The sequence below is a fragment of the Pelophylax lessonae genome, assembly GCF_965119305.1.
Source record: "Pelophylax lessonae genome assembly, chromosome: 3".
Taxonomy (NCBI): domain Eukaryota; kingdom Metazoa; phylum Chordata; class Amphibia; order Anura; family Ranidae; genus Pelophylax; species Pelophylax lessonae.
In genome coordinates this window covers 47349511-47472995 of record NC_138770.1, presented here as the reverse complement: position 1 = coordinate 47472995, position 123485 = coordinate 47349511, and the positions used below count along the sequence as shown (strand labels likewise).

The 123485-nt window shown below is 42.6% G+C and overlaps 1 protein-coding gene across 1 annotated transcript; it reads left to right on the top strand.

Annotated features, from left to right (window-relative positions):
* Positions 1–3778: 3778 nt before the first annotated feature.
* LOC309550301 (vomeronasal type-2 receptor 26-like) lies at positions 3779–121450 on the top strand (the record flags this gene model as incomplete). The annotated part of the gene is made up of 6 exons (XM_082250703.1): positions 3779–3891; positions 52651–52827; positions 57783–58032; positions 68025–68831; positions 119229–119352; positions 120549–121450. The coding sequence occupies 6 exons, from the start codon at positions 3779–3781 to the stop codon at positions 121448–121450; spliced, it is 2373 nt and encodes a 790-aa protein (XP_082106829.1).
* Positions 121451–123485: the final 2035 nt, after the last annotated feature.

The window sequence follows — 123485 nt, the reverse complement described above, 5'->3', positions numbered from 1 at the left end:
AAAACGTCATCAGCATATAGACTGAGCTTAAATTCTTCGGTTCCTTTAAAATAACCACTAATTCTGTCATTGATTCTGATGGAGTGGGACAGGGGCTCGATGGCCAAAGCCAAAAGTAATGGGGAGAGGGGACAACCCTGCCTGGTACCCCGCTTAAGGTGAAAAAACTCAGAGTTACATCCTGGCAGGCGGACTCTTGTCTGTGGGGAGTCATACAGGGCTCTGAAGCCATGGATGAATCAATTTCCCAGACCAAACCTCGGGAGCAAATTTTCTATATAGGACCAGCTAACGCTATCAAATGCCTTGTGGTTATCAAGGCTGACCAAACATGTTGGTGTTTTGGTCGAGTTGGCATCCTGAATGATGTTAGTGACTAGTCTGATATTATAAGTAAGCTGCCTACCTGGGATAAAACCAGTTTGATCTGGGCTAATGAGTTGCGTTATGTTAGTGGCTAGCCTATTAGCGAGAAGGCGAGCAAAGAGTTTTAGGTCATTATTCATAACCGAGATGGGTCTGTAATTTTAGGGGAGTGAATGGTCCTTGTCTGGTTTGGGAATAAGAGACATATTCGCGAGGAGCATCTCCTCCGGAAAGCTACCCCCACAAAGAACGTCATTAAAAAGTTTAGTTAGTCTAGGGATCAGGAGGGGGGAAAAGGTTTTATAATATAGGGCGGAAAAACCATCCGGTCCGGGGGCTGTGGACGTCTTTATTGATTTGATTATGGCCAGCAGCTCAGCATCCGTACAAGGTGCCTCAACAGCCTCCCTCTGTTCAATCGTGAGTGATGGAAGGTGCAACCTGTCTATCCAATCATTAAATTTAGAAGCAGAAGTAGAATTAGGGGAGACTTCTGAAAGTAGGTTCTTATAGAATTGCGTGAATATGTTTAATACTTCCTTAGGGTGTGAGACCATTTTGCCATCTTGTCTTCTTAGCTTATAAACATGGGCTGGCCTGACATTTTGAGTGAGCTTTCTGGCAAACATCGTGGATGTTGTATTGCTATTAAGAATAAATTTAGCCTTGGACCATCTAAGGGCTCTTTCAGTGTCTTTAGAGAGGATCTCGTCCAAAGCCCTTCTCTTCTCGGATATCTGTTCGGAAATAGAGGAGGAAGGGGAGATGCTAAGAATATTGTAAAGATGGTCTAGATCCTTAGTTAAAGATTTGATTTCAGCTAACCTGGATTTGTTCCTCGCAGAAGCGAGAGCAATCAATTTACCCCTGATAACAGCTTTATGGGCTGTCCAGATTGTAGAAGCTGGTGTATCAAATGCCTCATTAATTGCAAAGTATTCTTCCAGAGAAGCTGAAATCTGGGAGGCTAGCGTGGGATCATTGATCAGGGTGTCTTTCAATCTCCAGTTAAAGGAGGATCGCTCCATACCAATACCCCCTGCCTCAAATGAGACAATTTGGTGGTCCGACCAAGGGCACACATGGATGCGAGCATCGGACGAGTCTGCCAGAACAACCGGGGTACAAAAAATATAATCCAGTCTTGCAAAACTATCGTGAGGATGTGAGTAATGAGTATATGCTCTACACCCAACATTGTGGGCTCTCCAGGCGTCCACCAGCTGCAGGTCTCTCAGTGCTTTCATTAGACTTCTGGGGAACGCCTTAGAGGAGCGCACCACCCTGCTCCTGTCAAGGAGGGGGTGGGCCGTCAGATTGAAATCCCCCCCCCCAAAAACATATGAGGGGATTCAAACCTGGCGAGTGTATTAAAAAAATTGTTAAAGAAGGTTGCGTGAGCATCATTCGGGGCGTAGAGCGAGACAACCGTGACCTGCTTACCCGCAATACTACCCTTGAGAATTATAAACTGACTTTCCGGGTCACAATAAGAGGACGAAATATCGAACATAACGCTGTTACGGATAAAAATTGCCACCCCCCTCGTTTTATTATTGTATGATGAACATCTAAACTGTTGATAAGACTTATTAAAGAATTTGGGGTGTTTGTCTGTGGCAAAATGGGTTTCCTGTAACAGCAATATGTCGGCTCCTAAACGCTTGTATTGTTTAAATGCCTTGTGTCTCTTATGAGGGGACTTGAATCCCTGAACGTTATGAGAAATTATCTTAATCCCCATGGTAATACAGCAAGACACACCCAACACCTCTGAAATATTGTGGATACGAAATATAGATTATAGAATGATTAAATCTAGAATTTGAAATGGTTAGGGAGACAAGAGACATCTCGATAGTGGCAATCACATAAACAGTAGAAGGACCGACTGGAGAGGAATCAAGCTTAAACAACTCTGGAATAGATATCCAATCCAGTAGGCCTGCGAGCATTGCAAAAAGCTGAAGAATTGACTTTCTGAGAACATCTTCTTTTTTTGTCAAAAAGAAACCAATAACTAAACATATGAGAATAACATTAATCCTCAAAAATACGGATCCTACAAGGGGGATGGGCAAAAACATTAACCCCATCCAGTGCAATTTGTACCAATGGACCGTTAAGCCCAAATGCCACCCGTGGGAATCTGCAACCAGCCCTACCGCAGCCCTAGGCCCGAGAGAAGGCAGGAGCGAGGCGTAGGTGCGGATCAACATGAGATGGTCCAGAGGGGACAAACCAGCGGGAGGGGAGAGAGAGAAACATGAAAAAGGTAGCACAAAGAAAAGCCTTCAGGACATTACAAAGGATTGCATAGATATAACCCCAACCAGGTATACGCCATCTCCCACAAACTCGGTGGGAGAGATCTGTCATAATACCTGCAGAGGGAGGCCCTACCGTCACGCAAGTCCACCCCAGTGTAGGGCGGGCATGCTGCGACTGGGGCCTAGCGCAGTACAGCAAAGCACCCTTATGTCAAGGGCACCAAAAGCGTTAGAAATTCAAATACAAAAAAAAACAAAATGAAATGCAAATGGAAGTGCCAAAAAAGAGAAAAAAAGGAAAAACGACCAGTGTTCACAAAGAACCGTCCCTGAAAGGGTTTCGCCATCTCCGCTGCTCCCCTCTAGTGGCTGGGGTGGACCAAATGGGTGAGGGTCTTGGGGTGGTCTGTTGCCGGACTGCAGGCTCAGCAGCTAAAAGTCCCAACTTGATGAGAAGCTCTTTGCCTTCAGCGATATTGTAGACTACATATACTGAGCCGTTGTGTGGAACAGTGAGCTTAAAGGGAAAACCCCATCTATATCTGATTCTTGCAGCTTGTAACACAGACGTGATTTCCTTCATCTTGCGGCGTCTCTCCAGGGTGGCCTGGGAGATGTCAGGGAAAATCTGAATCTTGATGCCATCCAACATAATATTAGATGTGTTTCTAGAAGCACGAAGTATGTCCTCTTTGACTAAGAAGTCCTTGAGACACAGAATCACATCCCTAGGGGGCTTATCAGGTGGGGGCTTAGGGCGCAGGGCTCTGTGGATCCTGTCACATATGAATGCAGATTCAGGCTTGTCAGGGAGCAGATCCTTGAAAAGTTTAGAGACCGCAGGTATGAGATCGGACACAGACTCAGTGATACCCCTAAGACGCAGGTTATTCCTGCGATTTCTATTGTCTAAATCCTCCACCTGGGACTGAAGCAGGGTGTAATTATCAGCTAAAAGCTCAAAGTCCTTCCTGAGGTCATTGTGAGCAAGAGATAGCTCATCGTGCTTAGTTTCAAGCAAGTCAATGCGGCCTCCAAGAGCAGCTATCTCCTGAGTTAAAGTATTAGTGGATTTGTGGATTTCTGTCTGTATTTTGTCTGCAAGCATCCAGATCTGCCTTGGTAATAGAATGTGAGTACTCATGGTCCCCTGGAGGCGTAGTAGCCGAGGATGGAGGCTGTGTGGACACAGGGAGCTGCGTGGGAGAAGACTGGGCGTCATCTTTGGTCATTCCTGTAATCTCTTTGGTGCAGAGTAAGTAAGTTGTTAGTGAGTGCTGAGGAGGGCGGCCCGCTGTTTCTTTTTAGCCGAAGGCATGCACAACTTGTTCCTACGGGGGTGCTGGTAATAAAAAGCCGAGAAAATGTCAGATTGGCCCCGAGGAAGCATTTTTTCTCTCTCCCCTCCGGCGGAGCTGAGACACTAGCAGCCGTCCAGCTTCGCGCCGCGGATGCGCCCCCCAATAGTAGAAAACTTTAAGGAGTGTAGCCCTCTTTTGGGGGTTATGAAACATGGCCTTCCCCAAACAGGATATCATGATAAACCTGTAGGTAAATAGGAGAACCAGAACCTATGCTAAGTGGAAGAGTGGGTTTGATAAGAATGTTGGCAGTGCCTCCGCTTATGACACGGCCTCTGTGAAAAGAGGGGATTCCTTTCCTGGAAAATAACCAGTAATTTAATCAAAGTAATTGAGAGCAAAGGAACTACAGCAACCAGCATATAACAATAACCATAAGTATATACCATAAGTAGATGCACATGAGTATGAAAATAATACAAGCTTTAAATAAGAAAAGATTAACAATGGTACATACATCCAATTTACAAACACGTATTATCAGCAAAGGGTCCAACGAGGGTATTGATGCAATTGTGCACAGATACACTGGCATATATAGTTATTAACAAAGATACCTCCAGATAAATATCGAAGCAAAGTTCAGTTGTTGGCTCCCTCTAGGCAAGCGTGCCCTTATTTTATCCACTATTATTTGTACTCCAAATTGGAGACTCTTACAATTACAGAGTTAGGCCTGCACTATACAGACAAGCCTTGATTTGGGCACTGAGGCTTCCACATATGCTTGCAAGTGTGTGCAACTAAACCCTCTGTTTTTAACCTGAATTGATAGACAAGGTAAATTTGGTTTGTTTGCAGGCTAGCTGGTAAGTGTGCTGGAAATTTTTTGTTTGTTTTTGATATGATGGTTACTGAGCCCTGAGCTAAAACTAGCTATAGAATCCCGGACCAGAGGGGACATGGTTACCTAAAATAACAAGAGCTGCATATAAACTCTAGTGCAATTAACAGGTTCACCTAACAACAGGGGTCGCAGGGGTCGTGATTGCAACCTGGAACCAATCCCCTCCAGTGGCCCCTCCCATTCAGTGGCTGTAGCAGGAAGATGGAGGGGACCAGTTCCTCTATAGGCTGCCGCTCCTCCTATCCCGCTGCCGTCTGCTGTCTCCGGGCCCCTGTGTGTAACGCTCCTGCGTTTTTGTTATAGTGAGCTGGATTTGCAGCTGCAGAATCTCCACTCAGTAGTCATGTAGAGATGTGTTGAATTACCAGATCCAACTCTCCAGACTCATCACTGTGGACCCGCCTGCTTCAGCATACAAATATACATACACTCAATAAGATGTTCCTGGAGTGATAGGATGTATATGACAGTATAGAGGTGATGTGCTGAAGGGACAGGCGTGAGCAGTGATAGCAATGATAAGCACTTGATATTAATGTTCAGGAGAGTGGTAGATGGTAATAGGTAGAATGCAGATAGGTTAGTAATCATGTATAGTAACAGGTGGTAAGGACAGCAGATGACATATACAGGAGAGACTAACCCAGTGCAAGGATAGATGGTAGTAGACTCAAGAGCTAGCAATCTATGTAACAGTGCAGATGATAGGATTAGTAATGCATAGATAGTAACAGTCCTTAATGTGCAGAAGTAGATAGTGTAAGTTTGTTATGAAGGAATCCCCTGTGGGGTACTTATCACTAGTGAGGTTAGTAAGTAGAAGGATCCGGTAGTAAGGGAGTGATCCGGTAGCGAGATACGGGATCAGTAGCGAGGTTCCGGTCTGTTCCAGGTAAAGAGAATAGCTGGAGGCTCCGGCAGCATAAGACAAGGCTGTTAAGCATGCGGTTTGAACGAACAACCTGTGAGAGAAAGCCGGCGATTGAAATAGCCGCTCAGAGCGGCGCTCAGTGATGATGTCATGCGGCTTAAAGGTATATGCGTTCCACCTAACTGAAAAGGTGGGACGCAATATGCAACGAAAAATGGGCAATAAGGGTGCCAAAGGTACCAGAATCTTACACTGTGCTCTCTCCACTGGGGTCGGATATACTGTAGAGGGGGTTGTGCTGAGTTGTGCTCTCCCCACTCCTGTCAGAACTGCAATCCTCCAAACAGCAGATGACATGGGATTGCTCCCAGAATGGACTTTCCATGGACTGTACAAACCTCCTATTAACATTTCCTGCTGTGACAAAGTGATCAGATACTGAAGATGGGGGGGGGAGCATCCAATCTGAGAGCGATCGGTATCATCTTCTGTATGGACTATGGGGGATTGCTGTTCTGACAGGAGTGGGGAGAGCACACCCCAGAAAACCTCCTCCTGACTGTGATTCCCCACCTGTAAGTTCGAGTTAGGTACATATTTGCACTGAGACAGGTAATTGGAGGGGGGAGGGGGATTGGGCTAAGGAGGGTATTTAGAGGGAGAGGGTGATTTAATCTAGAAGGGGGGGTGGGGGGTATTGGGGGGTAGTTTATGCTAAGAGGGGGGATTTAGTTGGGTGAGGATCTGTGTTAGGAAGGGGGATGGGTGGGATTTGTACTAAGAGAGGGGATTTAGGGAGTGGAGATTTGCACTAGGAGGGAGGGAGAGGGGCTTGTGCTGGGTGGGAGGATTTAGGCTAAGAGGGAGGATTGGGGGGCTCAGAGAGGGAATCAGGGGGGATTTGTTCTAGGATATGAAATTTCAGAGGAAAGTAGATGTGTGCTGGGAGGGGGGGGGGGTATTTTTTGGGTGGAGGAGATTCAAACTACATGCTTCAAACAACTTACATACACATCCTTCTGAGTTGCAAGTCCATGAAAGCTTAAGACAACTCATTCACATATCCTCCTAGGATCTAAGCCCTGGCGAGTTCCAGACAACTCATTCACACATCCTCCTAGGACTTAAGCCCAAGGGAGCAGTGTAAGCCGAGGAGAGCTCCAGACAGCTCATTCAAACATCCTCCTAGAGCAGGGGGGCCCCAAACTTTCTAAACAAAGGGCTGTTTTGTTGTTCTTCAGAGTTTAGGAGGACTGAACTAGGCCAATTGGAGTGGAAATTTTCCTGGCATCAGTGGGAGTACACATCACTACATTTTGGATTAGGGGGAGGAATAGTGCTTCATCGTTTGTATCATTGGGTGAAATAGTGCCCCATTGTTGGTATCATTGACAGGCATAGTGCCCCATTGTTGGTGTCAGGGGGAGAAATGGTGCCCCATTGTTGATGTCAGTGGCAGAATAGTGCCTTGCATTAGTGGGAGGAATAGTGCACCAGGCATCGGTTAAAGGCAAGCAAAGGGCCACAGTTTGCAAACCACTATCTTAGAGTGTTAGACTAGGAGAACTCCAGAAAATTCACACATATATCCTCCTAGGGTGCAAGCCCAGGACAGCTCCATACAGTTCACTCACACATCCTCCTAGGGTCTAAGCCCAGGAGAGTTCCAGATAGCTCACTTACACATCCTTCTGGGGTCTAAGCCTAGGACCTGTAGCGCTCCTGCGTTTTATGTATGATGTGGATTTACAGCTGCAGAAATATTCCACTTCAGTAGTCATGTAGAGAAACGCTGAGACACCAATCCCAACTCCCAAAGACTCATCATGTGTGGATGATCTCAATTCAGCAAGTAAATACACACACTCAATAAGAAGTTCCTGGAGTGATCTATGTATATAGTAGTATAGAGGTGATAGGCTGAAGAGACAGGTTGATTAGAGACGATAGGTGACAGACACTTGAGAGGAATGTTCTTGAGAAATGAGATAGTAACAGGTGGGATGCAGATAGGTTAGCAATCATGTATGGTAGTAGATGATAGGATAGCAGATGACATACAGGAGAGACTAACCCAGTGCAAGAGCAGATGATAGTAGGCTCAAGAGCTAGCAATCTAGATAGTGCAGATGTAGTAACAGTCCTTAGTATGCAGAGCTAGACAGTGTAAGCTTTAGTATGAAGGTTATTGAGGTTTCCCCTGTGGGGTACTTATCACTAGTAGCAATGTAGCAGAGGAGAGGTTCGACAAGAGCGGATGATCCGGTAGCGGGATACAGGGATCAGCGCAGCGTGGTTCCGACAGCGAGGTATGCTTGCAAGCATGAGAGCTTCAAGACAGGTTAGCATCAAGGCACAAAGCAGGGTAGTCGTGAGAAGGGTGAAGTTGAAAACAGCATGCCAGGGGTGATCGGGTGGCGAGACACAGGATCCGAAAACAGAGGTTCAGGTAGCGAGATACAGGAACGTGTAGATTTGACATGCTGAACTCAGAGATCAGGACGCTCCAACCATGACGGTTGAACGAACACATGTGAGTGAGAGCTGGTGATTTAAATAGCTGTTCAGTCCGGCGCTCAGTGATGATGTCAGCACTCTTAAAGGGAAACACACCTATATGTGCTTCATCTATCTAGGTAGATGGAAAGCATCCGGAAATGATGTGATAGGAGGCACTGGGAGTGCCAGAACCTTACAGGACCACACCAGACAACTAATAGCCACATACTCATAGGGTGTAAGCCCAGGAGACCTCAAGACAGCTCATTCATTCACACATCCTCCTAGGGTCTAAGGCAGGGTTCTTCAAACTATGGCCCTCCAGTTGTTCAGGAACTACAATTCCCATCATGCCTAGTCTTGTCTGTGAATGTCAGAGTCTTACAATGCCTCATGGGATGTGTAGTTCTGCAACAGCTGGAGGGCCATAGTTTAAGGATCCCTGTTCTAAGGCAAGGAGAGCTCAATAGAGTTTACTCACACATCCACCTAGGATGCAAGCCCAGGAGAGCTCAAGACAGCTTACACCCAAATCCTCCTAGAGCCTCAGTCAAGAAGAGAATGCCATGTTGCACACAATGTGCCAAATTTTTAGCACCTTCCCAGCTCACAACACCAAGACCAGGCTCCTAGGGATTGTTAAATGTTCAGAACAAAAAGTGTTCAAAGTGTAACCCTCTATGTATAGATTGTTGGAGCATGTTCAGCAGCATAAGGCAGAAGAAACAAAAAAAATACTATGTGCTTAAGAACACTTACCAAAGAAACACAGGCTAACTGCACCTCATTGCTATTCAGGTTTGTATAATTATGTGTGTGTGTTATTGTATAGATATACATTTAGTGTGTAGGTAGGATATGTCTTTAGATAGGGTTGCTCTTTTTTGCTTTAGTTACTTTCACTTCCATAGAAGTTCACTGGGCTTTTGTATATTGGTCTATTTGGATGTTTATAATGATAGATGTGTAGTTTTGAGTCTGGTGTTCTATTTGGAAATTACACATCTGGTCAAATCCGCTCTACAATATCTCTCAAATTTTCAAATTGTTAATAACCACAATACATATAAATATAAGGTGACTGGTGATATAGAAGTGATATAGTGACGTGCAATGGATAAAATATGAAACCAATAAAAAATTATATATATATATATATATATATATATATATATATATATATATATAAAAACACGTATAATAATTGATAACTCCGTTAGGCGACACAATGTGAATGAATAAATAAAAATAGATACCGGTATATGAAAAAAATCTAAAGATATTACATTTTAAATACTGTATTTATTATAAAGGTGATCTATGCATATAAGCACGAAAGTGCTAGGTGAATGGTGAATCCAAATACGTGCGTAGTGTATAACTGGCAAATGTATACACTAATAAAGTGCCCAGTGATAAGTGTGTGGGAAATATGTTCCCAAAATATCAAAGCAGCAGAAAAATTAGTGCAGATAAATAAGTGCACCCCACTCCTTAATCAAAAGTGTATCTCAAATTCATTTAAACGCATAAAAGATGCAACATAACAAATAAAGTTCATATAATGGAGTGCTTGATCTTCTAGTGGTGCTGGCACCCAATCTTCGTGCACTAGGATAGGTGCTCAAAGTGATTGGTGAAATAGATTGCACTCACCAGAGTGCCCAACCCCACACAGGGGTATTGGGCAGGGTATATTTTACTGCAAGCAACAGCAGGAAACTGTAAGTTCCTAAAGGTCATCTACTTCCGTGTTCCTCTGTATGGGGGGAGAGGGAAGGGACCCTGCTGTTCTCCAGTCCTCCGCTTGTTGGTGGGTAATACTCCGGTGGTGTAGTGTATAGGATAAATAAGGGGGGAACATATAGCGTAATTCCGTATGGTAAGTTTAGTTTAAACGCATAAAAAAAGGGGTACTCACATTGCAGTAGAATATAATCAGCGTGAATTGTGTGTCTTGCTCAGAGACCAAACAAAAGGCCGGCAATAGTGTGTTGTATTCCGGAATGCAATGCTATCCACGGAAGATCCGGATGCTGAAGACGTCTTTGACGAAACGCGTACAACGTAGTTGCGTCACTTCCTGACCCGGATCGCGCAATAAGCCCAACACTCACCTAGGGACAACCGCCTTAAGAAGGCACCTGAAATCCCATCACCAAGCCCAGTGGGAGCAAAACTGTCAGAACCCACAAAGCCCCACTCCATGCTCTCACCGTCCAGCCTCTTCTCCTTTTCCTCCCCCTTCTCCTTATCCTGTCTCCTCACAGTTGTCCAACATTCCACCTTCCATGATGGCGCCGTCACATTTTTCTGGAAAAAGGCAGGCTTCTGTGGCTCATATGTTGGAGCGTAAAAAAAAAAGGTGTCCGACAGGTGTTCGGCCAATGTGGACGCTCTGAGAAGTGATGAACCCCTGGACTACTGGGTGGGCAGGCTTGACCTCTGGCCAGAGCTTGCACAATTTGCAATGGAACTGTTGGCTTGCCCCTCATCCAGTGTCCTGTCCGAAAGGACGTTCAGCGCAGCAGGGGGGATCGTGACCGATAAGCTCACTCACCTAGCTCACGACAGTGTTGACTACCTCACAAAAATTAATGAGGCATGGAATTCGCAGGAATTCAACACATGTGACCAGTAGACCATGTTTGATTCAAATTCCTCATGACAGGCCACAAATATCCGCCACCACCCATAACAATTCATGGTCCCTGTCTTAGGTAAATACAGCGGCATAAAATACCTTTTATGTTCGTTGAATGCCTAATTGCTACAGTCTGTCCCTGTTCCACACAGCAACCTCTCCCTAAACTGACAAAAGTCTTTTGTGGACCTATTAGCTAGCGACTTGTGTCACTATACAGTCTGTTTCTGCTCCACACAGCAACCTCCAGCTACAGAATACAAAGTTCTTCCTGTCATGTTAACGCCTGTGGGGTAATTTTTGGGGCCTGTAATGGCCGACACTTACTTCTGTATCCTGTGAATGCCTAATGTACCTCCAGCCACAAAATACAAAGTTCTTTGCTGTCAGGTGAACGCCTATTGGCTAATTTTTGGGGCCTGTACTGGCTGACACTTATTTATCCTGTGAATGCCTAATGTACCTCCAGCCACAGAAAACCAAGTTCTTTGCTGTCACGTGAACTGCCTGTGGGCTAATTTTTGGGGCCTGTACTGGCCGACACTTACTTCTGTATCCTGTGTATGCCTAATGTACCTCAAGCCACAAAATACAAAGTTCTTTGCTGTCAGATGAACCCATGTGGGTTAATTTTTGGGGCCTGTAATGGCCGACGCTAATTTATCCTGTGAATGCCTAATGTACCTCCAGCCACAGAAAACCAAGTTCTTTGCTGTCAGGTGAATGCCTGTGGGCTAATGTTTGAGGCCTGCACTGGCCGACACTTACTTCTGTATCCTGTGATTGCCTAGTGTACCTCCAGCCACAGAATACAAAGTTCTTTGCTGTCAGGTGAACGCCTGTGGGCTAAATTTTGGAGCCTATAATTGCCGACACTTACTTCTGTGTCCTGTGAATGCCTAATGTACCTCCAGCCACAGAATACAAAGTTCTTTGCTGTCAGGTGAACGCCTGTTGGCTAATTTTTGGGACCTGTACTAGCCGACACTTACTTCTTTATCCTGAGAATGCCTAATTTTTCAGACTGGCACTGAAAATCAATGGGTCTGTAAACGTTCCGCTAAATTTTACAGACGTGTGAATGGATCCTATATGTATTTGACATGTATTTACCGGCTTCTGTCAGTTCTATATATATAAAAACTAGACAGGTCAATTTGGTTGGTTGCAGGATGGTCGGTAAGTTGAGCTTGGAAATGTCTTTGTTTTTTCCATATGCATTGTTTTTTTCATATGCGTTGCCTTTCTAATGCTCCTTGCTGCAGTGACCAGTTACAGGTGAGGGAAGTACCCCCTTTTTTGTAATGTACATATATTTCTATCTTTTCATGTGAAAACACTGAAGAAATGACACTTTGCTACAGCGTCCCCTCAAAATAACTCAACAAACAGTCATTAATGTCTACACTGCTGGCAACAAAAGTGAGTACATCCCTAAGTTAAAATGTTCAAATTTGGCCCAAAGTGTCAATATTTTGTGTGGCCACCATTATTTTTTAGCACTGCCCTAACCTTCTTGGGAATGGAGTTCACCAGAGCTTCACTGGTTTCCACTGAGGTACCTCTTCCACTCCTCCATGATGACATCACAGGGCTGATGGATGTTAGAGACTTTGCGCTCCTCCACCTTCCATTTGAAGATTCCCCACAGATGCTCAATAGGGTTTAGGTCTAGAGACATGCTTGGCTAGTCCATCATCTTTACCCGGCAAGCCAGTGGTTGTCTTGGGGATGTGTTTGGGGTCCTTATTATTTTGGAAAACTACCCTGCGGCCCATTCTCTGAAGGGAGAGGATCATGCTCTGTTTCAGTATCTCACAGTATATATTGCCATTCATGGTCCCTCAATGAACTGTAGCTTCCCAGTGCCGGCAGCACTCATGCAGCCCCAGACCATGACACTCCCACCACCATGCTTGACTGTAGGCAAGACACACTTGTGTTTGTACTCCTCACCTGGTTGCCGCCAAACACGCTTGACACCATCTGAACCAAATATGTTTATCTTGGTCTCATCAGACCATAGGACATGGTTTCAGTAATCCATTTCCTTAGTCTGCTTGTCTTCAGCAAACTGTTTGCGGGCTTTCTTGTGCATCATCTTTAGAAGAGGCTTCTTTCTGGAACGACATCTAGACAGATCAGTTTGATGCTGTGTGCGGCGTATAGTCTGAGCAGTGGCAGGCTGACCCCCCACCCCTTTAACCTCTGCAGCACTTATACGTCTATTTCCCAAAGACAACCTCTGGATATGACACTGAGCACTTGCTCTCAACCTCTTTGGTCGACCATGGCGAGGCCTGTTCTGAGTGGAACCTGTCCTGTTAAATTGCTGTATGGTCTTGGCCACTGTGCTGCAGCTCAGTTTCAGCATCTTGGCAATCTTCTCATTGCCTAGGCCATCTTTATGTAGAGCAACAATTCTCTTTTTTCAGATCCTCAGAGAGTTCTTTGCCATAAGAACTTCCAGTAACCAGTATGAGAAAGTTGAGAGCGATAACACCAAATTGAACACACCTGCTCCCCATTCACAACTGAGACCTTGTAACACTAACGAGTCACATGACACCGGGGAGGGAAAATGGCTAATTGGGCCCAATTTGGACATTTTGACCTAGGGGTTTACTCGCTTTTGTTGCCAGCGGTTTAGACATTAATGGCTGTGTGTTGAGTTATTTTGAGATGACAGCAAATTTACACTGGTATAAAAGCCATACACTCACTACTTTACATTGTAGCAGTGTCATTTCTTCAGTGTTGTCACATTAAAAAATTTAATAAAATATTTACAAAAATGTGAGAGGTGTACTCACTTTTGTGAGATACTGTATATGGATTTTTGTAATGATTGGTGCTGTAAGTTTACACATGTCGGGACCTGGGTCTGACTCTGCGACCTCTGCTTTGTCTGGTGACGTATTTTCTTACAGTGCCACTCGAGATGTTGGACAGCTCCTTGGACAATTCCTTGAACAATCATGCCTTGAACCTTGTTTCTCTTGAACCTTAAACACTTTGCTCCCATGAACTTACTATTTTAGCCTTGCCTTAGCACTTCCTGTGACCAGTTAGCTCTGGATGTGTTCCATTTAGGCTCGTAACATGGGAGATATACAAACAGGTGCCTCTGCGACTGCTGCTAGGAGTTCCAGCAGGGGATGGAGCCTGTCCTGACCCCTGTAGTGGTTCAAAAGGAGAAGGGGTGTCCTCTAGTGCCGCACATCCAAGGAATTCTAAGAAGGTGAGTGGAGAGGCAACCTCAGCCTGGACTCTAAATGGGTCACGCCTCCAACACGTTTCGCTTTGCTGCAGCAGAGCCCCCTGGAGTCATGGGGATAGAGATCACATGCATGTGGGGAGTATATAAGCATCATCAGTAGTCACTCAAAGATGACTTGAGTGACTACCAATGATGCTTATATACTCCCCACAGGCATGTGATCTCTATCCCCATGACTAAGTTGCCGAGGGTGGAGAGAAACTTGATGGAAGAGTGGCCTGGTCAGATTCTAGGCTGGGGTTTTCACTCCACTCACTTTCTTAGAATTCCTCAAATGTGCAGCACTAGGGGACACCCCCTTCTCCTTTTGAACCTTTGCACTTCCTCTTTGCTAGGATGTTGTTCTCTTTGCAACCAATATCTCACTCGTTACCAACTTTTGTCTTGTTTCTAGACTACACTTCCAATTGATCCCAAACTGCAACCACTTTTTAATGACCTTTGGCTTCTTTACTGATTACTGCTTCTACTTGAGTCCTACCTGTTATATCTGTTACTGGACCTCAGGTTGCTCACCTCCTGGTGGGTCGATCCTGACTTGGTAGTAGCACGCAGAAAAATCCATCTCCACCATTATGAGATCTGATAAATACTGGTTGGTGTTGATGGGGGGTTTTTGGTGCCTCAAACCAAGTAATTGGGACTTTACGGGCAAGTGGATAAGGTATAACGAAGTATATACAAAAATGGTAATGAGAAAAAGAAATAAAAATAAAACAATAATTTATTAACAACAGATGTTATTCCATATTATTGTTGAATAACGTATAGGTGAACAATGTGCTTGGGGGGAGACCCAAGTGTGAAAGAAGTAAAAAAGAGGTTGATTCAACAAGGAATCAGTGCCAAAAGATCCTTACGATATGTCACCATTTTCACCATTGTCACTGATTCCTTGTTGAATCAACCTCTTTTTTACTTCTTTCACACTTGGGTCTCCCCCCAAGCACATTGTTCACCTATACATTATTCAACAATAATATGGAGTAACATCTGTTGTTAATAAATTATTGTTTTATTTTTATTTCTTTTTCTCATTACCATTTTTGTATATACTTCGTTATACCTTATCCACTTGCCCTTTAAGTCCCAATTACTTGGTTTGAGGCACCAAAAAACCCCCCATAATCACACAGGGACGGTGGCAGCACCTACTCACTTTATTTTCGTATGCAAAAGAAAAAATCCCCCCCTTCGCCAAATACTGGTTGGTGCTTAGACTCTGCTCCTCAGGTGACCCTTTGTCATTGGCCAGGGTGACCTGCATCTTCAATTATCCAGCTGGTTGGTGGGAACCTCTCTACTGCTTTAGCTATTGATCTCTGAGTCTGACTTCTGATCATGACAACTTGTCACTTGTGCTGTTTCATTAACAAATCACCTTCATTTACTTAGTTTGGAGTCTGCTGTTCTCAGTGCAGATCTACACATCTGGTCACGTCAGCTCTAGAGGATACCAGCCCTTGGTACCCTAACAACTTATACCTCCTCAGCATCTCTCCTGTCGGTTTTTTGGCAACATAATGGCTTCACGAAAGTCCTGGTGACATAATGGCTCCACAAAACTCAGTGACATAAATTATTTTTTAATAACACTAGAAAGCCATCTCTTCGCTCAAATCTTGCCATCCGGTTATTCTACTACGTTTTCCCCCAGGTTTTCCTTTTGGTAGAAAAACATTTCCTTATAGTAAAATGCCAGTTTTAATCAATGATAATAAAATAAGAGTTAGAAATATAATTTCCATACCTGAGTGTATCTATACAGGGCCAGTATATGTGCTATGCTCACTGTGGTTATAGAACTTTGATCCCCAATAAAACCAGCTAACTTCTTGTGATTCCTACAGGAATAATTGGGCACTGTCTGTCCTGGTCCAGATAAGATCTGTAAGATGCTTTTCACAGCTTTCCTATTGTCATTACATGAATCATACATATGATATCCCAGAGTCATATTTGGCAAAATTGTTGGATCTTCATTAATTTCATTGATGGCAAAACGGATAGTCAGAAAATATTTGTAATAAAGAGGATTAGGTCTAAGGAGATAAAAATGTACAAAAGAAGTTATAAGAACCATGGCTAAAATGCATTGGTAAAAAAAATATAAACATATTATGAATGCAAAGTTTTTAAATAAATGTTTTTCTTTATATTTTATTTTTTACTTAAAATTTCAAATATTATTTTAGCTTGGACGTGGATTTATTCTCTGTACACACCTGTTAGTAAAGACTTGACCTCGGTTAAGTTGTTGCAGCTTGCAATATAATGTGTTTCCACATCAATAAAAACTCAACAAAAAAAAATAAAAAAATGCTTTTTGTTATTTATTGATTATGGATTTTTAAACATTTTGCTTTGGGGTATGGCTTTATGAGGAATTTTCTAATAAACACCATCATTGAAGTTGTCACAGCAACTCAGAATGGAACCACTGACCCAAGAGCAATGACCTTGTTGGCATTTTCCAGCTTTAAATTACAATGGTATACTGTTGATCTGTTGTGGAGTGGATTCTTAAATCTTTGTAAACTCTAGAAAGAATCCTGCTCTTTACATGTGAATAGTTTGTCTTAGGGAAAACGGCTACTGCTTGGTCTTCAAAATGGTGCCTGGCGTTATAGACAATGCTTTAGGCTTCTTTTCACTTGCTTTTTTCCTTTTTGCTTACCATTTGTTGTAGAAAAACAATATTTACAGGGAACAATAGCTCAAACTGAAATATACAAACCATAATGATTCAATTACTATTGCTCCCTCCTTTCCTCTCCATGGCTACCTTAATGTGCTTGTTAATGAGCCATTGAATGTATAATCACTTTAAAAAAATATATAGCCTAGGCTATATACAGCGCTTGCCCCTAACGTATTATAGTTATTAGATAATGAAATAAATTGATTTATATTAATATGTATGAAATGAATAAGGTTCAATAAAAATTGGATAAATAAATAAATATGTGACATCAATAAAGTGCAGTAATTAAGTGAGGTTCAAATAAATAAATCCATGCACAATGATAAATGAGTAAAAAAGTCCAGCAGAATCAAATAAATAATATATTAGTAATTATTATTAATAAATTAATAGTCTTTTCAAGGTGTGATCAAGTGCAAAGTGCTTCGTGCTCAATATTCAAAGTTTGTGACTTTCGTGGCATGGGTTCCTTTTTCCAGTGGCATGTGGTAGAATTAAATCACTTACCAGAAATATTGGGTCTTATTTGCTGTATAGCACTAAGACCTATATCGCTTGGAGGCCTTCCAGGCCAGTATGGGGGTCCCCTTTACGTTCTCCTGGTGGGGTGCAGGTCAGGTCCCTTCTCACCTGGTTTCACTCCTCAGGATGTGGGGTCAGGTTATGCAAAGAAAAGGCTCCTAATAGTGTATTACGTTTGATAGTAGCTACCTTTGATAACGTCACAGGAAGTGATGAAACGCGTCAGTTCTTTGAACGCACCGCGGCACGCAACGTAACTGTAGAACGCAAGCCGGAACCGGTACAGTCTCCTATACATTTATAATACGGGTAACTTGGTAAGATCCAAACTAAGAGTAATAAGAGGTATAGTACTAGTTATATGACCGTCTCTGATGACCTAACACACCTATTATGTCTCTGACCCCATAGTCCCATGGGAACACTTGAGACTTTGCTGAGAGAAAGAGTGGGATTTCTTGTGATCAGATCAAGGTTCAGTCTGGAAGATCAATGATGTCATTATTTAGATATTTGTACAGTTATTACCTCTTTTGATATATTTGTTGTAGATATCTGTGACAAGTGGACATCTACCCCCAGAGGAAGATTTTAGGTTGGATATGATCAACATGTATAAATACATAAGGAGTCCATATAGTGAACTTGGTGTTGAGTTGTTCAATTTAAGGTCATCACTGAGGACAAGGGGCACTCTTTACATCTAGAGGAAAACAGATTTAGTCTCCTAATACCGAAAGGTTTTTCACTGTAAGAGCTGTGAAAATGTGGAATAGACTCCCTCCAGAGGTGGTTCTGGCCAGCTCACTAGATTGCTTTAAAAAAGGCCTGGATTCTTTCCTAGGTGTACATAATATAACTGGGTACTAATATTTATAGGTAAAGTTGATCCAGGGAATATCCAATTGCCTCTCGGGGGATCAGGAAGGATTTTTTATCCCCTGCTGTAGCAAACTGGATCATGCTTGGCTGGGTTTTTTTCGCCTTACTCTGGATCAACTGCAGGTATAGGATTGTTCATATGGGATTGTATGGTTGGGTTTTCATTACTGTTTTTTTTTTTTTTTTCTTGGTTGAGCCAGATGGACTTGTGTCTTTTTTCAACCTGACTAACTATGTAACCCCGTAACTACGAAACGTGTCATTCATGTATAATTGTATTTTTTCTTGGTTTTTATTATTCACCTAACAATGGTCCTTCATTGTGGAATTTTACTGCTTTTTGCACCAATAAAATTCTTATTTTAGAATATAATTTTTTTCATTTTCCATTATATTTTCTTTTTTACTATTACTCTTTGGTATCGCACAGTCCCATTTTCCCCCATTGTCCCCATGTGGACTTTCCACTATCTCTTTAGGGATAGATACCCTTTTTTCATTATTACTTTTGTTGACTATAAATCCCATATATATACAGTATATGTCTAAAATACCATGCATTCCAAACATGTAATACCGATCTATACAGAAATATTTTGAAAAAAATCAATGAAGAGAACCGTCAAAAGAGATAAAGTGGAAGAGAGAAATACTTTATAGACATAATCATTCATAACAATATGTAACATCCTACTCGTAACTTAATCCATCTTGTAGACGAGTTTGAATTTCTTATATGCAGAAAACTTCTTTTGTACAAAAGAGACGAAAAATGCCCCCCCCCCCCCCCCCCGTGGTGCTTTTACTTTCTCTATAACCTGTACTTTTACTTAAGACAAATCCCCACTATGTAGGGAATTGAAATGACGTGCAACATTGGTGGATTTTTTATTTTTGGTCTCATTTAGATGTTCACGAAATCTATCCCTAATCTCCGATTGATTCTCCCGACATACTGTTTAGAACATATACTACAAGTAATGACATAGACCACATACATTGTATTACAGTTAAAAAAACCTTTTTGCCATTGCTTGAGCATATGTTCTGACCCATCAAAACATGTGAGCAACACAGACAGTCAGAGGAACCTCATTTGAAATTCTCTGTAAAATGTAACCATGTCAAGGATTGAGTACTGGAAACAGAGGACTGAAAAAGACCAGGTGATAAATAATTGCCCAAAGTTTTCACTCGTTTGGCCACAACATTAATACCTTTGTCCAAGATACATGCACATGTCACATTATTGGACAAAAAGGCAAATATTTCAAGACAATTTTCTTAATCTGCAGGAATTCAACACTATATGTGAGCACCAATGAAGGACTTCTCTTTTAAATTGGAATACTAATTATTATATTATACAAAGATCATGTTGATTTTTTTTCCATGTTATAGGCTCTATCTAGTGAACCATTTAGGATACCCTCTAGCTTGAAACCTCTTGTACATCGCGTAAGCTTCTGGCACAAAATCCTTCAAATTCTCCTCAATCTAACACATTGACCGACAGGGATACCCTTAATTGTATGGTGTGGGTGACTTGATTTAGCAGATACTATGCTATTTTCTGCAAGGGGCTTCCTATAGAGCTGAGCTGTTACTCTATCTGCTAAAACATCCAAGAAGTATGTCTCATCAGAGTCACTGAGCCCCGTAAACCTTTGGCAGTTTGACTCATCACTAGTGATAATGGCAGTGCCTCCACCGTCTTACCATAAAATGTCTTATTGGATATTTCAACATCTGCCTTGACATATTCCATGTTCACTGGGTTGACCTGTGTGGCTATATGCTGAGGCTGGCTCATTAGGACAGAAGGCTGCTTGGATAAGCAAGAAAACATTATAGAACAGATCTAGCTAAAGGAGAATAACTACTGCCAGATATGTCTTTAATTGCCCTTCTTTCAGGGTATAATAATAAGAATAATTTATGAATGTGACATCATTTAAAGGGCCTAAATTATGGAAGAAAGATCCTGAGTGGGGACTAAGTGAGTTGAAAAATAAAGGAGCAGTCAAAGAATTTTACCTACACTGGGCTATCCATGTAGATCTACATACTGGGGAATGTTCCTGGCACTAGTTAGAGCTGATGAAGCCACTTTTTCATCATTAGAGAACATGTCCAGTTGAACGTGAATAACTAGGACTATCTCTACCATGCCATGACCTGGAGAAATGAGAACCTTTATAGATATATTGCCAAAAAAACCTTTCCCCTCCTACCTTACAGTGTTCTTCCCCATGTTTCTCAGCCTCATGTTTTTAGCTCCTTTTGTGTAGATGAGATGATTATGTCATACAGGTTTTGTCCATAGATTGTGTGACGTTGGTGGAAGTAGCTGTTCCCATCTCACTTCCCTCTGTCTGATGTGTAATGTACATCTAATTCCATTGTTCCTTACCTTAGACATATCATCTCCGTATTAACACATTTTTTTATGTACTGAAGCGCTGACATAAAATGGTTCACAGTGAAAACCCCTCCAATAATGATGTCTCCGTCCTGCACATATTCATAATCATCAAAGGCTCTAACAAGATCCAGATGACAGGCCAGGGAAGGTCTCTGGATCTCTGATCTACAAGGTGCCACACACAAGAGCATTACACAGAGCAGTACTGTAGATGGGTGACAGGAGGATGGAGCTGGGGATATGACACCCCAAGATAATAACAAAACGTACCCCAATATAAGACATGCAATGAGGAGGGGTCTGTACAGCTCAGGATCCGGCAACATGACACAGCAAATAGAAGGTGATGAGTGTTGGTGACAGTGATGATGATACAGTCGGCTGGATCCTCTTTATATACGCTATAGAGTGATTTCAGACAATGAATTCTACATTTACATCTCAGTGTTTGTGCTGCAGACAGATTTATCTTTTTAAAAAAAAATAATGTAACTTTATTAGAATAATAATATCATGCTTGTTTGTAATTCTCTAACAATGTCACTAACAGAAATATCACTACTGGATGAACTAACGCTTTGAAGTCAGGCTTTAAGGTAATGTGGAATAGAGGCCTTTGCAGACTTGTCCATAGACTTTCATCCCTATACCTGTTTCACATGCTAGTGAAGGAGGGTAGGTGGATTTTGCTGCTGGGTTATTGGGATTTTCCTAAAAGTAGCATGGCAGTAGTTTTTACCATGAACCTTCTGGTGACCAAGCCTTGTCAAAGAAGACTGTGTATCCCTTGTCTCTCCCTGTATCATTTGTACTCTTACCAAGAGCTGTAGGGAAATCTTTTGGGTTTTCCTAGACATTTGCCCATCCCAGCTTGTCCTTGGGGCATGCTTGTGATGGACTTCATTGAGGAACTCCTCCCAATGGAAGGTTACTGTTGCATCTTTGTGGTAGTGGACAGGTAGTGGGCATCCCTTTATCTCTTTATCCCTTTATCTCTTCAGCTATGGCTGACATCTTCATTAACCATTCCAGCCTCGGAAGGCTTTATCCCCTTAATGACCAGACTAATTATGTTATTTCAACTGAAAATTGCGCGGTCATACAACAATGTATCTAAATAAAATGTATGTCCTTTTTTTCCCAAAAATAGAACTTTCTTAGTTTCAATAAATTTTTATTGGGGTTTTAAAACACAGAGAACATGTGAACAGAACAATGCATAAAATGCATTTAACAAGAATGCAATGTTAAAGGCACAAATAACAGTGTTACAGCATAAATGTAATGGAAAAGGACACTGTACTCAAAAAGGCACAAAGTCAAGTGTTTCTATGAAACCTGTCGCATGCCCTTCCTGATCTCTCACATGTGGCCAGAGAGGGACGTGTCGTGTCAGGTAGACGCAATTCAACATAGCAGAGACATTGTGTGCCTGGTCGGTCAGTTGTATCTGTCCAATAGGGAAGTAGAAGTTTCCTGAGGCGTGCTGTTGGACACAAAACTTGGGGGTGGGGAAGGTGGATGGATGTCACAGTCTCAGAATCTCATATCTCAGAAATATTAGGAAGAAACACTAGGAGGGTATATAGTAGTCCAAGGTTCCCCAGGCCAAATAGGCAGACTGGTATTTGTTGACAGACAAGGCAAACATAAGTTCATACATAGCAGGTGTTTTGATAGTTTGGACAGCTTCACAAACTTTAGGAGCGTCAAGCTGTTTCCAGTGTCTAAGGAGGACCAAGCGTGCCGCCAGTAGTATGTGGACGAGTATCGTTTGGAGGTGTCTAGGTGTTTTATCTATACCCATGGAGCAGAGTGCCAATGAAGGGGTCAGAGAGAAGGAGGATCCTACTATGTCATATTATGGTTGAAATGCCATTCCAGTAGCTCAACAGCATATGGAAGAGGGTGCCAATTTCCCCCGAATCCCCTCCAGCACAATGGAGATGAGTGCGGTGAGAACTTTGCGATGCGTTGGGGAGTAAGGTACCATTGCAAATTAAGTTTGTGAGTCAGTTGCCACAATCCCGCATATTTAGTAGCCGCATATGTTGTGGTCAATGCCTTTTGTCACTCCGAGGTTTGGAATTGCATGCTGAGATCCCTTTCCCATTGGATGTAGGGGGAGGTTTTAACAAAGGTAGTTTTTTCCTGAAAGGTATTGTAGAACAAGGAAATACCCTTAGCTCTAGGGACCTGTGCCTTTTAGAATTGAGAAATATGCCATGGGAGGGTTAGAGTAGTGTTAGTTGTCGTTTGAAGGAAATGGTAAATCTGTAGGTATTTATATTGGTCCTGGGGCGGGATGTTAAATTCAATCTGTAAAGAGCAGAATGTTTTAACAGCAGGGCCCACTAGGAGATCCTCTATGGTAGAGACACCTTTAAGGGTCCAAGCATTAACGTTGAGATCAGGTATGATAAGGGATAAGCTGGGAATGCGTAAAGGGAAGGACATGGTTGGGCCCGTTGCATGGGTATGATGCGTGAGTTTTTGCCAAGTGGTGATTGTGGCCTAAATCGCAGGAGAGGATGGGGGGGAATGGACGGGGAAGATAATGACTCGCTAGGAGGTAGTTGAGTAGGTTATTCCCAAATATCTGTAAAGATTCAAGATGAGCCCACAGGTTGACAGATGTAGGGTGAAACCACGCTCTTGCTTGTGCAAGGATCACTGCAAAATAATAGTCTTGGATCGAAACATGTCCGACCCTCTCGCTTTCCTATTAGGAAGCAGTTTGCTAAAGGCGCACCGTGCCCTTCTGCCCTTCCAGAGATAATGATTCAATAGGGATTTGGCCTTTTAAAAGAAAGTGACTGGGACCGGAATCTGTAGCGACCGGAAAAGATACAGCAGCTGAGGGAGTAGCATCATTTTAAATGACGTTAGTCTACCCGACCACGTCAATTCCACGTCTGCCATATTCTGAAGTTTTGTCCGGAGGGAGTCTAGGAAGGGGGCATAGTTAGCCTGTACCAGGTCCCGTGAGGTTGAGGTGAGCGTAATTCCTAGATATTGGGTGCCTGCTGTCGACTATTTGTAAGGAAAGGAAGCCTCATATCTATGTCTGGTGGGCAAGGGGATCCCTATAGGCAATATGTGAGACTTTGAGTCATTAACTTTGTAGTAGGATATTTTGTTGAATAGTTGTAGAGCTTAATGTAAGGAGGTAAGAGATTTGTCTACTTTCGTCAATATCAAAATGATGTTGTCTGTGAATAAACTAATAGTATTGGATGTGCCCTGTACACATAGACCAGAAATGGGTGCACAGCCAGAGGAACTTGCTGGATTGTGGATCCTGGCTTTGTCCACTTTGATGTTCCCGGATTGAAGAGCAGGTCCGGCGGAGCTCTCGGTCTGAGCGTCCGGCGCGGCACACGTCCAGGAAAAGCCCTCCGGGTCCAGTGTGTTTAATCAAGTCCACAGTCAGTGCAGCCCTCTCCTAGGAAATTCTAGAGCACTTCATGCTTCCCTCTGCTATCCAGCTTTATGGAGATGCTGATTTCATTTTCCATCAGGACTTGGCACCTGCCCACACTTCCAAAATTATCAATACCTGGTCACATGACATGTTCATGGTATCACTGTGCTTGATTGGCCAGCAAACTTGCCTGACCTAAACCCCATAGAGAATCTGTGGGGTATTGTCAAGCGGAAGATGAGAGACACCAGGCCCAACAATGCAGATGAGCTGAAAGCCACTATCAAAGACACATCAACAGTGCCACAGGCTAAGCACCTCCATGCCACCTTGCATTGATGCAGTAATTAATGCAAAAGGAGCCCCAACCAAGTCTTGAGTGCATACTATTAGTGTTGAGCGAACACGGACTGTATTATTCGGGTCCGTACCAGATAATTGGATTTTTGCTACCCGGACACGGACCCGAAAACTTTACTGTATGTTCGGGTTTAAAATCCGTGTTCGGTAATTTTATTTCCTGTTTTGTATGTAATGGCGCGCTTTTAATGGCGGGCTTTCAACAGCCAATCAACAAGCGTTTAACTGGTGTGCGCCATCACAGCCATGCCTACTAATGTATTAGTAGCTGTGATTGGCTATCTGAAGCATGTAACCCATGTCTTTATAAGCTCGAGAGACACAGCGCGGTGCGTCATTCTGCTGTAGTGTAGGGAGAGAGCACACATCATACGTGCTGGCTGCTGCTGATTAGGGACAGACAGGGAAAAATTGTGCCCGAAAAGAATGCAGGGACAGGTCGGAGTGTAGGCAGGGAAAGATATTTGAGCATTTTAGGGACAGGCTGGAGAGATTAGGCAGGGTCAGATAGGAGACACAGGACAGAACAATCGTCCGTTAGCGATCTACATTGATTTTGCTGTGTGGGGGGTGGTGCAGTGAACAATCTTTTTGCCCTCACTTGAGCCCACTGAGGAGGAGGGAGAAAAAAATATATTTTTATCAGTCTGTTGTGTGCAGCGTTCAGCTATATTTTACTGTTCTAATCTGCTATTTAAAAATTACAAATTTAAAGGGGAATTTTTTTTTTTTTAAGAGCACTTGCCATGCTCTTAAATACATTTTGCTGGCATTTGCAGCACTCTAGCCCTTTCCATTGGTTTTTTAGAGCCATTTTAGTGCCTGAAAGTTCGGGTCCCCATTGACTTCAATGGGGTTCGGTGTCCGGGTAAAGTTCGGAAAAAGTCTGAGCCCGCCGAACACGGACATCCAGGTGTCCGCTCAACTCTACAAACTATACTGTACATATAGACATACTTTTCAGTAAGTCAACATTTTGGGTTTTCATTAGCTGTAAGCCATAATTAGCTAAATAAAAAGAAAGAAATGCTTGAAATATTTCACTCTGTATGTAACGCATCTATATAAAATATATGAGTTTCACTCTTTGAATTAAATTAATTAAATAAATGAACTTGATGATACTCTAATCTTATGAGATGCACATGTATTAATTTCAGCTCTCACACCTGTATATCTCCATATGGACCAGAGCAATTTTTACATTTGTGCTATAAGCCTATTGATTTCTCAATAACACTACCATTGCTTACAAAAGCCCCCCCCCCCCCCCCATTTGGTTCGCACCAGAACAACTTGAACAGTAGTGATGATCCGAACAACCCCCCTGTTCGGTTGAAGTCTATGGGACTTGAAAAAATCAAAAATCAAAAGTCCTCATTTTGAAGGCTTAAATGCAAGTTATATAAAATTTGGGCAGTTTTGGGACTTTAAATGAGATACCGGCAGGTATTGCTCTGCGTCTCCATCCCTGTATATGAAAAAACTGAAGAAAAAGGGGGACTAAAAAAGGTGTGTGGAAAACAGCCGGCCCCTAGCTTGATATATTCACCCACCAGTCTGCTAACAAATCAAATAAACCTGTCTAACAATGTAGGGTAAAAACAGGGGTTTGGTTGACACACATTTTCAAATGCATGTGTAAGCTTCAAGGTCTCTCCACGGCACCCTGTGTATCTTGCAGTCCTAACACTACTCAACCTGAGTGTCTCCACAATGGAAGCACATGAATGCTGATGGATGGATGGGAAACAGGTGGGCTTGGAGATGGCCCAATCCTCCCCCAACCTGCTCCCATCCATGACTGGTATTGAAGAACTAAAGGCTGTGCAATAGCCATGGGGTGCAAACTAGAAAATGATCATCTGGGAAGCACACACCTCCATCCCTTTAGTATAGGTAGTAAAGACAAATTGGGACTTTAAATGAGACACCAGCCTGTAAAGCACAGCATCTCCATCCCTAATAACATATAAAATATGGGAAGTTTTGGGACTTTAAATGATACACCGGCAGGAATTGTTCTGCGTCTCCATCCCTGTATATGACAGAACTGAAGAAAAAGGGGGACTAAAAAAGGTGTGTGGAAAACAGGCGGCCCCTAGCTTGATATACTCACCCACCAGTCTGCTAACAAACAAAATAAACCTGTCTAACAATGTAGGTTAAAAACAGGGGTTTGGTTAACACACATTTGCAAACGCATGTGTAAGCTGCAAGGCCTCTCTACGGCACCCTGTGTATCTTGCAGTCCTAACGCTACTCAACCTTAGTGTCTCCACAATGGAAGCACATTCATTCTTCAGTTTTGTCATATAAATGCAAGTTATTGCCCAAAAAGTGTATGGGGGTCCGTTTACTGACCTGGGCAACATGTAGCATAGCAAAACATTTTTCTTTAAAAAACAATTCTTTTTAAAGGAGCAGTGATTTACTGATTTTAATGAGGCTTAAAGTGAAACTATAAAAATGAAAAATTCCTTTAAATATCGTGCCTGGAGGTCCCCTAATAAAGTAGCGCATCTGTACGATGTATGTAGCCTGCTGAAGCAAAGCTGACATTTCTAAAGGAAAAAATGTAATATACAATTATACATACAAATTTCAAATCGCATTTACTTGTTATACAGAAAAATTGGGTCTTGGTTGTTGGTGGTGCCTGAACACCGTAACCCCTCGCAGTTACTCTTGCTGGGCACAGGAACGGGCCCTGCTGGTAAAAATTACATACAAATTTGAAATCGCATGTACTTGTCATACAGGTACATAAAAATTGGGTCTTGGTTGTTGGTGGTGCCTGAACACCGCAACACCTCGCAGTTACTCTTGCTGGGCGCAGGAACGGGCTCTGCTGGTAAAAATTCCATACAAATTTGAAATTGCATGTACTTGTCATACAGGTGCAGAAAAATTGGGCCTTGGTTGTTAGTGGTGTCTGAACATCGTAACTCCTCACAGTTACTCTTGCTGGCACAGGGACAGGGCCTGCTGTTAAAAATGACATATGAAATTTAAATTGTATGCACCTGTCATACAGGTGCAGAAAATGTAGGCCTTGGGTATTGGTGGTAACCTAAACCAAATACATTGTTGGTTGGAAGCTAGCAGAATCAAGGTTGAGGAATAATATAGACAGCATATGCAGTCTTCAAGGGATGGCAGACCTCTAGCAAATTCAATCAGTTACATCAGCATCAGGGGCTTGATAGCTTTTGTTGAACCAGGACTGGTTCATTTTGATAAAAGTCAGCTGGTCAACAGAGTCTGTGGACAGACGCACTCTTTTGTCAATCACAAAACATCCAGCAGCACTGAAGTCCATTAAGAAAGCACGCTGGAAGTAGGACAGGTAAGTAACCCCATTGCATATTGAGCAAGTTCTGGCCAGTGGTCCATTCTCAAGACCCAGTAACCCAGTGGATGCTCAACTGGAAAGTCTCCAAGTCTGCTCTTGCCCATAGATAATACTGCACTATATGTTGGAGATGCTGCCTTCTCCACCTTTCCACCTTTGGCTGAACGATGACTCAGAAACACGTCCAAAGAATGTTAACCTCCCAGTGTCTGGAAAGGTGTTACACAAATTTTCTTTCAAGGCCTCCTCAAGATGCTTCATCCTCTGCTTCCTCTGTGAGGGCAGGATGAGCTCTGCAACTTTACCCTTGCAACGTGGATCAAGAAGGGTTGTCAACCAGTAATTATCCCTCTCCTTGATAGCATGAATACTTGAATCCTTTCGCAGGCTTTGCAGAATCAGGGAGCCTATGCAATGTAAGTTTGAGGAGGCATGAGATTCTGAGTCCTCTGGGTCACTAAGGATGACATTGTCAGGAGCAACCTCTCCCCAACCGTGTACAACTCCTGGAGTTTCTGGGGAATGGCAACCATCCCTTGAAGACTGCTGTATGCTATCCTCTACATCCATGCTGCCACAATCTTCCTCCTCCTCTTGTGTGTTTTGTGTCCCTGCAGGCATGATATCTGCATAAAGGGGGCCTTGTGAGGAAAGGAAGGCCCCCTCTTCCTCCCGCTATTCTGCCTCAAGGTGTGCTCCAGCAGGTAGACTAGAGGGATAGTGTCACTGATGCATGCATCGTCTCGGCTCACCATCCTTGTGGCCTCCTCAGATGGTGACAGGATGATGCATGGCTCCTTTATAAAAAGTCACTGGTGTGGCAAAAAAAAGCCAAGCTCCCCTGTCCCTGTCCTTGTGCCATACTAAAACAGGTACTCATTGATGGCCCTCTGCTGTGTGTGCAGCCGCTGCAGCATTGCCAATGTTGAGTTCCACCTGGTGGGCATGTCACAAATGAGGCGGTTGGTGGCAGCTTGAATTCCCATTGAATGTCAGATAAGCAAGCACTGGCATTATATGAATGCCGGAAATGGCCACAGACTTTTCTGGCCTGCCTCAGATGAGATATTGGTAGCCCAGGTATCTAGTCAAGAAACGCTGCACCACCAGATTCAGGACATGTGCCAAGCATGGAACATGTGTCAAGTGTCCCTGACGGAGGGCAGAGAGAATGCTGGTGCCATTGTCGCATACAACCATTCCTGGCTCAAGCTGTCGTGGTGTCAACCATCTCTGAGCCTGCCCCTGCAGAGCTGACAGAATCTCTGCCCTGGTGTGATTCCTTTCCCCTAGAAAGACCAACTAAAGCACTGACTGCTTGTGTAGCCCCTTGAACACTTAGGGACCATTGCTGCTTCAGAGGACAATTCAGCAGAAGAGGACATGGAGAAAGAAGAAAAGGAGGCGGAGAAGATGGTGGAGTAGCAAGATGTGGCAGAACCAGCACCAGCTTTTTTGGAGACATGGTGGCAAAACAAGCTGCAACACTGAACCCTGTCCTGCATCCTTCTCAGCTGCCAGCAGGGTTACCCAGTGCACCATGAAGGAAATGTAACGCCCCTGTCCATGCCTACTGGACAAAGAGTCAGCAGTAATGTGCACCTTCCTGCTGACTGCTCTGTCCAACGAGGCCAAAACACCACCTTCCACATGATGGTAGAGAGCCGGAATGGCCTTACGGGAAAATAAATGTCTTTTTGGAACCTGCCACTGTGGTACAGCACATTCCACAAATTCGTGAAAGGGAGCAGAGTCTACAAGATGAAAAGGAAACAATTGTAATGCTAGTAATTTGGCCAAGCTAGCATTAAGACGCTGAACATGTGGATGGACAGTATTTCTTTCTACGGTTCAGAAACTGGGGTAGGGACATTTGCCTGCTGCTCAAATAAAGCGGTGGTGTACTGTTAGCAGATTGGGTGCAAGTCTCTGTGGCACTCATTGCTATACCATCATCCCTCTCAATGCAGGTATTTGAGAAGACATGAGGTTTAGGGTTAGAGATCCCAGATGAAGAGCAAGGTGACATATGCTTGTTTTGATCTTGTGGCTCTTTCAGGTGCTGTTGCCAACGGACTGCATGGTGAGCCATCATATGCCTTGTCAAGCATGTGGTGCCCAAGCGGCTGGTGTTCTGGCCACGCTTGATCCGCTTCAGACAGATGTTGCGAACAGCAATGCTAAATTCATAAATATCACAGGGCTGAGGGCTGATAGTGGGGGAGAGAGAATCGGACGGATTGGGGACAGACTGCGGGTCATTCGGATGGAAAGACCGTTATCTGTGATGAGCGGGGTATCGGCATTGGGAGGAGTGGAGCGCACGGTCCAGGGAAGCGCTGTGATCTGGGGAGATCAGGTCCGGCCCGTTTGGGCAAGTCTGATTAATGTTGGATATTAGGCACTGAAGTAGACCATCTCCAACGGATGTCTTGTGGAGGGAGAACCACGAGTGAATATCTGTTGGGCCAGTTTATATAGTTTCCTCTGCTGTGTGATCAAGGCTTGTCAGGGGACATAGCGGATTAACCACATCATCTGTCCCCTTGGGTGTCTTTGATCGAGACCTGTCAGGAAACGCAGTCTCTATACCACGCTTGAAATCATTCTGTTTAAGGTGAGCGGCCATTTTTACCAGCACTCGGATTCACTGTGGATCTTGACCACATCAGTGAGAACCTTGGAATTGAGTGTATATTGTGTCACTCACATCACCTTCACAAAGCTGCGGCTTTTTGAATCTTTTGCACTATATATTTAAAGTGGACTTTTTTTGATTTAAGCACTATCACTTTATGCACTTTACATGTCACTTATACTGTATGTATGATATATACAAGCTACTTAATAATTTATATTTGCACTGGCGCACTTTATATTGCTGATTAGCATTGATTTACACATGCATTGACACTTTATTGTCACTAGCACTTTCTCTTAATTTGTTTTATATTTATTTATGCTATAACATGTGTCATTTTAGTATTATGGATGTTTGATATATAATTTGCATCATTTTTAGCACGCTTACTCCACATTTTTTATCACTTTTTTGGAACACTATCAATATAGTTATGATATTTATGTGACATTATATGCCATCTGATCTTTTCTACTATATTATATGCTGGACACATCATAGATGTGATATTTATGAATTTAGCGCTGATTCATCTTTATTTATACATCCATTTTAGTATGTGGTGACGCTACTAGGATTGGCAGCTAATTTAAATCAACATTTTTTATCCACATTTTATCTTCATTCTCTTACTTATACTTCACCCCTTCTTTTTAATTGATTTACAATTTATTTATAATTCCATCATCACTTCAGTGGCAGCGCACTAGGCTCTTGCTCTTTCAAACAGCAATGCTGCAGTCTACTGCACGTGTGCTGAAAAAAAGCCCACACTAATAAACTTTGGAAGTCCGCGGAGAGTTTGCAGCACCCTTCACCTGTGGAGCTCTGCGCTGTGATGCAATAGGTTGGCTACTCCTATGGCAGCCCCTGCAGCACATCCTGCCTTGTTGGAGTTGTGCCTCCTCTTCCCCCCTCACTTTCCTCCTCTACCCTGTCAGGCACCCAAGTACAGTCAGTGACCTCATCATTACCTCCCTCCTCGTCACTGGAGCAAACTTGTCAGTATGCTGCAGCTGTGGGAACATGACTGCTAGTTTCTTGTCCGTCATTGTCACCCCCTCTCTCTATGCTCTTGTTATTCCCTTTATCAACCTGCGAACCAACATCACAACTTTTAAATTGCTGCGCATCCTCCAGCAGCAATGTCACTGACATTTTGATTGAATAGTTCAGGTGACTCCTTCGTGCATGATGGTGGGGCGACAGTAGGAGTAGCTGTGGAGAAGGAGCCTGTGAAACCAGGCACTTTGGCAGCTGCGTTGGAAGGCAAACTACTGTGAGTGTAGGTGTCAGAGGATGAGGAGGATGAGGATGGCTTATTGATAGGGATGATCGAACTTTTGAAAAGTTCGGTTCGACCAGAACACCTGAACTTCCCGAAAGTTCAGGTCCGGATTCCAGAACCCCATTGAAATCAAAGGGACCCGAACTTCGGTAATCAAAAAAACACAATTTTAAAGCCCTAAAACCCAATAAATGCCCCTAAAAAGTGCCTAGGGTTCTGGGTCATGCCCCAGGGACTATTAATCACACACAAAAAAGTTCTTAAAAATTGTCGTTTTTGATAGAGAGCCAATTATTGAACAAATTATTGAAAAAAAAATGAGATTTCTTTGGATTTAGTGTCTGGAGGGTCTAAAAAGTGTACCTGTGAAGTTTCAGCTCTGTAGCATGTCCAGAACCAGAAAAAAAGATCATTTTTCTTAGAATTTTTATTAACGCAGGGATGTGGCTCCGCTCCTATCACACATATATGTGTGTATGTGTATATATACATATATGTGTGTGTATATATATATATACCCCTATACAGAAGTTCAGATGTTATGCCTGCCTCCAAAGATGCCCAGAAAATGCCCAATAAACGCCTGCAACAACACACCTGGGCGTTTTTGTTGCAGGCGTTTATTGGGCATTTTTTGGGCGTCTTTGGAGGCAGGCATAACATCTGAACTTCTGTATAGGGGTATATATACACACACATATATGTATATATACACATAAACACATATAGGTGTGAAAGTAGCGAAACCCCATCCATGCGCTAATGAAATTATTTGCAGGGATGTGGCTCCGCTCCTATCACACCTATATGTGTGTATGTGTATATATACATATATGTGTGTGTGTATATATACCCCTTATACAGAAGTTCAGATGTTATGCCTGCCTCCAAAGACACCCAAAAAATGCCCAATAAACGCCTGCAACAACACACCTGGGCATTTTTGTTGCAGGCGTTTATTGGGCATTTTTTGGGCATCTTTGGAGGCAGGCATGACATCTGAACTTCTGTATAGGGGTATATATACACACACACATATATGTATATATACACATACACACATATAGGTGTGATAGAAGCGGAGCCACATCCCTGCAAATAATTTCATTAGCGCATGGATGGGGTTCCGCTACTTTCACACCTATATGTGTGTATGTGTATATATACATATATGTGTGTGTGTGTATATATACCCCTACACAGAAGTTCAGATGTTATGCCTGCCTCCAAAGATGCCCAAAAAATGCCCAAGGTGTGACAGGAGCGGAGCCACATCCCTGCTCTACTGCAATTCTAAGACAAATTATCTTTTTCTTATGGCGGTCACCCTGACATGGATGAATTTGGTCACCCTGGCATACAAGGAGCGGAGCCCCATGCCTGCTCTACTAAAAATTCTAAGAAAAATTATCTTTTTTCTTATGGCGGTCACCCTGACATGGATGAGTTCTGTCACCCTGGCATAGCAGTCAGAGTCAGTTCCCCCTACACTACACTATGGTCACCCTGACACTTAACACTTTCCCTACATAAACTAGATTATTGAATCTAACTATAGTGGTATATAGTACCCTAACTACACTAGATATCCCTTTCCTCACACTAATAATTGCTAAATGACACTTTTGCAGCAGGAGTAACAGAACTGCTTCCACTCTCTTCCACAGCCCCTGTATTACAGTGCTAGAGATTTGGCGGGCTATGTTATATACTGGGGGGCGTATTCACTACTGATTGGCCTCTGGACCCCCTAGTCACTCCAATTACATTCCTAGCATCCTCCTGCCCCCTCAATTGGCTTTTACTGATTTTTCTGGTCCAATCACGGGCTTTTAAAGCCCAGTTCCTGTCCCATTGCATTTTGGTCGGTTCTGGTTGCCGAATTCCGAACTTTTTCCGCAAAAAGTTCAGAATTCGGCCGAATTTCGAACAGTCAATGTTTGGGTCGAACCGATGGTTGACCCGAACCGTTCGATCATCCCTACTTATTGATCCACTCCACCAACTCTTGTACATGTTGTGGCTGAATAACACGGCCAGCACTAGACAAAAAGGTCGGACGTGCCCCGTCTGCAGAGGATGAACCATGTCTGTAACCACCACTTTTCACTGTGGACACAGAGGCTGAATGCCCTCTTTTCGTGGCCTGTGAACATCTGCCTCTCCTTGTCAGCCTTTCTGACAAGATGTGGATTTTGGGGGGGTTTTATTACTAGTTGACCAAAATTTAATATATATATATAATGCACTGCTGATATGTACTGAACTGACCGATAGATACTGAATGGCCTGATATCTAATCAATTGTTCAATATATAGATAGAGATTAATGTAGGGTATACTGAACTGACAGATACTGACCTGCCTGATATTTAATCAATTGTCTTATATATAGATAGAGATCAATATAGGGTATACTGAACTGACAGATAGATATTGAATGGCCGTATATCTAATCGATTGTCCTTTATATAGATGAAGATCAATATAGGGTACACTGAACTGACAAACACTGAATGGCCTGATATCTAATCAATTGTCCTATATATAGATAGAGATGAATATAGGGTATACTGAACTGACAGATACTGAATGGCCTAATATCTAATCAATTGTCCTGTATATAGATGTAGATCAATATAGGGTAAACTGAACTGACAGATAGATAATGAATGGCCTGATATCTGATCAATTGTCCTATATATATAGATAGAGATCAATATAGAGTATACTGAACTGACATATAGATACTGATTGGCCTGATATTTAATCAATTGTCCTATATATAGATGGAGATCAATATAGGGTACACTGAACTGACTGATATATCCTAAATGGCCTGATATCTAATCAATTGTCCTATATATATGTAGCAGGTTTTCCAGGCATTGGGCCTGATGTGGGTCTGCCATTGTTACCGGTGATATCTTCAGCCCATTTAAGCTGAATACCCAAGTGTGAGATTGGAGACAAGGACCATTCCGGCATCTTTGGTTTGTTTTGTTTTTTTGATAATAGGGATGGGAGAAGGGAATGAGTGGGATACTCCTCTGGCTCAACTAGGTACAAATGGGACACTTTTGCAAAAAAATGCCTTTCTGCGCTGTCTTGACACCAGCTGGATGCCGACCAACTCTTGTTGGCACTTGAAAAATGCTGACTTGCTGAACTGTACTTGAACTTGACTTTTGACACTCTGGTTAGCTCAAAAGTCCTGTATACTGCTCCCTCCAGTTCTTCCTGACTGAGGTAGCTCCCTGTAACTGCTTGTGCTGCTGCAACTCTCAACACTGTACACTGCACACTGCACGCTGTACACTTTAATTTTTCAGGGCCCAAGCGCTGGCGCCCCCTTTACACTTCAGGGTCCTCTCACTAGGCACCCCCTCTGGACTTCAGGGTCCTTTCACTAGGCACCCCCTCTAAACTTCAGGGTCCTTTCACTAGGCACCCCCTTTACCGCTAGCTAGCTCCTGGATCCTTTGGACCTTCACCGGAGCGGTCCCCTCTCAGCTAGGCAGACCCCCAGGGGTAGTTTGCAGTACTCACGAACTGGGAATGCTTTCCTGAAACTGGACCCCCTCAACTCCGCTGGTCCTCGGCACACCAGATCCTCTCTGCAGCTCAGCTCTCTGTCCCCTCAGGCAAGCCACCTGGGACACCCAATCCTTCTGACAGGAGGAGAGACAGCCGTACTCTCCCTCCTGGGACTCCAAAGACGCTGCGTCATGCGCTCCCCTCAAACTTATACCGACTCCCAGAATCCTGTGCAGCAGAATCTGCCTTTCTGGGGTAGATACAAGCCTGAATGTGCCATTGATTGGGTTTCCTCCACTGCCCAAATGAGAGCCCTCTCATGGAGCACAGTGCGGAGACTCCCCAGTCTCAACAGCCACACCTGGGAGACATGACAGCCCAGCTGAAAATCATGGCCCTGCTGTTAGGCAGCCAAGGCCCACTATACTTTACCTAGCACCTACCTTATAGGGTGCTACATATAGATAGAGAACAATATAGGGAATACTAAACTGACAGATAGATATTGAATGGCCTGATATCTAACTGATTGTCCTATATATAGATGGAGATCAATATAGGGTACACTGAACTGACAGATACTAAATGGCCTGATATCTAATCAATTGTCCTATATATATAGATAGAGATCTATATAGGGTATATTGAACTGATCGATATATATACTGAATGGCCTGATATCTAATCAACTGTCCTATATATAGATAGAGATCAGTATATGGTATATGGTCTATGGTATATACTGCACTACTGAATATACTTCACTATCTGATCTCTTAACTTGTAAAAAGCACAAATCTCTCCCCCTGCCTAACTCACTGCTAGCAATCTCTCTAATTAGAATACACTGCAAATGACTGTCCTCTCCCTGCCTCAAACACGATCCTCTCCCTGCCTCAACTACTTGCTGATACACTCCAAATCACTTTACTCTCCCTGCCTGAAAAACACAATCCTCTCCATGCCTAATTCACTGCTAGCAAAGTCTCTAAATAGACTACACTGCAAATGACTGTCCTCTCCCTGCCTCAAACACGATCCTCTCCCTGCCTCAACTACTTGCTGATACACTCCAAATCACTTTACTCTCCCTGCCTGAAAAACACAATCCTCTCCATGCCTAATTCACTGCTAGCAAAGTCTCTAAATAGACTACACTGCAAATGACTGTCCTCTCCCTGCCTCAAACACGATCCTCTCCCTGCCTCAACTACTTGCTATCTCGCCTGCACAGTCTCACTACACGTGGCTCATGTGCGAGCAGCCTTTATATAGTGTGGGGCATGTACTTAGCCCCTGAGCCATGATTGGCTAAAGGCAGCCTGCCTTTGTCCAATCATGGCAGAGATGATTTGATTGGCCAAAGCATGGAGGTCAGGGTGCATGCTTTGGCCAATCACATAACGCACTGCACGTGGCGCGCGCGCAGTGCATTATGGATGCAGCGCTTGAATTTCACGCTTAGAAGCCCATTTGTTCGTCATTCGACAAACGAGCAAACGGCCAATGTTCGAGTCGAACCTAGCTTCGACTCAAACTCACAGCTCATCCCTATTAAAGATCCTGAGGGATGCTATATACTAGTATTTGGCTCTATAAACGGAAATCTCTGCACATTTATCCGCTACTATTTCCTGAATAAAAACCAAGCACACTTTTTTGAAAAGAAGCTTCAATCACTTAAATCTCACTTCAGGCTTTTTGGTCATTGGAGGGGATACCAATATAGCACTAGATCCATCTGTAGATAAATCATCAAGCAGTATATCCAGAACTAAACGTCCTCCCAGGCAAAGCCTCAAAATCTTTATATTCTATGGGATTAACCGATATTTGGAGGGAACTGAACCTAGGTGTAAGGGATTAAGGGATTATACTCATTGCCAGGATAGATCATATCTTTATTAAGTCCTCTTCTATCCCCCAAGCCTCTAAATCTAAAATTAGGGATACAGCATTATCAGACCATGCATTGGTTCTACTATATTTTAATCAACAATCAAGCCCTGAGAAACTATTCAGCTTACGTCTCAATGAGGCGTGCTGAGTAATCCAGTACAATGCACGATTTTTAACAAAGAAATAGAAGATTTTTTTCAACTTAACATAAAATGGAAATTACTAAACTGACCAATTATTTCCAATCTCTGAGCTAAAGACACAAGTCTAACCCTACAACGACATGCTAAAACAACTAGATGCAGCCCGCTTAGCCTTAAATTTAGCTCTTACTACTGCAGCTAAGAAACATTTCAGATGGTCGGGAGCACGGTTTTACTAAAAGAAAAGATAGGATAGGTACAAAACTGGCATCGAAACTTTGTCTTAAGCCCCGTCCCACATCTTTCCCCAAAAGTAGAACCAAATTGGGCACACTCACTCAACACCCCCTAAAAATAATGGAGACCTTCCAGGATTTCTACTCCAAACTATATACAGCTAACAAAGTTGTTGATGATTCTAATTTGAAAAATTTCCTGGACGATATTCACCTCCCCAAATTAGATTCCACTCATGCAAAGGTCATGGAACAACTGATTTCTGAAGCAGAGATTATTGCAGTTAGTAAATCACTCAAGATACATTCAGCTCCTGGTCTGGATGGCTTCTCTAATTGTTATTATCAGAAATCTGACAACTCATTAGCCCCATATTTAGCCAGGTTTTTCAACTCGCTCCAAAGTGCATGCTGTTTGAACAAAGGTCTAAATTTGGCCTTTATATCAGTCATTCCTAAACCAGGAAAGGACCCGAGTGATGTTGGTAACTATCGCCCAATATCTCTGATAAATAATGATCTCAAAATATGGCTGAAAATCTTGGCGAATAGAATCTCCTCCTTTATCGCTCAATACATTCACAAAGACCAAGTAGGTTTCATACCAAATCGCCAAGGGTCAGATCAAATTAGGAGGGCCATAAACGTTAGCTCTATACTCAATTCCCAACGGTGGCAATCGACAAGAAGGCCTCCTATTATCCATAGACCTACAAAAAGCCTTTGGCACAGTCTCATGGTTGTATCTATTTGAGACCTTAGAAAGATGGGGCTTCTGCCCTAAGTTTCTAGGAATATTACACTCTCTCTATTCAAGGCCTTATGCTCAGATCAAATTTTTGGACTACTGTTCAGACCCGATTCCAATAGCAAAAGGGACTAGACAGGGATGCCCTTTGTCTCCACTCATCTTTGCCATAGCAATTGAAACTTTAGCTAGAGCCACCAGGAATCACCCGGACATTAAAGGTGTCCTATGTGGTCCACATGAACAAAAATGTGCATTGTTTTCTGACGACCTCCTCCCTGATATCCACACTGATATCCACACCCAATTTTTTAAATTACTTAAGGACTTCAGACTGGCCTCGGGCATGCAGGTCAATATCTTTAAATCCACAGCATTAAACATCTCAGTCCCAGCCTCTTTGGTGGAGAGTAGGGATGATCGAACGGTTCGGGTCGACCATCGGTTCGACCCGAACATTGGATGTTCGATATTCGGCCGAATACCGAACTTTTTGCGGCAAAAGTTCGGTATTCGGCCACCAGAACCGCCCAAAATGCACTGGGACAGGAACTGGGCTTTAAAAGCCCGTGATTGGCCCAGAAACGTCTGCAAAAGCCAATGAGGGGGCAGGAGTCTCCTAGGAACGTGATTGGAGTGACTACGGGGACCAGAGGCCAATCAGGAGTGAATACGCCCCACACTATATAAGATGGCCCCGCCTAACCCCTAGCACAGTTATCCAGAGCCTGTTGAAGAGAGTTGAAGCAGTTCTGTCTGACTCCTGCTTGCTACACTACATTTCCTACATATCGAGTGGTTCTAAAGCTCCATATAGCAGAATTGTATTTAGCTTACAGCCAGTGTAGTTAGATACAGCGATTGTGCTGGTTCTTAGAGTTAAAAAAAAAAAAAAAAAAAAAAAAAACTTAAGGGACAGTGTCAGTCTTCTGCTGTATGGAGCTTTCTATTTAGTGGAAAGGGATATCTAGTGTAGTTAGGGAACTTTGTACTACATTAGTTAGATTTGAAAATTTAGTTTCTGTAGGGAAAGTGTGAGGGTTCTGTTTAGTGAGCACGTGGCACAGTGCTGCTGTATCACAGCAGGTATACGTGCTTGCTAGGCAGCAAAATACAGTGACAACTTAACGCCTGTTGTTCAAAGCGTTAGGTGCACTGTACAAAAGCCTTTGCAACTGTGCGTGACACGCAACTGCTGTGCTGTATCCAGCGACAACTGTGGGTCGCATAGCAGTGTGCGTTTTTCACCGCACACAGTTGCCAACGCATCAGTGACAACCTAACGCCTGTTGTTCAAAGCGTTAGGTCCACTGTGCAAAAGGCTTTGCTACTGTGCGTGAACCGCAACTGCTGTGCTGTATCCAGCGACAACTGTGGGTCGCATAGCAGTGTGCGTTTTTCACCGCACACAGTTGCCAACGCATCAGTGACAACTTAACGCCTGTTGTTCAAAGCGTTAGGTGCACTGTACAAAAGCCTTTGCAACTGTGCGTGACACGCAACTGCTGTGCTGTATCCAGCGACAACTGTGGGTCGCATAGCAGTGTGCGTTTTTCACCGCACACAGTTGCCAACGCATCAGTGACAACCTAACGCCTGTTGTTCAAAGCGTTAGGTCCACTGTGCAAAAGGCTTTGCTACTGTGCGTGAACCACAACTGCTGTGCTGTATCCAGCGACAACTGTGGGTCGCATAGCAGTGTGCGTTTTTCACCGCACACAGTTGCCAACGCATCAGTGACAACCTAACGCCTGTTGTTCAAAGCGTTAGGTCCACTGTGCAAAAGGCTTTGCTACTGTGCGTGAACCGCAACTGCTGTGCTGTATCCAGCGACAACTGTGGGTCGCATAGCAGTGTGCGTTTTTCACCGCACACAGTTGCCAACGCATCATTGAGAAATATGCCTGGTAGACCAAGAAAAGGCATACGTGGCCCTGCTGCGGAAAGGGGCACAGCTTCTAGGGTGTCTAGAGGCAGGGGTGGACGTGGTGGTCAGTCCTCAGCCAGGCCACCATTTGGATTGTTCTCCGGCAGTGGCCAAGCTATACGTCCACAGTATGTACAGGAGGTGGTGGACTATATGAACAAACCCTCATCATCGGCATCATCTGCAACTACAGTGACCCAGGCAGAGAAAAGTGGTCAGTCTTCTGCAGTTGTCAGAACAAATACAGATGAGTCCATGTCCACCTCATGTCCTCCCTTAGACCCAATTTCAGACATGGCAGAGGAGTCAGCTGAGCTGTTTGACCACAGTGTCGGCCATCTACTCCAGCCTGATGCTCAGTCCTTTATGGAGTCTGATGTTGGGTCTGAGTTTGAGGAGGAGGCAGAGCAAACAAGAGGGGAGAGCAGACGGCCCGCTCCATCTAAGGCCGCACCTGTTGTCTCCCAGGCCAGGCCTGATGCTCAGTCTTTGATAGAATCAGATGTTGGGTCTGAGGTTGAGGAGGAGGCAGAGCAAACAAGAGGGGAGAGCAGACGGCCCGCTCCATCTAAGGCCGCACCTGTTGTCTCCCAGGCCAGGCCTGATGCTCAGTCTTTGATGGAGTCAGATGTTGGGTCTGAGGTTGAGGAGGAGGCAGAGCAAGCAAGAGGGGAGAGCAGACGGCCTACTCCATCTAAGGCCGCACCTGTTGTCTCCCGGGCCACTATACACACCTCATCTTGCTGGGCCTTTTTTGAGACATCCCATGCAGATAAAACAGTTGCGATCTGCAAGATTTGTAAGAAGGGTATAAAACGTGGCAAAAATGTCAACCACCTGGGTACAAGCTGCCTAAACAGGCATTTGACAACCCACCACTCGGCCCGTTGGCAGGAGCATTTATAGAACCCACAAAAGGGCCAAAGATTGGTCAGTCGGCCTCCTAGTTCTCCTCGCGCTCCTCCTCATGCTCCATCTGCTCCACCTGCTCCACCTGCACATCAGTCTGTTCCTGGCCCTGCTATAGTCACTCGTCACCTTTTGGCAGCCTCCACTGGCAGGGATGATGATATAGCAGGCAGTGTCGCATCTACCTCCAGCACACCACCAGCTGTATCATCTAGACGCCAAATTTCGATTCCACACATGCTGGAACGAAAAAAAATGTATACTCCCCGCCACCCACATGCCCAGCGTCTAAACAGTAGTTTGGCTAAACTACTGGCTCTGCAACTATTACCATTTAACCTGGTAGAGTCTGCTCCCTTCCGTGACTTCGCAAAATGTGCAGTTCCACAGTGGCAGGTGCCAAGTCGGCATTACTTTTCCCGTAAGGCCCTGCCATCCCTATACCAACATGTGGAAGGCAATGTAGTGTCATCCCTGGCCAAGTCAGTCAGCCGTAAGATACACTTGACGGCTGACACTTGGTCAAGCAAACATGGGCAGGGACGGTACATTTCTGTCACTGCTCACTGGGTGACACTGCTTGCCAGTGGAAGGGATTGTAGCCAGGGCTCGGTGCTGCAGCCAGTGTTGCCCCCACGTCTGCAAACAGCTGGTGGTGTCGCTGATCCGGGTAGATCGATCACTTCTACCCCCTCCTGCTCCTCCTCCTCTACCTCCTCCATGCCCTCCTCTGCAGAATGGTCCTTTGAATATGATGAGATACCACGTAAACGTTCAAAGGGCTATTCTATGTCTCAGGCCAAAAGGTGTCACGCAGTGCTGCAGCTTGTGTGTCTAGGGGACAGGCAGCACACTGCCCCTCAGATTCTTGTGGCTCTGCAGGCACAGGCCCAGAGGTGGTTGACACCACGCCAGCTGCAGCCAGGGATGGTGGTTACTGATAATGGGTCAAACCTCCTGGCCGCCCTTCGTCAGGGAAAGTTAACCCATGTGCCATGCCTGGCGCATGTCCTGAATCTCGTGGTACAGCGGTTTTTGAACTCGTACCCGGGAATGCAGGATGTGCTAAGGATGGCAAGAAGGGTGTGCAGTCACTTCAGGCGGTCGTACAGTGCCACTGCACGTTTGGCCGAAGTGCAGCGCGAGTTTCACCTGCCGGTACACCGCCTCATCTGTGACATGCCCACCCGCTGGAACTCCACCTTGGTTATGCTGCAGCGCCTGTACACGCAGCAGAGGGCCCTCAATGAATACCTATGCGAGTACGGCACCAGCACTGGCTCTGCGCGCCTGGGCTTCTTTTCACCACGGCAGTGGCTTTTGATTAAGGATGCATGCGCTGTCCTCTCGCCATTTGAGGAGGCCACAAGGATGGTCAGCCGGGACAGCGCATGCATCAGTGACACCCTACCGGTACTGTTTTTGTTGGAGCACACTCTGCGTGGCATTATGGACAGGGCACTGGAGGCAGAGCAGCAGGAGGAAGAGGAGGACTTCCTTGCCTCTCAAGGCCCCCTTTATCCTGAGAATCCTGACCCCATTATGCCTAGCTCCCAGAGGCCCGAGCAGGATCCAGGGGTGGAAGAGGAGGAGGAGGACGATTCTGCGGGAACTTTTGCAGGGTTTGAGGAGGAGGAGGAGGAAGACATGCGGCAATCTGCAAGGCCTAGTTTGACTCCCTCGGGACACTTTGGAGTAGTACGTGGCTGGGAGGAGGAGGAGCCCGTTGAAGATAATGTCGTTATGAGTGACCCCGAGGAGTCAGCTTCTCAGGCCTTCGCTAATTTGCGACGCATGGGAAACATCATGCTCCAGAGCCTGCGAAAGGACCCCAGAATCAAGGCCATTAAAGAGACTAACCACTATTGGTTGGCCACCCTACTTGACCCCCGGTACAAGTGTAAAGTCTCGGAGCTTTTCCCATCCACCCATAGAGTCCACAGGATCAAATCCCTTGAGGACAGTCTCAAGAGGAATCTGGTGAACATGTTCCCCGACTCCCGTAGGGTGCAGGGGCGGGGACAACCTACCATGGATTCTACTGGTGGTCACGAGAGGAGCGTTGGAGAAGGCGTGCGGTTGACGGATGCCTTTCGGTCTTTTTTTAGTCCTCACCGCCCAGGCCTCTCAGCTGCCACATCGCATCGACACCGTCTGCATCACATGGTGGACGATTACGTGAGGGCACAAAGTGACACAGAGGGCTTTTCATGTGACGAATCCGATCCACTGGCATACTGGGTCTTAAGATTAGACCACTGGCCAGAACTGGCCCAGTATGCCATGGAGTTGTTGGCCTGCCCTGCTTCCAGTGTCCTATCGGAACGGGCATTCAGCGCAGCAGGAGGATTCGTCACAGACCATCGAACTAGACTCTCCACCGACTCAGTCGACCGTTTGACATTCATTAAGATGAATCAGTCGTGGATATCAAGCTTTGATGCACCTGATGCAGACCTTGTAGACTAGGCTATCGTTGTGATGTGGCAGTTGAGCCTCAGTTTAAGCCTGGACCATGGTGCCACCCTCAAACCCTCCTCTCATTCTCTTTACGTTCACAGAACCTCATTTTGGTTATGACAAAAACGACAATGTTTGCGCACCTGTTCCACAGGTGCACACCTTTACAATTTTTGGGCCTCCTTCAACACCAGCTCTTTGGGGTTAAGGTGGGGAGGCTATGCTAAAACAAAAACGACAATGTTTGCGCACCTGTTCCACAGGTGCACACCTTTACAATTTTTGGGCCTCCTTCAACACCAGCTCTTTGGGGTTAAGGTGGGGAGGCTATGCTAAAACAAAAACGACAATGTTTGCGCACCTGTTCCACAGGTGCACACCTTTACAATTTTTGGGCCTCCTTCAACACCAGCTCTTTGGGGTTAAGGTGGGGAGGCTATACTAAAACAAAAACGACAATGTTTGCGCACCTGTTCCACAGGTGCACACCTTTACAATTTTTGGGCCTCCTTCAAAGCCAGCTCTTTGGGGTTATGGTGGGGAGGCTCCGCCAACACCAAAACTACCATGTTTGCGCACCTGTTCCACAGGTGCACACCTTCATAATTTTTACGCCTTCTTCAACACCAGCTCTTTGGGCTTACAGTGGTATGGCTCCGCCAACACCCAAACAACAATTTTTGCGCACCTGTCACACAGATGCATATCATTGTAATTTTTTTCCTTACAAAGGCAATTATTGCTTTCATTACCAGCACTTTCATAGGGATATGGTGTCAAGGCATCGTCCGCACCACCAAATGCCCAATTTTTAAGCATCCTTTACTTCTATTCAAAGTCAAGAGACAACAGTATTCATCCAAAACATCTCTAATCTTGTTCACTCTGCACTACATTGTGGCCCCTACCCCTAACCCTCAATGTATCCGTGCATATATGTCTGTTTCTTGTGAGATTTCAAGTTAAAGTGCACCAAACACCATTTTACATGAAATAAAGTGCAATTACATACATCTTTGGACTTCTTGAAACATTTGGTAATAAAAGCCCCATTGTGGAAATACACCCGTTAATTATATGCACATTTAAAGAGACAGCACCTTTTTCCAAAAAAAACTCTAATCTTGTTCCCAGTGCACTGCATTATGTCCCCATCATACACATTGGCTGAGCCGTTGATTAGGAGCAAAAGAAAGGTGCGGTTAAGCAAAAAAGTCATTTTTGAAGGTTTGGTATGCTGTAATTCTGGTTCTGGACATGCTACAGAGCTGAAACTTCACAGGTACACCTTTTAGATCCCCCAGACACTAAATCCAAAGAAATCTCTTTTTTTTTTTTTTTTTTAATTTTTTCAATAATTGGCTATCTATCAAAAACGACAATTTTTAAGAACTTTTTTTTGTGTGATTAATAGTCCCTGGGGCATGACCCAGAACCCTAGGCACTTTTTAGGGGCATTTATTGGGTTTTAGGGCTTAAAAATGGTGTTTTTTGATTACAGAAGTTCGGGTCCCATTGATTTCAATGGGGTTCTGAAATCCGAACTGAACTTTCGTGAAGTTCGGGTGTTCTGGTCGAACCGAACTTTTCAAAAGTTCGATCATCCCTAGTGGAGAGGTTGAGAACCCATTTCCCCTTCTCCTGGAGCACTACTGCTATACCTTACTTAGGCATCAATCTCTCTAAAAGCATGGATAATCTGTATTCCGTTAACTATCCTCCTATGTTCAAAAAACTAGAGGAGGACTTACAATCCTGGTCTAAGACTGATCTATCCTGGCTGAGCAGAACCAATTCCATCAATATGACACTCCTACCCAGGATTCTCTATCTTTTCAGATCCCTCCCTATACTGGTAAAGAAAACTCAATTACATAATTTTTAATCTAAAATCATTTGTTTTGTATGGAGGGACAGGGGTCATCACTGCTCCAAAACCGTGCTATAGAGACTGAAGAAGAATGGGGGTCTAGCGTTACCTAATTTATGGTGGTACTACCAAGCCGCACAACTGGCCCAGTTCTCATGATTTACTCTGGGGTCCCAAGCCTGACTGGGTTTCGATGGAAAGACAAACAATCCCACGTAACACAATTGATTTCTTGATCTGGAGTCACCCAAAGCTTAGACCTCCTATTTTGGCACCTACTCTATCACACTCCATGGCTTTGTGTGACACCATGCACAAACTCTCCTCCATTGTATCGACGATATGGCCCTTAACACATTTATTTAATAACCAAAAATTTCCCCTTGGCATGAACATTAGGGCCTTCCAATGGTGGGTAGACAAGGGACTCTACAGGATCGGTCATTTTATCAACTCCACAGGACCTATTACACCAGGATACTATAAAGGCAAAATGGACATGCCCTCTTCGGAACGATTTTGACTCTCCCAGATTTCCCATTTCCTCACTACTCTCTGGACTAACAAACCTGAACCTCCAAATCTAACTGCTTATGAGAGGTGGTGTTCTGACATTATGGGTCAGAGAGGGGTTATCTCCATCATCTATTCCTCACTAGAAAAGGCCCCAGATAAACCCCTATATGCCCAACAATGGGAATCCAATTTGGAAGAGGTCATAGAACCAGAAACGTGGTCCCAATGTTGGGAACGATCATTCAAGGGCATTTTTAATATCTCATTGATTGAAGCTAATGTTAAAATATTAACTAGATGGTACCGGGTCCCCTCTAAATTAGCAAAAATGTATCCGGACGCTTTTCCCCATTATGTTTCCTCTCAGGAACTATGTTTCACGTATGGTGGTCCTGTCCCCGTATTAGGCCTTTTTGGAATAGAGTTTGTGACAGGAGTCACTTTGGGCGTGGGGTGACCAGGAAACTGGGGGACACTGGGGATATGGTTTGGATTGCTCCAAATGGGACAATGATATTCAGGAATGATGTCTCTCTTGAAATATGAAGATTTTATTCCCTGTACATTGTGAGGTCTATGACCAGGAAGTACAACTCCTAATATAAGCAGTCCAGGAAGTTTAATGTGGAGACCGACTGTCTAACGATGTTGCTTTTGTCTGAATAAGTAAATTGTGATATTCTTGTCTGAGGTGGCTTTCCATTCACCTATTGTTAAGTGTGCTAATGAACTCACCTGTTGTCTGCTAAGGGATGTGTTGACACTAAGAGTAATGTGTATTGGGGGCTCGTTATGTAACCATTGTGTGATTTGGGGGGCTGGATTTGGGTCATTGTTCATGAAGTGACTGCATTAGGGGAGAGACTGGGAAAAATCCCAGGTTTCCCCACATGAAAAACCCCAGGCCAAAATGAGGGGGGGGGGGGAGAAGGGAATTCGGTATATATTGGTAGTGTAGCCATATATCTAATAGTGCACTGATAATAAGTAAAAAAGGGGGAGAGGATGTTGCAGTTGGTGTATCAAAAATCTAAGATCAAGAAAAATCCAAAAGCAATAGTCAAAAGTAGGGTATATATATAACCAACGAAGGAAACGAAAACGATTCACAGATAAATTGGGTTAGAAAAAGCACTCACTTGTCCATTGAACAGACATGCTTGAGTAAACGAAATCTTTATGCCAGAAAAAGATATCTGGTCCAGGTGGAGACGTATCAACTGTAACTCCTACAGGTTTGGCCCTTGTTGGCTGCACAGCACAAATTAATGCTCAATGTCTCGAATGATCCATAGGGAATCAAAGCAGTGCATCCCCCACTGTTGTATAGAGAAAGAGAAATATATACCAATACATGCAAATAGGTTCCATCTTACCCAAATAAGAAGGGGATATATATATTATGTTCAAGAACAAAGCATTGAACAGGGGTGACCCTAGAGTGCTAGGGAAATCCACCCAAAGGGGAGCAGCCACCCAGGAGATTCAGTCCCATAAAGAGAGGAGATTGCATGTCCGGACATATACTAACCTTAAGGAAGGAGTGCTTATTAGAAGCCAAAATTCTGTTGCCAGGGAAGTGAGCCCGGTCACTGACAATATAGCCAACCGCCTCTCCACGTGGTAGGCACGCCAGCACTGTTAGCTCAGGGGGACTACCCCCTCCTTATATGTTTCATGCCGCAGATGGGGTTGCATCCGGTCCGCCCCCAACCACGCCCAGGCACGTGTGCTTGGCGTGGGCGGATACGACCCCGGAAGATTCCGGCCGCCCGACGGGCCGCCATCCGATCCGGGGATGGCGGGACGGGAGACAAAAGACGGCTACCTCGTCACTTCCGGACGGACCGGCAAAAACACCGGAAGTGCGCGGCGCATATCAATGCGTCGGCGCTACGGGCCGTCAGTAGGTCTCCCGTCCCACCAGGATCCTATATGGAGAGCTCCCTCTTGTGGAGGTAATATTAATTGCCGATAAAGAATTGTGAATCCGAAAATAGAAATGGAAAAGAGTGGACGAAAGGGGTCAACAGAGAGGAGAGATAATCAGATTCTAAAGTAAAGATCATATTACATCATATAGGGTTAAATATGAAACAATTGATGTAGTATTCAGTGCTAATGGTAAAGCCATTATGATAATAGAGACTGAGAGGAGAACAGCAAATAGTTGTTGCCTCCTGTCAGACTATTAATAAAGTGAAAGTGAATATTAACATGTAACATATAGTATACATAACCAAAGGGTGTTTGAGCTCCATAACGAAAATAAAGAGGGGGGGCTCTAAAATAGGATCCCGTATCCTAAGGTCTGGGGAGGACAAACAGGAACTAACACAAACACAATCATAGACATAAACACAGACAGAAAAAAAAAAAAAAAGGGGTTACTATCTAGGAGTACCATCATGGGCTTAGTGGTACTAGGGATATAATTATACTATAAGAAAGGTTTGTAGCTGACAAACTCGTTCAGGCCTGGAGGATTGGTAGCCCGTAGGTTTACAATCCATTTTGTTTCCAATCTAAGTAGTTGAGCGTCTATGTCACCCCCTCTTTCAGATGAGGGTACATGTTCAAGTGCGTAGAATTTAATGACCAATAGGTCAAAATTATGATATAGTCCTACATGTCTACTTATCGCTGATTCTAGTTTGCCATTATGAAGTAGGTAGACATGGTCCTTTATTCTTTTCCAAAAATTTCTGCGAGTTTTACCAATGTAGAATGAATTACAAACGCATGTCATGATGTAAATAACTCCAATTGTTTGGCAATTAATGTGGAATCGGGGGGTCCATGTCTGTCCGTTAGGTAAGATAATATTTTTACCTATGTCAATCCATTGGCAAAATTCACAGCTACCGCACTGAAATGTGCCTCTCTTCTGAATTTTTGGTTTAATTCTACTGTCTCTGGGTAGGTGGCTTGTCGTTAGACGGTCTTTCAAAGATCTTATTTAAAGTAAAGTAGAAAAGCCTCAAAACGCACACAGAGACTTATGTTTTCCATGTTACTGGGTGTCAAGATGACGATAGCCAAGGCATGGAAGAAAACGGGAGTCTCTCTACACACAGCTAAACGGAAAATATCATGAATTATGACACAAGAAAAACTAGTCAGCATTCTACAGGACAAAATAAAAACCTTTGAAGCGGTTTGGGAACCATGGGCAATTTACACACAAGAACCGATGATCCCTGGAACTCTGAATTTATGAAGATCTACATCCCACAATGCCATCCTTCTTCTCTCTTCTCCTACTTTTCTCTCTTGTTTTTCTAACTAAATGTTTAGCTTCTTGATAGCATTGACATTTGCTATAACTGAAACATTTCTTTGGTGATTCTGATATTAGCCTAGGACAATTTTTTAGCAATTACGTTAACTAAAACTATTGCGCCATGGATAACCAGGACTACATATATTGTATTACATGAATCACTTTAATATAGGTAGCTGGATAAATATAATTGTCGATTGGGCCAACCCACCTTCACGATACAGTTTGTACCCATTTGGGGGTAGGGGCTGAGGCTGGGAGATAAGCCTAACAGTCTTCTGTTTTATATGGTTCTTGTTAACTCTGTTTCTTATTTCGATCTAAAGGCAATGTGTCAACTTTGTTATTAACTTTGTTTGTTCTTATCTGTCATTTATCACTGGAAAACAGGCATAGATTGCTTTTGTTTCAGATTTTACATGTTAAAACTCAATAAAAATCTTTGAACTATAAAATAACAAAGTTGCCGTATCGCAAAAAATGGCCTTCTGAGGTTGAAATGGTTAATGAAGATGTCAGCCATAGCTGAAGGGAGAAAGGGATCTTGGTTAATCTGTCCACTACCACAAAGATGCAACAGTAACCTTCCATTGGGGGGGGGAGTTCCTTAATGAAGTCCATCACAAGCATGCCCCAAGGACAAGCTGGGATGGGCAAATGTCTAGGAAAACCCAAAAGATTTTCCCTACAGCTCTTGGTAAGAGTGCAAATGATACAGGGAGAGACAGAAGATATACAGTCTTTGACAAGGCCTGGCACCAGAAGGTTCATGGTAAAAACTCCTGCCTCTTGGAAAAACAAAAGCGTCCAGCAAGTGGGATGTCATGGTAGGCAACAATCTGTAAGTCTTTTGGGATGTAAATCTTACTCTAATTTAAATAAATTAGCTATTGAAACTATGGAGGCCCAGTTTAGGAGTAACCAGGTAAAACTTAGATATTTTCGGAAATAAAGGCAAAAGGTTGGACTAGATCATCAGGTAATTCTTGTCAGGGAGGATCGTGTGGAGTAGAGTTGGAACAGAATCATCAGGTAACATACAGTATATGACAAGGCACTGGGCTTCAACTTATTAGCTCCCAGTTGATTGTTTAAGTGACATTTGAACCTGGAAAAAGAAAGCCCATCATGCCCAGTGTTGCCTACGGCTCTGGGAAGTTCCTAAATACTCCAGGTTCTTTTTAATAATCAAGATGGGATGACCAGCCCTTTCCAGTAGGTAGTAAAACTCTTCTAAGGCCAACTTGTTTGCCAACAACTTCTACCTGTCATAAATACTATCTGATGGGCTCATCTTCTGAAAGAAAAGTATAACAGGGTGCAAGGTGACCTTAGGACCAGATTGTTAGGACAGAAATGCTCTCCCCATGGCTTCTGAAGCATTGATTTCCAAGGCAAAGGGCAAGGCAGCTGCCACAGAATAGGGGATGGGGTGAATAACACCTTTAGTTTATTAAAGGCCAACTGGGCCTCAGAGAAGGTAAGATAGATTAGGGGAGCAACAAAATTGGAAAAAATCTGAATGAACTTGGGGTAAAAGTTTGTGAACCCTAGAACAATTTGGATCCCTTTTTTATCAAATGAATCTGGCCACATCAAGATCACTGAGACCCTCTTAGAATCCATGGCGATACCATCAGGGGAGATAATAAACTCCAAACATGAGATGGGCTTTTTCAAACTTACACTTTACTGACCTAACATACAGCTGGTGAGCTCTGGTACAGGAGGCAATTTTCTATTTATTCCCCACAAGAATTCTTGGGCTTTGTTAAGATTCTGGCAGACCAAAGATTTTAGAGGAGCAACGGAACTATCAAGAGTGAGTAGAAATTTTTGTTGGTGATCTTGGGCATAGTAATTGATACAAAAGGACAAAGAGGATACCTGCCCCTGCCGGGGAGGTGGAAGGACAGATAAACCTCTTTTGCAAGATTTCTATATACTCTTCGAGAGTAGCCAGTTTGGGTAGGGGATAAATTTAGCTGAACTGGATGTCTTCACCGGGAAAGCAGTTATATATGCGATGAATAGGGAAAGTGGCTGCCCATTTTACTTGTTAAAGATGTCAAAGTTATTATATGCATGGGTAATACTGTCTTTCTTCTCTACATCCACAGGAGACTTACAAGGTTCAGTAAACATAAAATGGCAACAGTAGTTTAAATAAAAAATGGTCTTTCCACAGGTCCAGTTGGTCCACTTGGTAACCCCAAGACGGCATGGAACAAAGTGATGGTAAGGTTTAGAATCCGAGGGGCCAGGGTCAGCTGGGAGGGAGGAGGCAATGGCTTCCTTACTAAAAGACCTCACCAAACAATTATGAAGAAGTGATCCGTGTCCTGATATTAGAAACAGAGGTTTATCTGATGATGATGCAGGCCTTCTTCAGTGGTCAACACCAGTCAGGCTAGGCCCAGTTGCATCAGTACAAGCACAGCCATAGACACTGAGGATACAGGAACCCCAACAATCACAGGCAATGGAAAGTTGCTAACTCAAGAGAGATGGTGAATTCCATTTTGTTTTTCTTCTATTCCCTGAGACGTTGGTCATCCTGGGTAGCCAGTGGATAAGCTCATTTAGAATGTAAGCGATTTAAACACTGGATAGCCCAGTGGCTAGCCTAGCAGATCTTGCTACATGCACAGCCTAAATATATAAAGAGAGAGACATTTTATTTGGAATTATAAGGTGTAATAAATTATAATTTTTAGGGTGGCTTCCCTAACTCTCTTTTACTTTCTAGTCCACATCTGAAGCACCATTCAAGGTCCTTCTGTACATCTGAGCTGCCTACCCAGTACTATTATATTACTGCCATGCTACTTTTAGGTATTAGACATATCCCATCACAATCCACCTACTTTCCTCCACTAGCATGTGAGACAGGTAAAGGGATGACAGTCTACAGACGAGTCTATAAAGACCTCTATTCCACATTTCTACCTTAAAGCCTAACTTCAAAGGGTTAGTTTATCCAGTAGCGATATTTCTGTTAGTGACATTGTTAGAGAATTACAAACAAGCATGATATTATTAATTGAATAAAGTTATGTTATTTAAAAAAAAGAAAGATAAATCTGTCTGCAGTACAAATATCAAGTTGTAAATGTAGAATTCATTGTCTCTATAATCACTCTATAGTGTATATAAAGAGGATCTGACTGGCTGTATCATCATCACTGTCACCAACAACCATCACCTTCTATGTGCTGTATCATGTTGCCTGATCCTGAGCTGTACAGACCCCTCCTCATCTCATGTCTTATATTGTGGTACGTGGTGTTATTCTCTGGGGGTGTCATATCTCCAGCTCCATCCTCCTGTCACCCATCTACATTACTGCTCTGTGTAATATTCTTGCGTGTGGCACCTTGTAGATCAGAGATCCAGAGACTTTCCTCGGCCTGTCATCTGGATCTTGTTAGAGCCTTTGATGACTATGAATATGTGCAGGACGGAGACATCATCATTGGAGGGGTTTTCACGGTAAACCATTTTATGTCAGCGCTTCAGTACATAAAAAAATGTGTTAACACGGACATGATATGTCTAAGGTAAGGAACAATGGAATTAGATGTACATTACACATCAGACAGAGAGAAGTGAGATGGGTACAGCTACTTCCACCAAAGTCACACAATCTATGGACAAAGCCTGTATGACATAATCATCTCATCTACATAAAAGGAGCAAAAACACGAGGCTTAGAAACATGGGGAAGAACACTGTAAGGTAGGAGGGGAAAGGTTTTTTGGCAATATATTTAGAAAGGTTCTTCTCATTTCTCCAGGTCATGGCATGGTAGAGATAGTCCTAGTTATTCACGTTCAACTGGACATGTTCTCTAATAAAGAAAAAGTGGCTTCATCAGCTCTAACTAGTGCCAGGAACATTCCCCAGTATGTAGATCTACATTGATAGCCCAGTGTAGGTAAAATTCTTTGACTGCTCCTTTATTTTTCAACTCACTTAGTCCCCACTCAGGATCTTTCTTCCATAATTTAGGTCCTTTATATGATGTCACATTTATAAATTATTATTATTATTATACCCTGAAAGAAGTGCAATTAAAGACATATCTGGCAGTAGTTATTCTCCTTTAGCTAGAATTGTTCTATAATGTTTTCCTGCCTATCCAAGCAGCTTCCTCAGTCCTAATGAGTTAAGCCTAGTACATACGCAACGATTATTGGCCAACCGATCGTCCGTCTTTTGTCCAGAGTGGTGTTTTGTTGGTTGGAATGTGCCTAGACTGCACACAAATTTTCTCGCCTGACAAAATTCTACTTCAGAAGTGATGTCATGTGTTGGATTGCTTTCTTTGTGTTCTTTCTTCTCTGAGCATGCCTAGTCTTGTTCATTAGATTTTTCCCTGTCGAAATCTGTACTGACTGCAAGAAAATCGGCCGTGTTTTGACGGCGGACAAAAATGTTATAGCCTGCACACCAGATTTTTTTCGGCCGAAAAGTCGGAGTCGGTTGTCGGAAGCATCATACTTACAAGCTGAAAATCGGCAGATTGGTCGTTGGACGAAAATTCCCTGCTGATTTTCGACGCGTGTGTATGAGGCTTTAGCCTCAGCATATAGCCACACAGGTCAACCCAGTGAACATGGAATATGTCAAGGCAGATGTTAAAATATCCAATGATACATTTTATGGTAAGAAGGTAGAGGCACTGCCATTATCACTAGTGATGAGTCAAACTGCCTTGAATTGGGTACGAGCATGGTTCTGCAAACTTCAAAGATGTTCAGATGCTGACCCCAAACCCTACTGAAAGCTGAGTATATCAAATTAAAAATGCCCATTTACTGGGCTAAGAGGCAAGCGGGTGTCAGGAAAAAAACATGGGGCCTAGGAATTACCCTAGGAGACATGTACCATAGCAAAAAAAAATAAAATGAAATTAAAAGTTCTGTTTGGCCAGCAGCAATTAATTTTTGATATGCTTAACCTCTTCCAGACCGCCCACCATACATAAACCGCAGCAGGGAGGCCGGTCTGCACAAAACAACATACCTGTATGTTGTTTCCTTCTTCCGGGTCTGAGGCAAGCACGCACTTCTGGCAATCTACTCCTGCTCTTATTGGACACAGCTAGAGCCAATCAGGAGGTCTGGCGAACGCTATGTCCGCCGGGAACCCAGTGATCATTCGTAGAGAGATAGAACGGCGGTCTGCCTAAAACAAGGCAGATCGCTGTTCTGTGACAGGGAAACAGGGAGATCTTATGTTCCTTCTAAGAAGGAACACAGATCTCTCTCTACCCCCAGTCAAACCATCCCCCATGCAGTTAGCAAGCACTTCCTAGGAGCACATTTAAACTTTTAACCGCCCCTGATGTAAACCCATTCACTGCCAGTGTCATAAGTACAGTGACAGTGCATTTGTTTTAGCACTGTATTGGTGTCACTGGTCCCCAAAAAGTGTCACTTAGTGTCAGATTTGGATGCCGCAATGTCGCAGTCCTGATAAAAATCGCTGATCACTGCCATTACTAGTAAATATTATACAAAAAATAAAAACTAATAAAAATACCACCTATAGAAAGCTCTATTTGTGGGGAAAAAAAAGGATATCAATTTTGTTTGGGTACAGCGTTGCACGACTGCACAATTGTCAGTTAAAGCAACGCAGTGCCATATCGCAAAAAATGACCTGGTCAGGAAGAGGGTAAAACCTTCCAGGGCTGAAGTGGTTAAAGCGGAACAATAAAAATGCCAAATTCCTTTCAATAACATGCCTGTATCATTTTTTTGTTTGTCAATGTTGTTTTTGCTGTAGTACATGCTACAGCAAGAATGAATGTGTAAATTCCCCCCACCTAAAATACATAACAGACCCTTTAGGTAACAAAAAATGTGTAAGGTGCCCCAGGAAATTTATATTAGCTCAGGTCCAATACAGACTTTATGGGGGATATCACAAAAAAAAAAATCCATACCAATCTCTAATCCAAACATACTGCATAAGGCCACATGCTCTCAACATGGGGGTATTGTTCTGCCTTTCCAATATAAGCACTGAAAGTGTGAACCAGTTGTGGCAAGATAGCTGTAACTTACAGTTTCAGTAGAATTGGCAGGCAGTAACTCAATCCAAACGACATCTTACAGATCGTAGAAAGCTTTAATCCAAAACTTGCGCAGACCATAACAGGTGAACATCAGATAGCCTAAAAAATCATAGTATGTCCAGCTCCAGCAATTGCATGTGCTCAGAAAATAAAAAAATTCACTGAAAAGAGGGTGGGATTAGTTATACAGATCATCTCCTAGCTATGTAGGAAAGGCACAAAATGATTTAAAGGCAAACAAACAACAATGCATTGTAATATGATAGATACCTTGCCAGTAGAGATCACCTTGTCCCTATGTTGATGAGGACAAGGGCCTCTTCTCCAGAACCCTGAATGGTGGTTGTGGTGATCTGTGGGTGTGGGCTTATTGGAATCTGGAAGTTACTTTTAACAAAAAAGGGGTCACCCAGATAATAACCCCCTATGTGAATAAGTAGGGGTACATACCCATACCCATACTCATTCATACCCATACTCATTCATACCCATACTCATGGGTAACTCACCAGATTGTGACGCCCATCCACTCTCATGGAAAGGCTCACAAGCGTAGCTACTAATCACCAACAGGGGCACTGGATCCTACTGCTCACTCCTGGTCCTGATCCGACAGCCTCTGGACTTATTTTGGAATATAATTCTGGATATAGTAAAAATCCTTTTCTCCACCCCTTGCACACAGTACACTCAGGATAAAAGAAAGAATTGCCGCAATAGTGTGATATTGTTTTCATAAAAACACACTTTTATTAAAAGTTTCCTATATCATTACACTCACAAGTATAGTGAATCTTAAACCGCATGATTTGCAAGATTGCAGATTAACCGACAGACATCAAAATAAGTATCAAATACTGTGTGATTTATTAGAGTATCATTTAGAAATAATGCTGTTTTTGTTAAGCCATAGGTAAGAGTCATTGTAAGGATTTGATGAAGATTTTTCTTTTGTTTGTTCACTTTGTCACATTTTAATAGTAAAAAAAAAAGTTTTCAATTTGACCGATTCAAAATATATTGATTCGAATGTTTAGAAATGAAAAAAAATCATTAAATTCGAGGAAAATTAGACAAAGAAATAAAAAGAATTCCAAATATGAATTCCAAATACGAATTCCGAACACAGATTAACCGAATTAACCAAAAATAAATAATTCGATTAAAGCGGAGTTCCGGCCTCGGGGGTGAATTTTAGATAAAAATACCCCCGGGACAGTCAGGGCTAGTACATTCCATAATGTATAGCCTCTGATCTGTCCCGGGTCGCACATACCTTTTAGAAGAAATACTTACCTTGAAATTTTCTTCTTCAGCGCTACCATCTCAGGTGTGGGCAGCTGAAGCCAGTGCGTCCTCTTCTGCGGCCTCTTCGGTGACGTTGGAGTCCCAGAATGCCCTGCACCAGCCCCACTCGTCACTTCCGGTGCAGGCGCGTCATCCCTGCATAGCTTCTGGGCATGCCCAGAAGCTGTTTAGCAGGGAATGCCGCGCCTGCACCGGAAGTGACGAGTGGGGACGGTGCAGGCGCATTGACTCCTGGGAGCTCCCAGGAGTCATCGCAAACCGGAAGTGACGGCGCGGGCCGCGGCCGCAGAGGGAGGAAGTGGAAGGAAGATGAGTATATTTTCTTCTATAACAAGGTAAGTGACCAAAAAAAAAAATAGGGAGCATCCATTTCTTTTTCAGGTGACACTCATCAAGCTGATGGCCCAAAATTGATTTTTTTTTTCGATTTTGAGGCCGGAACTCCACTTTAACAAATTTAAACGAAACAAAACACATTTTTTCGTCATGCACATGTCTAGCCAAAAGCATCGAGGATGCTTCCAAAGCAACAAACATAAACACTAACACAAAGGTACACATAAGTAAGTAGTAGCCATTTTCCCTAAGGCCAGCTATTCACATGTAAAGAGCAGGATTCCTTCTGAAGTTTACAAAGATTTAAGAATCCACTCCACAACAGATCAACAGTATACCATTGTAATATAAAGCTGGAAAATGCCCACAAGGTCGTTGCTCTTGGGTCAGTGGTTCCGTTCTGAGTTGCTGTGACAACTGCAATGATGGTGCTTATTAGAAATTTCCTCATAAAGCCATACCCCAAAGAAAAACGTTTAAAGATCCATAATCAAACAACAAAAAACATTTTTTTTATTTTTTTTTGATATGGGAACACATTCGATTGCAAGCTGCAACAACTTAACAGAGGTCAAGTCTTTACTAACAGGCATGTACAGAGAATAATTTCACGTTCAAGCTAAAATAATAGTTGAAATTTTAAGTAAAAAATAAAATATAAAGAAAAACGATATACATTCATTTAAAAACTTTGCATTCATATTATGTTTATAGATTTTTTTACCAATACATTTTAACCATGGTTCTTATAACTTCTTTTGTACTAAGACATTTTTATCTCCTTAGACCTAATCCTCTTTATTACAAATATTTTCTGACTATCCGTTTTGCCATCAATGAAATTAATGAAGATCCAACAATTTTACCGAATATGACTCTGGGATATCATATGTATGATTCATGTAATGACAATAGGAAAGCTGTGAAAAGCATCTTACAGATCTTATCTGGACCAGGACAGACAGTGCCCAATTATTCCTGTAGGAATCACAAGAAGTTAGCTGGTTTTATTGGGGATCAAAGTTCTATAACCACAGTGAGCATAGCACATATACTGGCCCTGTATAGATACACTCAGGTATGGAAATTATATTTCTAACTCTTGTTTTATTATCATTGATTAAAACTAACATTTTACTATGAGGAAATGTTTCTCTACTGAAAAGTGGTGGAATAACCGGATGGCAAGATTTGAGTGAAGAGATGGCTTTCTAATGTTATTAAAAAATAATTTATGTCACTGAGTATTGTGGAGCTATTATGTCACCAGGACTTTCATGGAGTCATTATGTTGCCAAAGAACAGACAAGAGAGATGCTGAGGTGGTATAAGTTGTTAGGGTACCAAGGGCTGGTATCCTGTAGAGCTGATGTGACCAGATGTGTAGACCTGCACTGAGAACAGCAGACTCCAAACTAAGTGAAAATAAAGGTGATTTGTTAATGAAATAAAAAGGTACAGCGCCAAACACTTCTAAACAAATAAATGCATCAGAAGAAAGACTGAACAAAGTCCATAAAAGTCCGTGAGGCCAGGTGCTAGGGTTCAGGAATGAATGTAGAAAGATTCCAACACCATAGGGTTAAACCACAGTCTTGAAAACCACCATGTGCTCATGTATAGTGATTTGTTAATGAAACAGCACAAGTGACAAGTTGTCAAGGTCAGGGGGCAGGCCCAGAGATCAATAGCTATAGCAGTAGAGAGGTTTCCACCAACCAGCTGGATAATTGGAGCAGCAGGTCACCCTGGCGAATGACACAGGCTCACCTGGGGTGCAGACTCCAAGTACCAGCCAGTATTCACCAGAGCTCATGATGGTGGAGATGGTTTTTGCTGCATGCTAGTACCAAGTCAGGATCTCCCCACCAGGTGAGAAACCTGAGGTCTGTTTGGTTTGGATGTCTTGGGCAGCGCTTCCGCAGGTGCTTCTCCTTCCCTCTCTCTCTCTCTTATGGGATGTTGGCAAACCTATGTATTCATTTCGAACTGTTTAGAGAATCACACCCATATGTACTCTAGAAGAGCTGGACAGGGCCGTAGAAGATCCTTAACCCATCAGCAGGAACGGTATCTGCTCCTTTTTGCAAGGAGGAACAGGATGAACACTGCCAGAGCCCTACAAAATGATCTCCAGCAGGCCAGTGGTGTGAATGTCTTTGACCAAACAATCAGAAACAGCCTTCATGAGGGTAGCTTGAAGGCCCGATGTCCTCTAGTGGGCCCTGTGCTCACTGCCCAGCACTGTAGAGCTCTATTGACATTTGCCATTAAACACCAGAATTGGCAAGTCCACCACTGGCACCCTGTGCTTTTCACAGATGAGAGCAGGTTCACCCTGAGCACATGTGACAGACGTGAAAGGATCTGGAGAAGCTGAGGAAAATGCTATGCTGCCTGTAACATCGTTCAGCATGACAGGTTTGTTGGTGGATCAGTAATGGTCTGGGGAGGTATACAGTATCTATGGAGGGACGCACAGACCTCTACAGGCTAGACAATGGCACCCTAACTGCCATTAGGTATCGGGAGGAAATCCTTGGACCCATTGTCAGACCCTGCACTGGTGCAGTGGGTCCTGGGTTCCTCCTGGTGCACAAAAATGCCCGGCCTCATGTGGCAAGAGTATGCAGCCAGTTCCTGGGGGACAAAGGAATTGATACCATTAAATGGCCCCCACGCTCGCCTGACCTAAATCCAATAGAACACCTCTGGGACATTTATGTTTTGGTCCATCCAATGTTGCCAGGTTGCACCTCAGTCTGTTCTGGAGCTCAGTGATGCCCTAGTCCAGATCTGGGAGGAAATACCCAAGGACACCATCCGTCGTCTCATTAAAAGCATGCCCTAAAGTTGTCAGGCATGTATACAAGCACGTGGGGGCCATACAAACTACTGAGTACCATTTTGAGTTGCTGCAATGAAATTTCAGAAAAATGGACTAGCCTGCTGCATCATTTTTTTCTCTTTGATTTTGGGGTGTCTTTGAATTCAGCCCTCTGTAGTTTGATCATTTTCATTTCCATCAAACAATGTGGCATCCTTTCCTTCCTAACACATTACCCAGTCCATACTGGCATAGATCCTAACACATTACCCAGTCCATACCAGTATAGATCCCAACACATTACCCAGTCCATACCAGTATAGATCCTAACACATTACCCAGTCCATACCAGTATGGATCCCAACACATTACCCAGTCCATACCAGTATAGATCCTAACACATATATATATATATAGTGCAAGTGCTGAAAATACTGTGCCAAGTGCAGTAAACATCCAAAGTGGAAAACAATTAATATATAAAGTCCATATATAAATTATCAACGGAATAAAGTTCTTGGAAATATTCAAAAAGTGCTCCAGTGGAAAAGGTGCTCCTAAATAAAAGCAGATGGCCTCTTACCCAAACAATTTGATCTCAAATACAGAGATCTGAATCAGCCTGCTCTTAATCTCCAAAGCAATAACCTCACACATAGTATGTCTCTGTAACAATGCTCATTGTTACTGAAATGTGCAGGTTTACTAATACATTATCATAGTTAATCTTTATTGCAAGAAGTTCCTTTTTTCTGCCACAAGATGGAGCTTTATGAACTTGCATTAATCATCAACAATTAAGAGGATTGCATTTTGGGAGTTGTGGTTCCAGCCAGAAAGAACTCCAATGTTAAACCGACCCAAAAGGACTTCTAAGACCAGCCTGCTTTTGGTATTGGAGGGGTTATATAAATGAGAAAACCTGGGAAGCCAGAGGAGAAAGGAGACTGGTGCATGAGGAAGTGCAGACCCTGTCTGGGAGAGAAACAGGGGGAAAGATCAATGAAAAGACTGTGCTTTATTGTAGAGACAGTGCCTTTCAATTCTGGAGAACTGGTGAAGCTGCTGCCATCTGCCAAGAGAACTCGGCATCCATCTCACCTAGTGGTGGAGACCCAGACCTGCTGATTTCTGCTGAGTCTATCTAAGGCCCCTTTCACACATGCTGTCCGTTTGTCCGTTTTTCATCCATCCGTTGACGGATGAAAAACGGACATCAATGCATCTCTATGTAAAAACGGATGACAAAGGATGATCATCAGTTAACATCCGTTTTCATCCACTTCCGTCAATGTCCGTTTTTTTGAACGGATGAATGCCCTATTTTTCATCCGTCAAAAAAACGGATCGGACGAAAAACGGATGTCAACTGATGACAACGGATGAAAAACTGATGTCAACGGATGACAACGGATGAAAAACTGATGTCAACTGATGACAACGGATGAAAAACGGACGACAACGGATGAAAAACGGATAACAACTGACGAAAAACGGATGAAAAACTGATGACAACTGACGAAAAACGGATGAAAAACTGATGAAAAACGGATGAAAAACTGATACATTTGACGTGACTGAACTGATGAACTGAACGGACTGTATGTGTGAAAGGGGCCTAAAGGCTGTTGCTGTATTGCAGAGGTACTGCCACCTGAATACTGCAGAGGTACACCTGGAATTGTTTCATCTTAAAGGGGGCCCCCGTCCATCCCCGAAGGAGACCTGCTGCTACAAATACTGTGCTGTTGGTGAATGGAATATTAATCCTTTGTGCCACACTGACTGACTCTGTAGTGAAATCCATTGTAAGACAAACCGCACTATCCCTCTTAAAGGCACCACCAACTATCCTTTGATGTTCTGCAACAATCCTGCTGGATCCCGCTGAGAGCGATAACATCAAATTCAACATACCTGCTCCCCATTCACACCTGAGACCTTCTAACACTAACGAGACACATGATATCGGGGAGGGGAAATGGCTAATTGGGCCCAATTTGGACATTTTCACTTAGGGGTGTACTCTCTTTAGTTGCCAGCAGTTGGGACATTAATGGCTGTGTAAGAGAGAAATGGACAGAGGGCGCACCAGCCTAGCGCATTATCTTTAAAACAATTTATTGTGATAGACATGTATACACATTATACTCACAAAACGATTATGAAACACGGGCAATAAGCAATTGTTCCATGTCAGGCAACTCTGCATGGCTGGCTCTTCCATGGTCATATTGTCATGTATTGTGGTAATCATCTTTTATTGATTTCTTTGCATATGCATTGGTTTTATATATATTTATATGCTTATGCTTTTATTGTCACTAGTAATATACGTCTTTACATTTATATTGTTCTTGACCCACCCACAAAGGGTGGAGCTGTGGGACTTGATCATGTGACCTTTTGGAATATACAAAAGCCCTTTCACTCATTCCCCCAACTAGCTCTGATGAAGGGGGAACACCCGAAACGCGTAAGAGGTTTTTTGGAGGTCTACATCCTTCCACGGCCTGCGGCAGCTGAGGATGCCCAGTGGAGACCCCTGGTGGTCCCTCATTGCTTATTGTCCGTGTTTCATAATCGTTTTGTGAGTATAATGTGTATACATGTCTATCACAATAAATTGTTTTAAAGATAATGCGCTAGGCTGGTGCGCCCTCTGTCCATTTCTCTTTTCCAGTATCTTCTTTGGGTTACCACGACCCGTTGAGAGTGGCAGCACAGCCTGAATTTACTACAATTTGACCTGAATCGCATTTTCCGGATACCAGCCGCAAGGCCACCCCTTAAGCGCAGGAGTCATTTGCTCTTTGTACATTAATGGCTGTGTGTTGAGTTATTTTGAGGGGACAGCAAATTTACACTGTTATACAAGCTGTACAATCACTACTTTACATTGTAGCAAAGTGTCATTTCTTCAGTGTTGTCACATGAAAAGATAGAATAAAATATTTACAAAAATGTGAGGGGTGTACTCACTTTTGTGAGATACTGTATGTGACTAACTGCTTACTATAGAAAAGGGTAATAAAGCAGGGAAAGGATAGGGGGAAACAAAAGAGACCTTCCCATATCCCTGCTCAGATAATTGGACTTTAGAGGATGTGGAGTTGTCACATATTGATGAGCACTTCAACGAAAGTTCATTGTGATAAAAGACCAAATTTATTCATTATAAAAAGTTAAAACTTCTCAAAAAATTGAACATAGAAGGAAAAAGAAAAAGGAAACATCTGTTTCAGTACAAACTATGATTGCTTAGTTTGTTGGGAAACATATTTAGGCGGTTCACCGCTTTTTGCGGAACATACTGTTCAACAATTGCTTCGACAGGGACCATCAATGATGACTAAATTGTTTCTACAAACGTAAGAAAAATAAACCATGAAATAACATGAGCCATACAATACATAATTATCATATCATGAAAAACCAACATTCATTTGTGAAGATAATCATAAATGTGCTCACCACTTTACACCATAGAGAGCTTTTGATTTTTTGATTTTTTGAGCCTTGACGGAATGCAGGTAACAGCATAATACAGCAGCCATGAATCCACCTGACAGTGTATTGATCACAGGCTGGGGGTGGGTTTGATGTACACTGGACTGTGCCTAAAACAATAGAGCAGGTGAAGGTTCCAACCAGACTTGGAATAGTCTATTGTCTTATGGCGATTTTCTACTGCATGGTACGGTGTAGGAACGGTTCGGTAAGGTACGGTACGGCGGCGCTTTTCCACTACATGGAACCGAACAGTACGGCTCTCTAAAACAGTACCACCTTGGTTGTGGTTCCAAAAGGTACCATACCGGTACCATATCCCACAATCCTTTGCATGCAGTCACTACTAGCCACTGAATGGTCAGAGAATCGTTGCTATCCCACCCACTTAACTTTAGTACTACTTTAGTGGAAAAGCAAACCATACTAAACCATACCGAACCGTTCCAACACCGTACAATGCGTTACCAGCAGTGGAAAAGCAAACCGGGCCAAGCAGGGCCGAGTAGAGCCGAGCCGGTACTTGCAGTGTAAAAGTGCCATTAGGTACGGTGTACATCAACTCCACATCCTCTAAAGTCCAATTATCTGAGGAGGGATGTGGGAAGGTCTATTTTGTTTCCCCCTATCCTTTCTCTGCTTTTATTTTTCTATAGTAAATATATGGATGTGAATGTGGGTAGTTGTCCCTAGAACTGATATCTATATAATTCTATGTATAGAAAAATGGTTTCTTTGCAAATAAGCGCACCACTTATATATGACAGATTACTGTGGAAATGTGTTGGTGGATGGATCAGATGCAAAAAATAAAAACCAGTGCCTTAGATGAGAATGTTGAGGCCAATGAGGTCTCAGCATTATTTACCCACTTCAGGAAACTTTTGGAGCATAAACCAAGATTTTATTGGCATAGCCACTTTTTTCAATCCTATATTGAAAGTGAGGTAATTCCCCTGGGTCTGGGAATTCAGGTGTTTCCTACTCTCAGAAATCCATCAATCACTTTAAAACTCAGTGGGAAGACAATTTAACCACCTGTTCACTTAATATGTTAAAAATGTTGAAGGAACACTATGAATCAGAAAATACGAAACTTGATATAGAAATAGGGGAAATTTAAAGCAAATTGGGAAAATATCAATAGACTGCTTCTTACAAAAATCTGAAGAGGAAATGAAGCAGTTTAATGAAAACTACATTAAATAGTTCCGAATAAAGATAAAAAATTTGCTAAGGACACAGTAGCTTTCAAGCTAGGGCGAGCTTACCGTTGGAACGTTCTTAAAAGAGAGATTTTTAATAGAAGTAGAATACCTGGTGATGGAAACTGTATCTGATGTATCTGACACATCAACTGCTTCTTCTTCTTACATATCAACAAACAGTAGAACACACCAAGGATCAAAGAAAAGCTCCAGGTCAGGTAAAGGTGAAGGTGCATGTAGTGATACAGTCAAAAATCGAACACAGGCACAGAAACACAAAACTTCCCCGCCCTCAGATAGGAAAGACAACAGTCTCGCACCTGGTGAACATGGTGGTAGAACATATCCCACACATCTAGACACAGGTGCCACTCCAAAACATCCCAAACCCTCTTATTTTCGGACACCAACCTCCCAAGAAAAGGCAATCATGACACAACAATCACACAACACTTCAGCACATAGCAACATAAACCAGTATGTGGTCCGTCCGACATAACAAAGTCACGTACTTTTGATGTTATTAATTTAATCCGTTACACCTTCATTTCCACCGAATTAGAAGTATTATGACTAAGCCTCAACTTTTGTCCTTCACGTAACCTTGATCAATTTGAATCAAACAACCCAATCCAACCAGGAAGCAAATGTAAAATAGACTCAAGCAGACTAGAGAATGGTTTTGACAGAATCAGAGGAAGAAATAAGTCCTGACTTCAATAATATATGTGTGCATATACACATAAATACATACAGTATGTATATATATGAGTATGCATGTATATACAGTATGTATATATCTCTTTGTGATATATTTTTTTGTGATATTTTTCATTATAATTTTTTTTTCATAACAAATAACATCAACTGTATTATACTAATAATGAATTACATATGATACTTTTCTGGTGAATTTTTGTAGTGGATATAATTTTTCTAAACTTTATTTGTCAAGTGTGTTTGAGATTTGATATGATGTGATTTGCAGTAAAATACCAATTTTCTCATTTGTAATTTCTTTGTGTATATTATTACAGTATGTTTTGGGATCCGTGGCTCTGACGAAATGCGTTGGCTACTAAAAATTAGATCCCAAGACCAGGATAATATCATCCTGGATAAACCAATGATACAAATTGTTTTTAAAACAAACTTTTTTTTTTTAACATACTGTGCAAAACATTTTGAATAAAGATATGTAAAATTGGTTCTTAAAAGTGGTCATTGTTTATTATATGCAAGGAGGTACATGTAAAGCCCAACAAACTACTATGTATCCTTATATTAGGACACTGGTATGGCAGTGATCAGGACATTGGTATGGTAATGATCAAGACACTGATATGGGGTACGGCGGCAATTAGGATGCTGGTATTAAGTATGGCGTTAATGAAGATGCTGGTATGGAATATGGCAGTGATCAGGACACTGGTATGGTGTATGGCAGTGATCAGAATGCTGGTATGAGGCAAAGCGGTGATGAAGATGCTAGTATTGATTATGGTGGTGATTAGAATGCTGGTATGACATATTGCTGTGATCAGGATGCTGGTATGGTGTATGGAGGTGATCAGGGCCCTGATATGGCATATGGTGGTAATTGGAGCTGGGCCGAACACCCCACTGTTCAAGAGTCCTGATGCGAACAGGACAGGGGGGTGTTCTGGCCATCTCTAATCACCACCATATGCCATACCAGTGTTCTCAACAAAACCATATCCCATACCACTGCCCTGATCATTGCCATATCCCATATCAGATTCCCGAATACCGCCATACACCATACCAGCATCCTGATCACTGCCATTTACCATACAGGCGTTCTGATCACCACCATAATCCATACCAGCATCCTGATTTTCACAATACGTCATACCAGTAACCATCATATCACGAACAAACAAACATTTTTTCCAGCACACTTACCAGCTAGCCTTGAACAAACCAAATTGAACCTGTCTAACAATTAAGGTTAAAAACAGAGGGTTTAGTTGCACACATTTGCAAATATTTGTAGAAGCCGCAGTGCCCACATCAAGGCTTGTCTGTATAGTGCAGGCCTAAATACAGGCCTGTAGTTTAAGAGTCTCCAAGTTGGAGTACACATAGCAGTGCATAAAATAAGGGCACACTTGCCTAGAGGGAGTCAGCAACTGAACTTTGCTTTGATATTTATCTGGAGGTATCAATTTTAATAACTATATATACCCGGGTATCTGTGCACAATTGCATCAATACCCTCAGTGGACCGAGGTGATAGTACGTGTTTGTACATTGGATGTATGTACCATTAATAATCTTTTCTTATTGAAAGCTTGTATTATTTTCATACTTGTGTGCATCTACTGAATATACTTATGGTTATTGTTATATGCTATTTGCTGTAGTTGCTTTGCTCCCAATTACTTTGATTAAATTACTGGTTATTTTCCAGGAAAGGAATCCCCTCTTTTCACAGAGGCCGTGTCATAAGCGGAGGTACTGCCAACATTATTATCAAACCCACTCTTCCACTTAGCATAGGTTCTGGTTCTCCTATTTACCTACAGGTTTATCATAATATCCTGTTTGGGGAAGGCCATTTCTCATAACCCCCCAAAAGAGGGCTACACTCCTTATAGTTTTCTACTATTGAGATTAGAGCTGCACGATTAATTGTATGAAAATCACAATCTCGATTCACCCCCCCTGACGATCTAAACCTGACATATGCTCGATTCTTTGCATAGCTGAGGAAGCAGAGAGAACAGCTGTGGAAAAAAAAAAGCCCTGCGGCAAACGCCTATCAGCATTAAGTCTCCCAGTAACTATAAACAAAATGATTACATTGTATCTTTTCCTTCCCTCTGCCAGGGAGAAAGAAAGTTTAACCTCTTAAAGACTAGACCTTTTTCTGACACTTGTTGCTTGCAAGTTAAAATCTGTTTTTTTTGCTAGAAAAGTACTTAGAACCCCCAAACATGTTATATATTTTTTTAGCAGAGACCCGACAGAATAAAATGGTGATTGTTGTAATATTTTATGTCACACTGTATTTGCGCAGCAGTCTTTCAAATGCAATTAATAGACTTTAATGAATAAAAAAAAAAAACGTAACAGTAAAGTTATCCCAATTTTTTTTTTGTTACACAGAGAATCGTGAGAGAATCGTGATCTTTATTCCAAGCTAAAAAATCGTGATTCTCATTTTGGCCAGAATCGTGCAGCTCTAATTGCGATTAAACAAGCTTAAAGTGACTGGCACCCATTTTTAGACAACTGGAAGAACCATCCCTGAGATTATGTGTACCATGAAATGTGCTCAGGACATTTATAATGTAATTTATTGTTCAACTGAAGGTTAATCTTTATTGAAGTCAAAACTAATAACACAACATATGTTGGAGAAAATACACATTTATAATTTTTGTTTTTCATACAGGTCCAAAAAATAAAATAAAAAATAAAACTCACAATATATATATATTAATTTTTATTGTATAGATCAGTTACAGTGCAACCAGTTATGTCCTGAGTCACAGAAATATCTTTCCAACATTCTTCCGGACAGTTCAAGGTGATCAGATCATTTATACTGCAATTTCTAGTCTAGTTCAGTTCTTTGGTTGGAAATGGGTTGGAATTATATCTTCTGATGATGACAGTGGTAATGAGGAAACCCAACTTTTTACACAATATTTAACTCTGAAGGACATATGTGTTGCCTACATGATAAAGATTAAGGTGGATGTATTAAGTGCTACAGAGGAATTTCATAAAAATAGCATTCACATTATTGGAAAGTCGTCTGCTCGGGTTATAATTCTTTGTGGGAGTTTTTCTTCATTTATGGCCGATCTTTTAGCAGAAATTAAGAATGTGCTCCATGACAAGACTTTTATATTGAGCCCAACGTTTGCCTCAAACATTTTTCTTTTGGAACATTACAGAGAAGCATTTAATGGTAGTTTGGCTGTGGAACCTTCACTACTGCCTGTTCCAGATATGAAGAGTTTCTATGACAGTTTTCAGGTCATAAATCATCCTGAAGACACATTACTGGGACATATATGGTTATTATTATCAAGGTGCTCACTAGCAGATGTATTGCGCAACAAAATGTATATCAAGGCATATAAACATTCTCTTCACAACTGTTCTGGAACAGAGAAGGTAACAGATTTCATTAGTTTTAGAAGTCCGGGTCTAACTGATCGAGTGTATACATCGGTGAATTGTTTGGCTCGTGCTTTACACAACATGCTTTTGTCTTCAGATAACAGAACTCGCTTCCATAATTATCAATTTCAGGTATGTTATGTCTTCTCTTCATCATTAAATGTATTTTAATGTATGTGAAATAAATCCAGGGCTTTTTTTTCTCAGAAACAAAAGTGCAGATACGCAAACGCACCCCTTACCTGGGGGGTCTGTCTAAACTGCACTAACAGTAGGAGAGGCATTAAATGCCAGGTGTGCTATGTACAGAGTGCAGGGTACAGGAGTGCAGCATTCAGTAATGTGTTATGTATAGAGTGAAGAGTAAAGGAGTGTGCTACTTAAAGAATGCAGTGATGCAGTGTTCAGGGATGTGCTACGTACAAAGTGCAGGGTTCAGGATTGCACTTCACACAGAATGCAGGCTTCAGGAGGGGAGAGTTCAGGAGTATACTAAATAAAGAGTGCAGAGTTCAGGACTGGGCTATGTGCAGAGTGCAGGGTTCAGGAGTGCAGAGTGCAGGGTTTAGGAGTTCAGAGTTCAGGAGTGCCGTATGTGCAGAGTGTAGGGTTCCGGAGTGCAGAATGTGTTATGTATAGAGTGCAGAGTAAAGGAGTGTGCTACTTAAAGAATGCAGGGATGCAGTGTTCAGGAATGTGCTATGTACAAAGTGCAGGGTTTAGGATTGCACTTCACACAGAATGCAGGCTTCAGGAGTGGAGAGTTCAGGAGTTTACTACATAAAGAGTGCAGAGTTCAGGACTGCACTACATGCAGAGTGCAGGGTTCAGGAGTGCAGATTGCAGGGCTTAGGAGTGCAGAGTTTAGGAGTGCGCTATGTGCAGAGTGCAGGGTTCAGGTGTGCAGAGTTCAGGAGTGCATTACGTACAGATTTCAGGGTTCAGGAGTGCACTACGAAAAGATTGAAGATTGAAGAGTTCAGAAGTGCATTACATATCCCTTTCCAAAATAAATTTCTACAATTAAAAAAAGTTCTGGCCAGTTTCTGCAATGAAACCCCACAACCTTGATGTCAGTTTAAGCACTAATAATCCCTAATAATAAATGGCAATTTTTATCATAATAATCTCCAGCATCAGTGTCAGTTTGCACAATAATAAGCCCCTGCACCGGTGCCAGTTTTTGCAATAATAAACTCCTAGCATTGGTGTCAGTAGCAGTAATAATAACCCCCAGCACCAGTGTCAGTTTCTCCAATAATAACCCCCAGCATTAGTATCCATTTTTGCAATAATAATTGCCCAGCATTATTGTATTAGTAGCATCAATAAAAAGTATCTCACAAAAGTGAGTACACCCCTCACATTTTTAAATATTTTATTCCATCTTTTAATGTGACAACACTGAAGAAATGACACTTTGCTACAATGTAAAGTAGTGAGTGTACAGCTTGTATAACAGTGTACATTTGCTGTCCCCTCAAAATAACTCAACACACAGCCATTAATGTCTAAACTGCTGGCAATAAAACTGAGTACACCCTTAAGTAACAGTGTTCGAATTGGGCCCAATTAGCTAGGTTCCCTCCCTGGTGTCATGTGACTCGTTAGTGTTAGATTTATAAACAGAAAGATGGAGGAACGTAAGGTCTCAAACATCCACCAGTTCCGTGACGTCATCATGGAGGAGTGGAAGAGCACTCCAGTGGCAACCTGTGTAGCTTTGGTGAATTCCATGTCTAAGAGGGTTAAGGGTGTACTCACTTTTGTTGCCAGCGGTTTTCGACAATAATGACTGTGTGTTGAGTAGAGATGGGCTTGATGTTCAAGTTGAATGTAAGTTTGACTCGAACAGCGAGTGTTCTTGTGTTCGCTAAACACACGAACACCCAGGGCGCTTGGCAGGAAGTTCACCCACCGATGAGCGCCCCATAATACACTGCGCAAATGCAGTGCATTAAGTGTTTGTGATTGGCCAAAGCATGCACCTGTCCTGTATGCTTTGGCAAATCACAGCACAATGTCCTGTCAGAGCCATGATTGCCCAAAGTCAGGGTGCCTTGAGCCAATCATGGCTCAGGGGCTTAGTCCACCCACCACACTATATAAGGCTGCTGCTTACACGGAAGCCGTGTATAGTGTGTTACAATAGAGACTAGGCAGGTAGTTAGTGGATTGTGTGTTGAGTTAGTTTAGTGCAGTCAGTGTAGTGTACAGGCATACCCCACTTTTAAAATGTATAGATATGTTGTAGTCCTGGGTCCCCGCTCCATGCTCCCCAGGTTTTGTGTCCCTGCCAATATTTCCTATAGACACCAATGTTAAAGGCAGGGAGCAGTGCCATGCCAAGCAGACCAACATTTATCATAGATGCCAATGAGCACTGAAAGCTGAAAATTCGTTTAGGCAGGAAGGGGGTGAAAGTGCCCTGTATTTAAGTGGTTAAGGGGAACCCTATGACAGAATTTAAAAAAAAAAAAAGACGGCATTGGGTCCCCCCCCCCCCCAAAATCTTTACCAGGCCCTTTGAGTTTGGTATAGATTTTAAGGAGAACACCACGCCAAAATTTTGAAAAAAAAAAGCGGCATGGGGTCCCCCCCAAAATCCATAGCAGACCCTTATCCGAGCATGCAGCCTGGCAGGCCAGGATGGAGGGGGGACGAGTCAGCGCTCCCCCTCTCCTGAACCATACCAGGCCGCTTGCCCTCAACATGGTGCCCCCAAAGCACCTTGTCCCCATGTTGATGGGGACAAGGGCCTCTTTCCGACAACCCTGGGCTGTGATTGTGGGGGTCTGCTGGTGGGGGCTTATCAGAATCTGGAAGTCCCCTTTAACAATTAGGCCACAGATCCCGGCCCCCTATGTGAATGGGTATCAGGTACATCGTACCCATACCCATTCACCAAAAAAGTGTACAAAAAAAATTAACACATAAGACAGTTTTTGATAAGTCCTTTATTCAAAAAAAAAAAAAAAGTGTCCCTCTATGTAAATCCATCATGACGCTCGCTGTACCCGAAAAATAGAAACCAATTTAAAAACATTTCTGCCTCTTCTGAGGCATCCCGCTGAATGATGTTCTTGAGCTTCGACAGCTCTTTTATAGGCAAGGGGTGGGGCCACCCGGTGGCACCACCCCCTTCTTACGTCACATGATGTCATGTGATGTCAGACGGGGGTGGTACCACCGGGTGACGTAACCGGGTGGCCCCGTCCCTTGCCTATAAAAGAGCTGTCAGAGCTCAAGAGCGGTATACGATGGGTAGCCTCTGAAGAGGTGGAAGTGTCTTCAAATTTTTTTCTTTTTTTCGGGTGCAGCGAGCGTCGTGATTGACCGTGGATTTACATTGAGGGACATTATATTTTATTTTTATTTTTAAACAAAGGACTTGTCAAAAACTGTCGTTTGTGTTTATTTTTTTGGACACTTTTTTGGTGAATGGGTAGGGGTACGATGTTACCGATACCCATTTACATAGTGGGGAGGGGTTGGATCTGGGGGCCCCCTTGTTAGAGGGGGCTTCTAGATTCCGATAAGCCCCAACTCGCAGACCCCCACAACCACAGCCCAGGGTTGTGGGAAAGAGGCCCTTGTCCCTATCAACATGGGGACAAGGTGCTTTGGGGGCATGTGGCCTGGTATTGTTCAGGAGGGGGGTGCTCGCTCGCCCCCCCCCCCCCATGCTGGCCTGCCAGTCTGCCTGCTCGGATAAGGGTCTGGTATGGATCATAGGGGGGACCCCATGCAGTTTCATTTAAAATTTTGGCGCGGGGTTACCCTTGAAGTCCCTAAGGGCCTGGTATGGACTGGGGTGGGGGAGGGAACCCTACGCCGTTTTTTTTTCTTTCTTTTTTTTTATCTGTATTGCCGGGAGCTGACAATAGATTACAGCCGCGAGCAAGTTTAAATTACATTTTTTCCTTTAGAAATGTCAGTATTTCTGCAATAGGCTCCATACATTGTACAGATGTGTCACTTTACAGGCACATTAAGGGAACCCCCAGGCACTATACTTAAAGCAATTTTTTTTTTTTTTTATTGTTTCACTTTAGGCATTATGAAAATCACTGCTCCTGTAAAAATGATAGTTTAAAAAAAATTTGTTTGAATTGGTACATCTCCCCCAGGGCAGTACCCGGGTCCCCATACACTTTTTATGGCAATAACTTGCATCTAAGCCTTTAAAATGAGGACTTTTGATTTTTCATGTTTGTGTCCAATAGACTTTAATGGAGTTTGCTAGAACTTTTTTCCTGGTGCGAACCGAATCGGGGGGTGTTCGGCCCATCATTAGCGTTGAGTTATTTTACACTGTTATACAAGCTGTACACTTACTACTTTACATTGTAGCAAAGTGTCATTTCTTCAGTGTTGTCAAATGAAAAGATAGAATAAAATATTTACAACAATTTGAAGGGGGTACTCACTTTTGTTAGATACTGCAACCCCCATCATCAGTGCCAGTCTTTGCAATAACAAACCCCAGCACTGGTGGCAGGTTTGCTATAATAGCCCCCTGTATTGATGCCAGCTTTTGCAATAATAACCCCCTCAATATAGGTGCCAGTTTTTAAAATATTAACCCTCAGCGTCAGTGCCAGTTTTTAAAATAGTAACCCTCATCATCAGTGCCAGTTTTTAAAATAATAACCCTCAGCATCAGTGCCAGTTTTCAAAATAATAACCCTCAGCATCAGTGCCAGTTTTTTAAATAACAGCCTACAGCATTGGCATCAGTCTACACAATAATAACTATGAGCATAGATGTCAGTTTTCATAATAATAAACCCACAACATCCGTGCCAGTTTCTGCAATAATAACCCCCAGCATCGGTGCTAGTTTACACAATAAACCAAAGGGGTTAAGGTTTAGTTCAGGGAGTGTCTCCTACAATAAAAAGGGGGGGAGTCTGATTCACTGGCAAATCTGAGGAAGGAGGCCATGCGTCATGTGACCAGGCTACTCATATGCCTCCATCGGTAATAACAAACTGTCATTGATAACTAGACTTGTTTCGGTCTGAATACAAATTTGGATGAATTTTTAGTTATTTGTGGATTTGAATGTATCCAAATCTCTGAATGAAATAGTAACGAATTTCATTGAAATTCATTTAAAAAATGTTGTTTATTCATTTATTCGTTCGTATAATTCAGATTGGTAAATTATATGGTGCAGCGCTATGAACCTTTGTATATTACAATCCGATATTTTTCAAATCATAAAGTGTCACCATAAAACAAATATATTGCGCACAATAACTGTATAAATAAATAAAAATATTAATTTAAAAGTCTCTTGTATTTATTAATCCACCACCGTGTGCTTCTAAATTTTTCTTTTAACCACTTAAGCCCCGGAGGATTTGGCTGCTTAAAGACCAGGGGGTATTTTGCGATTCGGCACTGCGTGACTTTAACGGACAATTGCGCGGTCATGCGACGCTGTACCTAAACGAATTTGACGTCTTTTTTTCCCCACAAACAGAGCTTTCTTTTGGTGGTATTTGATCACCTGTGCGATTTTTACTTTTTGCGCTATAAACAAAAAAAGAGCAACAATTTTGCAAAAATAACAATATTTTTCACATTTTTTTATATGAAATTCCCCCCAAAAAAATGTAAAAATCAAAATTTTTTAACATTTTCGGCCAATTTGTTTTATGCTACATATGTTTGGTAAAAAAAAATCGCAAAAAAGCGTATTTTGATTGGTTTGCGCAAAAGTTATCGCGTTTACTAACAAAGGAAAAGATTTTTGTCATTTTTGTTGTTTTTTTTTAACGCGTAATGGCGGCGATCTACGTTTTTTTTTTGCGGTACTGCGACATTGCGGCGGACAGATCGGACCCTTGACTGACATTTTTGACACTTTTGGGGTTACCAGTGACATTTCTACAGTAATCAGTGCTATACATATGCACTGTTACTGTAAAATTACACTGGCAGTGAAGGGGTTAACTTTATTTGAGAGGGAGGGGCTGTATGTGTCCCTAGGGGCGTGATTCTAACTGTGATTGGCTGTGGCTTGAGCTGTAGGACCAATGATCAACGGTCCTTCATAGTAGAACCGTATGATAATTGTTTCTACACAGGGGAGAATGACAGGCAGCTTGTTTACACAAGCCGCCTGCCTTTCTCCCTCTCCCCCGACGATCGCTGAGTGAGCGGCGGACATCGCGTCTGCCGGTCACACGCGCGGGGGGGTCCGTGACCACGCGGGAGCGTGCCGCCGGTGGCGCGCGCTCGCTCCCCAGAGCCTCACAGGCTAGTGACGTACCGGTACGTCACTCTGCCTGTGAGGGGCTGACCGCCGCAGTATATGTACTTGCGGCGGTCGGCAAGTGGTTAAAGATGAAATAGTGCCACCACCACCAGGTGAATTTTGCGCTCCGCTCACTCCTGCTAATTACAGGCTCTATTACAACTCCAGGGAATGAGCATGAGAGGGGCAGATAAGAGAGCTTGAGAGCAGGATGTCTTGGGAGGAGCAGAGAGAATGGTTTGGGTGATATTTGAAGATAAGATTGGAAAGTTAGCTCAGGGCAGAGTTGTGGATGGCTTTGTATGTTGTTGTTAGTATTTTGAATCTAATTTACTGGGCAATCGAAAGCCAGTGGAGGGTTTGGCAGAGTGGGATGGCTTATGGCACTTTTTTTACTCTACTGTAATCAGAGCACTGAAGATCAGTGCCCTGATTATCTGTCCTAGACTCCCCTTTGAGGAGGAGCCGCTGATCGGCTGTCCTCGCCACACACCCTGACAGTGTGAGGCGTGGAGAGCCGATAAACGGCATTTACTCATTTACATGTGACCGGCTGTGGCTGGACACATCTGATCACATGGGTAAAGAGCAACGTCATTGGCTCTTAACCAAGATCGGGGTCGTGCTGTGTCATAGGAACTTGGTACAGCCATGATAGCCACACTGCGTGCCCCCGCAGGCGTGCGACAGGGCCGTTCTGGGACACCATCATATGACGTTGTCCCAGAATAAGAGCCGCACCGCTCCACCGTCATTTGGATGGGCGACAAGTGGTTAAGAGAGGATAGCCAATGGAGAGGTAGGCTTATGAGACTTGCAATAGTCAAGGTGAGAGATAGCAAGGGAATAAATAAGTAGCTTAGTGGAGGTGTCTAGAAACTTTTGACAGTAATTGGACTTGGAGCTGAAAGGACGGGTCAGGGGGTCAGGGTCTAGGATTACACCCAATAACCTGGTGTGAGGGGAGGGACGAATAGTTGTATTATTGCTCTTGATGAAAAAGTCATGGAGGAGGGCATGGGCAGGGGGGAATTTTACCAGCTTGGTTTTTGAGAGACTGAGTTTGAGAAAGTGGTGCAACATCCATGTTGATATGTCAGTTAGTAAGTTAATAATGCAAGAGCAGACGGAAAGAGTGAGGTCAGGAGTAGTGAGATAGATTTGGGTGTTATTGGCATAGAGATGATACTTGAAGCCATGGGAGGTTTTTAAGAGACTAAGAGAGGAGGTGTAGATCGAGAAGATAAGAGATCCAAAAACAGTGCCTTGGGGGACCCCTACATAAAGAGGAAGTGGATAAGTGGAGACAGAGTTATAGTTAACAACGGAGGAGTTCTGTGATAGATAGGAAGAGAACCGGGAAAGAATCTTGGAGGCCAAGTGAGTGGAGTTTATTGAGAAGGAACGGGTGGTCAACAGTATCAAAGGCTGCAGAGAGGTCTAGTAGTAAGAGTATGGAGTAGTGGCTGTTGATTTTATTAGTTAGTAAATCATTAGTGAGTTTCAGTAGGGCAGTTTCTGTGGAGTGTTGCAAGTGAAAGCCAGACTGTAAAGGGTCAAGAAGCGTGTTTTCTGTGAGGTAGACGGTTGTAGACTAAGTGTTCTAAATGTTTAGAGGTGAATGGGAGCAAAGAAATAAGTCTTAAAGTGGAGTTCCACTCAAAAGTGGAACTCCACTGATCTGCTTCCTCCACCCCTCCGGTGCCCCATTTGGCACCTTTCAGGGGGGAGGGGGTACCTGTTTTTGACAGGTACCCTTCCCCACTTCCTAGGAGACAGTGCCGCAGCCTTGTCCCTCGGGAAGTTCGGCCCCCTCCTTTTTCCTCTGCCGCCAGACCAATTACAAAGCACAGCACGCTTTGCGCATGCGCAGTAGGAAACCAGCTGTGAAGCAGAAAGGCTTCACTGCCGGGTTCCCTTACCCTGGATGGCAGCGGCGGCACCCGAGAGCTGATATGAAAATTGGCTGCGGGTGCCGACATCGCGGGCTCCCTGGACAGGTAAGTTCTACTATTTAAAAGTCAGCAGCTACAGTATTTGTAGCTGCTGACTTTTAATTTTTTTAAGGGGGGCGGAACTCTGCTTTAAGTTGTTTAGGTTGGTTGGGTCCAGTGAGGTCTTTTTGAGTATAGGGACGATCTGTGCATGTTTTAGAGGGGAGAGGAAGTTGCCAGTAGATAGGGAAACATTGAAGATGTGTGTGAGAAAGCAAAGGGTAGAAGAAGAGGGTGACCGTAGTAGTTGTGAGATAACAGGATCCAGGGGACCCTTTATTAGGTGGGCATGGGAAAAACGTTTGGTAACTACTTCAATAATATACGTTTCAAAAGAGGAAAATGTTGAATGTGCTGTTAGATGGGATATATTAAATGGGGAAGATAACTGTACAGTGGAGGTGTCAGCTATGTCTCTTGAGATTTCTGGCATCATCAGTTTGCCAAGAAATATATAAAAATGTGTTGCGCAGAATAAAAATCTATAAAATATGATAAATATCTTCAATAAATAACTGGTTCATATAAAGTTCAAATGGATAGATCCCTAATACTATTCATTAGTAAAAAATGTCTAATATAAATGATGATAAATATAAAATGTGAAAAATGACCCAGTGAATATTCCAGAAAATCAATATTATAAAATATACTATCAATATATCCAATAAAATTCTCATATAAGTGCGTAGTGCAAGTGCTAGGCAAAGTGCATCAATATATGAACTAAAGTGCTAAACAAGTCCTAATATGGTACAACACAAATAGATCCAATAATAAAGTACAAAGTAAATAGATGAAAAAAGTGTAAATATAAAAATTAATGTCCAGAAATAGAAAATATAATTAAAGTCCTTGTGAATCAGTGCAAATAACAATTCCTTGCAGTGCTCAAAACCACCAAAAGGTGGCAGGTGATCCCCAAAGTAGTGAGTGACCAAAGTGTCACGGATCCTTGAATCACTGTGCACCCCCTTGTGAATGGGCGCTAACCTTAAGGACGATTATATCAGACTCATCTATAGGGGCTCCTACTCAGGGATGACCCTTCCAATGATCCGTGGCTCACAACACGATATAAATGAACTCTTATCACGGGAATCAGGTAAATCTCTCCATCAAAGCCTTTGACATTCCAGTACCGAAGTATCACTGTGTTATATGCAAAACAGGAAATCTCCAATAGTGCTTATACCAGTGAAACATTTATTTCAAAATAAAAAGAATCAATATACACTCACAATCTTCGGTGCATCCATGCACCTTTAACAGGCAATGTACAGCTTATCCATGCGAGCCGCAATCCTTAAAAAGCATTTACGAAAGCTCTACCCATCGAGGAACCAAATCCTCAAGGAGAAAAAAAAAGGAATAAAAAAATTCCAAGCCACGAACCCAGCAACCTGCGAAACATGTCGGGAACTTTTGGGAATATATAGTCCAATATTAGTTTACACCGGGAGGAATTCCTTAGAGGATATATTTCCCCTCCTGGTTGTATTTGCATATTTTAATACTTTTATGATGTGCTTGATGAAATTCTGTTTTCTGTAGAATTGTCTTGTTATTTTTGTATTTAATAAAAAATTTTATATATATTTTTATACGTATGCCTTACGGTCTGATTATCTGTATGGGAACAGTGCCATGAAAATCCCCTTCAGTCTGCCCCTAGTTTTTCTTAGTTTTCTTTACATTCTTTGGCAAGCAGGTACTTTTTTTGTTTTTAAAGCGGAGTTCCGGCCACAGAATTGTTTTTTTTTTTTTTAAATACTTCCCAAAACAGTTATCCACCGCCCTTCATACATCCGCTAATCCGGTTTTATACATTTAAATAATAGATTGACAATCATTAACCACTTTTACCCCCTTCCTGACCAGGGGGTTTTTGTGATTTTTTTACTGCGTGACTTTAACGGACAATTGCGCGGGCGTGCGACGCTGTACCTAAACGAATTTCATGTCCTTTTTTTCCCACAAACAGAGCTTTCTTTTGGTGGTATTTGATCACCTGTGCAATTTTTTTATCATGCGCTATAAACAAAAAAAGAGCGTAAATTTTGCAAAAATAACAATATTTTTCACTTTTCTTTATATGAAATTCTAAATTTTTTAACATTTTCAGCCAATTTGTTTTATGCTACATATGTTTGGTAAATAAAATCGCAAAAAAGCGTATTTTGATTGGTTTGCGCAAAAGTTATCGCGTTTACTAACAAAGGGAAAGATTTTTGTCATTTTTGGTGTTTTTTTTTTTAACGAGTAATGGCGGCGATCTGCAATTTTTTTTTGCGGTACTGCGACATTGCGGCGGACCGATCAGACCCTTGACTGACATTTTTGACACTTTTGGGGTTACCAGTGACATTACTGCAGTAATCAGTGCTATAAATATGCACTGTTACTGTAAAAATGACACTGGCAGTGAAGGGGTTAACTGTATTGGACAGGGAGGGGTTAAGTGTGTCCTAGGGGCGTGATTCTAACTGTAGTGGGACAATGCTACTAGTGTAAAAACAGAGATCAACGGTTCTACATAGTAGAACTGTCTGATCTCCATTTTTACACAGGGGAGAATGACAGGCGGCTTGTTTACATAAGCCGCTCCGCCTTTCTCCCGCTCTAACGATGATCGTAGTGTGACCGGCGGACATCGGGTCCGCCGGTCACACGCCCGCACTCCTCCCTGAACGAGCCGAGGCGGGCGCGCGCCCACCCGCTATTGGCTCTAAAACCAGTGACAGGCTAGCGACGTAGACCTACATCACTCTGCCTGGCCGGGGCTGACTGCCGCAGTAAATATACTGTGCGCAGTCGGCAGCCGGTTAAATCTTACTTTATAAAATGTTTGCAGAGCACCGCCATCTTTTTGCTGGTCACCCAAAGCCGCTGTGTGCAAATATATGCCCTGCTTCCTCTTTCTAGATGGAGGGGGCCGATGAATGCAGCGCGAAATTTCGCGCATGCCCAGTACTATGCGATCGGTCAGCATAGTATAGGGACGCCTATCATCGCGTTATTTCCTGTTTGCAAATAACGCGATGGGAGGAGTGGCCGGCCGCCTTCGTCACTGCCCATTGCATCCTGGGAGTGATGAGTAAAAGCTCCCAGGACGCATTGCGGGACAGGAAGTGACGGCGCGGGCCGCGGCCGAGGAGGGAGGAAGTTGAAGGACAGGTGAGTAGGGATGATCGAACGGTTCGGGTCCACCATCGGTTCGGCCCGAAAATTGGGTGTTCGAGGTTCGGCCGAATTTAGAACTTTTTGCCCAAAAAGTTCGGAATTCGGCAACCAGAACCGCCCAAAATGCAATGCTTCAGGAAATGGGCTTTAAAAGCCTGTGATTGGACCAGAACCATTAGCAAAAGCCAATTGAGGGGGCAGGAGAATGCTAGGAAAGTGATTGGAGTCACTAGGGGGTCCCTAGACCAATCATTAGTGAATACGCCCCCCAGTATATAAGATCGCCCCGCCATATTCCCAGCATTGTTATACTGGACATGGAAGAGAGTGGAAGCAGTTCTGTTAATTTTACTTTAAAAGTGTCATTTAGCTATTTTTAGTGTGAGGAAAGGGATATCTAGTGTAGTTAGAGTGCTCCTTTACACTTAAGTTAGCTTCAAAAATTTAGTTTCTGTAGGGAAAGTGTTAAGTGTAAGGGGACCGTAGTGTAGTGTAGGGTTAACTGGCAGTGACTGCTATGGCAGGGTGACAAAACCCCTCCATAGCAGGTTGACCGCTATAGAGAAATGATCATTTCTCTGAATAGCTTCGGCACAGGGATATGGCTTCTCACCAGCCTAGCATTTTTTATGCTGCAGGGGCTGCCACTGCCAGTGCTTTTTTGAGGATATGTTTGATGTCAGACATGACATCTGAACATGTGTATAGGGGGTATATATACACATATATGTCTGTATATATACCCCTAGACATATATAGGTGTGATAGTAGCAGAAATAAATGCTTGCGCTAATGAAATCATTTACAGTAATATATTTCTGCTACTATCACACCTATATATGTCTAGGGGTATATATTCAGACATATATGTCTATATATACCCCCTATACACATGTTCAGATGTTTTGCCTGCCTCAAAAGAACCCCAAAAAATGCCAAAAAAAACGCTAGCGTCAAAAAAAAATGCCCAGGTGTGTTTTTGCTGGCATTTTTTGGGGGGTTTTGGAGGCAGGCAAAACATCAGAACTTGTGCACAGTACCACTATACACAAGTTCAGATGTTTTTCCTGACTGCAAAGAACCCAAAAAAATGCCTTCTATTAAACCGGGAAGGTGTTACAGCAGAGAAGCCATATTCCTGTGCTTAAAGTTTTCTAATACAAACGATCTTTTTTTTTCTGGTTCTGGACATGCTACAATGCTGAAACTTCACAGGTACACCTTTTAGACCCCCCAGACACGGGGGGCCGGATTTAAAGAAACTGCAGCTTCAAACATCTATGACGTGTTTCAGTTTCGCCGCGTTCAAATCAATTAACTGGCGCTGCGGCGAATTGGCGAGTAAAACAGCAATAATGAATTCCGCCGTCAGCGGGATTCACTTACGATCGCGGCTTCGCCAATTCGCAAACTTATGTCTTCCTGCTTATAGCAGTTTCACATAGCGATGTGGGCTAGTGGATTAGTGCACACATCACATGTCTGTAATTCATCTCCCTCTGCTGTAGGTTCGAGGCTTACCATCTCCACCTACTTTTTTTATTTTCTTTTTTTGTTTATATTGCTAAAATGGAACGGATTACATCATATATATTGCTAAATAATGTTACACTCAGAAGCGCTTGCAAGCTTACACCATTTTAAGTGTTTTTTTGATCTTGTCTGTGTGTCGAATCGATCTTATGAAGGAAAGTACCAAAGGCAAGTGACCAAACCCCTACCCTACTTCAGGGCAAGATGAAACCTCACAATTTTACCATGGTCTTCTTCCCACATTCCATACAATGTTTAGTTCTTTAGCTATATGTGCTTTTTAGCCTTAACACACTCCCTTTTTTCCACCATACAGCTTTATTCTGCACAATAGCTAAGTGCTTTGCAACTTCACTGCAGTTCACAACGTCATGGGTTCAAATCACATCACTACACTTGGGATCTCTTTTCACTCTCATTTTTTTAAACAGTTTTTTTAAACTATCTTGAATTTGGGGGGGGAGGGGGGTGTCCTACCCAAATTTCAAGCACATCAATGGAAACAACACAATTTTGATTTTATGAGTGTGGTCCTAGTTTTATCGAGATGCAATTCTTTACATATTTACCATGGTTCTTACAATTTCTTGACCAATAAACATAGGTGTCTGATATTGGACTCTCTCCATATTTCAACAACACAGGCCCTCATAGTCCAACACTACATTTGCCTCACACCTCAACACAACACTGTCACATCCCTACTCTACATTACAACCCCTCACATCACCAGTACAAGCAGCATGCAAAGTGCAAAACTCCGGCCTTGGCAGCTTAATGGGCCATACACTAACAATTTGTCTAGACTTTTTCCTGTAGACTTAACCAAACCATATAATAGAAGCTCAAACCTCAACACTTTCAATTTGGATGCAATCAGGCAGGCCCTTGCACTACATAGAAAATGTCAATCGGAAGGATAAAGTCTTCTCTAAATCTTACAGTGTGGATGGCCCTTTTGTCTGTAGGCACCCACACAAAACAAAAAAACACATGTTCAATTCTAATGTATTTATTTATTTGAGAATGACAGCAGAAGGAGGGATGCAGCAAAAGAATATTGTCACTCTCCAGTCCGTGTGCCTTTACAGCGCCAGACCACGATCTTTGCTCCATGGCTACGGGATTCTGATGTCTTCCACAACTTCCGGCAGAGTTCAGAATCCATTCTGCACCTCTACCAGCTCATAGGGGACAGGCATGGCAAGGTTGCTGGGCAGCTTCCAAGCCACTTTCGAAGTTCCAGGGTGTTCATGTTGGTCATTGGCCATGTGCCTTACCAAATATCCACTGACCACAAAAGAAAATGAGTGGAGTCCATCAAGGTGGGTTTCTACCACCTACACCCGCAAGCAGTACCACTCCTGGAAAAATAAAACAAAGGATAAGACATTTCATTATGAAAATCACATCTTAATGCCTGTTTGCTTCATTCTGAACTTCATTTAATTTCGACATCACGAGTGAAATAACACATTTTATGCCAACTTACACAAACCAGAAATCATTAATGTAAACATTTGAATACACACCTGTGACGCCAGACAGCCCATCACCACAGGCTTCCCATGGTACGTGCCATGATTCCAAGATGTTGATGTTCTGGAAAATTACAACACCATAAGATACCAAGCAGCCGTTCATGTTATCAATAACTACACAGGTGGCATAGACACAAATAAACACCTGCCAGCTCTTCTCAGCCCTTTACACTATTCACAATACCAACATGTTTATGGTTAGAGGTGCATGTTTTTGCTCAAGTAACACAATTTTACCAATGTTGACTACACTTTATCTACAATGGCAAGTGTCATTGGCAGATGATAATCACCCTCTGTCTCCCTGTGAGTGGCACCTCTGCTAACTAGCTAATTAATACACATGCCCTATCTTGACCGGTTACAGTACTTACATGTAAAGTGGCTAGCAACCAGGGTATTCCGGGTGGCCATACCGGCAGCGGTGCTCCGCCGCCTGGGGGCCGCCGGCTGACGGACCTCTGGCTCCCTCTCCTCCGTCAGCTCCCAAGAATCATCCCGGGCAACGCACATGTTGTGCAACACGCAGCACGCCAGGATGATCTTGGAAGCCTTTGTAGGAGAGTACAGGAGTTCACCCCCAGGCCGGGCCAAGCAGAGAAACCGGGACTTGAGAAGACCTATGGTCAACTCAATGATACTCCGGCTTCTCCGCAAGGCCCTGTTGTAATTCCTCTCTGCTGGGCCCTGGGGGTACCTGATTGGAGCCATCAGCCACGTCAGCTGCGGGTAACCAGCATCCCCTGAAAAATAAGAAAAATATACATTAGTTATTCATATCATGTGACTTTAGATGACTCCTCAAAATGGGAGACAATTAGGCATTTTACTAAACAACCTGCTCGTCTGTTTGCAAAAAATCATATGAAACATCTCAACTCTGTCTAACTGCCTAAATCACTAATACAAATGGGAAAAAGGACACACAAAGTGGTGGGTTTCTCTTGCAAGTTACAACTTGGCCCCTATTCTGTTCCTATTACATTAGCCTAGGTCTTACTTCTGGAATATATCTGCAACTAGAGTGAGGAAACCAATATTGACTCACTTATGCAAAGTACTTTGGGGATATGGCAATACCATTGGAATCATTTGTAGGTTTTCTTTGGGTGGCTAGAGGACACCATTTACACATTGGTTAACCACCTTCATTGGACTCAAAGACAACTTTGCAAATCTTTCTTTTGTGAGCTGCTAAGCTGCTGATCTGGTTGTGTGTGAACAGCCTGACAACTAATAACACATCCATTTTAGGTAGGCTTTGCTTAAATCAGGGTGTACACCGATGTAGCTTATTCCTATGTCTATGTAATCTTACAGTTTATGTTGTTAAGACAAAATACTTTACCAATAAGCCACCCTTCGGGCATTTGTCCACTTTCAAACACCTCGTACAGAGTACTTGTTCTTAACATACTGGAATCATGGCACGACCCTGGGTGACCAGTGTTGACACTCATGATGCGCTGTTTGGCGTCACACACTAATTGGACGTTCACAGAGTGGTACTGCTTGCGGTTCCGGTATTCACTTTCGTGGCTCCTTGGGGGCCTAATGGCTATGTGGGTGCCATCGATTGCCCCTAGGATTTGCGGCATGTGTGCCCGCCGGTAGAAACCCAACTTGACTTCATTCCACTCATTTTCATTCTGTGGCCAGTGGATAAAATTGGGCACTATATCCACTATGGCATTAATGACCAACATGAACACCCTTGAAACTGTGGGCTGGCTAATGCCCATGATACTTCCCGAAGTGGCTTGGAAGCTGCCACGCCCTAAAATATACAAAGTGGCCAGCAATCTGGCCATGCCGGGCACCGCATGGCCGCGCTGTGTGTCCGGGTCAATTTTCTCTGCTATGAGCTGGTAGAGGTGTAGAATAGTTCCTCGCTCGAGCCGGAACTTCCTCCTGACATCAGAATCCCGCAGCTTGTCCAAATAGATCCTTGGAGCAAAAATGCGTGGCTGGCGAGGTAAGGGCACACGGACTGGAGGTGCTGCTGCTGAAGGTGCTGCTGCTGCTGCTGCTGCAGCTTCCCCACCTTCTGCTGCCTCCTGTGCCAGGGCCTCCTCAAACAAGGCACCAATAAATGCCAGCATTGCACCATCTAATGCGTCTGGGATATCGTCCTCCATTTTGAACGCGCAAATTCGCGAATGCGCAGATATATATAGAAACGGCCGCTAATTATCACACCTGTGAGCCAGCTATAAAAGGAGCACATGGCCAATATGGCTGCTGGATGTTATAGATCGATGTTTCTTATGTGCTAGCAAGACCCTGTGACCCACAACCTACATTATCTGGAGGTAAGACAATTGTATCTCTCTCTCCCAAAAAAAAGGAAGGAGACAATTTGTACTTATCTTGGGTGTGCTTAAGTTGTCTATGGTGAATCCCCTCCAACCCACAATAGCTTGGGAACCCCTCAAGTGTCTTTTAATCATTGGCAGTTGGCCCCATGTGCATGTGGTTTGGACATGTGTTTTCTCATGTTTGTTAAAGGTGTGCAGTCTAGATTTGGCATCTAAACCTGCCCCCTTACCTTCCCAGCTTCCAAAGACACCATTTTTGCTTTCCTGATAACTGTAATTTATTATGTGCACGTATGTAGGTCATGCGATTTCTCATGTATGTTTAATGTTTGCAGCCTCCTTTTGCCTATAAAGGATTACACCACCACCACCACCACCACCACCACTGTGTTTGTGACATTAGGTAAGTGTTTGGAGGGCCTCGTGTGATTTGTACCCCTATGCGTTTTCTTATGTGTTTTTTTTTTTACATTTCTTTGCAGCCTCTTCTGCTCTTTAACACCACCACCACCACCACCACCACCACTGTGTTTGTGCCATTAGGTAAGTGTTTGGAGGGCCTCGTGTGATTTGTACCCCTATGAGTTTTCTTATGTGTATTTTTTGTACATTTCTTTGCAGCCTCTTCTGCTCTTTGCCACCACCACCACCACCACCACCACCACCACTGTGTTTGTGCCATTAGGTAAGTGTTTGGAGGGCCTCGTGTGATTTGTACCCCTATGAGTTTTCTTATGTGTTTTTTTTTTACATTTCTTTGCAGCCTCTTCTGCTCTTTGCCACCACCACCACCACCACCACCACTACTGTGTTTGTGCCATTAGGTAAGTGTTTGGAGGGCCTCGTGTGATTTGTACCCCTATGCGTTTTCTTATGTGTTTTTTTTTTACATTTCTTTGCAGCCTCTTCTGCTCTTTAACACCACCACCACCACCACCACCACCACCACTGTGTTTGTGCCATTAGGTAAGTGTTTGGAGGGCCTCGTGTGATTTGTACCCCTATGCGTTTTCTTATGTGTTTTTTTTGTACATTTCTTTGCAACCTCTTCTGCTTTTTTTGCCACCACCACCACCACCACCGTGTTTGTGCCATTAGGTAAGTGTTTGGAGGGCCTCGTGTGATTTGTACCCCTATGCGTTTTCTTATGTGTTTTTTTTTTACATTTCTTTGCAGCCTCTTCTGCTCTTTAACACCACCACCACCACCACCACCACCACCACCACCACCACCACCACCACCACCACTGTGTTTGTGCCATTAGGTAAGTGTTTGGAGGGCCTCGTGTGATTTGTACCCCTATGCGTTTTCTTATGTGTTTTTTTTGTACATTTCTTTGCAACCTCTTCTGCTTTTTTTGCCACCACCACCACCACCACCGTGTTTGTGCCATTAGGTAAGTGTTTGGAGGGCCTCGTGTGATTTGTACCCATATGCGTTTTCTTATGTGTTTTTTTTTTTCCTTTTCTTTGCAGCCTCTTCTGCTCTTTGCCCACTACTACCACCACCACCACGACCAAGTCTGTTTGTGCCATTAGGTAAGTGTGTTCTGTAACTGTTCACTAATTATACTGTATATGAAGAGCAATCTGCAAATCCTGTTTTTTCTGTTTTCTCTTTTGTCATTTCAGATTTAGGAGTTTGGGGCTCTTTGCTGCTGCTGGACAGCCAGATTCTCTGCCCACCTCGTGCTCCCATGGCCCCACCCACTGGAAGGATGAGAAGGGCCAGGGGGGCCAGGGGGGCCAGGGGGGCCAGGGGGGGCAGGGGGGGCAGGGTGGGCAGATCGTCTGGCTCTGGTGTGAGGGAGGCTCCAGCTGTATCCATGAGGGAGTCCACCATCCCCATCCCGGAGGAGGAAGCCGGGGGAGGTGTTAACACACCAAGTGGACAAGCTGGCTCTTCTGACAGTAGTCCTGGAGAGGGTCCGTCCACCAGAGTCAGCTTGTCCACATTAACCCGGCTTCCCCGTTTCACCCACAATCAGTGCTGTGCCCTGGTCCACGCCTATATGGCCAGATATCAGGCGATACATGGGACCAGGGCCGCGTCTTACTCAGTAACAGAGAAGAACAGATTGTGGGATGAAATCCGGGATGCTGTAAATGCACTGGGTGAAGCACCTCGCCACCGTGACAGTGTGCGGAAGAAGGTCAACGACATCTGTGGGTCCGTTCGGAAGAAGCTAATTGCATGGGCTGCGGAGGGTCTTTATGACCGTCAAGGTCGGCTGGATGAACGTGCACGAAGTTCTCTCTGGGATTATCAATTACCTTTCTTGAACATCATAGGACCCGATACCATCTTTACCAGAGAGGACTTAGATTCGGATGCTTTGCACCGAGGTAGGATATTATCTTGGATGTCAATTGTGTGAGTTGTTTGGAAAAGATTAACTACTATCCTATGTGTGACATTAAGAGAATGTGATACTTGCCCTTCCAATTGTCCTTTTTTTGTTTTCCCCAACCTGCAATTTGTTCATCTGTAGCACGGATCTCAGCCCCTCCACAGCCCATGCAGCTTGGCGAACCAGACGGACTCACAGGTGTTGACATCAGTGCTGACCCTCCTCCTGGTAGGTCCAATATCATACTGTGCCAAACAATGTAGATGTTTTTTTTTGGCCAAGATAGCTCATATTGCTATGTCCTTTACAGAAGATCCGCAGCAGGGAACACACCCAGTGCAGCTAGGCCTGGAGGAAGGTGTTGGTATGTCTAGTCAAATAATGTTTTTTTGAATCTTATTAACCCCATTAACACACATGTTTTTTCTTAGGAAAGAGTGTTGCCTTTTAGATGTTTACCCTGCAAAACACAGTTGACAGCATTAATGGGTGCCGTCATTAGTAGGCAGACCAAGCCTTCTTAACCTTTGGGAGGGTTTAGCAAGTGTCCTATGAGCCCAGGAAAGCACTTTAGAATGTTTGGCCTCAATGCTTCATTCATGAAGCTAGGAGGGCAATCTGGCCATAATCATTACTGACTAAGGTTATGTACTAAACATGTTTTTTTTTTTTTTTTTTAAAAGAACATCAGGCCCCTCTTGACGTTGCAGCTGGAGTTGGATCAGGAGCTGGCGACGATTCTGCATCCAGTGCTGTGGTATGTGATATAAGGGAACAAGGTGCACATGTAACATTTCAATGGTAGCATTGATTTTGGACTAGATGTGGCTTACATTGTGTGTGTTAAATTAGTGCTATGACATTCTGACGATGCACCAGCACAACAAGAGTTCTATCTTGAACATCAGGGAATTATGTTATAATTTGGTGTGCCACTAATGTTCCAAAAACATCCAGGATCTTTAAAGTCCGGCCCGTCTTTGATTTTCCAGGTCCAAATTCATGGGTATCGTTTGGTTGGGTTGTCCTCTAGCCGATTGATGGCAAGATTTTAGACAACATACGTAGATGTATAAAGTCATTGGTGTAGTAACAGATTTACCAAAAGCATAAACAACCTACCACACCAGGGTTAATTGGGAACACCTTCATGTTGAATCTTTTTTGCCTTTGTCATATTAGTCCTACCAATATAATATGTACCCATTATCAGAAGTGTTGCTAGCTTGGATAATCTTACAATGAACAAGTACTCATTAGAAGCACATCAAACTTTTCAACGTTCTGCTTGGGGTGTTAAGTTGTCAAACTAATCTGAAATATTTAGTCATGATGTTTGATAATGATTTGGTCTATTTCTTCTGCTTTCAGGTAGCCTTAGATGCAGAGGGATTGTCACCTACCCAACTTCGTCCATCTATGCTGGATGTAGCCGAGAGGCTGCTTGATGAGTATCAGGTCCAAAATGAGTTAAGGAGGCGTACTCAGCAATCTACTGAGGCAGTACGTCTGCTCGGGCTCATACAGGAATCTGTAGCAACAATGGTACAGGTTCACCAGGATATGTTACAGGTTCAACAGGATATGCGTAACAGCTTGGTAAGTTTAGCAGACCAGCATCAACGGGATCGGCAAAGTGTTGACACTCAGGTGCTGGCCACACGCCAATGCCTGTTTGGATCTGAAGATGCCCCATTGGCAGAGCCCTCCCAAACATCTCACTCACCTGCCACTGCAGGTTGTGGTAGTGGGAGGGTAATGCCAGTGTTGGCCACTTGTCAGGCAGCTGGGGATGGGACAATTCCTCCTGTAGCCACTCCTAGCACTTCACACTCCGTTCGGACTCCCACACCCCTCAATGAGCAATCCTCCTGCACAACCTCAATGCGCACTGGTTCCACAGTACCCCTTCCACCTGACTACATTCCCTCCACACCTTTATCACTTCACTCCTCCCCAGGCCGTTCTTCTTTTTTGTCACCAATGCGACATGTCGTTTGCCCCCGCACCGTGGACCACAACAACCAATCAACCACCACTCCCCACACATCTTCACAACCCTTGCACCACCAGCAGCATCAAATAGCCTTGGAGCAGCAACGATCCCATCTCATGGTAATGGCACACGTTACCCAAATTCTTAGGCTGAGCACAGAGCAGATGGGACTATTGGCACAAGATCTTCAGTCTGGGACATTTCCAGGGTTCAACACCCTGCATCAGCAGCAGCCTCAGACACGGGATCTGATTCTAATGGGCCACTTTACCAGAACTCTAAGGCTAACCCCAGAGCAGATGGGACTATTGGCCCACCATTTGATGGCAGGAACCTTTCCATTGCTCACCACACTGCTTCAGTCACCACCACCACCACCAACTTAATTTCTATTTTTTTTTTTTTTTTGGTTTTGTTAATGATTGTTACATTGGCCAATTTGTGGGGCCATTTTTTTTTTAAATTTGAGGGTGGCACAATATGATTTCTTATAGTGCTTTTTTTGGGGATGAAATAAAATTTTATGCAAAATGATTAGTTTGTGTTTGCTCTTTGGTTTTTTAGGAGTGTTGGTGGCCAAGTAATGGCCCTGGTTAATGTAGGCATTTATACACACGTGCTTCTCGATCTCCAAACATATGATTTCATGTAAATTTAGATAACTCAATGTTCACATAACGACCCAAGAAAAGGTCTCCCTTCAAATGTAGCTTCAAAACAAGTCTCAAGGCTAACATAAACCAAAGCCAACATACTAACAATTACAGACCACACCACTCAAGTAAACAAATACAACACAAAAGACATTCGATGTGTACACCAAAAAGAAAACTTGGGTAATAAAATAAATGTTTTAATAACACATGTGGGTGTCTACCAACTGTAGCGTACAAAAAATATATTACAATATATAATAGAATGAACTAAATTGCCAATGTAACATTTGTGTTGCAAAGAGCAACATACTTAAATTTAATTTAGATAAACATTTTAAACATTTTTTATGTTTTGACATCATTTTTTGGAAGGTTTTCACAAAAACAATTCTTTTTTGTAAACATTTGTGGTTTTGTCGGTTGCCATAAAAACAACAAGGCTTTTTTGTAAACATTTGTGGTTTAGTTTGTTACCAAAAACAACAAGGCTTTTTTGTAAACATTTTTGGTTTTGTCCGTTGCCATAAAAACAACAAGGCTTTTTTGTAAACATTTGTGGTTTTGTCGGTTGCCATAAAAACAACAAGGCTTTTTTGTAAACATTTGTGGTTTTGTCCGTTGCCATAAAAACAACAAGGCTTTTTTGTAAACATTTGTGGTTTTGTCCGTTGCCATAAAAACAACAAGGCTTTTTTGTAAACATTTGTGGTTTTGTCGGTTGCCATAAAAACAACAAGGCTTTTTTGTAAACATTTGTGGTTTTGTCCGTTGCCATAAAAACAACAAGGCTTTTTTGTAAACATTTGTGGTTTTGTCCGTTGCCATAAAAACAACAAGGCTTTTTTGTAAACATTTGTGGTTTTGTCGGTTGCCATAAAAACAACAAGGCTTTTTTGTAAACATTTGTGGTTTAGTTTGTTACCAAAAACAACAAGGCTTTTTTGTAAACATTTGTGGTTTTGTCCGTTGCCATAAAAACAACAAGGCTTTTTTGTAAACATTTGTGGTTTTGTCGGTTGCCATAAAAACAACAAGGCTTTTTTGTAAACATTTGTGGTTTTGTCCGTTGCCATAAAAACAACAAGGCTTTTTTGTAAACATTTGTGGTTTTGTCCGTTGCCATAAAAACAACAAGGCTTTTTTGTAAACATTTGTGGTTTTGTCGGTTGCCATAAAAACAACAAGGCTTTTTTGTAAACATTTGTGGTTTAGTTTGTTACCAAAAACAACAAGGCTTTTTTGTAAACATTTTTGGTTTTGTCCGTTGCCATAAAAACAACAAGGCTTTTTTGTAAACATTTTTTTTTTGGTTGCCAAAAACAAGGCATTTTTTGTTTTTTTTTGGTTTTTTTGGTTCCCAAAAAAAGGGTTTTTTATAAATTTTTATATTTTTTTTGGTTGCCAAAAACAAGGCTTTTTTTGTTTTTTTGTTTTTTTTGGGTCCCCAAAAAAAGGGTTTTTTATAAATTTTTATATTTTTTTTGGTTGCCAAAAACAAGGCTTTTTTTGTTTTTTTGTTTTTTTTGGGTCCCCAAAAAAAGGGTTTTTTATAAATTTTTATATTTTTTTTGGTTGCCAAAAACAAGGCTTTTTGTTTTTTTTTTTTTTTTTGGGTCCCAAAAAAAGGGTTTTTTTTTAAACTGTTTTTGATTTTTTTGTTAGATTTTTGTTTATAATGGGCAACAATTACAAATGGGACATTTCTTTGTGTTGCAACGTGCAACATAAGTAAACAAACCACAAAAAAAAAATACTAGGATCTTTTTAAAGGTGTGACATTCCTAACGAATGGCTCCTTAGGGTCTGGATCCACGCCACAAAGGTGTTCCAAATATAGAATTCGGTCTCCGCACCACCTCATATAATCCAGGAGGACCTCGTAGGTGAGGTGGGTGTGCCCTGGGTAGAAAAAAACATGACAATTAGTTTTAGGCAAAATGATCCAAACAAGGATTGTAATTAATGTGCCTCAACAAATATGCTTAGGAGTCTATTGGTTGGCTTTTATCAACACTCTGAAGCAAATATGCTAAATTGCTGTTGTAAACCTTAAACTCAAACTTTCACAGCAAATTGTTCAAAAGGTTACATAAGATGGCTTGGAATGTTAGTAGCAGTTCCACCAAAGCTAAGTAAAATGCTTTTCTGCATGTAAACACAAGCAATCATTTTGAAGAATGTAAGGTGTTTTGGGTTCAATTGGTCAACACGATACATGTGCACACATTTATCTCTATCACCATTGGAATCTGTGGAGCGTTCTCTCTCACTCTTACTGTCTATAGATTGAACCTGACACATAGTAGAGACTCACCCTTAGGAATTTTGAGGGCCAGTTCTGGACGGAGCAGATGTGTCTGCTCCCCTGATCTCCTTTCCGCCATCCCAGCTGTGTTAAGAGAGAAGAAAAAGTTTATCAACAAATGGACTCACGCTAACTGTAGGTTACGCAGTCATGAAAACGCTCTAACACCCACTCATTACCCCTCCACATTTCCCTGAAAGTTTTATTTAGACATTGATATGGTGGTGATGCAGATTTGTACAGTGCAAGCGTCATTCTTCTGGGTGAAGCTTGTAGCGTTAAGGATACGTACTCCCTGCTTTTGTGCTGATTGTGTTTTTCTGATGTTTTTGGTGCCTCAGCCCTGCCTGTTCTAAGTGTTGGAAACATATCATTTTGGGAGGGCTGCGGAAAACTAATCAGGTTAGACTTACACTCTCTAGGTTTTTGGGGACAAGAGAAATAACAATCCTCCTTTTTACATGGCCCCTGTACACACCTCTAGGCACCTCCCTCCTGTTGTTTGACCCCACAGCAGGCAGCTTGCTATGGAGGCACATGAGATGAAGCCAAGCACCCTGTGCCTGTTCAGGCACTAGGCTGTGAGCCAGCCTTGCCCCCCTCCCTTCCATTGGTCTCAATGATTAGGAGTGACAGCATCAGGAGGCAATATTGGCATGCTGTCACCTCAGTTAAGGAGGAGGGGGAGTCTGTTCCAGACAAGTATTAGTGCAAACATTTGGACCGTAAAAAATGGTCCCAGTAAGTCTTAGGGGGAATATGCACACCTATCACTTGGAATACTAATGCATAGAATGCATTCACATAAAGAACCCGCTGCCTTTAGAACAACTTGAAGCCTGAGCGGGGACATACACAGTTAGCATTTCTCCACTTACTAAGTAGACACATTACTGGAAAAGCACACAACTTACCATCATCAGGTTTTTTTGGGGCCCCTGAAGTGGATGGCGTTGCTGGCTCTGGAGAAACTGCACAAAAAGAACACAAATTGTGAACTGGAATGTGGTACATTACCGAGGAAGAGTATTTATGAAAGATTGACAAACACACATTTTCAGTGTTGACTAAATCAGGACATGATTAAATTACAATGTCCCCTAAAAATTTACAAGTACAAAGCACACCATTTCCAATGTAGAGAAACTAACACCAATTTAGAATAGGGTGGCTTGAGATAACTTACAAAAGATAACATGTCCTGTAAAGCTCCCCAAAACCACCTTTCAAACATGAAGGTTAAGCAAGAGTGTTTCATGACCAACCTTCCTGTCACATATAGCAAAACTACACTTGCTTTGACTCCAACTTAGATTATCCTAGATACACATCATCCTAGCACACACAATTCATGTGAGAATCTAATTTTAGGTACTTACAGACTAGTTCAGGGGAGCCTGGAGTGGGGGAGGATGGGGGAGACCCTACATGGGGGGATGGTGTCCCTTCATGGGGGGATGGCGTTGTATCTCCTAGAAACACAAAGACACAAATACAATCCTTGAACAAAAGCTATTTGATAAAGGCACACAGAAAGTAGTCTGGAAACATTGAAGGTAGTAGTTACAGTGGACTGGGTAAGCAGTGGCCCCTCTTCCCCAGTCCTCCACAACAAACATCCTCAATGTCAGCTGCTACAAAACCCCAATGTCAAAATATATATATTACAGCCCTTATATTTACCAGGACACATTGAACACACAAACACATGTAGAATACTTACTTCCCCTTTGAGGAGAGCCCAGGTCCTCATCCGAGTCGGACCAATTGGCCTCTTCTTGGCCAACAGTTTGTTCCTGGCCCGGATCCAGGCGACTCGGCCCTGCCTGAGGCTCCTCTCTTGCTGAAGTTACATCAACCACAAAAGAAAACAAAACAAACAATCATTCCTCCAAGTTCGACCTAATACACAACACACCAGCACATCCACATTACTTACAGGGGGCCTGAGAAGGCTGAGCCGCAACATCCTGATCACTGGTTTCTAAAATAAAAGAAATACATTATATATTATTTATGGACACAAATAGGCAGTAACCTCTCATCATGCTAGCACCATACTCAATGCCCCTACAATTCAGAACATAGAAGTGCACTTACACCAATGAGATGCATTGACCATGTTTTAAAACAGGAGGGCACCATGCAAATTAAGCGGGCGCCTAAGGCCTCGCACCTACAGGGGCCTTGCGGCCAGTGGCGGAGCACCAACATTTCGAAGGGCGCAGTCAGGGAAATCTCCCAAGTAAAAGATTGCTTTCAATCCTCGGATCAAAAAGTTGCAGCAGTGTGCTGCAGTCCCTTCACTGCGTCTGCCAGGTGTCTGTTGTCCGCTGACACTTACTCCTCCTTCTCTGCCTGGGGATTGGCCGTCTGATCATGTTATCCTAAGATGTGGAGGAATCGGTAGGTGTGTACCTGCACCAGTAGGAAGTGACTGGCCGGTCAACTCACTCTGCTATCATCAGTTGTTGCTCTGGGAGGAGAGCTCCGCCCTGGACCCGGAACATACAGGTAACCAGGCCCAGACTTGATATTTTGCAGGCTGGTCATAGATTTGTTGTGTCCACTATGCAAAGTGGTTGAGTAGCCCCAGGGAAGTTGGAAGAGTCTGAAAATGGTTGGTGGAGGAGGAGGAGAAGAAGGCCCTGGGTGGCTGGGGGACAAGGAGAGGGCCCCTGGGGGTTTTCTAGAGGAGGAAAGATCCACAATGACGCCAGAGTCAATTGCCAAGGAAGAGAGTGGAGCTGAGCAAGTCCTGCCTATCTGACATGAAAGCCAAACATGGTGTAGATGGAGCCCTTTGCCCTACACAATGACAGCACCAGAGGTGGAAGGTGAGTGGTAGCGGGTCTTTGACATTATAGAGCATATGGACTCTGTCCATTATTGGTAGTTTTGTTTGGAGTTGTCCTTTAGATGTTTAACTGTGTTGTTTTTGACCCGAGCTGTGAGGGACTGAGGTATGACAGCCCACTATGCTGAGACTTATAGTGCCCTAGAATGTTGAGGACTGAGGAATCCTTAGTCCCTAACAGAGAGCACTACAAGTCTTAGCATAGCAGGCAGTATTTCCTCATTCCCCTACAGAGAGGATTACAAGTCCAAGCAGGTAGCCTTCTGCAGTGGGACTTGTTGTGCCCTTGACTGTGGTGGACTGAGGAAGGGAAGTGTAAGAGGGTCTCTGTAAGCTCAGATGTATGGGGGAGCTTTGGGGAACACAGAGTTCCCTTTTACACCAGAGTCCCCAGCTTCCCCCCTCAAATAATGGTTCCCAAACTCTCCTTATATCAGAGTCTTCACACTTCCCTCTTACAGTGTAGTAAGTCTGGAGACTCCGATGTAAAGGGGGCTCTGTAAAATGTGATTAGAGATTAGAAATTTCTAACATTTTTATTTTCTACTTACGATCCACAATTTTCAGCTGCTCAAATGGCTCGCTGCCTCTGACTGCATATTGGAGTGTGGCCGTCCTCCTCCTCCCCTTCTTCACCAAAATCACAAGAGGGTGCCGTCCGTCCGCTTTGGCTAGAAGCAGAAGAAAAAAAAAAACATAAAAAATACGAATGTACATAGTAGTATTAAAGGTTGTGAAGAGACACTTGATGGAGGTAGGAAAGGTAGGAGCGAGAGGGAGGGGGGGGGGGGGGTGTTGGTATTAGTGTTGTTGCATAGCTAAACACATGTCCACCTACCCAAAAAATTGTAACCTATCTGGTCACATGTAATGTATATTTTTACTTACCGGAGATTTGCTCCACAGCCTTTCGCAGGAGCCTGGGTGAGCGCCTTTTGGCATCACTCCAGGCCCGCTGCAGATCCACTATATCAGCCTGGAACTGAAATCTCCGCTGCAGCCTCATCCGGAGACGACACATCATCTTGTGCTTTTGGTGAAGATGCGTATAAACTTTATCATACCCCCAGAGGAGGAGGAGCTGTGGAAAGAGCAGTGTATGTTTGAGTCCAAGTATGTCCAAAATAGTACAGTCTTCAAATAACATGCTAGGTCGTCTTTGAGATATTGTAGAACAAAGAATTCCATTTCTGGTGATACATATACATCGATGTCCAAATCTACCTCCATGACATAGGTTGCCCCACACTGGTGATTTCCTCTACATGATATAGCCATTTTCTCAATTGGCCTTTCATGACACACCCAGGGCCGCCATCAGGGGGGGACAGGCAGTCACTGTATTTACAACCTTATTGCTGTCCATTTAGCAGGGTGCAAGTAACTTTACACACATGTAGCATAGGTATCAACTTTTGTCACCATGTTAAAAGGACAGCAGTATGGGTAGCATTACAGTGACTGTTATTAGTCCAGGCTCACTAAACTAGCCAATGCTTGGAAAAGCAAGCCATGCAGATTGCTTTTCAGGTCCCTTTTAACACGAGCTGTCTGATTGGGTGTGGCTGTTAATTTTTGACGCAGACCTGATAAGCCCCTCAATTCTCCTTTATGGAGTGTTATATGTAAATGGGATTGCTTCATTTGAGATGCAGATTTAAACTGTGTATGGCCAGGCTGAAGGTACCCAAGTTGATTGGTCGATCACCTGGAGGACAACGTACAACCAGTCTGTCAGATTTTACACACACTTATCGCTAGCATCTCTTGTAGCCACTAGCAATAATCACTGTGTTTTCCTGGCAGGGGCAGCACCAGGAGAACACAATGGCTCCGCAGGAGGGTTTCCCCTGTCTGTGTTGATGGTGGAATCAAGGCAAAATGTTTTTCCTGCAAGCCACGGGACAAACAAAGATATTTTTTTAATGAATCCATGATTTTGCCAAAATGGAAAAAAAAAGATGTTTGCTTTGTATATTCTTAAGTTTGCTACATAACTAGAACATGTAACAGTGTTATATCATTGCAGGAGATTTCCCTTCACTTCCTGTCTTGGTGTCACCAGGACAGGAAGTGAGGGAATCTCCCGTGGGGATACAGCCAGCAATTCTTTCCTTTTATATATACTATGGACATTATAAGGCAACAATTGCAAGCTATTTCCCCACAGTGATATTCCCCTCACTTCCTGTCTTGGTGTCACCAGGACAGGAAGTGAGGGAATCTCCCGTGGGGATACAGCCAGCAATTCTTTCCTTTTATATATACTATGGACATTATAAGGCAACAATTGCAAGCTATTTCCCCACAGTGATATTCCCCTCACTTCCTGTCTTGGTGTCACCAGGACAGGAAGTGAGGGAATCTCCCGTGGGGATACAGCCAGCAATTATTTCCTTTTATATATACTATGGACATTATAAGGCAACAATTGCAAGCTATTTCCCCACAGTGATATTCCCCTCACTTCCTGTCTTGGTGTCACCAGGACAGGAAGTGAGGGAATCTCCCGTGGGGATACAGCCAGCAATTATTTCCTTTTATATATACTATGGACATTATAAGGCAACAATTGCAAGCTATTTCCCCACAGTGATATTCCCCTCACTTCCTGTCTTGGTGACACTAAGACAGGAAGTGAGGGAAAATCTCATGCAATGATATCACCCTACTAGAAATTGTAGTTCCGTCTAAAAAGTATACATAAAGTAAGCACTTGGTTTCCAAAGTGGCAAAATTATGGAGGAGTTAAAACCCCATAGTGTGATCGGGTAATCTGACGGTGTGTTCCTACACTCCTCAATGTGTCTGTTCATTAAGCTGTGCTGAATTATCCTTGATTCACAATTCCTGCAAGAGTTGCACATGGTATGTGGGAGATGCAAATTTAAGGTGGCATAATTATCCACACAATCACACATAATCCTTTTTAAAGGTCACCAGCAGAATTTGATGGCATAGTGGTTCACAGCAGTGCCATCAGATTCCAGTTAGATCTGTAAATTAACAAAGCAATGGGATCTGGGGGTGTATTTAACTTGCAATGGACACCCCCATTCATTATCATATGGCAGTGTGAGATGGGTCTGTTGGGAATGTGATCCATTGAGACAAGTGATTATACACTCATGTGTTTCTTTTAGAGGTGATTTGTTCAAGGCAATCCTTTGAAGACATGACCATTCCAGATTTTTGTGATCACTGATTCCATCTCAGGTGAACCAATTAGCTGCTGTGTGCAGATCCAGCTTATGATGGTAAGAGTGTCAGACAAGACAAACGGGGCCGAGCTTGCAGTGTGTATGGATGTATGTAAGGCAATAATTTTTTGCATTATGCATTTAGGGAATATAATGTTTCTAATCTTGCATATATGAAAAGGGTCAATACATTTGTCTTTATCTAGATAGATTCCAAAGCGTCAGAGCAATCTGTCACAGATAATTGGGTTTCATTTTGTGTAAAAGTTGAAACGAATCAAATCTATCTATATACAGGCATAGCCCACTTTAAGTACACAATGGGACCAGGGCATGTATGGAAACTGAAAATGTACTTAAAGTGAAGCAATCCCTTTTTTCTTTTCTCGATGCATGAAAATACACCAGCTCCATTGTAAATTTTGGCCACATTGACATAGCCTTACTCCCAAACCATGTGGGAGCATGTTAAGGGGATCCAGGACTATGACATGATAGATTACCTAGGCAAGCTGGCCAGCCACAAAATGGATATGGTGTAGTCCTGGGTACCTGGGTACCCTGTCGTTGCTCCCTAAGTTTGTTATCCCTGTCACTTATGGTTTGTGAGCAGTGTCATGGCAAGCTGAACAAGCTGTGTCCTTACTCACGATTGTATATAAAGTGAGTGTACTTAAAGCAGGGTATGCCTATCTATATCTATATAGAAAGTTCAGAGATGTGAACCTGTTCCCTATTATATACACTAATATATGGTATATAACATTCTATAATGTATCTAATGTATATATATTGTATATAATATATACATAGTATATATATTGTCTAATATATATATTTTTTAGATACACATACATACATCTATATATATACACATAATATATATATATACATATAATATATATACATATATATACATATAATATATATATATATATATATACATATTAATATATATATATATATATACATATAATATATATACATATATATACATATTAATATATATATATATATATATACATATAATATATATACATATATATACATATAATATATATATATATATATACATATTAATATATATATATACATATATATACATATATATACATATATATACATATATATACATATATATACACATATATATACATATATATACATATATATATATATATATATATATATATATATATATATATATATATATATATATATAATATATATATATATACATATAATATATATATATATATATATATATATATACATATAATATATATATATATACATATAATATATATATATATATATATATACACATATAATATATATATATATATATATATACACATATAATATATATATATACACATATAATATATATATATACACATATAATATATATATATACACATATAATATATATATATATATATATATATATATATACATATAATATATATATATATATATATATATATATATATATACATATATATATATATATATACACACATACATATATATATATATATATATATATATATATATATATATATATATATATATATATATATATATATATATATATATATATATATATATATATAGGGAACAGGTTCACATCTAGGAAGTTTCTATAACAGGAAGCTTCTAGATCACGTCTAATAGGCAGAAAGTGCATGCGCAGATCAGCAGACCAAAAGTTTCTTGCACACCCGCTAGATAAGCGACCCACCCTGCCACCATCCCCCATCCCGCACCCTGCACACTCACACCCCCTCCTTACCTTACACACAAATGCCACGATTTCGTCTGTAAACAGTGCAGGAGCCATGATGCACACTTACGACAGGGCCTGGACAATTTCCGGAAACGTGTGCACGCAGCAAAAGTTTCGTTTCCGGTTTCATGTATAAATGTGAGAACGCGGTTTTGTATATTCGCGAATTCGCGAATAGTGAACATACACAACCATTAAGCAGATTTAACTTAGAAAAAGAAATACAAATACATACATTTGTGGACACCAGAAAACTTTATTTAGACACATGAAGACATTTTCAAAAAAAAATTGGAAACATGCTGTTTATTACATTTGTATTTTTCAAACCAAAACAACCTTTGTACAACATTTAGACCATATACATCGACAAAGAGCCCATAATCAACAGATGCATGTGCAGATTGACAGAATTATGTTAACAGCAATAAATACTTACAGAGAGTCAACACACAACACAGCCAAATCTCACCTCCATAAATAACAAAGGGCCAAAAATGTTACCCATAAAACATGTGACACACAAATATATTGGACCTCTTCGTAGGTCAAATCTTTCCTGATGTCTGAGTGAGCTATATATAATCCAAGCAAACACACCCAGAATGGTAACGCCCAGTCCAAAAATTAACTGTGTGTATCCTGTGTGTTTTGGAGCATGCTCAGTTGCCAAAACAAGGGAAATAGAAATGAGGAATAGAAATGTATGTAGGTGTGTATAGTATATGTGAATTGAAAAAATTCTCTCTTGAAGTTTGCTAGTCATTATTTAGAATGTTTAGATACAGGAATACATACATATATATACAATTACGTGAGAGAGAGAGAAATATATATTTAGGGAAACAATTGAAACACACCTTTTGGGATTTGAGAAGTGAGATTGTGACGATTGACCAGATATGTAAGCCAACAATCTGACTCATCACTCATGAACATCCCTAAATTTGGCGTGGCAATTATATCAGGCGTTCTTATGTGCATTTTGGCTGGCGTTTTCCCAGGCGTTTTGACATGCATTTTTTGGGCAGGCATTGTTATATGAAATCACCTACAAAAGCCCCAAAAACAGACCACAAACACGTACATGTGAACGTAGCCCGTTTGGGGGCGTTTGAGGGGGATTTGTCCAGCTCAAGGATCAGCTCCCAAAACAGGCAAAAAATCCAATCCTATTCAGTTCAATGGCCCCTGTTCCCATGTGAGCATTTTGACGGCATGAGGAAAACACCCAACGCTCACTGAGAAATAGCACAATGATTAGGGAGTCTGCCTTCCTGCTGTAGGTTTGTAAGTTCGAATCCGGAAGGTGCCCTCTGTATGGGCAACACTTGGATATCTCCAATCCTCCAAATGTTGACATCATTAATTTTGTTCATGTTTGAAAAAGGCATGTGTATCAGCAAACTTTTAATCCAAAGACATGAACAAAATACAAAAGATGCCCCATAAAGTCAATATGTAGCAATATTGTGAGCTAAAGCTCTATTTGTTTGTTGGGCATACTTTGCTAATTAGCCAAGTATAAGGGATATATATATATATACCTTCAGTTAAATGTGTAGTAAAATGGTAACACTTGGCCATACCCATATGGAAGAAAAGGTAGTATTTGCAATATATTTCTAAAAACATTCTTTGGAAACACATAAAATATTGTCAAAATTGTGACATTTCCTTGATATGTGTGAAATGCTATTAATCTTTCTTTGAAATATGTTTTACATCTATTTTTTTTCTATCTGACGACCAATTCCCCAATGTAATATTTTGTGGGTTTTTTCAGAGAATGTGGAGGTTCTATATAAACACTGTAGATTTGACTGCTATGATTTCGGAGTTAGCAGGAAAGGTGTATGGAATGTGATGGTGTTTACTAAAGGATCCCTTGTTGGAAGTGTGCATGTTTTTCCAATTCCGCCGGTTTTTGCCATTTTCTATGGGCGAGACAGCGGATTTGCAAGCGGTATTCAAAAAAAAATTGACCCAAAATCGCGCTGGCGAAATTTTTTGAGCCAATTTGACGTTGCGCATGCGCACATTCGCGAGTTCGCAGCTCGCGGCTGGAGGAGCTGTTTAACCTTTCCACACTTTCGCAGATATCTCTCTTTCTAAGTCAGTTTTTGAGATTTTTTAAACGCAAGTCATCTCCAAATTGACTTCCACACCTTCCACAGTGATTTGGGATTTTTGGGGGTACAGGGGAAAATTTGGCTAAACTTTAGTCGAGCTTTTAGCTGGCGTGGTTTTAAGTCGCGCTCTGACCATATTGCATCTTAATGAATCTCACACTAGGCGCTATTTTCCGCCCGCCGTTCTTTGAATGCCAATTTCAGACTTAAATAATCGCCGCTTCGCAAAATCACGCCGAAACGCCAATTCGCCGTACTATGAATCAGGCCCAAAATCACACAAAAAAAGTTATGTTTGATAAAAAAGCCAATTATTGAAAAATTCAAAAAAAAAAAAAAAAGAGATTTTTTGATTTTTGAATTTCAGATCTGGGGGTTCTAAAAAGTGTACCTGTGAAGTTTCAGCTCTGTAGCATGTCCAGAACCATAAAAAAAAGATCGTTTGTATTAGAAAACTTTAAGCACAGGAATATGGCTTCTCTGCTGTAACACCTTGCCGGTTTAATAGAAGGCATTTTTTTGGGTTCTTTGCAGTCAGGAAAAACATCTGAACTTGTGTATAGTGGTACTATGCACAAGTTCTGATGTTTTGCCTGCCTCCAAAACCCCCCAAAAAATGCCAGCAAAAACACACCTGGGCATTTTTTTTTTTGACGCTAGAGTTTTTTTTGGCATTTTTTGGGGTTCTTTTGAGACAGGCAAAACATCTGAACTTGTGTATAGTGGTATATATACACACATAGATATATTTATATACACACCTAGACATATATAGGTGTGATAGTAGCAGAAATATATTACTGTAAATGATTTCATTAGCGCAAGCATATATTTCTGCTACTATCACACCTATATATGTCTAGGTGTGTATATAAATATATGTATGTGTGTATATATACCACTATACACAAGTTCAGATGTTGTGCCTGCCTCAAAAGAACCCCAAAAAATGCCAAAAAAAACGCTAGCGTCAAAAAAAAAAATGCCCAGGTGTGTTTTTGCTGGCATTTTTTGGGGGGTTTTGGAGGCAGGCAAAACATCAGAACTTGTGCACAGTACCACTATACACAAGTTCAGATGTTTTTCCTGACTGCAAAGAACCCAAAAAAATGCCTTCTATTAAACCGGCAAGGTGTTACAGCAGAGAAGCCATATTCCTGTGCTTAAAGTTTTCTAAAAATCAAAAAATCTTTTTTTTTTTTTTTTTTTAATTTTTTTTTTAATTTTTCAATAATTGGCTTTTTTATCAAAAATTACAATTTTTAAGAACTTTTTTTGTGTGATTTTGTGTCTGGGGGGTCTAAAAGGTGTACCTGTGAAGTTTCAGCTCTGCAGCATGTCCAGAACCCCAAAAAAAGATCATATAAGTGTAAAAGAGGGGTCCCACCATCCCTGCTCTACTGAAAAATGATCTTTTTTCTGGTTCTGGACATGCTACAGAGCTGAAACTTCACAGGTACACTTTTTAGACCCCCCAGACACTAAATCCAAAAAAAGTCATGCCTGCCTCCAAAAATGCCAGATAAATGCAAGAAAAAACGCCGTAGAGAAGCCGTATTCCTGTTCTAATAAAAATTATAAGAAAATGCTAATTTTTGGGGGGTTCTGGACATACTACAGAGCTGAAACTTCACATGTACACATTTTAGACCCCACAGATACTAAATCCAAAGTAAAAATAAAAAAAATCTCTTTTTTTTTTTATTTTATTTTTTTTTAATTTTTCAATAATTGGGTTTTTTATCAAAAATGACAATTTTTAAGAACTTTTTTTGTGTGATTTTGTGCCTGGGGGGTCTAAAAGGTGTACCTGTGAAGTTTCAGCTCTGTAGCATGTCCAGAACCAGAACAAAAGATCATATAGGTGTTAAAGTTAAAGGAGGCTCCCGAACCACATCCCTGTTCTACTGAAAAATTATCTTTTTTTTTTTCATGGTTCTGGACATGCTACAGCGCTGAAACTTCACATGCACACATTTTAGATAGATACTAGATACTAAAGATACTAAATCCAAAGTAAAAATAAAAAAATCTCTTTTCTCTGTCGCTCATTGACAGACGTAGTCTTCTTGATTCACAAGAACTGGTTATGTTGTCTCCGCAGGAGCAGGACTAGGCAGAAAGAAAAAACGTTCTGGCTTCACCTTAGGGGCAGTCCCTGAGGGTATATCCTCCCTCTCTCTGCTACAAGGCATCAGTTTTTTTCTGTCTAGTCAGGAGTAAGGACCTAAGTTCCTTGCTGGGATCTTTTTGGTCCTGGCAAGATTTTTTCTTTAGAAAAAATATTTTTTAGGTAGTTTTCTCCAGTGTTTTTTTCCTGTGAGATCTTCAAGCAAATACGCCGGACTGGGCGACACTAGTGGTCACCCCAGCCGGCCTACGAGCGCGCGCAGACCATTGCATTGCGCTTGGTCGGCCGCGACACATTCAAGTAAGTATGTGGGGCCGGGCGACGGGCTGGATGTTGAGATCCAGTGGTCACCCCGGTTTCTGCCTACGAGCGCGTGCAGACCAGAGCTCCGCGCTGGGTCGGCCGCGACGGAGTCCCATTGGAGGGACTGACCTTGCGAGTTAAAAATCTTGCTTGGACGCCAGGAACCAGAGAGTCGAGGCGTCCGGAGTGGTCCACAACCCCCCACCCCGGTGGAGAGGGTATTGTGAAGAGAGGGTGCCTGTCGGTTCGGTATGGTGAGTAAACGTTCCCTTTTTTCCTCGTTATGAGGCAGTATGAATTATGGGCCCCTCCATACATGGTCAGTATATATCTGACACTAAAAGTCCCCCTTGTAAATACAGTATGTGTTTGGTGGGAAGTGGACTTGGTTTGAGAGCTAACACTCTACCCAGCAGACTGTAGTATTACAGCAGACATAGGAGGTATAATCCTACCTTAATTGTAGTGTACCTCCTGCAGATCGATAAACCGCCATTTAGCAGAGATGCAGGTGGATGTGCTGGGAAAAACGATTTCGGCAGTCCGCCGCCATTTTGCCGTAGACCGGGTGCATGAATGTCCTCAGGTCACGCCGGCCGCCATGTTTTTGGAGTCTATTGTCTCCCGTATGGGGGCGGCCATGTTTGATGAGCCCAGCTACCTCGTGGAGAGCTGGGAACGCCGGAAGGCGTACACAGGGGGTGGAGCCACGCCCTTCTACCCGGGAAAACTAACACAGCTCTTTCCAGTCTGTAAAAGACAGACGCTGACTGCAGTTGGTTGGAAACTTCTCTGCATCGGGTGGTGAGCCTTGGGGGTCCCTCTCTCTCTCTGTGGGGATCGAGAAGCAGGTACTCTGAGGGGCGCTATTGCGCTAGGGGGAGACACATTAAAAAAAAAAAAGGTATTTTTTTTATTATTTAAAAAAAAAAAAAAAAAAGTTTTTTGTTTTTTCTGGCAGAGGTGTCCTGAATTAACATGGACCCTGCCACTCATGTATCTCCTCCGGATCCCCTCGAGGTGTCTGCAGGATCCTCCAGCACCCCACTGACGGTTGAATCATTGTCAGCTATTATGGAAACTTTTGTGTCCCGGGTGGAAGTGGCTTGTCAGGGACAGGGCGCAAGAAAGCGACCCCCGCCTAACCCCTTATTATCTGAAACTTCGGATTCAGAATCTGAGCCTATTTCTGCAGTTGCAGGTACTTCATCTGGGATTGGTGTCTCGGGTACTGTCTCTTCAGACAGTGAGGAGGATGTTTCGGCATCAGCCATAGCCCGAGAGGAAGCGTTGGTAAACGCACTCATTGTATCTGTTCAAGAAACCTTAAGATTACAAGGTATTCCGTCGGAAATAGCTGAAACTGAAATCCCTTTTGGGACTAAAAAACGCATCAAAGTGGCGAAGGTTTTTCCATTGCCCAAATGTTTTGGCAATCCAATCAAAGAAGAATGGAGTCTGCCAAAACGCACCTCTGCTATTTCTAAACGCATTAACAGGCGTTATCCGTTTGAGGAAACCCTCATTAAGAAATGGACAGAACCACCTGTGGTGGATTCACCAATTGCTAGATTGAATAAAGCCACGGTTATTTCATTAGAAGACGCTCCGTCTTTTAAAGATCCAGTGGATCGCAAGATAGAAGCTATGTCTCGCACCATGTTTTCCTTGATTGGATCAGCTTTCAGACCAATAATTGCTATTGGTCTGGTTTCGCAGACTGTAACTGAATGGACCAAGTGGTTACGCCGGGACTTAGAAGAGGTCCCTCAGGCGGTATCAGATTTGTTGGAACAAATGATACAGGGGTTACAGTTTGTGTGTGATGCGGCGTTAGACGCCACTCCATTATTGGCGCGAGCATCAGTTTCAGCAGTGGTTCTCAGGCGTACACTGTGGCTAAAAGGTTGGTTAGCCGACCAAGGTTCCAAAAAAGCATTGGCTAATATCCCCTTTTTAGGAGAGCGTCTATTTGGAGCCAACTTAGATGAGATCATTAAGGATCTCACGGGTGGAAAGAGCACCTTTTTACCGCAAAATGTTAAGGGTAAAGGAACTCGTCAAAGACGAGGGCCTTCTTTCTCTGCTCACAAAAAGTTTTTTCGTCCCGCGGGTGAAAAAATTAAGTCCTCCAAAGCTCCTTCAGGAGGCTTCAGGGGACGTTGGTCGGGCAAGCAAAAGCCCGTCCCCTCCAGACCTGAAGATAAATCGTCCAAAGCCTGAAGGTGCGCCCCCACCCATAATTGGGGTGGGGGGACGTCTTCGCCGGTTCCCGGATCCATGGCTTTCCAGAATCCCGGACAAGTGGGTTTGCGAAGTCATAAGGTCAGGGTACAAGATCGAGTTTCGATCTCTCCCACCGGCGCGATTCTTCCCTTCCAATATCCGACTATCCCCGGATCGTTTAGAAGATCTGCGGAGAGCAGTCACGGATTTACTACAACAAGGAGTGGTAGTCCACGTTCCTTGGACAGAACGTTTTCAAGGGTTTTATTCAAACCTATTTACAATACCCAGGAAGGAGGGCAAAGTGCGTCCAATTCTGGACTTAAGGGCACTCAATTCCTTTCTCAACATAAGGAAATTCAAGATGGAATCCATTCGCACAGTAGCAGCCTTCCTGCATCCAGGGGATGTCCTAGCGTCCATAGACATCAAGGACGCCTATCTTCACATTCCCATTTTCGCAGGACATCAGCGGTTTCTACGCTTTTCCGTAGAAGAGAACCACTATCAGTTTGTGGCGTTACCTTTCGGTCTCGCCACGGCTCCTCGGGTCTTCACGAAGGTGTTGGCCCCAATGTTGGCACTACTGCGCCATAGAGGCATATCGATTCTAGGTTACCTAGACGATCTCCTGCTTCATGCAGAGTCTCCTCAGACCCTGCTACAAAACATAGAAATTACTATAATTTCTTTACAGGAATTCGGGTGGCTGGTGAACCAGCAAAAGTAATTTCTGGTTCCCACCCAGAGGCTCGAATATCTGGGTCTAATTCTAGACACAGTCAGGTCAAGAGTTTTCCTTCCGGTAGGGAAACTCCGGAAGATTCAATCAGCAGTCCAGTTGTTACTATCCAACAGCTGGTCTTCTCTTCGAACTTGCATGAGGGTTCTGGGGTTGATGGTGGCTTCCTTCGAAGCAGTCCCATTTGCCCAGTCCCATACCCGAATTCTTCAGCAAGAGATTCTTCTCAGATGGAATCGGAATCCGGAATCCCTGAACAATCGGATCCGATTGAGCAAACAGACCAGAGAGTCTCTGGTCTGGTGGCTTCGGTCTCCGATGCTCAGCCAGGGAAAGTCATTTCTGCCAATATATTGGACGATAGTGACCACGGATGCCAGTCTATCCGGATGGGGAGGAATTCTCGGTCAGTTATCTGTCCAGGGACTTTGGTCCCTGGAAGAATCCAGGTTGCCGATAAATGTATTGGAACTGAGAGCGATCAGACTTTGTCTGATTCACTGGACCGAGCAGCTCCAGGGCAGCCTGCTTCGGATCCAGTCGGACAACGCCACGGCCGTGGCTTATGTCAATCACCAGGGGGGCACCAAGAGTGTCCGAGCGGCCAAAGAAGTGGCTTGCATTCTTCACTGGGCGGAACGATTTGTTCCAGCTATCTCTGCGGTGTTCATTCCGGGGGTGGAGAATTGGCAGGCAGATTATCTCAGCCGTCAGACTCTGGATCAGGGGGAATGGTCCCTCCATCCAGAAGTTTTCCACCAGTTGTGCCTACGGTGGGGCACCCCGGATGTGGATCTGTTGGCATCACGATTCAACAGGAAAGTACAGAGATTCGTGGCTCGCTCCCGCGATCCTCTAGCAGAGACCGCAGACGCACTGATCGCCCCGTGGGGGCAATACCAGCTAATGTATGCCTTCCCTCCTCTCGGGTTACTGCCAAGACTTCTTCGCAGGATAGAGGAGGAAGGAATTCCAGTAATCCTGGTAGCTCCGGACTGGCCTCGCCGAGCTTGGTACGCCGACGTGGTCAGACTGGTGGCGGACGTCCCGTGGAGACTTCCTCTCAGGGAGGACCTACTGTCTCAGGGACCGATCTTCCATCCTGCTTTACGATCGCTGGCTTTAACGGCCTGGCTATTGAGACCCAGGTGCTGAAGGACAAGGGATTGTCAGCTTCAGTTATTCCTACTCTAGTTAAAGCAAGGAAAGCGACTTCCAGAAAGATTTATCATCGTACATGGAAGTCCTACATTGCATGGTGTGAACCTCTGGGGTTCCGTCCACGGTCTTATTCGGTTAGTCGAATATTAGCTTTTCTGCAACAAGGGGTTGAGCAGAAACTGGCCTTGAGCACTATCAAGGGTCAGGTCTCAGCATTAGCTATCTTCTTTCAGAAGCCTTTGGCTACTCATTCCTTGGTGCGGAATTTCATCCAGGGGGTGCGACATCTGGCTCCGCCAGTGCGCGCGCCGTTACCACCCTGGGATCTTAATTTAGTATTGTCGGTTCTTCAGAACCTCCCTTTGAAGATATTAGGGAGATTCCTCTACCTACGTTGTCCCAGAAGGTGGCCTTCTTGGTGGCTATCACTTCTGCACGCAGGGTGTCAGAACTGGCCGCTTTATCTTGTCGTTCCCCATATCTGGTGGTTCATAGAGATAAGGTGGTTCTTCGTCCAAATCCATCCTTCCTACCAAAAGTGGTTTCAGAATTTCATCTGAATGAAGAAATTGTATTACCTTCCCTGTGTCCTAAGCCCAGTCATCCTCGGGAGTTTGCTTTACACTCCTTGGATGTGGTCCGGGCGATCAGGGTATACTTGAAAACGACAGACTCGTTTCGCAAGACGGATTCACTTTTTGTGATCCCGGATGGACACAAAAAGGGGTTGCCTGCATCTGCCGCGACAATTTCCAAATGGATCAGACAGACGGTGGTACAGGCTTATTCTATTAAGGGTCGGGAGCCCCCGTTCCCTGTTAAGGCGCACTCCACTCGGGCACTTAGTGCGTCATGGGCCTTTCGCCATCAGGCGTCAGTGGTCCAGGTGTGCAAGGCGGCTACCTGGTCGTCGGTGCATACCTTTACAAAACATTATAAAGTTGATGTAATGGCATCGTCTGATGCCTCGTTTGGCCGCAAGGTTTTGCAGGCCGCCATTTGAGGAGACCAGTGGTCTACCTCGAGGGTTTTTTTCCGTTGGAAATTTTCATTTGAGTCTCATTCTTTGTTTATAATGAGCCTTTAAAACTTCTAGTGTGGCACCGGTTGGGCCTTCTAGATTGGATTTTGATTTCGGTCAATCCCACCCCTCATTTGTGGCACTGCTTCTGGATGTCCCAGTTCTTGTGAATCAAGAAGACTACGTCTGTCAATGAGCGACAGAGAAAATCGGATTTTTGTAAGATCTTACCGTAAAATCCTTTTCTCTTAGCTCATTGACAGACGTAGTACCCGCCCCTCTATCATTGAGTTGGGTTGGGTTAAATTCTCTGTTGCTGCTTTGTGACAGAACTGATGCCTTGTAGCAGAGAGAGGGAGGATATACCCTCAGGGACTGCCCCTAAGGTGGAGCCAGAACGTTTTTTCTTTCTGCCTAGTCCTGCTCCTGCGGAGACAACATAACCAGTTCTTGTGAATCAAGAAGACTACGTCTGTCAATGAGCTAAGAGAAAAGGATTTTACAGTAAGATCTTACAAAAATCAGATTTTTTATCAAAAATGACAATTTTTAAGAACTTTTTTTTGTGTGATTCATAGTTAACGGGGCATGACCCAGAACCCTAGGCACTTTTTAGGGGCATTTATTGGGTTTTGGGGCTTCAAAATGGTGTTTTTTGATTACCGAAGTTCGGGTCCTATTGATTTCAATGGGGTTCTGAATTCCGGGCCGAACTTTCGGGAAGTTCGGATGTTCTGGCCGAACCGAACTTTTCAAAAGTTTGATCATCCTTACAGGTGAGTATATTTTCTTCTGAAACAAGGTAAGTAAAAAAAAAAAGGGGAATATCCTATCCTTTTACAGGTGACAATAAGGAAGCGGATGCCACAAAATCTAAAGTAACGATTTTGTGGCCGGAACTCCGCTTTAATATTTATGCCTGATATTCTTTTCTTGTTAATTTAGTTTTAGTTGTATTTTAGTCCTTTGACTAAAATTATATTTTAATTTTAGTTGTATTTTAGTCATCTGAATTGTTTTAGTTTTAGTTGTATTTTAGTAGACTAAAATAGTGTTTATTTAGCCAACAAAAATATTTTCATTGACTAAATTAACACTATTTCAGAGGAGAAAAAGTAGTGTAACCAGGAAGTAAATTTAGGAGGCCAATAAATCACTGAGAGATATTGGAGAAAACAGATCAATATAGTGTGTCTCAAAATAAGAGAGAGCAAGAGAGGGAGGGGTAGGAAGGAGTTGGAAGTTGCTCTGTGAGGATAGACGGAATCCAACTCCACCTCCTTTCCATCCACTCGGTCTGGGTGAGGGAGTCCAGTGGAGGTCACAATGGGAGAGGGCAGCAGGAGAAGCAGAGTCAGAGTCTTGAAGTCAGTTTTCAGTAATGGCAAGTATGTTAAAGCAATAGGAGATAAAAAGGTCATGCACATATGTGAGCTTGTTACAGAAGAAGTGGACATTCCAGAGGGCACATAAGATTAGGGGAAGGGTGCCTGATATGGGGTTTCAGTTAAAAAATGGAGGGTCAGGATTCTGGGAAATGTCCACAGGGATTAGGAGGAGATTGAGGCTGAGGAAAGTGAGATGGGTGCGGGATGTATATAAACGCGCACACTGTACCACTCTGTCTTGTTGTTTAGGTCAACTCAGCATGTGGGTTCAGTATTTGCAGGAAGTGCAACTGCCCTACTGACAGCAACCACTGCCCTACTGATATCAGCTACTGCCTACTGACACTGTCCACTGCCAGACCAATACTGTCAATTGCCCTACTGACACCGTTAACTGCCCCACTGCCACTGTCAACTTCCCTACTGATATCAGCTACTGCCCTACTGACACGCACCGTCCACTACTCTACTGGCTGACACTGTCTACTGCTCTACTGACACCATGGGGGGAGGGGGGGGCACCAAACTGAATCTTTGCCCTGGGTGAAAGAATGTCTAGCTTCCCCACTGAGTACAGGTCCCCTTTAATGCACGTGATGCTGTAAACAACAAACAACAACTAACTGATGGCTGTGAAGAATGATGGCATTGTAAGTGTTCTCTTTTATTATTTAACAGCTTCACTACTGGATAAAACATCAGAGGAGTATAAATGGTGACCTACTTTTTGATAAAAACGGGGAATATGTCACCCTGTTTAAAATTGTGAATTGGAGAAGTTTAAATGATGGGCATCTGATCATTGCACATGTTGGTCATATGTTGGCTGCAGGTGGACTTCACCAGAACTTCTCAATCAATGTACAAAACATATTATGGAAGAATGGTAGTAATGAGGTTAGATATATTATTCAAATATTATATTACCAGTGTTTTTTTTTTTTTTTTTTTTTTTTTTACTGTATTGATAATCTTGGCTATTACAGAAGATAAGAAGATAAAATGACAGCAAATCTCCAACATTGTTTTTTCCACAACTTTCATTTTGTGAATCAATCTCAGGTCACAACAACCTTACCTGACCAGACATCAATAGTGTGAACATGTCACCTGTGTCATGAAGAAGCAGGCTTAGATTGGAAAGAGCTATCATTTATTAATGTAAAAGGTTGAAAGAGATGTGTGATTCCAAACTCAGATCTGAACCTGATTTAATTAAAAAAAAAAAAAAAAACATAAAAAATAATTTTATTGTATGTCACCCTATTGTATACCAGACTAAGCCTGGTGGCTACCATTCTTCTTAGACCTACATGACTGCTGTGTGATCAACTTTTAAAGGCTGAACTGACAGACGCCCTTAAGAATGAACTAAAAGACCACATTTTGGCTTAGAATAAGGCTTAATAAATACTACTCTAATGGAAAATAAACTAGCAGAGAATATATAGAAGTCTGATCCAGAACAAAGCTACCTCCAGAGTAAATATCAAAAAAATTATTAGGATTTGCTGCTAGGAAGTCAGCCTTTATTTTTCATTTTGATTTCCTTGTACCCTCCCAGGTTTTTCACTGGTCTTCTTCACAACCAATCACAAACTCTTCTCACTATTTAAACCCCTTCCTACTTCCTGTTCATTGGCCAAGCTTGGCTCTGTTTGGCACAGTCCTTGCTAAATCGTTGTTCTAATCATAGTGTCATTCCCTGTATCAACCTTGGTTGTTGACCTTTATCCTAAACCTTTTTCTGGCTTATTTGACCCCTTCCTGGAAATAGGATAGAGAATTGATGTGTCACTCCACTTGTAAAAGTCCAGAACGGGAATATATTTGTAATAAAAAGGAAACTCAGCACATTTCAGAGGTTACCTCTTCTTCGGGGCTGGATAAGTAAAGAAGATTGGGGTCTGGACTTGGCAAAACCCGTGTTGAAATAAGCTTTAACAGAGCCCAGCACTAAAAATCCATCATCCTGACATTTCAGCCCAATCCAGATCTCGTTTTCAATATATTTCATTGAGAATAAAAAGGTCATACAAAATAACAAGAACAAAAAAACATAGCAGTAGTGAGACAGCAAGACTACCTGACTACAGGAGAAGTGACATTTTATCCAATACAAGAAATGCAGAGCATATGACAGATAATCATAACAACAACCGACCAGTTAACGCCTGTCTCGAAAGAGTGAGGACCCCCCTCCTCACTACTGAGTCATGTCACAACCCTAGAACTAAAATATCGTGTATACCAAAAGAGTATTTTGAAAATAAATAATAAAAGAAAAGGGAACAATGACTCTAGTCAATTGTGCCGGTTTAGATTGAATCTAAAAACGATAAAGAACCACTCAAGTCTCTGACCCCCGGGAGTGTCACAAATCCAGTTGACGTGCCTGGTCCCCAGCAACCGAAAGAGGTTGCGAAACATTGGGGATCCAGGATGTACCACACATAAGGTAGTATAGAGGAGTTCCTCCAGAATGAGGAAACCTATGTTCTTTACTGGGGTCAAGAGAGAAAGCGGGATAATATGCATAATTATGGAAAAAGGAAACAGCCCTATGTAAGAATAGTTTTGAAATTAGTCTAGGAGAGGTAGAGGGGGTAAGAATAGTGAAGGAGGAGGGAAAAGGAAAGTGAGAGGAAGGAGGGGAGAAGAAAAATGATCACCGGGGGAACAATTGGAGCTGGGAAATCCAACGATTAAATTGATATGTGATTAAATCTAGCCCATGGTTCCCATATCAATTCAAATTTGGAAACTTTATCAAGCAGGATCGCCACTACTTGTTCCTGAGCCATGATCCAGGATATTTTATGTTTGGCAGCGCTAAAGGAAACTGAAGGTTGCTTCCACGAGTTGGTCATCAGCCCAATCCAGATGTCAAGGTTCTGTTCTTATCCAGCCCTGAAAAAGAGGACATTTGCAACCCCCAAAACTTGATAACTTTTTCTTTTGGCTACAAATACCATCTCATTCTGGACTTTTACAAGTGGAGTGGTGCTTCTATCATGTACCCTGCCTCTTTCCTCCTTAAGGACCACTTATGACAGTCTTACGATGAAGAGAGCTGCCTGCTAACTCCCATAAAAAAAAAAATGTGACTAAATAAAATAATCCACACTACATTAATATTAATCCTTGCCTGGACACCAACTATGTATCTGCTCCTCAGCTCCTCGCATTTTCACCCTTAGTCTCTGCCTGTGGATCTGCTTTCTTTTATTGGGGTTTGGCCATATCAGGTATATGGGCTGGTATTCGTATAGTGGTTACCTCAGCACCTTTGCTTTGTCAATTCCAGTCAAAGAAGAAGTGTATCATAATATCTGCCCTCCATCTAAATGACAGCCTAGTTCTGAAAGTCAAACGTGTTTCGCCACAGCTACAATGCTCAAAAAGACATGGGCTTTAAAGGATTTTTTTAAAAATTAGAGCACCTCTAAAAGTTATAGCTTATTATTGTTGCAATAAAATATATAAGCCAAGCCACTTCTTTGGTAAAAAGTCCAATTCAATGTATCACAGCAATCACATTTTGATCACACATTGATGGTTAATGAGTGGGTAAGAGTACATGTTCTACAACAAGGTAACAGATAAAACAAAGGTTCTATATACAGTGCAATTATACCAGCATAGTTAGGGAAAGGGGGGGGCGGGGCTTTATCTGTTTTCCTTCCCATAAAGTAATGGTTATGGGACCTTTTTTCTGTTGAAAGTGTTAAAAGCCAAGGTATATCCATACCCCAAAAATAGAACCAGATTTCAAGAGTAAGACAATATAATCTGCGGCAGGGCTTTTTTTCAGCGGGAACGTGGGGGAGCGCAGTTCCGGCACCTGTAGCACTGAATGTATTTTATGGCAGGGTGTGCTGGAGGGTCTATTGAAGTTGGCTGCGGGGGGGGGGGGATCTATTGTCACTGGTGAGGATGTATTTTTGTGGGGGTCTATTGTTGCTTGATAAGTCTATTTTTGTCGGCTGAGGGGGTCTTATGTTGCTGGGGGGGGTCAATTGTTGCCGGGAGCGATCTACTGTTGAGGGACAGGTCTATTGTTGCTGGCTGCTGGGAGATCTGTTGTTGCTGCTGAGGCTCTATAGATGCTAGGGTGGTATTTTGTTGCGGGGGGGGGGGGTTCTGTTGCTGTGTGGGGGATCTATTGTTTTTGTGGTGGATCTATTGTTGCCGAGATGGGATTTATCAAATTCCATACAAATTACTTAGTAGCACTAAATGATACTTGGTTCTGTTTTCTCTAAAAGGGGCAGTACTGGGAGGTGGGAGGGGGTTGAGCCAATATACAGTGCTCAGGGGGTGGGTAGGGGGCAGAGACAAAGAGAGACTTAGAAGGGAGAAGTTCCTGCACCTATTGTCTGAGAAAAAAAGCTCTGATCTGCGGTATGTACACTTACCTAGTGATTACCATCAATGCATGGTGGAAGAGACATTGTAAGATTCTGGTACCTTCATTACCCTTATTGCCCATTTTCCCTTGTATATTGCATCCCACCTTTTTAGTTAGGTGGAACGCATATACCTTTAAGCCGCATGACATCATCACTGAGCGCCGCTCTGAGCGGCTATTTCAATCGCCGGCTTTCTCTCTCACATTGTTCGTTCAAACCGCATGCTTAACAAGCCTTGTCCTATGCTGCCGGAGCCTCCAGCTAAACCCCTTACCTGGAACAGACCGGAACCACGCTATTGATCCCGTATCTCGCTACCGGATCACTCTCTCTCTACCGGACCCTTCTGCTTACTAACCTCACTAGTGATAAGTACCCCACAGGGGATTCCTTCATAACTTACTTACACTATCTACTTCTGCACACTAAGGACTGTTACTATCCATGCATTACCATTCTATCATCTGCACTGTTATACAGATTGCTAGCTCTTGAGCCTACTACCATCTATTCTTGCACTAGGTTAGTCTCTCCTGTATATATCATCTGCTGTCCCCTACCACCTGTTACCATACATGATTACTAACCTATCTGCATTCTACCTGTTACCATCTACTACTCTCCTGAACATTACTATCACTGTTCATTCCTGTCCCCTCAGCACATCACCTCTATACCACCGTATACATTCTACCACTCCAGGAACATCTTATTGAATGTTTGTATATGCTGAAGCAGGCCAGACCACAATGATGAGTCTGGAGAGTTGGATCTGGTAATTTAACACATCTCTACACGACTACTGAGTGGAGTTTCTGCAGCTGCAAATCCAGCACACTAGAATAAAAACGCAGGAGCGTTACAGACATCTGCTGATCCTCTCACAGACCATCATATTGGTCTCCCTGCCATGTGGGGGTGGGGGGGGGCTCAGCTTCCCCTCCTTTAGTTTTAACACTTTTTGGTGGGAAAAAATTTGGTTGGCAAATACTTTACAGTATGATGAGTTGGGGGACAAGAGAAGCAAAAATGAGACCTGTATATAAAACTGCAAGGATTGATGTTGGTTATTTTGTCTGAGGAAGTGAAACTAGTTCCATGAAACACGTAATACATTTTTGCGACATGCGAAGCAACTCCTACTTGTTGATCCCATACAAGATGCACTCTTTTAAATTACATCATATATTGCATGAATAAAACCTTTAAAATTGACACTTCCCTCTTAGATACTGTTTTTATCAAGTGATATGATCTGTAACAGACCCAGCCACCACAGAGGCTTCTGGAGAGGACTAGGGGCAAGCCTCCTACCCACTGAATATGGCCCATGGAGAGAGCAGATCATTCTCTAATGATGGACCACCACTCAATGGACGCTGATAGCATTGTTTGGATTACTTCTCTGAATAAGGACAATAAAGCTTTCCTTCTGGAGTGAATGGAAAGAGGTAATATTCATTGTGTACAGGTTAATGGTCAGAGGCAATATGGTGACCCTCCTGCAGACTGGGTTGGAGAGGCTCCTTCACTTGGGACATAAATATTTATCAACAATATCCCTTAAGAAATCTATGAAGTTAACTTAATTCAACCTTTTTAGACTGCTGGAGTATTGTAGGAGTTTGTCTTTTAGACTGTTACTGGATAGTCTGAGGTGGGGTGGGGTTTGTTATGTGCGTATTGTTAAGTATTTTGTCAGTGTACGATAATTGGGGTAAAAAGGGCTGGTATTAGCTCTGCTCGGAACAGAACGGTTTGAAGGGCAGAAGGCACAGTTTGGCATAAGGAAGCACCTAATTGGGGCGCCAATTGCTTCTGTCACATTTGGTCACATTTGGTGGCAAGCAGTGGGATGTATCCTGCAGTCTGGAACATCCAAACCACCACTGGGATCCAAGGTCCAGATAGCAGGAGAGGAGAGGTACAAATTCCAGCCACCATGGAAGAAGAATTCATGAGGAGGCTGCAAGAAATGCCGGTACAGCACAGGGGACCAATGTCAGTGCAGGTCCTGCTGGGATGGTATGATTCTGTTCGCTGGCAACTCTGGAAGGAAGCGCTAGCCCATGAGCAGTGCCACCAGGGAAAAATTCTCCCCTCTATCCAGGAAAAGTACTGGTCGCAGTAATTAGTGTAAATACTGTTATTGGAGAAACAACCGCACAAGGAGTGGACAGCTGAGTTAAGCAGGCTGGTCCAGGAAGGAAGCGCTAGCCCATGAGCAGTGCCACCAGGGAAAAATTCTCCCCTCTATCCAGGAAAAGTACTGGTCGCAGTAATTAGTGTAAATACTGTTATTGGAGAAACAACCGCACAAGGAGTGGACAGCTGAGTTAAGCAGGCTGGTCCAGGCAGAGATGCGGTTCGACGAGCGCTACAGAGCCCTCTGCTGGTATGTAGCCCAAGTGTGCCCATGGACAGAGGACAACAATCTGACAGAAGACTTTGGCTCCAGCAGCCTGGGGCTGTTGTACTAGAGGCTGTCCAAGGAGCCTAACTTTGGAAGCAATCTGGAGTGGCGTTTACAGGAAATCTTGGAGTACAGAGACTCTAGGCACAGGAAGATTTGGAGTTTATAGCCATTCAGGAATGGTAGCTGGAGATTGCCTACAGACAGCTTATAGATTCTACTTAGCAGCAGGGCAGGTCTGAGTTTCAATAAACAGTAATTTTTTTGGTTCTATCCTTATCTGTGTATGATGATTTGGTTAAAAAGGGCCGATATTAGCTCTCTTCTGCTCGGAACAGTTTGAAAGGCAGGAGGCACTGTTTGGTGAAAGGAAGCCAATCGGTTCCGTCAAATGATCACATGATGATTTTTTTTGTTAAAGCCACTTTACATCCTCCTCCTACCTATCTCATTGCACCTTCTGAGCAATCCAAGGATAAGGCCATTTAGAGCCCAGGGCTACCATGCCAACCTTCGCTAAGATACTGTACTGTCTCACTTTATATTGTAAAGAGCTGCACAAACTGTTGTCGCTATATACATTTTGAATAATAATAATATTAATTTGCAGATCCCACAGTCTCAGTGTTCAGAAAACTGTTTGCCAGGAACCAGGAAAGTCCCAAGATCCGGGAGACACACCTGCTGTTATGACTGTGTCCAGTGCTCCGAGGGGGAAATATCCAATGTTAGCGGTATTAGGACATTTATAATGTATATATTTATCCAAACCATTGTTCTATAAATATACATTTATAACGAATAGTTGTTTAGTTGAGCTGGTTGAAATGGTAAACTTCAAACCACCTTTACCAATCACTATTTCTTAAGCACATTGGGCTGAAAATATTCCATTTCACACTAATGTCAGCATATAAAGCATTCAGATTGTTTCAGCATGATAATTATTAAATATACAATACTGTGTAAAAGTTTTAGGCAGGTGTGAAGAAGTTCTGTAAAGTAAGAATGCTTTAAAAAAAAAAAAATATTTGAGTTATTTATTTTTAACAGTTTACAAAACACAAAGTGAGCGAACAGAAGAAACATCTAAATCAAACCAATATTTGGTGTGACCACTCTTTTGGCTTCAAACCAGCATCCGTTCTTACACTTGTACACTTTTTACACTTGCACAAAGACAGGGATTTTGTAGGATTAGAGTCAGGTGTATAATTAACCAATTAGACCAAGCATTTGCTAATGATCACCAATTGTATACAGTATCTCACATAAGTGAGTACACCCCTCACATTTTTGTAAATATTTTATTCTATCTTTTCATGTGACAACACTGAAGAAATGACACTTTGCTACAATGTAAAGTAGTGAGTGTACAGCTTGTATAACAGTGTAAATTTGCTGTCCCCTCAAAATAACTCAACACACATCCATTAATGTCTAAAGAGCTGGCAACAAAAGTGAGTACACCCCTAAGTGAAATGACCACATTGGGCCCAATTAGCCATTTTCCGTCCCCGGTGTCATGTGACTCGTTAGTGTTACAAGGTCTCAGGTGTGAATGGGGAGCAGGTGTGTTAAATTTGGAGTTATCGCTCTCACTCTCTCATACTAGTCACTGGAAGTTCAACATGGAACCTCATGGCAAAGAACTCTCTGAGGATCTAAAAAAAAGAATTGTTGCTCTACATAAAGATGGCCTAAGCTATAAGAAGATTGCAATACCCTGAAACTGAGCTTCAGCACGGTGGCCAAGACCATACACTTTACTCCACTTTACATTGTAGCAAAGTGTCATTTCTTCAGTGTTGTCACATGAAAGATATCATAAAATATTTTCAAAAATGTGAGGGGTGTACTCACTTTTGTGAGATACTGTATATCACAGAATTTTATAAAACATAATTTCTGTGTCTTGTTTTTTTTCCAGACAGTGAAAACTGCCAGCAATGCAGATATGACGAATGGCCCAATGAGAAGAAGGATCAGTGTGTTCCGAAACTGCTGGATTTCCTGTCTTACTCTAATGACCTTATAGGAATGGTCTTTGCCCTCTCCTCCTCTATTCTTTGTGCTTTGACTGGACTGATATTACTGGTTTTTATTTCACATCAAGATACCCCCATTGTAAGAGCCAACAACAGGAACCTGAGCTTCACCCTTCTGGTCTCCATCATGATGAGCTTGCTTTGTGTCTTTTTCTTCCTGGGATGTCCTAATGATATATCCTGCATGTTACGCCAAACCTCATTTGGAATCCTCTTCACGATTGCCATCTGTTGTGTCCTTGCCAAAACCATCATGGTTTATGTAGCTTTTAGGGCCACCAAACCTGGCAGTCTGTGGCAACTTTGGATCGGAACCAAACTTTCTAACTCCATAGTCATCTTTGGTTCATTCATCCAAGTTATAATTTGTGTCATCTGGTTGTCTATCTCTCCTCCCTTCCAGGATCTGGACACCACTTCTTATCAGGACAAGATCATCGTTCAATGTAATGAAGGATCAGTTATTGGGTTTTATTCTGTTCTTGGTTACAAGGGGTTGTTGGCAGCTGTGAGTTTTTTTCTTGCTTTCATGGTGAGGACATTACCAGACAGTTTTAATGAGGCCAAATACATCACCTTCAGCATGCTGGTGTTCTGCAGTGTGTGGATTGCCATAATACCGGTCTATCTGAGCACCAGAGGGAAGTACATGGTGGCTGTGGAAATATTTGCCATACTGAGTTCCAGTGCTGGAGTCTTAGGCTGTATATTTCTTCCAAAATGCTATATTATCCTATGGAGACCAGAACTAAATTCCAAAACTTCTTTACTGGGAAGAAAATAGTACACAGCGCCATTGGTAAATAAATATATATATATATATATATATATATATATATATATATATATATATATATATATATATATATATATATATATATATATATACGGTATATACTGTATATATATACATATATATATATATATATATATATATATATATATATATATATATATATATTTATATATTAGAAGAATAGAATAATGCAAGTAACCACTGTGGACTTTTAAAAAAGAAAAAAAATGTAAAGACTTGTATAATGTAAACCAGCATATGGGAGCAATAGGTGTTGCATACTGCCTTCTGTATAAATTAATTTTAGGATATAGATGTACGCAGGTATGTGCGGGTCCTAGAGTAAACATGAATAAACATACAGGCGTGTATGGTAATATGTTTGTGTATGTATACATAACCGTATAGACGTACAGCCCTGGATGCAGACAGTCTGCCTATGGCTGTAGCCTGTAACTCATTTGTACAGGTGGCTGTATGCAACACATTTTAAATTGCATGGCCATATTCTACCATGTGCATAAGCCTATAAACGACTCTTGATCATCTGATAAGTAGACATAATAAACAAATGATTTTATGTGCTAGTTAAATGTAAAACAAGATAAATAAAATAAACTTAAACTTTAATGATTCTTAAAGCTGAACTCTAGACGTTTTCGTGTATATATACCAAGGGGCATGCATATTGTTACTTAAATCTTGGTATGTAACATGTATTTCTTACATACAGTGTATTTGCATTGTAATCCAGCATTGAAACAATTCTTGCACTTTGCCTCTGTGCAGGAGTGTCCTGTAATAAGGACCAGTTGCTGCTTTTCCCTCTCCTTGTGCAGGGGGACCGGTCTTGTCTCTTCCCCCTCCAGTAGTTATCTGGAGGAAGCCTCTAATTAGAGGACCTGCTAGGTCCCTCCCACAGCTCTGCTCTCTGCACAGGCTACGGGGTTGATTTATATAAAAAATATACAGAGTATATTCCTCGCGCCAAGGGAATAAATGAAATAAAGGTACTGATACCTATGTGCCTAAAGTTGAATATAAATGGATGGATATGCAGCTGCTGTACAATAAAGATATGCTGAGAGATGAATGGTCTTATGGGAAGACCAAATACAGCGCTTGCTAATAGATGACTGGTGGATAGCGTTAGCCGTACCAATCTCTATGGCAAGTATATAGTATCAATCAAGCATTGTGTATCAAATATATGAATAAATAAATAATTTATTATATAAATAATCAAAACATCCTAGTAGGTAATTGGATAGGTGCAAAGTAGTGCATATGTGACTGGTGGATAAAAACCATATATATAGCAGGTACAATCAACAATAATAAAAATGAATATGAATAATAAATAGTCCAGAATAAAAGGTGACTTTAGTGCTCAAGAATTTTTTTTTTTTATATATAGAGTCCTTAGTGAAGGTGAGTCTTCAAATTCGAAGGTGCAAAGTGCTTAGGCGTGATTGGCCGTATCATCGATTTCCTCCCAGTGTAAGTAAGTAGATTGGATCACTTACCAGATCTAGTGGGTCCTATATGCCATCTGGCATTAGAACCATTCACGCTTAGAAAGCCCCCTGGGCTCAGTAGGTTTCCCCCTTTGGTGGTCCTATGGGCTGCTGATGGCTCCTTTAGGCTCATTAGGTAATCGACCAATGTGTGGTATGAAAGGAGAAATAAGGCTCCAAATAGTGTAGTAGTATTAGGTATGAAAAAGTTTATTTCCCATAAATCAGGTAAAATTTGCATAGGAAAAGGTTAAAACATCACTGGTGGTGTAGCGGTGCGGGCTGCTCGTCCTCCTCGCAGGGTTGATTTACTAAAACGAGAGAGTGCAAAATCTGGTGCAGGTCTGTATGGTAGCCAATTAGCTTCTAACTTCAGTTTGTTCAAATTAAGCTTTGAAAAAAAAAAATCAGGTCGAAGTCCCAGGGATGGGTGCAAAAGGAGGTGGCTGAAGATACAGGTCCACCCCACTAGAAAAGTAATATTCCCGACCAGGTAGCACAAAGCC